The 135,734-nt window shown below is 58.2% G+C and overlaps 5 protein-coding genes and 1 long non-coding RNA gene across 14 annotated transcripts in view; 4 read left to right on the forward strand and 2 right to left on the reverse strand.

Annotated features, from left to right (window-relative positions):
* Positions 1–13,391: 13,391 nt before the first annotated feature.
* Positions 13,392–20,002, reverse strand: LGSN (lengsin, lens protein with glutamine synthetase domain). Of its 2 annotated transcripts, XM_068153736.1 has the most exons (4): positions 19,870–20,002; positions 16,759–17,734; positions 15,477–15,655; positions 13,392–14,659 (listed from the first exon to the last, which is right to left on the reverse strand). In XM_068153736.1, exons 1-4 carry the CDS (start codon positions 19,897–19,899, stop codon positions 13,460–13,462), a joined length of 2,385 nt encoding a protein of 794 aa, XP_068009837.1. In that variant the 5' UTR covers positions 19,900–20,002; the 3' UTR covers positions 13,392–13,459. The 2 variants fall into 2 exon arrangements, with proteins under 2 accessions (XP_068009837.1, XP_068009836.1); XM_068153735.1 differs by lacking the exon at positions 19,870–20,002 and having other exon boundaries at positions 16,759–18,073.
* Positions 20,003–34,246: 14,244 nt separating this feature from the next.
* LOC137448679 (uncharacterized) lies at positions 34,247–42,551 on the forward strand. Its single transcript, XM_068153428.1, has 2 exons — positions 34,247–34,522; positions 42,456–42,551. Exons 1-2 carry the CDS (start codon positions 34,484–34,486, stop codon positions 42,549–42,551), a joined length of 135 nt encoding a protein of 44 aa, XP_068009529.1. The 5' UTR covers positions 34,247–34,483.
* Positions 42,552–42,559: 8 nt separating this feature from the next.
* On the forward strand, positions 42,560–55,304 carry PTP4A1 (protein tyrosine phosphatase 4A1). Its single transcript, XM_068153427.1, has 5 exons — positions 42,560–43,030; positions 45,843–45,935; positions 47,408–47,538; positions 49,782–49,856; positions 52,645–55,304. The coding sequence occupies exons 1-5, from the start codon at positions 42,926–42,928 to the stop codon at positions 52,760–52,762; spliced, it is 522 nt and encodes a 173-aa protein (XP_068009528.1). The 5' UTR covers positions 42,560–42,925; the 3' UTR covers positions 52,763–55,304.
* Positions 55,305–58,004: 2,700 nt separating this feature from the next.
* Positions 58,005–101,154, forward strand: PHF3 (PHD finger protein 3). 8 transcript variants are annotated; one of them, XM_068153434.1, is made up of 15 exons: positions 58,005–58,196; positions 68,425–68,589; positions 70,421–72,185; positions 81,309–81,618; positions 82,509–82,686; positions 83,144–83,294; positions 83,418–83,574; positions 84,762–84,878; positions 86,788–86,919; positions 91,661–91,793; positions 93,178–93,373; positions 94,159–94,306; positions 95,232–95,321; positions 96,478–96,673; positions 97,338–101,154. In XM_068153434.1, exons 2-15 carry the CDS (start codon positions 68,445–68,447, stop codon positions 99,464–99,466), a joined length of 5,847 nt encoding a protein of 1,948 aa, XP_068009535.1. In that variant the 5' UTR covers positions 58,005–58,196; positions 68,425–68,444; the 3' UTR covers positions 99,467–101,154. The 8 variants fall into 8 exon arrangements, with proteins under 8 accessions (XP_068009535.1, XP_068009534.1, XP_068009533.1 ...); XM_068153433.1 differs by having other exon boundaries at positions 58,137–58,196; positions 68,516–68,589; XM_068153432.1 differs by lacking the exon at positions 58,005–58,196 and adding an exon at positions 58,878–59,117.
* Positions 101,155–105,923: 4,769 nt separating this feature from the next.
* On the forward strand, positions 105,924–111,041 carry LOC137448836 (uncharacterized). Its single transcript, XR_010989230.1, has 3 exons — positions 105,924–105,964; positions 107,397–107,447; positions 110,977–111,041. It is a non-coding gene; the product is annotated as an uncharacterized lncRNA (long non-coding RNA).
* Positions 111,042–125,049: 14,008 nt separating this feature from the next.
* The window catches only part of EYS (eyes shut homolog), a 162,670-nt gene continuing 151,985 nt past the window's right edge, over positions 125,050–135,734 (reverse strand). The window contains 8 exon segments of the mRNA XM_068153724.1: positions 125,050–127,244; positions 128,499–128,660; positions 128,956–129,128; positions 129,493–129,667; positions 130,932–131,076; positions 131,514–131,680; positions 132,632–132,814; positions 134,306–134,478. Coding sequence (XP_068009825.1) covers positions 126,046–127,244; positions 128,499–128,660; positions 128,956–129,128; positions 129,493–129,667; positions 130,932–131,076; positions 131,514–131,680; positions 132,632–132,814; positions 134,306–134,478 — 2,377 coding nt within the window. The 3' untranslated portion in view covers positions 125,050–126,045.

A 135,734-nucleotide genomic window follows, 5' to 3' on the forward strand; every position in this document is an offset into this window, starting at 1 on the left:
CTCCAGAGAAGGAGACTCCACAGCCTCTCTGGGCAGCCTGCTCCAGGGCTCAGCACCCTCACACCAAGGAAGTTTCTCCTCCTGCTGAGGTGGAACCTCCTGGCTTCCAGTTGGTGTCCACTGCCCCTTGTCCTGTCCCAGGACACCAGGCCAGAGCCTGGCCCCTTCCTGCCCCCCACCCCTCAGATATTTACAGACATTGCTCAGATCCCCTCTCAGCCTTCTCCTCTCCAGGCTCTCAGCCTTTGCTCACATCAAGGAGGAACATCACAGAGCAGTGAGGTTGGAACAGACCTCTGGAGATCAACTCCAACCCCCTGCCAGAGCAGGGCACCCAGGGCAGGGCACACAGAACACAGCCAGCTGGGGCTGCAAAGCCTCCAGAGAAGGAGACTCCACAACCTCTCTGGGCAGCCTGCTCCAGGGCTCAGCACCCTCACACCAAGGAAGTTTCTCCTCCTGCTGAGGTGGAGCCTCCTGGCTTCCAGTTGGTGTCCACTGCCCCTTGTCCTGTCCCAGGACACCACTGACCAGAGCCTGGCCCCTTCTTGCCCCCCACCCCTCAGATATTTACAGACATTGCTCAGATCCCCTCTCAGCCTTCTCCTCTCCAGGCTCTCAGCCTTTGCTCACAGCAGAGATGCTCCAGGCCCTTCAGCATCCTCACAGCCTCCCCTGGCCTCTCTCTTCAGTAGATCCCTGGCCCTCTGGAGCTGGGGAGCCCAGCACTGGACACAGTTCTCCAGCTGTGGCCTACCAGGAGGTTCCACCTCAACATGAGGAGAAACTTCCTTGGTGTGAGGGTGCTGAGCCTCTGGTTTCCATCTGGGTTTTGCTCTTTATCCCTAGAACCACAGAATCACAAGGTGCCAGCTGGAAGGGACCTCAAGCATTCATAGAGTGGGCTGGCTTGGAAAGGACCTTCAGGATCCTGCAGTGCCAAACCCCTGCCATGGGCAGGGACACCTCCCACCAGCCCAGGCTGCTCAGGGCCTCATCCAGCCTGGCCTTGAGGGCTCATCTGTCCCAGCCTGCCTGGTTGAAAGGAGATGGAGCAGCAGCCAAGTTTGGAGCATTTCCTCCTGAGAGTGAAGACTGAGAACCATCACCCCCTGAGCCATCAGCCACATTCCTCACACCCTTGCTGAGGTCCCAGTGCTCCACTTCCCTGGAGTCTGCCAGCTGAAAATGTTTTCATTTGCACAGTTTAGAGCAGCAGATCTATGGAGGGGCAGCAGAGCAGGTGATGAATGAGATCCATTAGCTGCACCTCAATCAGCTGGGGCTCTGGCAGTGCTGAGGACAACAGCCAGCCAGTCTCTGTCCTCTGCTGGAAAGCAGAGATCCAGCTCCTTCTGAAAGGCAGCCATAAAGGGCTCCAGCAGAGCCAGCCTGGCCCAGCACCCCCCAGGCAGCTCCCAGACACCCTGCCCCCAGCCTGGAGCCTTCCTGTGCCCCAAGGGCAGGACCTAGCCCTTGGCCTTGCTGGAGCCATCTCTGCAGGGCAGCTTCATAGAGTGATGGAAGGGACCTTAAAAGTCACCCAGTCCCAGCTGGGCAGGGACACCTCACAACAGACCTGGCTGCTGCAGGCCTCCTGCAGCCTCCCTGCCCCAGAGACAGAGCTGCTGCCTTTGGTGATCCATTGGATGACCATTTACACTAGAAATGTGGAGCCATTCTAAACATGGAGGGAAGCAATGGGGTCTCCCCCTGGGCTCCTGCTGGGGGTGCTCCTCAGGCACAGGCAGCCCCAGGGGGGTGATGTGACTTCTTTGGTGTGAGGGTGGCTGATGGCTCAGGGGGTGATGGTTCTCAGTCTTCACTCTCAGGAGGAAATACTCCAAACTTGGCTGCTGCTCCATCTCCCTTCAACCAGGCAGGCTGGGACAGATGAGCCCTCAAGGCCAGGCTGGATGAGGCCCTGAGCAGCCTGGGCTGGTGGGAGGTGTCCCTGCCCATGGCAGGGGTTTGGCACTGCAGGATCCTGAAGGTCCTTTCCAAGCCAGCCCACTCTATGAATGCTTGAGGTCCCTTCCAGCTGGCACCTTGTGATTCTGTGGTTCTAGGGATAAAGAGCAAAACCCAAATGCAAACCAGAGGCTCAGCACCCTCACACCAAGGAAGTTTCTCCTCATGTTGAGGTGGAACCTCCTGGGAGGCCACAGCTGGAGAACTGTGTCCAGTGCTGGGCTCCCCAGGTCAGGAGGGCCAGGGATCTACTGAAGAGAGAGGCCAGGGGAGGCTGTGAGGATGCTGAAGGGCCTGGAGCATCTCTGCTGTGAGCAAGGGCTGAGAGCCCTGGGGCTGAGAGCCTGGAGAGGAGAAGGCTGAGAGGGGATCTGAGCAATGCCTGTAAATATCTGAGGGGTTGGGGGCAAGAAGGGGCCAGGCTCTGGTCAGTGGTGTCCTGGGACAGGACAAGGGGCAGTGGACACCAACTGGAAGCCAGGAGGTTCCACCTCAGCAGGAGGAGAAACTTCCTTGGTGTGAGGGTGCTGAGCCCTGGAGCAGGCTGCCCAGAGAGGTTGTGGAGTCTCCTGCTCTGGAGGCTTTGCAGCCCCAGCTGGCTGTGCTCTGTGTGCCCTGCTGTGGCAGGGGGTTGGAGTTGATCTCCAGAGGTCTGTTCCAACCTCACTGCTCTGTGATGTTCCTCTCAGCCTCTGTGGAGCTGCACCGAGGTGCAAGCCCCTCAGGCAAGCAGCAGTTGAAGCTGCCAGAGCTAACTGCGGGCAGCACGAAAATAGACCTCACAAAGGCCCCGCAAAGCTTTTCCCTGCCCCAACTGTCTTGCAAACAAGAGCTAACAACCCCCTGGAGAGCCAGCGCTGTCTGATCCCCGGGCTCTGCAGGCAATCCACCCAGCACCACCGAGCGAACAGCACCCGGGCGCTGCTCCAGCTATTTCGGGTCGGCTGTGCTGCAGGCAGCTCCGAGGCACGGTCTGAGCGCAGCTTCCACTTCCCAAGCACCTGGAGGCACTGTCAGGGCTGCAGGGCGAAGCTGGCACCCAGCAGCCTGCAGCAAAAGATGATGCAAGGCTGAGCTACAAGTCGGGTTGGAGTGGCAGGAGAGCTGCCAAACAGAGAGGAACCTGGGGGTGATGATTGACAGCTGCCTAAACATGAGCCAGCAGTGTGCCCAGGGGGCCAAGAAGGCCAATGGCATCCTGGCCTGCATCAGGAAGAGTGTGGCCAGCAGGAGCAGGGAAGTCCTTGTGCCCTGTTCTCAGCACTGGTTAGGCCACACCTTGAGTCCTGTGTCCAGTTCTGGGCCCCTCAGGTCAGGAAAGATGTTGAGTTGCTGGAAGGTGTCCAGAGAAGGGCAAGAAAGCTGGGGAGGGGTCTGGAGCACAGCCCTGTGAGGAGAGGCTGAGGGAGCTGGGGTTGCTTAGCCTGGAGAAGAGGAGGCTCAGGGGAGACCTTCTTGCTGTCTGCAGCTCCCTGCAGGGAGGTTGTAGCCAGGTGGGGGTTGGTCTCTTGTCCCAGGCAAGCAGCACCAGAACAAGAGGACACAGTCTCAAGCTGTGCCAGGGGAGGTTTAGGCTGGAGATGAGGAGAAAGTTCTTCCCAGAGAGAGTTGCTGGCCATTGGAATGTGCTGCCCAGGGAGGTGGTGGAGTCCCCATCCCTAGAGGTGTCCAAGAGGGGATTGGACGTGGCACTGGGTGCCATGGTTTAGTCATGAGGTGCTGGGTGACAGGTTGGGCTTGATGACCTCTGAGGTCTCTTCCAACCTCGGTGGTTCTGTGATTCCAGAGGGAACCATCCACAGGAGATTTGGACAGGAGGAGATGGAGCTGCAGGGACTCAGCCAAAGGGAGTGGTTGGACTCCAGGATCTTCAAGGCCTCTTCCAGCCAAAGCAATCCAGCACTCCATGATTGTAGGGTTCCAAAAGCCTCCAGGGAGAGCTTAGAGCAGCCTCCAGGAGACCTGGGGACGGACATTTGGCAAGGACTGGGTTTGGAAAGCCTCCAGAGAAAGATACTCCACAACCTCTCTGGGCAGCCTGCTCCAGGGCTCAGCACCCTCACACCAAAGCAGCTTCTCCTCATGTTCAGATGGAACCTCCTGGGCTCCAGTTTGTGCCCCTTGCCCTGCCACTGGGCACCACTGAGCAGAGCCCAGCCCCAGCCTCTTGCTCCCCAGCCCTTGGCTCTTGCTGAGCATTGCTCAGCTCCCCTCTGGGGCTGCTCTGCTCCAGGCTCAGCACCCCCAGGGCTCTCAGCCTCTCCTGGCTCTCACAGGCTGTGTGACCATCACACTCCCACACATTCCAGACAGCTTCAAGTCAAAGTCTAAAGTGAATAACCAAAGAGCTGCAGAGAGCAATGAGGTCTCCCTCAGCCTCCCCTTCTGCACACCCCCAGCTCCCTCAGCTGCTCCTCCCCAGCCCTCTTCTCCAGGCCCTTCACACACACAAAGGAAAAGAGCAAACCGACTCCTTTTCTGCTGCCTCCTGGTGCCAGCTCTCAGCAGCAGGATTCAAAAGCAAGGGAACTTGAAGAAGGACTCAGCCTGGTTGAAAGCAGCACCCAAGGCTTTCATCTCTGAGCCCTCATGGCGCCATCTGATCCCCCTGCTGGGAGGGTTGCTGCTCCTCCTCTGCTCAGCAGCTGAGGGCACTTCTGCCTGCTGAGAAGGGAGCTGGAGTGAAGGGCCTGCAGAGCAGGGCTGGGGAGGAGCAGCTGGGGCAGCTGGGGGTGTTCAGTGTGCAGGAGAGGAGGGGAGACCTGAAATGGCCTGGAACTGTGCCAGGGGAGGCTTAGGTTGGAGAGGAGGGAAAGTTGCTCTGCTGCAAGAGTGGTGAGGGACTGGCAGAGGCTGCCCAGGGAGGTGGTGGAGTCCCCAGCCCTGGAGGTGTTCCAGAAACCTGTGGCCATGGCACTTGGGGCAGCAGAGGCAGAGGGTGCAGCAGAGGGTGCAGCAGAGGCAGAGGGTGCAGCAGAGGCAGAGGGTGCAGCAGAGGCAGAGGGTGCAGCAGAGGGTGCAGCAGAGGCAGAGGGTGCAGCAGAGGCAGAGGGTGCAGCAGAGGGTGCAGCAGAGGCAGAGGGTGCAGCAGAGGGTGCAGCAGAGGGTGCAGCAGAGGGTGCAGCAGAAGCACAGGGTGCAGCAGAGGGTGCAGCAGAGGCAGAGGGTGCAGCAGAGGGTGCAGCAGAGGGTGCAGCAGAGGCAGAGCGTCCAGCAGAGGCAGAGGGTGCAGCAGAGGCAGAGGGTGCAGCAGAGGGTGCAGCAGAGGCAGAGGGTGCAGCAGAGGCAGAGGGTGCAGCAGAGGGTGCAGCAGAGGCAGAGGGTGCAGCAGAGGCAGAGGGTGCAGCAGAGGCAGAGGGTGCAGCAGAGGGTGCAGCAGAGGCAGAGGGTGCAGCAGAGGCAGAGGGTGCAGCAGAGGGTGCAGCAGAGGCAGAGGGTGCAGCAGAGGCAGAGGGTGCAGCAGAGGGTGCAGCAGAGGCAGAGGGTGCAGCAGAGGGTGCAGCAGAGGCAGAGGGTGCAGCAGAGGCAGAGGGTGCAGCAGAGGGTGCAGCAGAGGGTGCAGTAGAGGCAGAGGGTGCAGCAGAGGCAGAGGGTGCAGCAGAGGGTGCAGCAGAGGGTGCAGCAGAGGGTGCAGCAGAAGCACAGGGTGCAGCAGAGGGTGCAGCAGAGGCAGAGGGTGCAGCAGAGGGTGCAGCAGAGGGTGCAGCAGAGGCAGAGCGTCCAGCAGAGGCAGAGGGTGCAGCAGAGGCAGAGGGTGCAGCAGAGGGTGCAGCAGAGGCAGAGGGTGCAGCAGAGGCAGAGGGTGCAGCAGAGGGTGCAGCAGAGGCAGAGGGTGCAGCAGAGGCAGAGGGTGCAGCAGAGGCAGAGGGTGCAGCAGAGGGTGCAGCAGAGGCAGAGGGTGCAGCAGAGGCAGAGGGTGCAGCAGAGGGTGCAGCAGAGGCAGAGGGTGCAGCAGAGGCAGAGGGTGCAGCAGAGGGTGCAGCAGAGGCAGAGGGTGCAGCAGAGGGTGCAGCAGAGGCAGAGGGTGCAGCAGAGGCAGAGGGTGCAGCAGAGGCAGAGGGTGCAGCAGAGGGTGCAGCAGAAGCACAGGGTGCAGCAGAGGGTGCAGCAGAGGCACTGGGTGCAGCAGAGGGTGCAGCAGAGGCAGAGGGTGCAGCAGAGGCAGAGGGTGCAGCAGAGGCAGAGGGTGCAGCAGAGGGTGCAGCAGAGGCAGAGGGTGCAGCAGAAGCACAGGGTGCAGCTTAAGCACAGGGTGCAGCAGAAGCACTGGGTGCAGCAGAGGCACTGGGTGCAGCAAAGGGTGCAGTAGAGGCAGAGGGTGCAGCAGAGGCAGAGGGTGCAGCAGAGGGTACAGCAGAGGGTGCAGCAGAGGGTGCAGCAGAGGCAGAGGGCACAGCAGCTCTGCTGCAGACTTTGCAGCAGCTAAGAAGTTGGAGCAGGGTCAGAGCAAAGCCTTGAGGAGAACCAAGGGAAGGAATCCCAGGGCTCTGGGCTGCCAGGTGGAGCTCAATCCCTTTGTCTGAGAGAAGAGAAGCCTGTGGGGGTGACCCTGGGCTTAATCAATAAGCAATTTCCTGGGAATTGAAATCTCTTAATGGAGAGCAGGCAGAGAGGGAGAGGGATGGTCTGGAGCAAGCATCAGCTAATGGATCCTCTCCCCCTGGAGAGTGTTCACGAAGCCAGGCTGCAGCTTGTGGGAAGCCATGTGGTGGGCATCAGACAGCAATTCATTGAAGGGATCCTGGGGGGTTACAGGATGGACCTCAACCCATGAAGCCAGGTTGGGAGAGTTGGGGCTGTGCAGCCTGGAGAAGAGAAGGCTCCAGGCAGAGCTCAGAGCTGCAGCTCAATGTCTGCAGGGGAGCTGCAGGCAGGCTGGGGAGGGACTGCTCAGAAGGGGCTGTGGGGATAGGAGGAGGGACAAGGGTTTGGAAGTGGAGCAGGGCAGGGTCAAGCCAGCCAGAGAGCCGCTCTGAGTGCAGTCTGGGGTGGTGCATCTGCTGCCAGGCACTCACAGAATGGGCTGGAAGGGACCTGCTGGGCATAGGACCATGGGAAAGGGCTGGGAACTGGAGCAGGGCAGGGTTAGGTTGGACATCAGGAGGAAGTTCTGCACAGTGAGGGAGGGCAGACACTGGCACAGGCTGCCCAGGGAGGTGGTTGAGGCTCCATCCCTGCAGACATCCAAGCTCAGCCTTGCTGTGTCCCTGGGCAGCCTGCTGTGGCTGGAGCTGTCCCTGCTGCCTGCAGGGGGTTGGGCAAGGTGACCTTGGAAGGTCCCTTCCAAGGCAGTGCAGTCCGTGGTGCTGTGAGCTCCAGCTGAGTTGCACCACCCTGGGCTGCTCCACATTTGCATGCTGAGGAGCAGAGCCCTGCCCCAGGGGGAGATGTCCTTCCCCGAGCAGTTTCAGCTAATCGAAGTGGACAGCTCACGGTGCTTTTATGACAGTGATGCTTGGAGGCTTGGGAAGCAGAGATCCCAACCCAGCCTGCCCTCAGCCCCAGCAGGCCCCACCCCACCTCGCCTTCAGCCAGGCAGAACGAAGTGCCAAGCTCCGGAGGTTCACCTGTTGGAGTTCAGAGCTCCTAATGAATGCTGACAGGACAAAGGAGAGCTGAGTGCAGCTCAGTCACCTTCAGAAGGCAAAAGGTACCTTGGAGAGCTGCAGTCCATCTTACACGGGCAGGAAGGGGACAGGAGGAGGGCGAGGGGCACAAAGGGGAGCCCAGGAGGCTCCACCTAGGCAGAAGGAGGAATCATAGAATAGAATCATAGACTCAACCAGGTTGGAAGAGACCTCAGAGGTCATCAAGCCCAACCTGTCACCCAGCACCTCAGGACTAACTAAACCATGGCACCAAGTGCCACATCCAATCCCCTCTTGAACACCTCCAGGGATGGGGACTCCACCACCTCCCTGGGCAGCACATTCCAATGGCCAATCTTTCTCTCTGGGAAGAATTTCTTCCTAACACCCAGCCTAAACTTCCCTGGCACAGCCTGAGACTGTGTCCTCTTGTTCTGGTGCTGCTTGCCTGGGAGAAGAGACCAACCCCCACTTGGCTACAACCTCCCTTCAGGGAGTTGCAGACAGCAAGAAGGTCTCCCCTGAGCCTCCTCTTCTCCAGGCTAAGCAACCCCAGCTCCCTCAGCCTCTCCTCACAGGGCTGTGCTCCAGACCCCTCCCCAGCTTTCTTGCCCTTCTCTGGACACCTTCCAGCAACTCAACATCTTGCCTAAACTGAGGGGCCCAGAACTGGACACAGGACTCAAGGTGTGGCCTAACCAGTGCTGAGCACAGGGCAGAATGACCTCCCTGCTCCTGCTGGCCACACTCTTCCTGATGCAGGCCAGGATGCCATTGGCCTTCTTGGCCACCTGGGCACACTGCAGGCTCATGTTCAGCCTACTCTCAACCAGCACCCCCAGGTCTCTCTCTGCCTGGCTGCTCTCAGCCACTCTGCCCCCAGCCTGTAGCACTGCCTGGGGTTCTTCATGCTGAGGGTGCTGGTGCCCTGGAGCAGGCTGCCACAGAGGTGTGGAGTCTCCACCTCTGGAAGCACTCCACACTCACCTGAACATGGAGAAGGTTGGACTGGAATGACCTTAGAGCTCTCCTCCATGCTGAATGCCTCCTTGATTCCATGGCACATTCCTGTGTGCTTTCCTCCAGCTGACCCTGCTCTAGCAGGGGGTTGGCCTAGAAGATCCCCTGAGGTCCCTTCCAAGCCCCAGCATGCTGTGGCAGCAAGCTGACCCTGCCAGGGGGCACCTTCTGTTTGGAGACCAGCCCAAGCAGCCTGCAGTGGCAGAGGCCATTGCTCTGTCTTAAGAGCTTCACAGCCAGCAGTGGGGTGGGAGGAAAAGGATAAACCACATCCTGAAGGCAGGGAAATGCCAGGCAAAAGGATTTACCTGGGAAGGTGCAGATTGCTCCCACCCTGTGCCCAGCACCAGCCCCAGCCTGGGATCTGAAGTGGCTGCTGCAGGCAGCAGGCTGCTGGGACAGGCAGGAGGCTGCTGGGGCAGGCAGGAGGCTATTGGGGCAGGCAGGAAGCTGCTGGGGCAGGCAGGAGGCTGTTGGGGCAGGCAGGAGGCTATTGGGGCAGGCAGGAAGCTGCTGGGGCAGGCAGGAAGCTGATGGGGCAGGCAGGAGGCTATTGGGGCAGGCAGGAGGCTATTGGGGCAGGCAGGAGGCTGCTGGGGCAGGCAGGAGGCTATTGGGGCAGGCAGGAGGCTATTGGGGCAGGCAGGAGGCTGCTGGGACAGGCAGGAGGCTATTGGGGCAGGCAGGAAGCTGCTGGGGCAGGCAGGAAGCTGCTGGGGCAGGCAGGAGGCTATTGGGGCAGGCAGGAGGCTATTGGGGCAGGCAGGAGGCTGCTGGGACAGGCAGGAGGGTGCTGGGGCAGGCAGGAGGCTATTGGGGCAGGCAGGAGGCTGCTGGGGCAGGCAGGAGGCTATTGGGGCAGGCAGGAGGCTGCTGGGGCAGGATGGAGGCTGCTGGGGCAGGCAGGAAGCTGTTGGGGCAGGCAGGAAGCTGCTGGGACAGGCAGGAGGCTGCTGGGGCAGGCAGGAGGGTGCTGGGGCAGGCAGGAGGCTGCTGGGGCAGGCAGGAAGCTGCTGGGGCAGGCAGGAGGCTGCTGGGGCAGGCTGGAGGCAGCTGGGGCAGGCAGGAGGCAGCTGGGGCAGGATGGAGGCAGCTGGGGCAGGCAGGAGGCAGCTGGGGCAGGATGGAGGCTGCTGGGGCAGGCAGGAGGCAGCTGGGGCAGGCAGGAGGCAGCTGGGGCAGGCAGGAGGCTATTGGGGCAGGCAGGAGGCTGCTGGGGCAGGCAGGAGGCTGCCTGGCTCTCGGCAGGGCTCTCTTGGTGTTCCCAGCCCGGCCCAGAGCAGCTCCAGCTCGGCTGCAGCAGGCACCAAGCCTGCAGTCCCTGAGCCCTCTCTAGTGGCTGGAAGCAGCAAGCTGCTCTCCCTGAGCAGCTGCCCAGGGCTGCTCCTGCTGCAGCTCGATGGCACACAAAGACCTTCTGTGGCCAGGCTGCAGCCATGGTCAAGCTCAGTTGGATCAGGTGCAGCAAGGTCAAAAGCTGGGCCTTGCTCTTGGACCTGGGCACCACTGAGCACAGCCTGCTCCCATGCCCCTGACCCCCACCCTTGCAGTATTGATCAGCACTGATCAGATCCCCTCTGGAGCTGCTCTTCTTCAGGGCAGGAAGGCTCTGCAGAGGGACCTGGCCAGGCTGCACCCATGGCTGAGGCCAATGGGCTGCAATTCACCAAGGCCAAGGGCTGGGTCCTACACCTGGGGCACAACAACCCCAGGAAGGCTCCAGGCTGGGGGCAGAGTGGCTGGAAAGTGCCCAGCAGGAAAGGCCCTGGGGGTGCTGGGTGCCAGCAGCTGGAGATGAGCCCAGGGGGTGCCTAGGGGGGCAAGGAGGCCACCAGCAGCCTGGCCTGGAGCAGCAATGGTGTGGGCAGCAGGAGCAGGGCAGGGATTGTGCCCCTGGGCTGGGCACTGGGGAGGCCACAGCTTGAGTGCTGGGTTCAGGTTTGGGCTCCTCACTGCTAGAAGGACATTGAGGGCTGGAGCAGGTGCAGAGAAGGGCAACAGAGCTGGGGAAGGGTCTGGAGAAGAGGGCTGGGGAGAAGCAACTGAGGGAGCTGGGGGTGTTGAGTGTGGTGAAGAGGAGAGGAAATGGCCTCAGGTTGCCCCAGGTGGGGTTTAGGCTGGACATCAGCAGAACCTTCTTGCCTGAGAAGCTTCTCCAAGCCTGGCCTAGGCTGCCCAGGGAGATGGCTGAGTGCCCATCCCTGGAGGTGTTTCAGAGGCAGAGCTGTGGTGCTGAAGGCCATGGGTGAGCCCCAGGCTGGGCAGAGTTGGGGAATGTTGGGCTGGAGGATCTGGAATGACCTTTCCAAGAGTGTGTCCAGAGCAGGGCAGAGGAGCAGAGCAGTGCTCCACAGTCATACAGGCAGTGGTGCCATGGCTTGGGGCCATTTCTGGATGGGTAACCACTGGAGTCAGCGTGAGAGGAGAGCCCTGTGATCATGTAATGGGCTGGGCTGGGAAGACCCTGAAGGTGTCTGAGGTGCAGGTGAAAGAGCAGCACCCATGAGAGAGGATTTGATGGAGATGGAGGAATCACAGAATTGTTCTTCTTGGAAGGACATTGAGACTCTAGAAGGTGTCCAGATGAGGCAGGAGAGAGGCCTGGAGCACAGCCCTGTGAGGAGAGGCTGAGGGAGCTGGGGTTGCTTAGCCTGGAGAAGAGGAGGCTCAGGGGAGACCTTCTTGCTGTCTCCAACTCCCTGAAGGGAGGCTGTAGCCAGGTGGGGGTTGGTCTCTTCTCCCAGGCAAGCAGCACCAGAACAAGAGGACACAGTCTCAAGCTGTGCCAGGGGAGGTTTAGGCTTGAGGGGAGGAGAAAGCTCTTCCCAGAAAGAGTAACTGGCTATTGGAATGTGCTGCCCAGGGAGGTGGTGGAGTCCCCATCCCTGGAGGTGTTCAAGAGGGGATTGGATGTGGCACTTGGTGCCATGGTTTAGTAGTCAGGAGGTGTTGGGTGACAGGTTGGACTTGCTGATCTCTGAGGTCTTTTCCAACCTTATTGATTCTATGAATCTAGATCATGGAGCCCAGCCCTGGGCCATGCTCCCTCCTGTTCCAGCACTGCACCTACAGAGGGAAGATGAAGATCTCCCCTTGGAAGTGGCATCTCAGCACAGCAGGGGAGCTTCAGGCCCAGCAGGGAAGCTGCACAGAGCTCTGCTGCCCTCTGCCTGGAGCCTGGCAGTGGAAACTTCACTGGAGCAGTGTGAGAATGAGTCAGACTGAGTCAGGGAAGTCTTTGTGGTGGAAAAGCCCTTAGAGGTCATCCAGCCCAGCCAGCAAACCAACCCCACTACAGCCACAAAACCATGGCCCTAAGTGCCACAGCCACAGCTTTCCAGGGATGGGGTCTCCACCACCTCCCTGGGCAGCCTCTGCCAGTCCCTGACCACTCTTGCAGCAAAGAAATTTTTCCTCCTCTCCAACCTAACCCTCCCCTGGCACACTCCAGGCCATTTCTTCTCATCCTATCCCTTGTTCCTGGGGAGCAGAGCACAACCCCCAGCTCCCTGCAGCCTCCTCTCAGGGAGCAATGAGGTCTCCCTCAGCCCCCTCTTCTCCACACTCAACACCCCCAGCTCCCTCAGCTGCTCCTCCCCAGCCCTCTTCTCCAGACCCTTCCCCAGCTCTGTTGCCCTTCTCTGCACCTGCTCCAGCCCTCAATGTCCTTCTAGCAGTGAGGAGCCCAAACCTGAACCCAGCACTCAAGCTGTGGCCTCCCCAGTGCCGAGCCCAGGGGCACAATCCCTGCCCTGCTCCTGCTGCCCACACCACTGCTGCTCCAGCCCAGGCTGCTGGTGGCCTCCTTGCCCCCCTGGGCACCCCCTGGCTCATCTCCAGCTGCTGGCACCCAGCACCCCCAGGGCCTTTCCTGCTGGGCACTTTCCAGCCACTCTGTCCCCAGCCTGGAGCCTTCCTGGGGTGGTTGTGCCCCAGGTGCAGGACCCAGCCCTTGGCCTTGGTGAATTGCAGCCCATTGGCCTCAGCCATGGATGCAGCCTGGCCAGGTCCCTCTGCAGAGCCTTCCTGCCCTGAAGAAGAGCAGCTCCAGAGGGGATCTGATCAGTGCTGATCAATACTGCAAGGGTGGGGGTCGGGGGCATGGGAGCAGGCTGTGCTCAGTGGTGCCCAGGTCCAAGGGCAAGGCCCAGCTTTTGACCTTGCTGCACCTGATCCAACTGAGCTTGACCATGGCTGCAGCCTGGCCACAGAAGGTCTTTGTGTGCCATCGAGCTGCAGCAGGAGCAGCCCTGGGCAGCTGCTCAGGGAGAGCAGCTTGCTGCTTCCAGCCACTAGAGAGGGCTCAGGGACTGCAGGCTTGGTGCCTGCTGCAGCCGAGCTGGAGCTGCTCTGGGCCGGGCTGGGAACACCAAGAGAGCCCTGCCGAGAGCCAGGCAGCTTCCTGCCTGCCCCAGCAGCCTCCTGCCTGCCCCAGCACCCTCCTGCCTGCCCCAGCTGCCTCCTGCCTGCCCCAGCAGCCTCCATCCTGCCCCAATAGCCTCCTGCCTGCCCCAGCAACCTCCTGCCTGCCCCAGCACCCTCCTGCCTGCCTCAGTAGCACCCTGCCTGCCCCCGCAGCCTCCTGCCTGCCCCAGCACCCTCCTGCCTGCCCCATCTGCCTCCTGCCTGCCCCAGTACCCTCCTGCCTGTCCCAGCAGCCTCCATCCTGCCCCAGCAGCCTCCTGCCTGCCCCAGCAGCCTCCTGCCTGTCCCTTGGCCAGCTGGGCACCCCCTGGCTCATCTCCAGACTCACATGAGGGAAAGGAGAGGCAAAAAGAGAGGAGGCAAGGCAGGCAGGTTTGAAAGCTCTTTACTCATGTCAGGACTGGGGGCCGCTCGCTGCTCAGGCTGGCACAGCACCCCGCAGCGCTCTGCCCCTGCTAGATGAAGTACCCCAGGCACTTGTTCCTCTCCAGGTCCATCTCCTCGGTCTCCAGCTCGTAGTGTTTCATGGCCACAAAGTACCTGATGAAGGTTTCCCCCAAGGCCTCCCTGATGCAGGAATCCTTCTCCAGGGCCACAAGAGCATCCTCCAGCTTCAGGGGGACCGAGGAGTGCCTCAGCTCGGCACCTTGGTCCTCTCCAGCCAGCAGCTCGTCGTACCTCAGCCCCCTCTTGATGCCGTCCAGGCCGGCGGCGATGGTGGCCGCCAGCACCAGGTAGGGGTTGGCGGTGGCGGAGCTGAGCTTGTTCTCGATGAGGGGGCCCTTGCCCCCGTGGCACTTGACGTTGAAGGCGCAGCTGTTGTCGTTGTAGGCCCACTGGGCGTTGACAGCCTCCTTGGACTCCTTGCTGTACTTGCTGTAGGGCTTCCTGCAGCTGGTGGTGGGGGCCACCAGGCAGCTGATGGCAGCGGCGTGCGCCAGCAGGCCGGAGAGCCAGCTCCTGCCCACCTCCGAGAGCTCCTCCGCCCCGCCGCCGGCGCAGAACAGGTTCCTCTGCCCGTCCAGGTCCCACAGGCTGTGTGCCAGCGCCCCCGAGTTGTAGAAGCCCGACTCTGAGAAGAAGCTGGCCACGTAGTTGTACTTCTTGGCCACCTCCTTGATGCCCGTGCGGAAGGTGAAGGCGCTGTCGGCGGCGTCCATGCCGAAGGCCGGGTGGAAGGTGATCTCCATCTGCCCCGGCCCGCTGGAGGAGGAGAAGCTCTCGATGTTGGCCCCGGCGTAGTACATCCCTTCTATCAGCTCCTGGATGAAGGTCTGGTCGTGGTTGTTGAGGATGGTGGCGGCGGGGAAGGAGATGGTCTTCGAGTTGACCACCTCGGTGATGCCGTAGATGCAGAACTCGTAGGTGAAGGCGGAGCGCAGGCAGAAGCCCTGCTGCCGGAGCTGGCCCAGCTGCCGCTTGGCGAGGTGCCGCGGGGAGGTGCCCAGCGGGGCGCCCAGCACGGTGAAGGAGTCGCAGATGACCCGGGCGGTCTGCTCGGTCCAGGGCAGGAGGCGGAAGGTGGAGAGGTCGGGCTGCAGGATGATGTCGCAGTTGAAGTTGGTGGCGTTGAGGTAGTCCAGCTCGTTGTCTTTGGGGTTCAGGGTCAGCTCCAGGTAGCTCCTGGGCATGGAAACGCCGTGGATGGCCTTCTCCTGGAGACACAGCAGGGAGGCAGCTTGGCAAAGGAGAAAGAACCCACTCCCTGCCTTGCCTTCCGCTAGGCGTGGGGCGGAAAGTGAGGGTGGCAGAGGGGAAAAGAACTCCAGAGTGGCTCTCTGCAGGGCACACCAACCTCACACTCTCAGTGAGGGCACCAGAGTGCTGCCAACAGCAAGCTGAGCTGCAGCAGGGGCTGCTGGGGAAGGCCAGGGCTAGGCCTGTGCCAGCATGAAGCACAACCACCTTCAGCACAGCTGGCAGAGGAACACCCTGCCAGGCTCCCATGCCTGTCTGCACAGAGCCAGAGAATCCTTAGGGCTGGCAAAGCCCTCTGAGATCATCCAGCCCAGCCACTAAACTATGGCCTCAGGTGCCATGGCCACAGGCTTCTGGAACACCTCCAGAGATGGGGACTCCACCACCACCTCCCTGGGCAGCCTCTGCCAGTCCCTGACCACTCTGGCAGCAAAGACTCTTTTCCTGATGCCCCAGGCCCCGTTCCAGGCCACAGCCAGCTGCAGAGGACAGGTCACTGCTGCTGGAGTTCAGTCACTGCCAGCATTAAGGACTGAAAAATCACATCAGATGTGCTGCCCAGAGAGGTTGTGGAATCTCCTTCTCTGGAGAGCTTCCAGCACCCCCCTGGCCACTGTGCTCCTGGGCAAGCTGCTGTGGGTGCCCTGCTGGAGCAGGGGGTTGGACTGGGTGATGCCCAGAGGTCCCTCCAAACCCAGCACTCTGTGAGGCTGTGAAAAGGAAGGACAGGCCATGAAACACAGAGGGGGAGAGGGAGGAAGCAGCAGGACTCACGTGGAAGAAGCGAGAGGGAATGTTCTTAGACCTGGACACGCCGTGGAGGTCAATGGACTCAAACCTGACAAACTGGACACCGTCCCTGGCCATCTGCTGCTTGATGAACTCAATGTGAGAGAAGAGAAGAAGCAGAGTTGAATTGCCCAGGTCATTCACATCAGGCTCTCTGCTGGATGCTGGAAGCAAAGAGGAAGGTTCAGGTCACACAGAACAGTGAATAATGGAGGCTGGGGAGACACTGGCACATGCTGCCCAGGGAGGTGGTTGAAGCTCCATCCCTGCAGACATCCAAGCTCAGCCTTGCTGTGTCCCTGGGCAGCCTGCTCTGGCTGGAGCTGTCCCTGCTGCCTGCAGGGGGATGGACAAGATGACCATGGAGGGCCCCCTCCAACCCAATGCAGTCTGTGAGTCTGTGCCTAGCTCACTACAGCCTCCAGGGACAGAGGGGTTTGGCCTCATCCAAAAGGGCACAAAATAGATGAGGAGGTTGGGGTGGAGGAACCAGCTGAGCACTGGGGGTTTATACAGACTGAATCAGAGAACCATTAGGGTTGGAGGAGTCCTCTGAGATCACCCAGCCCAGCCACCAACCCAACCCCACCATGGCCACCAAACCATGGCCCCATGGCCACAGGTTTCTGGAACACCTCCAGGCATGGGGACTCCACCCCCTCCCTGGGCAGCCTCTGCCAGTCCCTGACCACTCTTGCAGCAAAGACATTTTTCCTCCTCTCCAGCCTAACCCTCCCCTGGCACAATTCCAGGCCACTTCCTCTCCTTCTATCACCTGAGCCTAGGGAGCAGAGCCCAACCCCCAGCTCCCTGCAGCCTCCTCTCAAGGAGCTGCAGGAGCTCCTTGCTCCTCTCAGGGAGCAAGGAGGTCTCCCTCAGCCTCCTCTTCTTCACACTCAACACCCCCAGCTCCCTCAGCTGCTCTTCACCAGTGGTTAGGCTGGAGAGGAGAGAAAATTTCCTTGCTGCAGGAGTGGTCAGGGACTGGCAGAGGCTGCCCAGGGAGGTGGTGGAGTCCCCAGCCCTGGATGTGTTGCAGAAAGCTGTGGCCATGGCCCTTGGGGCCACGGTGGGGTTGGGTTGGTGGCTGGGCTGGGTGATCTCAGAGGACTCCTCCAACCTTAATGATTCTCTGATTCTGTTCTGGGGGTTGGAACTAGATGATCTCTCAAGGTCCCTTCCAACCCAACCTGGTCCATGATTCAAACCCCACCAAGCAGGAGCAGTGTCTGTGGGAGGACCCCAGGTGATGTTTCAATGTCCTTACCAGGGTGGTCTGCAGAGGAGTCCAACTGAATCTCAGCAGCTGGGCCTCCTGCCTGTGTGGGAGCTGCTGGCACACCCAGAATAAGCTGATCCATGTCACTTCCTGCTGCTTGCTGCTGATCAGAGCCTGCAGAGCTGAGCACCAGGAGGGGTTTGCCCTGCTGCCCCACTCCCTCCTGCTGGAAGCTGCGCTGCTTTCGGTTCTCCTCTCCGAAATGGGGACCAAAGGTCCCAAAGGCTCTGCCTGGCTTCTCAGCTGGCTTCTCCCAGGGCTTGGAGCTCTTCTGAGGGAAAGTGCCCCCTGCCTTGCCACTGTGACTGTGCCCCCGGGCCGGCAGAGGCCCTTCCCTCAGCAGGGTCTTCATCTCTTGCAGGCTCCGTGCGGAGAAGTCAGGCGCTGCTGGGAAGGCCTCTGCAGCTCCTCTGCTGCAGCCCAGGGAGCCCATCCTGCTCACCTGAAACTTCACCTCTTCCATCCTCCCCCACTCCTGCTGCTTACTTTCTGCCCTCTCACCACCCTCTGTCCTGCCTGCTGCCTCTCCATGCCCAGCTCTCCCTGTGCCCCTCGCTGGCTGCACGCCCATGGGCAGCTGGCTTCTGCTGGGTGCCTCCATCTCCTCCTGCCTCTCCCCTATTGCTCTTTGCCCAGCGCCAGCACTTCCCTGGATTTCTTCTCTGGCTGCAGACACCTCTTCTTGGATGTCCCTGCCAGGATGGGGACTGTCAGCACCCCCTCTGTCCTCCTGCCCTGGAGGAGGGCAGCTCATGCTTGGAAGAGGCTGCTCTGCTGGTGGTTCTGAGCAAGCAGGGCTTCCTCGGAGGGGACAAGGCTCTGGGAGCTCGGAGGCGTGGGGCAGCTCCATCTTCTCATTGTCTAAAGAAGGAAGGTGCTTGGCAGGGCCTTTGACTCCCTTTTTCTTTCTGAAACCACACACATTGTTGCCATCAACTTCATCATTGTCACTTTCAGAGGTGTTCTGTAACCAGCAATAAAATACACAACCAAACAACATGCATCAACCGAGGGGGAGGTGCCAAGGGGGTCCCACCACCAGCTCCAGCTGCCTGGGAGCTCCCCCTCTGCTCCCTGCTGATGGAGCTCTCTGTGGGCATTCAGCAGCCCTCACATTCTGCTCTTTGGATATAGCAACAAAAGTTCTTTTCTCCCTATAGTTTAGGACACAACAGGGGAGGAATGTCTCCTTCACACAGTTTTTAGGTAGGTCCAGCAGATTAAAATAGAAGAGACTGGGCAGTGGGGGACTTCATCTGTCAGCAGGGGGATTTAAATGGGCAAGAGGGGGGGAAAGAGCATAATTACATCAGTCTGAACAGCCCTGCACCCAACCTGAACACCCCTGCACCCAGCCTGAACACCCCTGCACCCAAAGTGAACACCCCTGCACCCAACCTGAACACCCCCTGCACCCAGCCTGAACAGCCCTGCACCCAGCCTGAACAGCCCTGCACCCAACCTGAACAGCCCTGCACCCAGCCTGAACAGCCCTGCACCCAACCTGAACACCCCTGCACCCAACCTGAACACCCCCTGCACCCAGCCTGAACACCCCTGCACCCAACCTGGAGCCCCCTGCACCCAACCTGAACACCCCTGCACCCAACCTGAAGCCCCCTGCACCCAACCTGAACAGCCCTGCACCCAACCTGAAGCCCCCTGCACCCAACCTGAACACCCCTGCACCCAACCTGAAGCCCCCTGCACCCAACCTGAACAGCCCTGCACCCAACCTGAAGCCCCCTGCACCCAACCTGAACACCCCTGCACCCAACCTGAAGCCCCCTGCACCCAAACTGAACAGCCCCGCACCCAACCTGAACAGCCCTGCACCCAGCCTGAACAGCCCTGCACCCAGCCTGAACTCCCCTGCACCCAACCTGAACTCCCCTGCACCCAACCTGAACAGCCCTGCACCCAACCTGAACTCCCCTGCACCCAGCCTGAACACCCCTGCACCCAGCCTGAACACCCCTGCACCCAGCCTGAACACCCCTGCACCCAACCTGAAGCCCCCTGCACCCAAACTGAACAGCCCCGCACCCAACCTGAACACCCCTGCACCCAACCTGAACAGCCCTGCACCCAGCCTGAACACCTCTGCACACAACCTGAACAGCTCTGCACACAACCTGAACACCTCTGTACCCTCCTTGAACTCCCCTGCACCCAACCAGAAGCCCCCTGCACCCAACCTGCAGCCCCCTGCACTCCAGCCACAAAACATTCCCTGCCCTGACATCCTGGCCTGGATGCAAAGAGCATTTTCTAGCTGCTGTGAAACACACTCAGACACTCAGAGTGGCTTCCCTGCTGAGTAAGGGCTTACCTGCTGAGTAAGGCCTTACCTGCTGAGTAAGGTTTTACCTGCTGAGTAAGGGCTTACCTGCTAAGGTTTTACCTGCTGAGTAAGGTTTTACCTGCTGAGTAAGGTTTTACTTGCTGAGTAAGGTTTTACCTGCTGAGTAAAGGCTTACCTGCTAAGGTTTTACCTGCTGAGTAAGGTTTTACCTGCTGAGTAAGTTTTACCTGCTGAGTAAGGGCTTACCTACTGAGTAAGGTTTTGCCTGCTGCGTAAGTTTTACCTGCTGAGTAAGGGCTTACCTACTGAGTAAGGTTTTGCCTGCTGAGTAAGTTTTACCTGCTGAGTAAGGGCTTACCTACTGAGTAAGGTTTTACCTACTGAGTAAGGTTTTACCTGCTGAGTAAGTTTTACCTGCTGAGTAAGGGCTTACCTACTGAGTAAGGTTTTGCCTGCTGAGTAAGGCTTTACCTGCTGAGTAAGGGCTTCCCTGCTGAGTAAGGGCTTACCTGCTGAGTAAGGGCTTACCTACTGAGTAAGGGCTTACCTGCTGAGTAAGGTTTTACCTGCTGAGTAAGGTCTTACCTGCTGAGTAAGGGCTTACCTACTGAGTAAGGGCTTCCCTGCTGAGTAAGGTTTTACCTGCTGAGTAAGGTCTTACCTGCTGAGTAAAGGCTTACCTACTGAGTAAGGTCTTACCTGCTGAGTAAGGGCTTACCTGCTGAGTAAGGGCTTACCTGCTGAGTAAGGTTTTACCTGCTGAGTAAAGGCTTACCTGCTGAGTAAAGGCTTACCTGCTGAGTAAGGTCCTCCCTGCTGCTCATGTCCACTGCATTCTAGCTCAGGTCCCCATCAGAAGCACCCTGGTCAGAGCCCAGCAGGAAGCCATCCCCTATTTATAGGCATGGAGACAATGGAGCTGAGCTGAAACAGAAGTGCTGTCAGGTCCTTTTTCCCCCAGGAGGGCAGGCAGACAGACACCACACAGAGCAAGCCCAACGTGTCACGGGCAGGGGCACCAGGTTCTGGAACAGGGCTGAAGTGCAGGGTGCTGCATGGACAATGGTTAGCTGCCTGCTGAGCAGCAGAGGGGTTTGTGCAACCTTCCTCCTCACAAAGGGCTCTTTGTGCTCTGACAAACCAGTCCTGTTCTGGAACAGGAGCTATTGTGGGCTCCTGCAGGGGCAGACCTGTGTGGGGCTGGCCCGGGGCAGGGCTCTGGCAGGACACACCACGGGGCTGGCTCTGCCCCCCTGCAGCCTGGGCCCTTCCTGCCCGCTGCTGGGGCTGCCTGAGACCCAGGAGAGGGCAAAGGGCTCTGTCCTGCATCAGGGCTCTGCAAAGGTGCCAAGCAGATGGCCCAGCTTCTCCTGCTCCTCCTGCTTTGTTCATCAGCCTGGGCAGGAGTTCACAGGGCTGTGGGTACCTCACTCACTCCCAGGACTCTGCCCAGGCTGGGGAGCAGCCCTGTGGGGAAGGGCCTGGGAGTGCTGGGGGACAATGAGTCCCCCATCAGCCAGCAAGGGGCCTGTGGTCAAGAAGGCCAAGGTGGTCCTAGGGAGCACCAAGAAGAGTGTGGGCAGCAGGGCAAGAGAGGTTCTCCTCTCCTTCTGCTCTGCCCTGCTGAGGCCACACCTGGAGTACTGGATCCAGTTCTGGGATCCCTAGTTCAGGAGGGGCAGGGAATAGCTGGAGAGAGTCCAGGGGAGGCTCTGAAACACCTCCAGGGGTGGACATTCAGCCCTTTCTGGGCAGCCTGGGCCAGGCTTGGAGAAGCCTTTCAGTCAAGAAGGTTCTGCTAATGTCCAACCTAACACTTCCCTGGAGCAGCCTGAGGCCATTTCTTCTCCTTCCATCACCTGAGCCTAGGGAGCAGAGCCCAACCCCCAGCTCCCTGCAGCCTCCTCTCAGGGAGCTGCAGAGAGCAAGGAGGTCTCCCTCAGCCTCCTCTTCTCCACACTCAACACCCCCAGCTCCCTCAGCTGCTCCTCCCCAGCCCTCTTCTCCAGACCCTTCCCCAGCTCTGTTGCCCTTCTCTGCACCTGCTCCAGCCCTCAGTGTCCTTCTGGGAGTGAGGAGCCCAAACCTGAACCCAGCACTCAAGCTGTGGCCTCCCCAGTGCCCAGCCCAGGGGCACAATCCCTGCCCTGCTCCTGCTGCCCACACCATTGCTGCTCCAGCCCAGGCTGCTGGTGGTCTCTTGGCCACCTGGGCACCCCCTGGCTCATCTCCAGCTGCTGGCACCCAGCACCCCCAGGGCCTTTCCTGCTGGCCACTTTCCAGCCACTCTGCCCCCAGCCTGGAGCCTTCCTGCGGTTGTTGTGCCCCAGGTGCAGGACCCAGCCCTTGGCCTTGGTGAACCTCATCCCATTGGCCTCAGCCATAGATGCAGCCTGGCCAGGTCCCTCTGCAGAGCCTTCCTGCCCTGAAGAAGAGCAGCTCCAGAGGGGATCTGATCAGTGCTGATCAATACTGCAAGGGTGGGGATCAGGGGGATGGGACCAGGCTTGGTTCAGTGGTGCCCAGGGACAGGACAAGGGGCAAGGGGCACAGGGTGGAACATCAGAAGTTCATCTGAGCATGAGGAGGAACTTCTGTAACTGGAGGGTGCTGAGCCCTGGAGCAGGCTGCCCAGAGAGGTTGTGGAGTCTCCTTCTCTGGAGGCTTTCAAAATCCAGCTGGTTGTTGTTGAGGGCAACCTGTTCCAGGTGTCCCTGCTCGGCAGGGCTTGGACTGGATGATGTCCAGAGGTCCCTTCCAACCCCTGCCGTGCTGTGACTGTGGTTCTGTGGCTGGAGAGCAGTTGTGGTGTCCTCTGCTCACATTAGGTGGCACCAACCTCACAGGCCTGGGGTAGACAGGAGCTGAGAAAGGCTCATGCTGAAAGCTTGCTGCAGAAGGTACTTGAAGTGCAAGCAGGAGGCACACCTGCAGTGCACATGGGGAGGAAAGAGTCCTACTAGCCTCAGGGTGAGAGATCTCCTTGACTGGAGGCAAGCTGCACAGAGCAGGCAGGAGGAGAGCAGAGATGCCATGGGGTTTACCCTGGAAAACAGCAGCTGAAAGCCACTTACAACTCAGCTTGTTGAGCTGGGCTGTGGGGCTTAGAATCAGCTTGTTGAGCTGGGCTGTGCTGCTTAGAATCAGCTTGTTGAGCTGGGCTGTGCTGCTTAGTATCAGCTGGTTGAGCTGGGCTGTGCTGCTTAGAATCAGCTTGTTGAGCTGGGCTGTGCTGCTTAGAATCAGCTTATAGTTTCATAGTTTCATAGTTTCAATCAGGGTTGGAAGGGACCACAAGGATCATCCAGTTCCAACCCCCCTGCCATGGGCAGGGACACCCCACACTAGATCAGCCTGGACAGAGCCTCATCCAGCCTGGCCTTAAACACCTCCAGGGACGGGGCCTCAACCACCTCCCTGGACAACCCATTCCAGGGCTTCACCACTCTCATGGGGAAGAACCTCCTCCTCACATCTAGCCTGAATCTCCCCACCTCCAGCTTCATTCCATTCCCCCTAGTCCTGTCACTACCTGAGATCCTGAGAAGTCCTTCCCCAGCCTTCCTGTAGCCCCCTTCAGATACTGGAAGGCCACAATGAGGTCACCTCGGAGCCTTCTCTTCTGCAGACTGTACAGCCCCAACTCCTTCAGTCTGTCCTCACAGGAGAGGTGCTCCAGCCCTCTGATCATCCTCCTGGCCCTTCTCTGGACACCTTCCAGCACCTCCACATCCCTCTTGTAATAGGGGCTCCAGAACTGGACACAGTACTCCAGGTGGGGTCTCACCAGAGCTGAGCAGAGGGGGAGAATCACCTCCCTTGACCTGCTGGCCACACTTCTCCTGCTGCAGCCCAGGATCTGATTGGCTTTGCAGGCTGCAAGTGCACACTGAGAGCTCATGTTGAGCTTTTTGTCCTCCAGCACCCCCAAGTCTCTCTCCTCAGGGCTGCTTTCCAGCCAGTCACTGCCCAGCCTGGATTTGTGCCTGGGATTGCCTCGACCCAGCTGCAGGACCCTGCCCTTGGTCTTGTTGAACCTCCTGAGGTTGGCTTGTGCCCACCTCTCCAGCCTGTCCAGGTCCCTCTGGATGGCCTCCCTTCCCTCCAGCTGTCTGCTGCACCACACAGCTTGGTGTCATCAGCAAACTTGCTGAGGGTGCACTCAATGCCACTGTCCATGGCACCCACAAAGATGTTGAATAAGACAGGTCCCAGGACTGATCCCTGAGGGACTGCTTGTTGAGCTGGGCTGTGTTGCTTAGAATCAGCTTGTTGATCTGGGCTGTGCTGCTTAGAATCAGCTTGTTGAGCTGGGCTGTGGGGCTTAGAATCAGCTTGTTGAGCTGGGCTGTGTTGCTTAGAATCAGCTTGTTGATCTGGGCTGTGCTGCTTAGAATCAGCTTGTTGAGCTGTGCTGTGGGGCATAGAATCAGCTTGTTGAGCTGGGCTGTGGGGCTTAGAATCAGCTTGTTGAGCTGGGCTGTGGGGCTTAGAATCAGCTTATTGAGCTGGGCTGTGGGGCTTAGAATCAGCTGGTTGAGCTGGGCTGTGCTGCTTAGACCTCAACTTGTTGTTGAGGGCCAGTTGGATGAGCCAGGGAATTCCAGGCCTGTCAGCCTGACCTCAGTGCCAGGCAAGACTATGGCACAGGTCATCCTGAGTGCAATCACACAGCACTTACAGGATGGCCAAGGGATCAGGCCCAGCCAGCATGGATTTAGGAGGGGCAGGTCCTGCCTGACCAACCTGACCTCCTTCCATGCCCAGGCGACTGTCTGGTGGATGTGGGGCAGGCTGTGGATGTAGGCTGCCTGGACTTCAGCAAGGCCTTTGTCCCTCAATGTCCTTCTTGGAGTGAGGGACCTAGAAACGAACCCAGGGTGGCCTCAGCAGTGCCCAGGAAGGATGGCAGGGGGTCCTCACCCCTCTGCAGAAGTCAGTCACAGCTTGGTCACTGCTGGAAGCTGAGCCCAAGCACATCTGAGCCCAGGGAGCTGGCTGAGCACTGCAGCTGCTGGCAAGGCCAAGAAGTGTCACTCCCTCCCTGCCCCCTCCAAGGGTTTCCAGGCTGCAAGGGGGGGATTTTCCTCTGCTCTAAGCCTGCACACATTCCTGAGAGGAACACTTTGTCCTCCAGCTGGCAGGAGGCTGGGCTGAATATTTGCCACTTAGTGCTCTGCAAGCTGCTAAGCTTCCTGTGGGAGCAGCAAAGCCACCCCAGAAGCCTTCTGCTGTAAACAGTCCTGCAGCATTTGGAGTGGCTGGGAACACACCAAGGGGATGCTGCATCACCTGTGGGCTGCAGATGGGGCCAGGGGAAGGCCTCTCCTGTGTGGGCACAGCATAAAGCACACCAATGGTACTCAACCATGCTGTCTAAGCTGTCAGCTCGTGGCCTGGACCACTACACTCTGTGCTGGGTTAGGAACTGGCTGGAGGCTGAGCCCAGAGAGTGGTGGTGAATGGTGCCACAGCCAGCTGGCAGCCAGGCACCAGTGGTGTGCCCCAGGGATCAGTGCTGGGCCCCAGCCTGTTCAATATCTTCACTGATGATCTGGATGAGGGGGTTAAGTCAGTCATCAGCAAGTTTGCAGATGACACCAAGTTAGGGGCAGATGTTAGTCAGTTAGAGGGCAGAAGGGCTCTGCAGAGGGACCTCGACCGACTGGACAGATGGGCAGAGTCCAACAGGATGGCATTCAACGAGTCCAAGTGCCAGGTGCTGCACTTTGGCCACATCAACCCCATGCAGAGCTACAGGCTGGGGTCAGAGTGGCTGAGAGCTGCCAAACAGAGAGGGACCTGGGGGTGCTGATTGACAGCCACCTAAACATGAGCCAGCAGTGTGCCCAGGTGGCCAAGAAGGCCAATGGCATCCTGGCCTGCATCAAGAATAGTGTGGCCAGCAGGAGCAGGGATGTCATTGTGCCCTGTGCTCAGCACTGGTTAGGCCACACCTTGAGTCCTGTGTCCAGTTCTGGGCTCCTCAGTTTAAGAAGGACATTGAGACTCTTGAAGATGTCCAGAGAAGGGCAACAAGGCTGGGGAGGGGTCTGGAGCACAGCCCTATGAGGAGAGGCTGAGGGAGCTGGGGTTGCTTAGCCTGGAGAAGAGGAGGCTCAGGGGTGACCTCATTGCCCTCTACAACTACCTGAGGGGTGGTTGTGGCCGGGAAGGGGTTGGTCTCTTCTGCCAGGCACCCAGCACCAGAACAAGAGGACACAGTCTCAAGCTGCGCCAGGGGAGGTTTAGACTCAAGGTGAGGAGAAAGTTCTTCACAGAGAGAGTCATTCACCATTGGAATGTGCTGCCCAGGGAGGTGGTGGAGTCCCCATCCCTGGAGGTGTTCAAGAGGGGATTGGATGTGGCACTTGGTGCCATGGTCTAGTCATGGGGTCTGTGTTGATAGGTTGGACTCGATGATCCTCGAGGTCCTTTCCAACCTAAGTTATACTGTGATACTGTGATACTGTGAACCAGGAGACCTTCTGCCAGGGAGAACGTGGAGAAAAAGGCAGCTCTGGGGCTAAGCATGAGACAGGAGAGGAGGAAGGGTGGCACTTGAGAGGAGTCCTGAGCTGGAACTACAACAGAAAAGCAGAAGACCTGTGAAGGTCCCAGAGGTCCTGGAAGAGGTGCAGAAACTGGGCCACAACCACCCCATGCAACCCTCCAGCCATGGGGAAGAGTGCTTGGACAGCTGGGGGGGGGGGGTCGAACCCAGGCCAGCTGCAGAGGAGCCAGCAGTGCCCAGGTGGCCAAGAGGCCACCAGCAGCCTGGCCTGGAGCAGCAGTGGTGTGGGCAGCAGGGATTGTGGCCCCGGGCTGGGCACTAGGGCACTGGGCACCAGCTTGTGTGCTAGGCTCAGTTTTGGGCTCTCACTCCCAGAAGGACATTGAGGGCTGGAGCAGGTGCAGAGAACAGAGCTGGGGAAGGGTCTGGAGAAGAGGGCTGGGGATGAGCTTGCTGGAATACAGGCTCACAGGATGTTAGAGGTTGTAAGGGACCTCTGCTGATCTTTGAGTCCAACCCCCCTGCCAGAGCAGGACCATAGAATCTAGTGCAGGTCACACAGGAATGAATCCACACAGGGCTTAAAAGTCCCCAGAGAAGGAGACTCCACAACCTCTCCAGGCAGCCTGTTCCAGAGCTCTGTGACCCCCACAGCAAAGAAGCTCCTCCTCATGTTGAGGTGGAACCCCCTGTGCTGTAGTTTCCATCTGCTGCCCCTTGCCCTATCACAGGGTGCAAGTGAGAAGTGGCTGTCCCCTCCCTCTTGACTCCTAGCCCTCAGACACATAGAAACATTTATGCCAGGGCAGTTCTAACCCTGCAGAGAGCACTCCAGAGCAGACTGAGCACAGAACACCCCCTGACAGCCAGGCTGGCCAGCCCAGGATGTCCTCCCTGCTCTGCTGCCCATGGCTCTCCATGGCAGCTGCCTGCGGGCTGCCCACGGGGAGCAGCCTCTCCCCTGCACCACAGCCCACGGAGTCTGAGCAGCTGCAGCCTGAGCCAGGGACCAGATTAATGATCTACAGCTGCAGATGGCCAAGGTCACTGCTGCAGAAGGCTGAGCACAAGCACCTGTGGCAAGTGGAGGGGCCTGCCCTGGGAAGGAACACCCCCTGCCCAGGACAGCTCGGGGGGGCACCTGCTGGGGAGCAGATATGTGGGCTGGCTCTGCCCCCCTGCAGCCTGGGCCCTTCCTGCCCGCTGCTGGGGCTCCCCGAGACTCAGGAGAGGGCAAAGGGCTCTGTCCTGCATCAGGGCTCTGCAAAGGTGCCAAGCAGATGGCCCAGCTTCTCCTGCTCCTCCTGCTTTGTTCATCAGCCTGGGCAGGAGTTCACAGGGCTGTGGGTACCTCACTCACTCCCAGGACTCTGCCCAGGCTGGGGAGCAGCCCTGTGGGGAAGGGCCTGGGAGTGCTGGGGGACAATGAGTCCCCCATCAGCCAGCAAGGGGCCTGTGGTCAAGAAGGCCAAGGGGGTCCTAGGGAGCACCAAAAAGAGTGTGGGCAGCAGGGCAAGAGAGGTTCTCCTCTCCTGCTCTGCCCTGCTGAGGCCACGTCTGGAGTACTGGGTCCAGTTCTGGGCTCCCTAGTTCAGGAGGGGCAGGGAATAGCTCGAGAGAGTCCAGGGGAGGCTCTGAAGCAGCTCTGTGAGCTGGGGCTGCTGAGCCTGGAGCAGAGCAGCCCCAGAGGGGATCTGAGCAATGCTCAGCAAGAGCTAAAGGCTGGGGGGCAAGGGGCTGGGCTCTAGTCAGTGGTGCCCAGGGACAGCACAAGGGGCAGAGGGCACAAACTGGAACCCAGGGGGTGTCACCTCAACAGGAGGAGAAACTTCTTTGGTGGGAGGGTGCTGGGGGCCTGGAGCAGGCTGCCCAGAGAGGCTGTGGAGTCTCCTTCTCTGGAGACCTTCCAACCCCCCCGGGCATTGTTCTCCTGGGCAAGCTGCTGTGGGTGCCCTGCTGGAGCAGGGGGTTGGGTGATTTCCAGAGGTCCCTTCCAAGCCCACCATGCTGGGGTTCTTCAGTCCTGCCACAGATGAACCTTTGTGCACAGCTGTGTCCCACAGCACAGCTGAGGATTTACAGCAACACTGAGTCAGAGCCTGCCTGGAGCCACCAGCTGGGGTTACGTGGCTGGAGGAAAGAGCCTGAACCCCCTCCCTCTTTGATCTGTGGTGGTGGGGGGTATCAGATAAGCCCACCCACTCCAGTGCCAAGCTCCTGGAGTGCAGGCCATGCCCCAGTGCACTTGTGCCAGCTGCAGGGAGCTGGTGTGGGGCTGGGGCTGTGCTGCTGGCAGTGGCAGGAGCAGCTCAGCAGCGTGAGGCAGGTGTCACTAGGCAACACCAGTATCCATGGCTACCTCCATCCCAAGCCACCTGAGGGGTTCCCAGATGACTCATCCAGCTGGAAAAACACTTGGCTGAGAGGATCCAAAGGGGCTGTCACAGCACAGCACCCTCCCTGCACCAACACTGCTGCCTGATGCTGCTGGGGAGAAGCACTGAGATAGATCTCACCAGCCTGGGTCCTGGCTGCTCCAGCCCAGGCTTGGAGAGCCTCATGTCAGGCATCTGTGACACAGCCACGGAGCTTTGGCCAGTGGCCAGCTGGCTTTAACCTCTTCCTTGGGGACAGTGAGGGTGGGGAGACACTGGCACAGGCTGCCCAGGGAGGCTGTGGCTGCCTCCTCCCTGGAGATGTTCAAGGCCAGGCTGGATGAGGCCTTGAGCATGCTGGGCTGGTGGGAGGTGTCCCTGCCCATGGCAGGGGGTTGGGACTGGATGACCTTAAAGGTCCCTTCCAAGCCAACATATGCCATGATTCTGTGAAATACCCTTGAGAAGCTTTAACTGCTACAGCAGAAGTGGTGGAGCTGCTGCAGGTGAATTCACAGACTCCCAGCAGGGCAGGGGTTGGAAGGGACCTCTGGAGGTCATTGAGTCCAAGCCCCCTGCCAGAGCAGGGGCACCCAGAGGAAGTCACACAGGAACACATCCAGGTGGGGCTTGAAAGGCTCCAGAGGAGACTTCACAACCTCAGGACCAGCTCTTGTCCAGCAGGGTGCCAGTGGTGTTCAACTCCCACACCACCATGCATCTGCAATGGGGTGGCCAGCAGGACCAGGCTGGGGATTGTCCCCCTGGACTCAGCTTCAGTAAGGGCTGCAGGAGTGCTCAGGGACTGGCAGAGGCTGCCAGGGAGGTGGTGGAGTCCCCATCTCTGGAGGTGCTACAGAAAGCTGTGGCCATGGCACTTGGGCCTGTGGTGGGGTTGAGTCCTGGATGGTTTCAGAGGGATTTTCCTACCCAAAGAGCTCCAAGAGTTTATGAATGCAGACCTCCAACAAGCCAAGGAGGTGCTGCTGAGAGCCCCGCTCCACCTCGCCCATTTTGCCTTGCCTGGGCTCACTGAATTATTTACCACTGGAATGAGCAGCCCCTTGGAAACTTAATCTCCTTAGCCAGGTCCCTTATGAAAATCCTGCCTGTCAGCTGTGCTGGCTCAGCCAAACAATCCCCAGGGTGAGCAACCAGCTTAGGGGAAGCTGCCCCAGCTCTGCTGATCGCTCTTGACCCAGCAGCTCACTTGGGCCTGCACATAATGAGTCCTTTTTTCACTCAGCAAGCCTTGGAGGAAATCCCACTGCAAATGTTCCTAAGCTCAGAGGGCAGGCACTGAGGACACTGAGGCATCACAGGATCGTGGTAGGGTGGTGTTGGAAGGGAGCTCTGGAGATCATCCAGCCCAAACCCCACAGCCCCTCCCCAGCCTGCCTGTAGGGCCCTTGCAGATAAGGGAAGGGAAGGGAAGGGGAGGGGAGGGGAGGGGAGGGGAGGGGAGGGGAGGGGAGGAGAGGAGAGGAGGGAAGGGGAGGGGAGGGGAGGGGAGGGGAGGGGAGGGGAGGGGAGGGGAGAGGAGAGGAGAGGAGAGGAGAGGAGAGGAGAGGAGAGGAGAGGAGAGGAGAGGAGAGGAGAGGAGAGGAGAGGAGAGGAGAGGAGAGGAGAGGTTCGGAGAGGAGAGGAGAGGTTCGGAGAGGAGAGGAGAGGTTCGGAGAGGAGAGGTTCGGAGAGGAGAGGTTCGGAGAGGAGAGGTTCGGAGAGGAGAGGTTCGGAGAGGAGAGGAGAGGAGAGGAGAGGAGAGGAGACTTCTCTTGTCAGCAACCCAAGGCCTGCTTCTCCCCTGCACACAGAATAGAATAGAATAAACCAGGTTGGAAGAGACCTCAGAGATCATCGCATCCAACCTATCACCCAACACCAACTAATCACCCAACACCATCTAATCAACTAAACCATGGCACCAAGCACCCCATCAAGTCTCCTCCTGAACACCTCCAATGATGGCGACTCCACCACCTCCCTGGGCAGCACATTCCAATGGGCAATCACTCTCTCTGGGAAGAAATTCTTCCTAACCTCCAGCCTAAACCTCCCCTGGCACAGCTTGAGACTGTGTCCTCTTGTTCTGGTGCTGCTTGCCTGGCAGAAGAGACCAACCCCCACCTGGCTACAACCTCCCTTCAGGGAGTTGGAGAGAGCAATGAGGTCTCCCAGGAGCCTCCTCTTCTCCAGGCTAAGCAACCCCAGCTCCCTCAGCCTCTCCTCATCAGGGCTGTGCTCCAGACCCCTCCCCAGCTTTCTTGCCCTTCTCTGGACACCTTCCAGCAACTCAACATCTTGCCTAAACTGAGGGGCACAGAACTGTACACAGGACTCAAGGTGTGGCCTAACCAGTGCTGAGCACAGGGCACAATGACCTCCCTGCTCCTGCTGGCCACACTCTTCCTGATGCAGGCCAGGATGCCATTGGCCTTCTTGGCCACCTGGGCACACTGCTGGCTCATGTTCAGCCTACTCTCAACCAGCACCCCCAGGTCCCTCTCTGCCTGGCTGCTCTCAGCCACTCTGACCCCAGCCTGTAGCACTGCCTGGGGTTGCTGTGGCCAAAGTGCAGCCCCTGGCACTTGGATGTGTTCAATCTCCTACCCTTGGCCTCTGCCCATCTGTCCAGCCTGTCAAAGTCCCTCTGCAGAGCTCTCCAACCCTCTAACAGATCAACTCCTGCCCCCAGCTTGCTGTCATCTGCACAGTTACTGATGATGGACTCAGTGCCCTCATCCAGATCATCAATGAAGATATTGAACAGGCTGGGGCCCAGCACTGATCCCTGGGGGACACCACTGGTGCCTGGCTGCCAGCTGGCTGTGGCACCATTCCCCACCACTCTCTGGGCTCAGCCTCCAGCCAGTTCCTAACCCAGCTCAGAGTGCTGCTGTCCAAGCCAGGGGCTGACAGCTTGGCCAGCAGTTTGCTGTGGGGGACGGTGTTTAAGGCCTTGCTGAAGCCCAGGTAGACTGCAGCTTTAAGTTCCCTTCCAACCTGAGCCACTCTGGGATTGTATGCTAAGGCAGTCTCAACCTGGAAACTGTGCCAGCCAAGAAACCAGGAAGCCAACAAATACAAAGCAGAAACAATCCTGAAGATGAAAAACTAAACTAAAACACAAACAAACAAACACCACCCTCCACACCCCCCTCCAGCCCTCAGAGATTGTGCAAAAGCAATCATTTAAATCCTTGGGAAAAAAACCCAACAAACCAGGTCCTACAAACCAATTCCTGTCCAGCTGAGGTCAATCTAAATCCAGCTGAAGCAAGGTAAAAATAGCAGCAGGAGAAATTCACCACAGCCAATGAGTCCTGCAGAGGAAAAGCCCTTTTGTCAGAGAGGGAAACCAGAGGGAAAGCTGGAGGTGTGAGCTGCCTTTGGTGTCCCTGCTCTGGCAGGGCTTGGACTCAAAGGTCCCCAGAGGGTCCTTCCAACCCTACCATGCTGTGATTCTGTGAAGTCAAACAACTAACCAGCAAACAGTATCACAGTATCACAGTATCACAGTATCACCAAGGTTGGAAGAGACCTCGAGGATCATCGAGTTCAACCTGTCACCACAGACCTCATGACTAGACCATGGCACCAAGTGCCACGTCCAATCCCCTCTTGAACGCCTCCAGGGATGGGGACTCCACCACCTCCCTGGGCAGCACATTCCAATGACGAACAACTCGCTCGGTGAAGAACTTTCTCCTCACCTCGAGTCTAAACCTCCCCTGGCACAGCTTGAGACTGTGTCCTCTTGTTCTGGTGCTGCTTGCCTGGGAGAAGAGACCAACCCCTTCCTGGCTACAACCACCTTTCAGGTAGTAGTACAGGGCAATGAGGTCACCCCTGAGCCTCTTCTTCTCCAGGCTAAGCAACCCCAGCTCCCTCAGCCTCTCCTCACAGGGCTGTGCTCAAGGCCTCTCCCCAGCCTCGTTGCCCTTCTCTGGACACGTTCAAGTGTTTCAATGTCCTTCTTAAACTGAGGGGCCCAGAACTGGACACAATACTCAAAACCCTCCAGTGTGGACCTGAATCCCACACAGACAGAGCAGGAATGGAGGGAGACCTCATTGCTCTCTACAGCTCCCTGGAAAGACCTCAAGAGCCCACCCAGCCCAACCCCTTGCTCCAGCAGGGCACCCACAGCAGCTTACCCAGGAGGACAATGTTGGAAGCTCTCCAGAGAAGGAGACTCCACAACCTCTCTGGGCAGCCTGCTCCAGGCCCCCAGCACCCTCCCACCAAAGAAGTTTCTCCGTCTGTTGAGGTGACACTCCCTGGGTTCCAGTTTGTGCCCTCTGCCCCTTGTGCTGTCCCTGGGCACCACTGACAAGAGCCCAGCTCCAGCCTCTTGCCCCCCAGCCTTTAGCTCTTGCTGAGCATTGCTCTGATCACCCCAGGGCTGCTCTTCTCCAGGCTCAAGAGCCCCAGGGCTCTCCTCAGAGAGCTGCTCCAGGCCCCTCAGCATCTTCAGAGCCTCCACTGGACTCTGTCCAGCAGTTCCCTGTCCCTCTTGAGAGGGCCCCAGTACTCCAGATGTAGCCTCGGCAGAGCAGAGTAGAGGTGCAGGAGAGCCTCCCTTGTCCTGCTTTCCACTCTCTTCTTCAGGACACAACTGGGATTTATGAGTTCATTCCTAAAGACTCAGGTTTCAAACACATGAGCAGTATTTTGAAGCTGGACCTTCACAAACCCCACAGAAGCTGCCCTCTCACAGCTGAAAGAGCATGAAATTAAAGGCTAAACCACTTCAAAGAGAGGCAGGGATACTGTGTGACTGCACACTGCAGACCACGTCCTGCTCTGCTGCCTCTGGGGCAGAAAGCAGAGAATGGATTTGTTGTGAGGATGAGAAAGAGCTTTAGGAGTGAATGAACTTCATGATGAATCCTGAGTGCTTCCTTCCTGACACAGGGTAACCAGTCTGGGGAAGGGACTGGGGAGGAGCAGCTGAGGGAGCTGGGGGTGTTCAGTGTGGAGGAAGCTGAAGGAGACCTCATTGCTCTCTCCAGCTCCCTGAGAGGAGGCTGCAGTGAGGTGGGGGCTAGGCTCTGCTCCCTAGTAACAAGTGATATGAGGACAGGAAATGGCCTTAGGTTGCCCCGGAGGAGGTTTAGGTTGGAGACGAGGAAAAATTTCTTTGCTAGGAGTGGTCAGGGACTGGCAGAGACTGCCCAGGGAGGTGGTGGAGTCTTTTGACAAGGGCTGGGCATGACAGGATGAGGGACAATGGCTTTGAGCTGGGAGAAGAGTGGTTGAGACTTCAGAGGAGGAAAAAATTCTTTGCAGTGAGGGTGGGAAGACACTGGCACAGGTTGCCCAGGGAGGTCTGTGGATGCCTCCTCCCTGGAGGTGTTCAGAGCCAGGCTGGACAAGGCCTTGAGCAATCTGGGCTGGTGTGAGGTGTCGCTGTCCATAGCAGGGGACTGGAGCTGGATGGTCTTTGAGGTTCCTTCCAAGCCAACTCATTGCATGGCTCTGTGCCTGCCCTGCACTGACACCTGTGCATTGCCTAGGAGGAAGGGATGGCACCGGGCTGAGTGTTGCCCTCCTTCCCCACAACACTTCTGTCCTACTCTCCATCTGTAAACCCAGACACGGTGATGTTGTTACCTGGACTCAGAAGCACAGCGTAATCTGGGGACAAAATGCTCTAAGAGCTTCCTATTGGCATTAAAGTCGCTAAAGAGGTTCTGCAGCCCCCGAGCACCGGGGGGGGGGGGGGGCTGTAGGGATTAAACGGAGCCGTGGCTGCTCCCTCAGGGCTCAGCCTCGCTCGCCCTGCAGCGGCTGCGGGGCTCTGCTCCCCAGGAGCCAGCAGGCAATGGCCTCGGGTCGCACCCGGGGTGGGGTTAGGTTTGATACCAGAGGAAACTTCCTGACTGAAAGCGTGGTCAGGCGTTGGGACAGGCTGCCCAGGGCGGCGTTGGAGCGGGGAGGCACAGGGAGGCACAAGGCGGCTCAGGGCGGCGGTGGAGTCCCGGCGTGGGTCGCGGTGCGGTGCTGTGCTGTGCGGGAGGTGGTGCTGGGTGAGCCGGGAGCCCTTTCCAGCAGAACCCCTTCCACGCCCTCAGCGCTGCTGGGCGGCGGCGCTCCCGCTCGCTGCCGGCCGTGCCCCGCCGTGCCCCCGCCGCCCCCCGCTCCATTCACAAACCGGTTCCCGCCGGCTGCCTCCGCCTCCGCTCCTGTCCCGTGCCGCCCCGGACGCGCAGCCGGCGGCGGGCATTGGGCGGCCGGGCGGCGCTGGCTGACGTGCGGCGAGCGCGGGGCGGTCCCCGGGGCGCTTGTGCAGGGTTGTGAGGGGGGGAAGGCGGCGCTCGGTGTCCCTCCTCCCGCTGCTGCAGCCCCGCAGAGCCGCCCGCCCGCCCGTCGCAGCTGTATGGTCCAGCCCCGCTCCGCCGCCGAACCTCCGCCGGCAGCTCCGCGGCCTCCAGCGCTTCCTCCTCCTCTTCCTTCTTCTTCTTCTGCCGGTTCTGCTTCTCCTGCCCCCGGCGGTGGCGCCCGCAGCCCGGCTGTATGATCAGGCTACAGTCTTCAATGAGTAACCATATTCCTGTGAGTGTCCTCCGAGCCCTGCCCGGCTGCGCTCTCCACCGTCCAGCCCGGTCCCGCTGCGCTCCCCTTCGTCCAGCCCGGCCCCGGCTGCGCTCTCCTCCGTTCGGTCCTGCCCCGGCCCCGCGCTGCGCTCTCCTCCGTCCAGCCCGGCCCCGCTCCGCTCCCCTCTGTCCGGCCTGGGCTGCGTTCTCCGTCCAGCCCTGCCCCGGCTGCGCTCTGCTCCGTCCAGCCCGGCCCCTGCCCCGGCTCCTCCATGTTTGTCTCTTTGTTCTGCCGCCCCAGCCACGCCGCCGGCTCCGGCCGGCTCCCGGCCACGCTGAGCTGGGGCTCCGCCCGGCCAGCCCCACCAGCGCGACCTTCCTCCCTCTGCCTGGGGAGGAGGAAGAGAAGGAGCGGGACCGAGCCCTGCGCTCGCCGCGGCCACAAAGGCGCTTTGTGAGCCCGGCTGCCCGCGGCCCCACCCGCCGGCCCGGCCTGCCCCCGCCGCCGGGGAGGGAAGCGACAGGCAGGGCAGAGCCCCCGCGGCCGCAGCTCCGCGCCGGGCCGGGCGCTGCCGGGCGGCTGCAGGCGGCTCCGGGCGCGGCCGCTCGCGGCCAAGATGGCTCCGCGCCGGCAGCGCGAGCGCGGCGTGCTGCGCACCCGTGACCGCCGGGCAGCGTCTCCTTGGCCGCCGACGGCGGCGCCGAGCAGGCCCGGGGCCAGCCGCGGCCTGGGGCGGCTCGGGGCTGGGCGGGCAGGTCCGGGCTTGCCCGCTGGCGGCGCGGGGGGGGGGCGCGGCCGGGCCGCGGCGGCTCTGGGCCCCGCTGCGAGGGCCGGGGCGGACGCTTTGTCTCCGTAGGAGCTGCGAATGCTTCCCACAATGAGCTTTGCGGGGCTGTGGTGTGGCTGCGGGGCGGGAGCTGCCCGAGCTGGCGCGGCGGCCGTGTGGGGGCACCGGGCTTGCTGGTGGGGGTGCCAGGCTGCTACGGGGGTACCGGGCTTGCTGGTGGGGGGTGCCAGGCTGCTATGGGGGGTACCAGGCTTGCTGGTGGGGGTGCCAGGCTGCTATGGGGGTACCGGGCTTGCTGGTGGGGGTGCCAGGCTTGCTGGTGGGGGTGCCAGGCTGCTATGGGGGTACCGGGCTTGCTGGTGGGGGTGCCAGGCTTGCTGGTGGGGGGTGCCAGGCTGCTATGGGGGTACCGGGCTTGCTGGTGGGGGTGCCAGGCTTGCTGGTGGGGGTGCCAGGCTGCTATGGGGGTGCCAGGCTGCTATGGGGGTACCGGGCTTGCTGGTGGGGGTGCCAGGCTGCTAGGGGGGTGCCAGGCTTGCTGGTGGGGGTGCCAGGCTGCTATGGGGGTGCCAGGCTGCTATGGGGGTACCGGGCTTGCTGGTGGGGGTGCCAGGCTGCTAGGGGGGGTGCCAGGCTTGCTGGTGGGGGTGCCAGGCTGCTATGGGGGGCACCATGCTTGCTGGTGGGGGTGCCAGGCTTGCTGGTGGGGGTGCCAGGCTGCTATGGGGGCGCCATGCTTGCTGGTGGGGGGTGCCATGCTTGCTGGTGGGGGTGCCAGGCTGCTATGGGGGCACCATGCTTGCTGGTGGGGGTGCCAGGCTTGCTGGTGGGGGTGCCAGGCTGCTATGGGGGTGCCAGGCTTGCTGGTGGGGGTGCCAGGCTGCTATGGGGGTGCCAGGCTATGTGGGCACGGGGCTTGCTGGTGGGGATGCCAGGCTGCTATGGGGGTGCCAGGCTGCTATGGAGGCACTGGGCTTGCTGGTGGGGGGTGCCAGGCTGCTATGGGGGCACCATGCTTGCTGGTGGGGGTGCCAGGCTGCTGGTGGGGGGTGCCAGGCTGTTGGTGGCTGTCGGCAGCTCGGGAGCTCTCAGCTGCAGGCCGAGCCCAGCTGCGGAGCAGAGCCTGCCGCCTGGCTCCGGCATTTCCTGCCGCAGGTGGCTCGCAGCACTCCGGCAGAGCTTTCCCCTTCCTCCTCTGTTTGCTTTCTAAGTGTATTTGTTGTTTACTGCCCTGTTAACCGCCGGTGATTGGCATCGATGACCTCAAAGGGCTTTCCCCATCTAGGCAATTCTGTGGCAATTGATTACCGACTCTCCTGTTCAGTTCCTTCCTTACCTACTCCCCTGCTAACCTCAGCATCTGGAACAGGTTGCTCAGGGAGGCTGTGGCTGTCTCCTGCCTGGAGGTGTTGAAGGCCAGGCTGGATGAAGCCCTGAGCAACCTGGGCTGGTGGGAGGTGTCCCTGCCCACGGCAGGGGGTTGGAACTGGATGGTCTTGAGGATCCCTTCCAACCCAAGCCAGGCTGTGACACTCTGAGCCTGTGAGCACAGAGCACGTTGTGTTCTAAGCACAAACCCCTGAAGGTCTGGTGGTTGTTCATACCTCTTCTAAAAGCAGGGAAGCCAGAAAGATAAAGCAGTGTCCAAATGGCAGGACAGGCAAGATTATAAGCATGGAAGTGTTTGGGTTGGCAAAGTCCTCTAAGATCGTCCACTCCAACCATCAGCCCAACCCCAGCATGGCCACCAAACCCTGGCCCCAAGTGCCATGGCCACAGCTTTCTGCAACACCTCCAGGGATGGGGACTCCACCACCTCTCTGAGCAGCCTCTGCCAGTCCCTGACCACTCTGGCAGCAAAGACATTCTTCCTCCTCTCCACCCTAGCCTTCCACTCTCACAATTCCAGGCCATTGCCTCTCCTTCTGTCACCTGAGCCTGGGGAGCAGAGCCCAACCTCCAGCTCCCTGCACCCTCCTCTCAGACTTAGTGGCTGTTCTGCACAGGGCTTGGTTGCTCACTAGTAGCTGACTGCACACACTGCAAGTCATGGAATGGTAGGGGTTGGAAGGGACCTCCAGGGATCACCCAGTCCTACCCCCTGCCAGAGCAGGGCACCCAGGGCAGGGCACACAGAACACATCCAGCTGGGGCTGGAAAGTCTCAAGAGGAGGAAGCTCCACAGCCTCTCTGAGCATCCTGCTCCAGGGCTTCAGCACCCCTGCAGTAAAGACACTTCTGTTCACGTTGAGGGGGAAGTTACATGCTGACAGGTGCTGTGGCATAAGGGTCTTGAGATTCTGGTGTTGATTTCTGCTGGAGACAGCTTCTCAGGTCCTGAGGTTCCTGTGTTAACAGCTGCCTGCCAAAGAGAGCTTCCCAATATGTCTCCTTGCATCTGTGGAGCCTTCCCGAAGCGGTGACTCAGAAGCATGAACCCTGGCTCCTTGTAATCTCATAAAGCTGTCAAGTCAGAAAGGAAAACCCAACCAAACCCTGCAGATGCCACTTAAATGTCAGCTCTGATTGCACCATTGATGGAACAGCAAAGGGGATGGAAATTGGCTCTGAGGAGCAGAAGCATTTCAGGGGGGAAATGTTGGAAGGAACACAGAAGTGACACAGAGTGGTTGGAAGGTGCCTCTGGAGCTCACCCAGTCCAGCCCCCTGCCAGGGCAGGGCACACAGAGCACAGCCAGCTGGGGCTGCAAAGCCTCCAGAGAAGGAGACTCCACAACCTCTCTGGGCAGCCTGCTCCAGGGCTCAGCACCCTCACACCAAGGAATTTTCTCCTCCTGCTGAGGTGGAACCTCCTGGCTTCCAGTTGGTGTCCACTGCCCCTTGTCCTGTCCCAGGACACCACTGACCAGAGCCTGGCCCCTTCTTGCCCCCCACCCCTCAGATATTTACAGGCATTGCTCAGATCCCCTCTCAGCCTTCTCCTCTCCAGGCTCAGCAGCCCCAGGGCTCTCATCCTTTCCTCACAGCAGAGATGTTCCAGGCCCCAAATCATCCTCATAGCTTCTGCTGGATTCTCTCCAGCAGGTCTCTGTCTCACAACACTCCAGCTGTGGTCTCAGCAGGGCAGAGCAGAGGGCAGCAGAACCTGCCTAGCCCTGCTGGCCACACTTCTGATGCACCCCAGGATGCCCTTGGCCCTCTTGCCCACAAGGGCACATTGCTGTCCTGTGGAGAGCTTGCTGCCCACCAGCACTCCAAGGCCCTTCTCCATGGAGCTGCTTCTCTAATAAAATGTGTATCTTTATGGCCCTTTAGGACACTTCCCAGCAGGACTACCCTTAGTCTGTGCTGGTGTCTGGGGTTGTCCTCCCCAGAGGCAGGACTCCTTCCTGAACTTGCTGAGGTTCTCCTTCCCCCAGCTCTCAGCCTGTCCAGCGCTCTCTGGATGCCAGCACAGCCTGGGGGGTGTCAGCCACCACCCCCAGCTCCTTATCTGCAGTGAACTTGCTGAACTTGCTTCAGTCCCCTCCTTCAGGGCACAGATGATGACATTGAACAAAGCTGGACCCAGCCCTGATCCCTGGGGAGCACCACAGGCCTCCAGGTGGGCTCTGTGCTGCTGATCAGAGCTCTCTGGGCTCTCTTCTTGAAGCCAGTTTACAGCCCACCTCGGGGTCCCGTCCTCTGACCCACAGTGGGAGTGGAGGGAGGAGAAAGGAGTGACAGAGCCACCAGGAGCTAGGGGAGAGGGCTGGCATTGCCCTACCAAGAGGAACTGCTGCCAGTGGGGCTGGAGATGGAGAGAATTTAGCTTTGTCCAATGGCTTAGACCTTGTGAAGCCTTCCTGCTCTGCCGCTCCGTGTGGGGATGCTGGGTGTGGGCTGCCTGATTGCTGCTGCTCTTCAGGACCAGCCACAGCACCCAGAGCAGGGCATTGCTGAGGTCTCAGCTGGCAGGAGCTCTCACCTTCTCCAGTCAGTCCAAATCCACCTCATCAGCCCAATGCAGCTCCCTGCAGCCATGCAAGAACCCTGTGGCCATGGCTCTTGGGGCCAGGGTTTAGTGGCCACGGTGGGGTTGGGTTGCTGGTTGGACTGGGTGATCACAGAGGGCCTATCCCACCCAAAGCCTTCCCTGACTCCCTGCTGGCTCTCTGATGTTGCCCAGACTCCCTGGGTCATTGGCTGACGGGAGGCAGCCTCTGCCCAGCGTGCTGTTGCAGAGAGGAGGTGGTTTGGAGACTCCCTGCTTGGGGAAGCTCGAGCAGGTCCTTTTGCAGAGGGGTGGAGTGGTCTCTGGTGGCTTCTCCTCCCCAGGATCTGTGGAGGCTTCCCTGCACGTGGGTTTCTCGTGGGCCAGGCAGAGCTGGGAGCAGTCACATGGGCTGGGTTTCATCACCCCTGGAGTTGCATCATCTCCTGCAGGAAGTTTGGAGAGGACTCCTGATCCCCCCTGACCTGCATACTGCAGGAAGCCTCCTTCCTTCCCTCAGGGTGTTGCAACTAAACCCTTGGAATCCTCCCATCTGGAGTCTATCTCCTTGGGATTCAGGTGGCTTTCTCTGGCCCCAGGAGGGTGCTGTGCTCACTGTGGGTATCACACTGCAGTCAGTCATGGCCCAGGAGATAAGGAGGTGCATCTTGTCCATGACAGCTAACAGAGGTGGACCTCTGCCATCAGTAACTGCTCCTCAGCATGGAGGCACAGAATGGGTTGGCTTGGAAGGGACCTCAAAGCTCATCCAGTGCCAACCCCCTGCCATGGGCAGGGACACCTCCCACCAGCCCAGGCTGCTCCAGGCCTCATCCAGCCTGGACCTGAATACCTCCAGGGAGGAGACATCCGCAGCCTCCCTGGGCAACCTGTGCCAGTGTCTCTCCAGCCCCACTGCCAACAATTTCTGCCTCACTTCCAGATGTCTTCTTGCTGGAATGAAGCCACCCTCTAAGTTCTCTCAAAGAGGTGCTGGTAGTGGTGCAGTCACAGTGCCCATGACTCTATCCCATGGTGGACAGGACAGCTTCTGCTGGTAGCTGCACTTGCCCTTAGCTTGCCAAGTTGTTTTTCCAGTCACAGAACCTGAAGGCTTTCCCAGCTGCAACCATTCTAAGATCATGGAGTCCAGACATGGCCCTCAGCACCACATCTCTGCCTCTGGGAAGCACCTCCAGGGATGGGGATTCAGCCACCTCCCTGTGCCAGGCTTGGAGAACCCCTTCAGTCAAAAAGTTTCTTCTGAAGTCCAACCTACCCTTCCCCTAGTGCATCCTGAGGCCTTTTTCTCTGCTGCTGTCACTTGTCACTGCCTACCTGCCCCACTTAGAGGCCATGGTCACAGTTCCCACTCCCCCAACATCCTTCTGTGCCCCAGCTCCCAGCTGGAAAGATCTTTTCTTCTCCCTTCTGAGCCCTTCTCCTCCTGGAGCTCCCTGGGATGCTGTTCTATTCCTGGCTCTGCCAGCCTCCACTCCTCACCCTGTGCCAGGGCACGGGCCCAGCTCTGAGCAGCTTAGCAGGAGATAACCCTGGGATCTGCCAGCCCCCGTGGGAAGCAGCCCAAGGCCTCATGCAGCTCCAGCAGCTTAGAGCTGGCCTGTCCCTCTGTGCTGCTCTGCTCCTCCTTGGAAGTGGCCTGGAGAAAGCTCTCTCTGGTTCTTGCTTTTCCCCAGTTGCTGTTTCCTAGCTCTGGTCCCAGCAGTCTGAGGCTCCCCTGCCTTCTGCTGGGGCATGGCTGCTCTGCAGATGACAGCTCTGGGAGTTCTGAGCCTCAGGTCTCCTGGGTCCTGTTACTCTTGTTGGCTTGGGGCTTCAGAGGATCCTTCTTGCTCCTTTTCCATGCTGATTTGATTTAGAATCCACTGGCCCTCAAGCTGCCACAGCAAGGCACCTGAGAGAGGTTTTTTAGTCACTGGCAAGCTCCATCCCACAAGCTGGAGAGAAGTGGTGGTGGTGGTGGCCCAGGGCACAGCAAAGTGTGCTACCAGTTTCTGTCTCCTCTCTGGTAGGAAGCCATGCCTGGGAGAATGGTGCAGCCTTCAGGCTTCTCTCCAGGAAGCTGGCTGAGTGCCTGCCTGGAGGTGTCTGGTTTGGTGTTCTAAAGGTCCTTTCAGTGCTCCATCGTGCAGCTGCACCACCTGCTGCCCTCCAGGCACCCTGGAGGGGTTCCAGCAAGCTGTGGCCGTGGCACCTGGGGCCGTGGTTTGGTGGCCATGGTGGGGTTGGGTCGGTGGCTGGGCTGGATGCACTCTGAGGGCTTTGCCAACCCAAACAGTTCCATGGGTCTGTCAGACTACCCTGGCTGGACCCTTTGCATCACTGACTGTGCTTATTTCCAAGGAATCCTTCAGAGTCACAGGATGGGTTGGGATGAAGGGCCCCTGAAGATCAGTCAGTGCCACCCCCCTGCTGTGGGCAGGGACCCCTATTACAAGAGAGATCTGGAGGTGCTGGGAGGTGTCCAGAGAAGGGCCAGGAGGATGATCAGAGGGCTGGAGCTGCTCTGCTGTGAGGACAGACTGAAGGAGTTGGGGCTGTTCAGTCTGCAGAAGAGAAGGCTCCCAGGTGACCTCATTGTGGCCTTCCAGTATCTGAAGGGGGCTACAAGAAGGCTGGGGAGGGACTGCTCAGGATCTCAGGTAGTGATAGGACTAGGGGGAATGGAATGAAGCTGGAGGTGGGGAGATTCAGGCTGGAGGTGAGGAGGAAGTTCTTCCCCATGAGAGTGGTGAGACCCTGGAATGGGTTGTCCAGGGAGGTGGTTGAGGCCCTGTCCCTGGAGGTGTTTAAGGCCAGGCTGGATGAGGCTCTGGCCAGGCTGATCTAGTGTGGGGTGTCCCTGCCCATGGCAGGGGGGTTGGAACTAGCTGATCCTTGTGGTCCCTTCCAACCCTGACTGATACCATGATACTATGACACCTTCCACCAGCCCAGGCTGCTCAAGGCCTTATCCAGCCTGGCCTTCAACACCTCCAGGGAAGGGATGTGGGGGGGAGGCAGGATTCTTGGGTTACAGATTCCACCCTGAGAAGCTCCTTGGGCTTTGGGCCTTCATTGGGCTGTGTTTGCATTGTGCATTGTCTCTGGGCCGGTGTGCTGTGGCGTCCCTGCTGGGCGCCGCTGGCCCCCTGCTCCCCTCGGCGCGGCACCCTGCCGTCCCCCTGCTGACCCCCCTCTGCTCTGTGTTGTGTCCCCTCTCTCTGCAGCAGTTCTGTGGTGTTCTGGGTCACACATTTATGGAGTTTCTGAAGGGCAGTGGAGACTACTGCCAGGCACAGCACGACCTCTATGCAGACAAGTGAACTGTAGACGCTCGTTCCTGCTCCACCAAGGTCCCCCCCCGAGAGCGCTCGACCCAGAAGTATTGATTTGAAGTTTGGCAGAGCATTTCCACAACACAATCCCAACCTGGATGGGGTAAACCTCAGTGCACTGCCTTCCTTGTTTTGCCTCAGTATTACTGGATTGAAGAATTGCTGCTGCTGCTGCTTCTTCTTAGGAGGTTCCTTTCATTGCCCATTGCCCCCCAGCCCTCATCCTTGCCGGCGCTGAGAAGCTGACGTGGAGCAGAGTGAAGGAGGCCTCAGGTCCTCTGCGTCACTTCCCCGGGCGAGTTTTTGTCAGTGGTTCTTCCTCAGCCCTTCCACCACCTCCTTGCATGTTGAATTGAGTCACCATGGCCCGAATGAACCGCCCAGCTCCCGTGGAAATCACCTACAAGAACATGAGATTCCTCATCACACACAACCCCACCAACGCCACCTTAAACAAGTTCATAGAGGTAAGGCCACCCCCCAGCCCCTCCTGAGCTACCTCGCTGCCTCCCCAGCTGCCTCTGGCTCTTTGCTCCTCTGCTGCTTGCTAGGAGCTCTGCAAGCCATCTGGGTGGGGGTGGGACAGATGGTGACATCTCAGTGGCCCACAGCTCAGTGTCCAGATTCATTCAGACTGCCATGGAGTGCAGTAGGGTGGAAGGGACCTTCAAGAGCGTCCAGTTCCCAGGCTGCTCCAGGCCCAGCCAGCCTGGCCTGGAACACCTCCAAGCTGTGTGGTGCAGCAGACAGCTGGAGGGAAGGGAGGCCATCCAGAGGGACCTGGACAGGCTGGAGAGGTGGGCACAAGCCAACCTCAGGAGGTTCAACAAGACCAAGGGCAGGGTCCTGCAGCTGGGTCAAGGCAATCCCAGGCACAAATCCAGGCTGGGCAGGGACTGGCTGGAAAGCAGCCCTGAGGAGAGAGACTTGGGGGTGCTGGAGGACAAAAAGCTCAACAGGAGCTCTCAGTGTGCACTTGCAGCCCACAAAGCCAATCAGATCCTGGGCTGCATCAGGAGAAGTGTGGCCAGCAGGCTAGGGAGGTGATTCTCCCCCTCTGCTCAGCTCTGGTGAGACCCCACCTGGAGTACTGCCTCCAGTTCTGGAGCCCCTATTCCAAGAGGGATCTGGAGGTGCTGGAAGGTGTCCAGAGAAGGGCCAGGAGGATGAGCAGAGGGCTGGAGCACCTCTCCTGTGAGGACAGACTGAGGGAGTTGGGGCTGTTCAGTCTGGAGAAGGGAAGGCTCTGAGGTGACCTCATTGTGGCCTTCCAGTATCTGCAGGGGGCTACAGGAAGGCTGGGGAGGGACTGCTCAGGATCTCAGGTAGTGATAGGACTAGGGGGAATGGAATGAAGCTGGAGGTGGGGAGATTGAGGCTGGAGGTGAGGAGGAAGTTCTTCCCCATGAGAGTGGTGAAGCCCTGGAATGGGTTGTCCAGGGAGGTGGTTGAGGCCCTGTCCCTGGAGGTGTTTAAGCCCAGGCTGGCTGAGGCTCTGGCCAGGCTGCTCTAGTGTGGGGTGTCCCTGCCCATGGCAGGGGGGTTGGAACTAGCTGATCCTTGTGGTCCCTTCCAACCCTGACTGATACTGTGATACCTCCAGGGAGGGGGGATGGAGATGAGTGAAAAGTGGTGTCCCTCAGGTGTCCATTCTGGGAGCAGTGCTGTTCAGTGTCCTCATCACTGACACAGAGACTGAGGCACCCTCAGCAGCTGTGCAGGTGGCACCAGGCTGAAGGATGGGATGGGAGCCATCCAGAGGGACCTGTGCAGGCTGCAGAGGTGGCTGAGGAGAACCTCATGAGGGTCAATAAGGCAAAGAGGAAATAGCCTCAGGTTGCACCAGGGGAGGATTAGGGTTGGACATTAGCAGAACCTTCTTCACTGAGAGGCTTCTCCAAGCCTGGCCCAGGCTGCCCAGGGAGGTGTCTGCATCCCCATCCCTAGAGGTGTTTCAGAGAGGCAGAGCTGTGGTGCTGAGCGCCATAGGTGAGCCCCAGCCTGGGCATAGCCAGAGCAGGGTTGGGTTGGGCTGAGCTGAAAGGGCTTGTGCCAAGCCAAACCATTCCATGATTGCTTTGTAGCTGAAGAGGAGCTGTGAGTGTGGCAGTGCCCACTCAGGTGAGGTTGTGGCTGTGGGCTTGCTCTGCAGGTAGAGCTGCTGGTGGTGCTTGGAGGTTGAGATAGTTGAGTGACCAAAGCCATGTGCTTGGCAGGTATTGCTCATGCCTGCACCTGTCTGGCACTGGGAGCTGTGAGGGGCACAGCTCAGTGTCCCCATGTGAGCTAACGAGTGGCTCCTCCAAAGCCATCTCCTGTGAGGCCTGAGCTAGCAGTGCAGCCCCTCAGGAGCACCAGTGAGGGTCTCACTGGGCTGTTGTTTGAAGCAGAGGGACAGAAGGGTGAGATCTGCACCTCCCAGAGGAGTCTCCAAGTGATGTAGATAGCTTTGCAAAGCAGGACACCTCCTGTTCCTTTCAAAGGAGGGACCCTGTGGGGGCAGACTGCCCATAGCACCAATACTGAGCTGCACCTGGGCTTCCAGGAAGGAAAGCCTCATCCTGCAGGGCAGGACTTGGCCTTCAGATGGGCTTGCAGAAGCTCAGCTAGCATCAGCACACAGCTTCTCAGGTAGTTTGGCTTTCTGTGGTCTTTAGCTGCTTCTTTCTGTCAAGAGGATGCTGCCAGGCTCTGCTCAGTGGTGCCCAGGGCAGGACGAGGGGCAGTGGACACCAACTGGAATCCAGGAGGATGTTGAAGGGCCTGGAGCATCTCTGTGAGGAGCAAAGGCTGAGAGCCCTGGGGCTGAGAGCCTGGAGAGGAGAAGGCTGAGAGGGGATCTGAGCAATGCCTGTAAATATCTGAGGGGTGGGGGGTAAGAAGGGGCCAGGCTCTGGGACAGGACAAGGGGCAGTGGACACCAGCTGGAAGCCAGAAGGTTCCACCTCAGCAGGAGAAGAAACTTCCTTGGTGTGAGGGTGCTGAGCCCTGGAGCAGGCTGCCCAGAGAGGTTGTGGACTCTCCTTCTGTGGAGGCTTTCCAGCCCCAGCTGGCTGTGTTCTGGGTGTCCTGCCCTGTGTGCCCTGCCCTGGCAGGGGCTGGGACTGGGTGAGCTCCAGAGGCATCTTCAATCGCCACCATTCTGGGAGTCATTGGCCAGCAGCATTCATTCCTGGAGCTGCTGGCAAGTGTGGGAGGAGTCCAGCTGTGAGGGAGGTGGTCAGGCTGGGGCAGCAAGTGTGGCCCTGAGGCAGCCTTTGGTCGTTGTGCCCTCCCCAGGAACTTAAGAAGTACGGAGTGACCACCGTGGTGAGGGTGTGCGAAGCCACCTACGACACCGCGCCCGTGGAGAAGGAAGGCATCCAGGTGCTGGTGAGTCAGGGGGCATCCAGGTGTTGGGGAGTGAGGGGCAGCAGGGAGAGCATCCAGGTGTTGGGGAGTGAGGGGCAGCAGGGAGGGCATCCAGGTGTTGGGGAGTGAGGGGCAGCAGGGAGGGCATCCAGGTGTTGGGGAGTGAGGGGCAGCAGGGAGAGCATCCAGGTGTTGGGGAGTGAGGGGCAGCAGGGAGGGCATCCAGGTGCTGGGGAGTGAGGGGCAGCAGGGAGAGCATCCAGGTGTTGGGGAGTGAGGGGCAGCAGGGAGGGCATCCAGGTGCTGGGGAGTGAGGGGCAGCAGGGAGGGCATCCAGGTGCTGGGGAGTGAGGGGCAGCAGGGAGAGCATCCAGGTGTTGGGGAGTGAGGGGCAGCAGGGAGGGCATTCAGGTGCTGGGGAGTGAGGGGCAGCAGGGAGGGCATCCAGGTGCTGGGGAGTGAGGGGCAGCAGGGAGGGCATTCAGGTGCTGGGGAGTGAGGGGCAGCAGGGAGGGCATCCAGGTGCTGGGGAGTGAGGGGCATCCAGGTGCTGGGGAGTGAGGGGCAGAGGGAGGGCATCCAGGTGCTGGGGAGTGAGGGGCGTCCAGGTGCTGGGGAGTGAGGGGCAGCAGGGAGGGCATCCAGGTGCTGGGGAGTGAGGGGCAGCAGGGAGGGCATCCAGGTGCTGGGGAGTGAGGGGCAGCAGGGAGGGCATCCAGGTGCTGGGGAGTGAGGGGCAGCAGGGAGGGCATCCAGGTGTTGGGGAGTGAGGGGCAGCAGGGAGGGCATCCAGGTGCTGGGGAGTGAGGGGCAGCAGGGAGGGCATCCAGGTGCTGGGGAGTGAGGGGCAGCAGGGTATGACCCCAGCCCAGCCCCTCAGCTGGCTGTGAGCTCTGGCAGTCTGTTCCAGCAGCTGCTGGAGGAAGCTTCCCAGACGTTCTCTCTCGGCTGGAAGCAACAAAATTGGGTTTGAGCCAAATCCTTTTCTTGATGCCTGTGGATTGGGCAAGGGGCAAGAGGCACAGCCTAGAACCTGGGAGGTTCCATCAGAACATGAGGAGAAAGCTCTGTGGAGTGAGGGTGCTGAGCCCTGGAGCAGGCTGCCCAGAGAGGTGGTGGAGTCTGCTCTGGAGAGATGCCCAGCCCACCTGGGTGTGCTGCTGTGTGACCTGACCCAGCTGCCTCTGCTCTGGCAGGGGGGTTGGACTGGCTGATCTCCAGAGGCCCCTTCCCACCCCACCATGCATGGCTTCTCTGGAGATACTCCTGGCATTACCATGATGACCACAAGCACGAGTGGCTCCTTGGCTGTCAGCTCCTTGTGCCCTCCTGCTGCAGGGCTGCACCCCTGGAGGGGCTGCGGAAGCCTGTGGCCGTGGCAGCCGGGCAGAGGGTTCGGCGGGCCGCTGGCTGGGCTGGGCGCTCTCAGAGGGCTTTTCCAGGCCAAGCAGGGGGTGATCTCCATGTGCTGATGGCAGTGCTGTGTCTCCCAGGACTGGCCCTTCGACGATGGGGCTCCCCCCTCCAGCCAGATCGTGGAGGATTGGCTGAACCTGCTGAAGGTGAAGTTCCGGGAGGAGCCTGGCTGCTGCATCGCCGTGCACTGCGTGGCTGGCCTGGGAAGGTGAGTCAGGGCGGCCTGCTGGGCTGCCCTTGCTGCTCACACTCCCCAACATCAGGCACTCTGAGGCCTTCAGCAGCCTGGGCTGGTGGGAGGTGTCCCTGCCCGTGGCAGGGGGTTGACACTGGATGGTCTTGAAGGCCCCTTCCAACCCAGTCTGTGACTGTGAGTCACACAGCCAGTGCTGGGGTGGCTGGGCAGGGAGTTGAGAAAGGACACTGAGGGCTGGAGCAGGTGCAGAGAAGGGAACAGAGCTGGGGAAGGGTCTGGGGAAGAGGGCTGGGGAGGAGCAGCTGAGGGAACTGGGGGACACCTCCAGGGATGGGGACTCCACCACCTCCCTGGGCAGCCTCTGCCAGTCCCTGACCACTCTTGCAGCAAAGAAGTTTTTCCTCCTCTCCAACCTAACCCCTGGTGAAGAGCAGCTGAGGGAGCTGGGGGTGTTGAGTGTGGAGAAGAGGAGGCTGAGGGAGACCTCATTGCTCTCTCCAGCTCCCTGAGAGGAGGCTGCAGGGAGCTGGGGGTTGGGCTCTGCTCCCCAGTTTTAGGTGATAGGAGAGGAAATGGCCTGGAATTGTGCCAGGGGAGGCTTAGGTTGGAGATTAGAATAAAACTTCTTGACTGAAAGGGTTCTCCAAGCCTGGAACAGTATCATTGTAGGATCAGTCAGGGTTGGAAGGGACCATAAGGATCATCTAGTTCCAACCCCCCTGCCATGGGCAGGGACACCCCACACTAGATCAGGCTGGCTAGAGGTGGTGGAATCCCCATCCCCACAGGATGAGACTTTGGGGTCATCACTGCTTCAAATACACAACTCCTGCCCAGAATTGATTGGGTTTGGAACAAATGGGTACAGATTTCTTCAACTTGATTCCTGCTGTCCTCTCCTACACCTGGAACCAGAGAGAACTTGCTGAGCTTGCAGACAGGTGGTGAGATGGCTCAGTGGATGCTGGGGTGGCTCAGTGGATGCTGGGGAGGCTCAGTGGATGCTGGGGAGGCTCAGTGGATGCTGGGGAGGCTCAGTGGATGCTGAGGTGGCTCAGTGGATGCTGAGGTGGCTCAGTGGATGCTGGGGTGGCTCAGTTGATGCTGAGGTGGCTCAGTGGATGCTGAGGTGGCTCAGTGGATGCTGGGGTGGCTCAGTTGATGCTCAGGTGGCTCAGTGGATGCTGGGCTGCCTGAGTTGATGCTGGGGAGGCTCAGTTGATGCTGGGGTGGCTCAGTGGATGCTGGGGTGGCTCAGTGGATGCTGGGGTGGCTCAGTTGATGCTGGGGTGGCTCAGTTGATGCTGGAGTGGCTCAGTTGATGCTGGGGAGGCTCAGTGGATGCTGGGGAGGCTCAGTGGATGCTGGGGAGGCTCAGTGGATGCTGAGGTGGCTCAGTGGATGCTGAGGTGGCTCAGTGGATGCTGGGGTGGCTCAGTTGATGCTGAGGTGGCTCAGTGGATGCTGAGGTGGCTCAGTGGATGCTGGGGTGGCTCAGTTGATGCTCAGGTGGCTCAGTGGATGCTGGGCTGCCTGAGTTGATGCTGGGGAGGCTCAGTTGATGCTGGGGTGGCTCAGTGGATGCTGGGGAGGCTCAGTGGATGCTGGGGAGGCTCAGTTGATGCTGGGGTGGCTCAGTTGATGCTGGGGAGGATCAGTGGATGCTGAGGTGGCTCAGTGGATGCTGGGGAGGCTCAGTGGATGCTGTGGAGGCTCAGTTGATGCTGGGGAGGCTCAGTCGATGCTGAGGTGGCTCAGTGGATGCTGGGGTGGCTCAGTCGATGCTGGGGAGGCTCAGTCGATGCTGAGGTGGCTCAGTCGATGCTGAGGTGGCTCAGTTGATGCTGGGGTGGCTCAGTGGATGCTGGGGAGGCTCAGTCGATGCTGAGGTGGCTCAGTGGATGCTGGGGAGGCTCAGTGGATGCTGAGGTGGCTCAGTGGATGCTGAGGTGGCTCAGTCGATGCTGGGGAGGCTCAGTCGATGCTGGAGTGGCTCAGTCGATGCTGAGGTGGCTCAGTGGATGCTGGGGAGGCTCAGTGGATGCTGGGGAGGCTCAGTGGATGCTGGGGAGGCTCAGTTGATGCTGGGGTGGCTCAGTCGATGCTGGGCTGCCTCCTGTCTGGCTTTGTCTCTTCCCCAGGGCAGAAGGAGCAGCAAGCTGGGAGGACAGGAGGGAAAGCTGTGCACACCAAGGTGCCCAGGTGTGCAGTGGCAGCTGCTGAGCTGAGCTTTGCTTCTGTTTGTTTTTCCCCAGAGCTCCAGTGCTGGTTGCTCTTGCACTGATCGAGTGTGGGATGAAGTATGAAGATGCAGTGCAGTTCATCAGGCAGTGAGTATGGAGCCCACAGGGGGCTGCTGCTGCACTGGCACAGCTGGGCCTGTCCTGGGGCACTCAGGGAATGTGGCAGGGCTGGGCTGGGCTCTGAGCACTTGGGGACATGGCTTAGTGGCCGTGCTGGGGATGGGTTGATGTTGGACTGGATGATCTTGGAGGGCTTTCCCAACCAGTTCTGTGATCTTGTGTTTCTGGTTTTGAGGCAAGCTCTGGAGCTCTCAGCTCTTGGGCTGAGGGATGGGGGTGTTCCTTGGCTGTGGGAAACAGTCAGGGGCTGTTGAAGCAAGGTTAAAAAAAATCCAGCAACAAAGGAAAAAGCCTAAACAAACAAAACCCAAACAGAAAATCCAAACAGACCCCCCCAAACACAAACCAACCCAAACTCCAACCCATCCCAAACCCCCAACCAACCCAAACCCCAACCCAACCCAAACCCCCAACCAACCCAAACTGCAACCCAACCAAACCCCAACCCAAACCCCAACCCAAACCCCAACCCATCCCAAACCCCCAACCCATCCCCAACCAACCCAAACCCCAACCCAACCCCCCAAACCAACCCACACCCCCAAACCAACCCAAACCCCAAACCAACCCAAACCCAAAGACAACCCAAACCCCAACCCAACACAAACCCCCAAACCAACCCAAACCTCAACCCAACCCAAACCCCCAAACCTCAACCCAACCCAAACCTCCAACCCAACCCAAACTCCCAACCAACCCAACACCCCAAACCAACACACCCCCAAACCAACCCAACCCCCTAACCCAACACAAGCCCCAACCAACCCAAAACCCCAACCAACCCAAACCCCAAACCAACCCCCCAAACCCAAACCCCCAACCAACCCAAACCCCAACCCATCCCAAACCCCCAACCAACCCCAACCCATCCCAAACCCCCAACCAACCCAAACCCCAACCCATCCCAAATCCCCAACCCAACCCAAACCCCAACCCAAACCCCAACCCATCCCAAATCCCCAACCAACCCAAACCCCTAACACAAACCCCCAAACCCCCAAACCAACCCAAACCTCAACCCAACCCAAACCCCCAACCCAACACAAACCCCCAACCCAACACAAACCCCCAACCAACCCAACACCCCAACCCAACACACCCCCCCAACCAACCCAAACTGCAACCCAACCCAAATCCCCAACACCCCAACCCAACCCAAACCCCCAAACAACCCAACACCCCCCCCAACCCAACCCAAACCCCCAACCTAACCCCCAACCCAACACACACCCCCAACCCAACCAAAACCCCCAACTCAACACACCCCTCCAACCCAACCCCCCCAACCAACCCAACACCCAACCCAAACCAACCCAAACAACCCAACCCCCTCAACCAACCTAACCCAAACCCCTAACCAACCTAACCCCCCAACCGAACCTCCTCAACCCAACGAACCCAACCCCCCAAACGCCCCCAACCCAAACCCCTAACCAACCCAAGCCCCAACCAACCCAAACCCCCAACCAACCCGACCCCTAACCAACCCAACCCCTAACCAACCCAACCCAACCCCCAACCAGCCCGAACCCCTAACCAACCCAACTCCCAACAACCAACCCAGCCCAACCCCCCAACCAACTCAACCCCCAACCCAATGCAAACCAACCCAACCCCCAACCCAACCCAAACCCCCAAACCAAAACCCCAGATAAACAAACCCTAAACCAACACAAAAAACAAAATAAGCAAAATAAAAGCCAAACAATAAGCAAGAGCTCAGACAAAAAACCCCAGAAGTCCAAGTGACCAAAAAAGCCCCCAACATACCAACAAGCAAAAAAAGCCCAAAGAGGAAACCCACAAAGAAGCAAAAAGTCCCCAAACCAACCAGACCACCCCCAGACCAACAAAAGAGAGCCCCAAAGAAAGCAGAACCCCCCCAAACAGACAAAAGAGCTCTGAACAGGCACAACAAAGCCAGACAATAAACCCCAAGCAAACACAACTGCCACCCAGCACCCCAGGGCAAGAGCCCAGCCCCCTGCCTTGGGTTGTGTCTGCTGGAGAGCAGCTCTGGGGAGCAGCCCTGGGGGTGCTGGTGGCCAGCAGGATGCCCAGGAGCCAGCAAGCTGCTCTTGGGGCCAAGAAGGCCAAGGGCAGCCTGGGGGGCACCAAGAAGAGTGTGGCCAGCAGCTCAGGGGAGCTTCTCCTGCCCCTCTGCTCTGCCCTGCTGAGGCCACAGCTGGAGGCTGCTCTCCAGTTCTGGGCTCCCCAGTCCAAGGACAGGCACTTGCTGCAGAGGGCACAGCAAAGGGCTGCAAAGCTGCTGAGGGCCTGCAGCAGCTCTGGGAGGAGCAAAGGCTGAGAGCCCTGGGGCTGAGAGCCTGGAGAGGAGCAGCCTGGGGGGATCTGATCAATGCTGATCAATATTGCAAGGGTGGGGGTCAGGGGGATGGGACCAGGCTTGGTTCAGAGGTGCCCAGGGACAGGACAAGGGGCAAGGGGCACAGAGTGGAACATCAGAAGTTCATCTGAGCATGAGGAGGAACTTCTGTAACTGGAGGGTGCTGAGCCCTGGAGCAGGCTGCCCAGAGAGGTGGTGGAGTCTCCTTCTCTGGAGGCTTTCCAAACCAAGCTGGAAGCGTTCTGTGTGCGCTGCCCTGGCAGGGGGTTGGCCTGGGGGTCCCTGCCGAGCACCCCCACTCGGCGGCGGCCGTGGGCAGCAGCCAGCCGTGGGCAGCAGCCAGCCGTGGGCAGCAGCCGGCAGTGGGCAGCAGCCGGCTGCGGCGCTGAGCTGCCTCTCCCCCCGCAGGAAGCGGCGCGGAGCCTTCAACAGCAAGCAGCTGCTGTACCTGGAGAAGTACCGGCCCAAGATGCGGCTGCGCTTCAAGGACTCCAACGGCCACCGCAACAACTGCTGCGTGCAGTGAGCTGCCCTGCGGGGAGCCTGCCCGCCAGCCCCTGCCCCCAGCCTCGCTAGAGAAGCACCTCCTGTGTGTAGAGAACATCCGCCTGGCCCCAGAGCCAGCCAGTGCCCCATCTCTCTGTCTGTCTGTCTGTCTGTCTGCTCCCCGGGGGCCTGGCCACATCCCCTCCAGTCACGCATCTTGAGCTGGTTGGTGACCAGATCTCCTCCCATCATGCCAGCCACTCTTGTCCCACCTCCTTGGTTAATGATCACATCCCCTCCAGTCATGCATCCACTTGAGCTGGTTGGTGACCAGATCAGATCTCCTCCCATCATGCCAGCCACTCTTCCTCACCTACTTGGCCAATGACCGGTTCAGATCTCCTCCCATCATGCCATCCACTCTTGTCCCACCTCCTTGGTTAATGATCACGTCCCCTTCAGTCATGCCACCCACTCCAGGTGGTTGATGACCAGATCAGATCTCCTCCCATCATGCCATCCACTCTTCCTCACCTACCTGGCCAATGACCAGTTCAGATCTCCTCCCATCATGCCATCCACTCTTCCTCACCTACTTGGCCAATGACCAGTTCAGATCTCCTCCCATCATGCCACCTACTCTTCCTCACCTACTTGGCCAATGACCAGTTCAGATCTCCTCCCATCATGCCATCCACTCTTCCCCACCCCCTTCCAAGCCCTGCCAGCCTGGGTACTGGAGTCAATCAGTGGCAGAGATGAGGTGCCAAACACCCACCACCATATCAACTGTTGCTGCTGCTGCGCCAGCGTAGCTCTGGTGCCCTGGGACCTACCAGCTCAGCTGGACCTTGCTAGCAGTTTTGGGTCTTTTTTCTTTTACATTCTCATCTTCCTTCTTTTCTCACTCTTGACTGCCCTCCAGGCAGCCCTGGCCTGCTCACCCTCTTCCATCTCCCACCCCAGAACTACTAGGATTTGCACAGTTCCTGGTTTAATGCTTTGAGTTACATCAATTCCCCCCTCCCCTGGTGTCTCTACTGCTTCTGTTAGCTCAACCTCTCCATTTTCCAAACCATGACTCTGGATCCTCATCTAGAGAGGAATCTTTTGGAATCTTCATGGAGAGACTCTTTGGAGGTCCTCCTCTAGAGACTCTTTGGAGATCCTCTTCTAGAGCTTCTTGGGAGGTCTTCATGGAGAGACTCCTTGGAGATCCTCATCTAGAGCTTCTTGGGAGGTCCTCATGGAGAGACTCTTTGAAGGTCTTCCTCTAGAGACTCTTTGGAGATCCTCATCTAGAGCTTCTTGGGAGGTCTTCATGGAGAGAATCTTTGAAGGTCTTCCTCTAGAGACTCTTTGGAGAGCCTCCTCTAGAGCTTCTTGGGAGGTCTTCATGGAGAGACTCTTTGAAGGTCTTCCTCTAGAGACTCTTTGGAGATCCTCATCTAGAGCTTCTTGGGAGGTCTTCATGGAGAGACTCTTTGAAGGTCTTCCTCTAGAGACTCTTTGGAGATCCTCATCTAGAGCTTCTTGGGAGGTCTTCATGGAGAGAATCTTTGAAGGTCTTCCTCTAGAGACTCTCTGGAGAGCCTCCTCTAGAGCTTCTTGGGCGGTCTTCATGGAGAGACTCCTTGGAGATCCTCATCTAGAGCTTCTTGGGAGGTCCTCATGGAGAGACTCTTTGAAGGTCTTCCTCTAGAGACTCTTAGGAGATCCTCACCTAGAACCTCATGGGATCCTCATCGAGAAGCTCTTTCAGGATCTTCATGCAGAGATTCTTTCCCAATCCTCACATTGAGACCCTTTTGAAATCCTCACCTAGGGCCTCTTCAGAGCCTCATCTAGAGACTTTGGAGTCACCTAGGCACTCTTCAGACCCTCATGTAGAGGCTTACAGTCCTGCAGAAGCACACAAGGTCTTGAGCACCTCCAAGCCGCCGCCACCACCACCAACAGAAAGCCTTACAGTACAATTTTACCACTTCATGTGCAACTCGAGGGCCTGCAAGCAGGTTGGGAGAGGGGCCCCTTCCTATCTGTAGTCAGCTGCTGCCTTTGGTGCAGGAAGTGGAGACCTGAGCCCTTTGGTTTCCTGCAGAGGTTTTTAAAGAGCTAGAAACGCTTCGTCAGGGCAGCTCCCGGCTCCCCAGCCACAGCATCTGCCCTCAGAAACCCCTTCGGGAACTTCTTTTTTTTCCTCTCCCTAGCCAAACTTTCCCCATTCTTTGCTTTCTTCAGAGTGTGGTTTCTTGATTTCCTTCCCTTTGCCTCCCCTCCTGGAGTTCCTGCTGTGACTGGGCAGAGCTCTGTACGATTTTGTATGCCTTCCAAGCTGCGGAACCGAACTCTTTGGATACTTGATGATCATTCTGATTATTTTGGGGGTTTGTTTTCTGATGTAATTGAGACAATTGGTGATGTGTAATGATTTCCTGTTAGCTGAACCATCTATTTATACTGTCTTGGGAATGTGTGGTGATAGTTCTGTGGGAGAAATAATTTTTTGCCAGTGTTTCACCAGCTTGTAAAACTCTAGTGCGAGAGCTTCGACATCTAAATAAAAACCGAGATGCACTCACCCCAGCCGGCCCCACAGGCTGCTCCCTGCCACCTCCTGGCCAAGCTGCCAGCCCCTGGCTTGGACAGCAGCACACTGCCTTGGGTTAGGAACTGGCTGGAGGCTGAGCCCAGAGAGTGGTGGGGAATGGTGCCACAGCCAGCTGGCAGTCAGGCACCAGTGGTGTCCCCCAGGGATCAGTGCTGGGCCTCAGCCTGGTCAATATCTTTATTGATGATCTGGAGGAGGGCATTGAGTCCATCAGCAGTAAATGTGCAGATGACAGCAAGCTGGGGGCAGGAGTTGATCTGTTAGAGGGTTGGAGAGATCTGCAGCGAGGACCTTGCCAGGCTGGACAGATGGGCAGAATCTAACAGCATGAGATTGAACACATCCAAGTGCCAGGTTCTGCACATTGTCCACAACAACCCCAGGCAGTGCTACAGGCTGGGGTCAGAGTGGCTGAGAGCAGCCAGGCAGAGAGGGACCTGGGGGTGCTGGTTGATGGTAGGCTGAACATGAGCCCGCAGTGTGCCCAGGCAGCCGGGAGGGCCAATGGCATCCTGGCCTGCATCAGGAACAGTGTGGCCAGGAGCAGGGAGGTCATTCTGCCCCTGTACACTGCACTGGTTAGGCCACACCTTGAGTCCTGTGTCCAGTTCTGTGCTCCTCAGTTTGGGAAAGATGTTGAGTTGCTGGAAGGTGTCCAGAGAAGGGCAACAAAGCTGAGGAGGGGTCTGGAGCACAGCCCTGTGAAGAGAGGCTGAGGGAGACAGTGTTGCTTACCTTCTTGCTGTCTCCGACTCCCTGCAGGGAGGTTGTAGCCAGGTGGGGGTTGGTCTCTTCTGGTGCTGGCAGCCAGCACCAGAACAAGAGGACACAGTCTCAGGCTGTGTTTAGGCGAGGTTTAGGTTGGATGTTAGGAGGAAGTTCTACACAGAGAGAGTGATTGCCCATTGGAATGTGCTGCCCAGGGAGGTGGTGGAGTCACCATCTCTGGAGGTGTTCACGAGGAGACTTGATAGGGTGCTTGGTGCCATGGTTTAGTTGATTAGGTGGGTTGGATTAGTTGATAGGTTGGAGTTGATGATATCTGAGGTCTCTTCCAACCTGGTTTGTTCTATTCTATTCTCCTGGCCTCACACTCCTCGCCTTAGAAGGGACCTCTCAGCTCACTGACCATCGACCCAACCCCACCATGGGTGCCAAACCTTGTCCCAAAGGGCTCTGGGCTGTGTCATGAAGTCAGAAGCACAGAACTGGTTGGGTTGGGAAAGCCCTCTGAGATCACCCAGCCCAGCCACTGACCCAGCCCCCCCATGGCCACCAAGTCATGGCCACAGTTTTCTGGAACACCTCCAGGGATGGAGCCTCCACCATCTCCCTGGGCAGCCTGTGCCAGTGTCTCCCCACCCTCACTGTGCAGAACTTCCTCCTGATGTCCAACCTAACCCTGCCCTGCTCCAGTTCCAAACCACTGCTCCTCGTCCTATCCCCAGAGTCCCTCCCCAGCCTGCCTGCAGGTCCCCTGCTCTGAGGTGTCCCTGGAGCCTTCTCCAGGCTGAGCAGAAAGCCTCAACCCCACGTCACTACTGCTCTGGTTTCTGCTGCTCTCCAGCTCCCAGAGTACCTCTGAAGTTCTCATTTGAATCCGAAATCCCAGCAGGCAACTTGATCTCCTGGCACTGTCCCCATCGGCCCTTCTCACACCACTGGTACCTCACAGAGATGTTTGCCACCTGTGATTAGCTCACCTTGCCTTTCAGATAAGGCATCACCAAGGCACTGGGGACACTGGGACACTGTCAGAGCAACCAGCCTGCAGCTGAGCCCGAGGAGCACACCAGCACCCACCCAGGCTTGCTGTGGTCACCTCTGGCATTGATCTGTATCGATAAAATCACATCTGCTCGTTGCCAGCATCTGCTGGACGAGAAGAGAGATGCTGAGACACTCAGAGCATGACCTGAGACCGTGACCTGTCCCCCCTAGCCTGGAGAAGGGAGCTGAGATGCATTTCATCCACCTCTAGATACCAGCACTGCCATCTCCCAGCCTCTGCTCTCACCTCTGCACAGCTCTGAGAAGCAGAGAGCCATTTGGGCTGGAGAAGAGCTCTGAGCTCATCCAGCTCAGCCCTTCTCTAGCTCTGCCCAGCTTGAAGGTCACCAAGTGTCTTACTGTAGGCGTGGGGAAGGGAGGTCAGTGGTAAGCTCCATGAATCCCAGGCTGGCTGCTCTCCATGTTTTGTCCACCTTTATTTGGGAGCGAACCAAAGAGCAAACAGCACAGCACAGGGGCCCTTGGGGCCCAAGCTGAGCAGCGAGGAGGTGCCTGGGGAGATGGCTGAGTGCTGGCAGCGCCAGGACTGATCACAAAGGATGGCGGAGGTGGGCCGGGAGGGAGGTGGCTGAACGCCCACCGCAGGAGGTGTTTCGGGGCCGAGGGCCGGGGTTCAGCTGCAGCCGGCTGGGGTGGGACCCGCGGCTCTCGCGTCCCTTCGGGCTCCTTCCTTCGGCCCGCTCCGAGCCTTCTCCTCCCCCGGCAGCCGCTCTCGGCTCGCTCCGCCCCCTCCGCGCATGCGCGCACAACCCCCTCCCCGGTCACGTGACCGCGGAGCCGGCGCCGCTCGCCTGGCGCGGCGGGGACGCGCCCCGGGAACGCGCCCCGGGGGCAGCGGGCACGCAGCTGGCACGGCGAGCCCAGCCGAGCTGAGCCGAACGGAGCCGAGCGCAGCCGAGAGGGGCCGAGCCCGGCCGAACACTGCCGAGCCCAGGCAGGCCGGGGCCAGGCCGGGAGCCGCGGGAGCCCAGCGCAGCCCGGCTGGCAGCGGCCGCGGGTGACATCTCCGCCCGCCTCTGCCTGCGGCGCGGGGCCGCCGCGTCCTCCCCAGGCTGCCGGTCTGCGGAGCAGGGTGAGTGAGCGCTGCTGCGGCAGGTGAAGGGGCACGGGGGAGGAGGAGGAGAAGGTGGAGGGAGGCCGAAGGGCCTGGTCGCTCGGCGCAGCCACGGCCTCGCCTTGCAGCGGCGCGGCCCGGCCCGGCTGGGAGGGCCCGGCTCGGCCTGGGCCGGCGGCGGGGCCCGGCTGGTTGGCGGCCTTGCTTCCGCCGGCGCTCGGCCGGCAGGGGCTGGGTGAGCCGCGGGCGCCGCCGCCCGCCCCGCCGCCCGCCCCGCGTCTGGCCGCGGGCCCTGCGGACGCTGCCCGGCGGAGCCCCGCAGGCTGCGCTGCGCTGCGCTGCGCTGCGCCCCGGGTGCGGCCCCGCGGCTCCGGCGCTGACCTTGCGGAGGCAGCAGCCCGGCGGGGCCCCGCGCTCGGGGCCTTAGGCGGCCATCGGCGCCCGGCCCGGCGGCCTGCGCGGCCCCGCGGGACCCTGCCGCAGCCCCCCGGCAGCGCCTTGCCTGCCCTCCTGCTGCCGCCCGCGCCGCTGGGCTGCTGCCTTCCTGCCCCGGCAGAGCCGAGCAGCGAGCGCCAGCGGAGACCCTGCCGCTCTGCCGGCTGCGGGGCTCCTCCTCCCGTCTCCCGAAGTCAGCAGCAGCATCATCAATTTCTGCCTTTAACTCTTGTCTGGAGCCCCCGCTGTAGGACGTGCGGCAGAACGTGAGCTCAGCGGCAGTTCCCCGGGGCTTTGCGGGCCCGCGGGTGCTTCAGGTCCTGTGCTTGGAGGAGAGGCTGGAGCCGAGGCAGGATGTCCACGCTTCCTGCTGGCTGTTGGAATGCAGAGAGTGGCCGGAGGGCTTTAGAAGAGATGTGCCCCTTGCGAAGTGTGCCTGTGTGCACTGCCCGGGAGACCTGCCAGAGCCACGAGGAGAGGCATAGGAGGAGCTTTCAGTGTCGTGTAGGTTTACAGCATCATAGAGTAGTTTGGGTTGGAAAAGCCCTCTGAGAGCATCCAGTCCAAGATCAACCCAACCCCACCGTGGCCACCAAACCTTGGCCCCAAGTGCCATGGCCACAGGCTTCGGGAACACCTCCAGGGGTGAGGACTCCACCACCTCCCTGGGCAGCCTCTGCCAGTCCCTAAGCAGTCCCTGGAGTTGGTAGAAGGAGCCTGCAGAATGAAGCACAGAGGTGAGGAAGAGAGGAATGTGGCAGGACAAGAGCTGGGCTGCACAGGTTGCATCTGTGGCGTTGGCTTTTCTGTGACTAGGAACCCACTGTGTCACTGCTGCAGCTCTGCTCTGTCACTCTGGCTGCCAACAGCCCTGAGTGGTGGGAATGCTGCAGGTGAAGGTAAGGGGTGGTAGACACCTGGCATCTCTGTAACACCATGGCTTGCTCTGCTCTAAGGGGTGGTAGATACCTGGCATCTCTCTAACACCATGGCTTGCTCTGCTCTACGGGGTGGTAGATACCTGGCATCTCTCTAACACCATGGCTTGCTCTGCTCTAAGGGGTGGTAGACACCTGGCATCTCTCTAACACCATGGCTTGCTCTGCTCTAAGGGGTGGTAGACACCTGGCATCTCTCTAACACCATGGCTTGCTCTGCTCTAAGGGATGGTAGACACCTGGCATCTCTCTAACACCATGGCTTGCTCTGCTCTAAGGGATGGTAGTCACCTGGCATCTCTCTAACACCATGGCTTGCTCTGCTCTGTGCCCTCCTGGCCAGGAAGGCCAATGGGCTCCTGGGGAGCATCAAGCACAGTGTGGGCAGCAGGGCAAGGGAAGTTCTCTACTTTGCCCAGCTGAGGTCACTCCTGGAGTACTGTGTCCAGTGCTGGGCTCCCCAGCTCCAGAGGAACAGGGATCTACTGAAGAGAGAGGCCAGGGGAGACTGTGAGGATGCTGAAGGGCCTGGAGCATCTCTGTGAGCAGGAAGGGCTGAGAGCCCTGGGGGTGCTGAGCCTGGAGAGGAGAAGGCTGAGAGGGGATCTGAGCAATGTCTGTAAATATCTCAGGGGTGGGGGGCAAGAAGGGGCCAGGCTCTGCTCAGTGGTGTCCTGGGACAGGACAAGGGGCAGTGGACACCAACTGGAAGCCAGGAGGTTCCACCTCAGCAGGAGGAGAAAGTTCCTTGGTGTGAGGGTGCTGAGCCCTGGAGCAGGCTGCCCAGAGAAGTTGTGGAGTCTCCTTCTCTGGAGAGCTTCCAGCCCCAGCTGGCTGTGTTCTGTGTGCCCTGCCCTGGGTGTCCTGCTCTAGGCAGGGACTTGGACTGGGTGAGCTCCAGAGGCACCTTCCAGCCCCTGTTAGTCTGTGGTGCTGTGCCTGTGCTGTGCTAAGAGCTGAGCTGTGCCTGGTGGAGAGATCTCAGCTGCTGTGTGGATGGAAGCTGTACTGAAATCTGCATCATTTTCCCCTGGGTGCTTCCATATTGGGAGAGCCAAGGCCAAGTGCTCAGGACAGCTCCCACCAGGAGATGAGAGAGTGAACTTTGGTAGCTTTGGTGAACACTCCAGGCTGGGGGCAGCGTGGCTGGAAAGTGGCCAGCAGGACAGGCCCTGGGGGTGCTGGGTGCCAGCAGCTGGAGATGAGCCAGGGGGTGCCCAGGTGGGCAAGGAGGCCACCAGCATCCTGGCCTGGAGCAGCAGTGGTGTGGGCAGCAGGAGCAGGGCAGGGAATGTGTTTGCTGGGGGGCTCTGATCTCTCTGTGGCTGCACTGCCATTCCCAAGCTGTGCAGTCCAAGTGTTGTCCTGTCAGAAGAGCTTTGTTAATCCTTGAGGACTGATGGCACCTAGGGGACATCTGGGTGGTGGGAGTGGAGCTGGTGTGAGCCAGAGCAGCAGGTCCCTTGGTGTGGCAGTGGTGCAGGTGAGGTTTGCTGCCCAGGCCTGTGACTGAGTTGCCTTTTTCCTGTTAGCTGTAAAGGACCTGGGGCTCTCTGCTGGCTTTGGGTGCTGTGATATCCATACATGCTGGAAGAGCCTTGGGTTGATTGCCCAGGGGCAGGTGGTGGAGTCACGATCCCTGGAGGTGTTTAGGAAGAGCCTGGCTGAGGCACTTGGTGCCATGGTTTAGTTGATTAGATGGTGTTGGGTGATAGGTTGGACTGGATGATCTCAAAGATCTCTTCCAAGCTGGTCTGGTCTGGTCTGGTCTATTCTATTCTATTCTATTCTATTCTATTCTATTCTATTCTATTCTATTCTATTCTATTCTAGCTGGGGGTGATGAGATTGAGAGCAGCCCTGCAGAGAACGATTTGGGGTGCTGGGGGGTGAGAAGCTGGGCAGGAGCCAGCCATGGGCACTGGCAGCAGAGCAGGGCCATGGCAGCCTGGGCTGCATCCAGAGCAGTGTGGCCAGAGCTGGAGAGGTGAAGCAGGTGAGTTGTGCTGCTGAACATTTTCTGTTTGCCTCTCTGCTGCCACGCTGGGAAGTGTCTGTGGAAGCTGTGAGCAGGCAGTAGGTGCTGGTGGGCCTGGTGTGGATGGAGATGCACTGCAGGGAGTGATACAAATCATCCCAGTTTTGGTCAGGGAGCCTTAGATGAGCACTCAAGCTGTGGCCTCCCCTAGTGCCCAGCCCAGGGGCACAATCCCTGCCCTGCTCCTGCTGCCCGCACCACTGCAGCTCCAGGGGCACCATCCCTGCCCTGCTCCTGCTGCCCACACCACTGCAGCTCCAGGGGCACCATCCCTGCCCTGCTCCTGCTGCCCACACCACTGCAGCTCCAGGGGCACCACCCCTGCCCTGTTCCTGCTGCCCACACCACTGCTGCTCCAGGGGCACCATCCCTGCCCTGCTCCTGCTGCCCACACCATTGCTGCTCCAGGCCAGGCTGCTGGTGGCCTCCTTGCCCCCCTGGGCACCCCCTGGCTCATCTCCAGCTGCTGGCACCCAGCACCCCCAGGGCCTTTCCTGCTGGGCACTTTCCAGCCACTCTGCCCCCAGCCTGGAGCCTTCCTGGGGTTGTTATGGTCCAAGGGCAGGACCCAGCCCTTGGCCTTGCTGGACCACATCCAACTGAGCCTGGCTACAGAAGGTCTTTGTGTGGCATTCAGATGCAGCAGGAGCAGCCCTGGGCAGCTGCTGTTCATGGAGAGCAGCTTGCTATTCCAGGCACTAGGCAGAGCCAGGGGACCTGAGGTCTTGGTTTCAGTGAAGATATCATCAGTTGAAAGAAGTGAAAGGGTAGTAATGTCCAACACATCTCAGGATAATCACTTTTGAGAGGGTATTTGGGGTGATAGATCATACAATGGAGCTTCAGCTCTGCAGTTGGCCATGCTAAGAGTTTTGTTGTAGTTTTCTAGCAGGGCAGCCCAGAACTGGGGTGCAGAGTAGAGGAGGGAGCAGGACCAGTTCTGGGCCCCTCAGTTTAAGAAGGACATTGAGACTCTAGAAGGTGTCCAGAGAAGGGCAACAAGGCTGGGGAGGGGTCTGGAGCACAGCCCTGTGAGGAGAGGCTGAGGGAGCTGGGGTTGCTTAGCCTGGAGAAGAGGAGGCTCAGGGGAGACCTTCTTGCTATCTACAACTCCCTGAAGGGAGGTTGTAGCCAGGTGGGGGTTGGTCTCTTCTCCCAGGCATCCAGCACCAGAACAAGAGGACACAGTCTCAAGCTGTGCCAGGGGAGGTTTAGGCTGGAGGTGAGGAGAAAGTTCTTCCCAGAGAGAGATTGGCCATTGGAATGTGCTGCCCAGGGAGGTGGTGGAGTCCCCATCCCTGGAGGTGTTCAAGAGGGGATTGGATGTGGCACTTGGTGCCATGGTGTAGTCATGAGGTCTGTGGTGCCAGGTTGGACTTGATGATCTCTGAGGTCTCTCCCAGCCCTGGTGATTCTGTGATATCCTGTGACCCCTCTTGGCCTGCTGGCCACACTCTTCTCCCCCTTGGCCAGTGAGCACTGTCAGGCCCCTGGGTGCAGGTGAAGGCTGCAGGAGCAGTACAGAGCTTCTCTTTGCCAGCTCTGCCCATGTGCCCCAGGCTGCAGCTCCAGCAGGCAGTGGCTGGGGGGTGCAGCAGCAGCATTATCAGGTGGCTGCAGCTGGTGCCCTATCAGTCTGTGTCCCCCCACACCCAGCTCAGGGCTGGCTCAGCACAGCAGGAGCTGCCAGGCATGGCCTGCACCCAGCTTTTCTGCTGGGCTGCTGTGGGAGATGCAGGGCTGGCAGTTCAGGCTCAGACACAATGAGGAACAGGAAGCCCCCAGCTCCAGAAACTCCAGAGGTTCACCCACGGCAGGGGCCTGCCCCTAGGGAGGGACAACCTCTGCACCAGGACAGCTGAGGGGGGACCTGTTGGGGAGCAGCTCCATGGAGAAGGGCCTGGGAGTGCTGGGGTCAGGTTCCCCAAGAGCCAGCAATGTGTCCTGTGGCCAAGAGTGCCAGTGGGGTCTGGGAGGCATCAAGAAGAGTGTGAGCAGCAGGTCCAGAGAGGTTCACCTCCCACTGTGCCCTGGTGAGGCCACAGCTGCAGTGTTGTGTCCAGTGCTGGGCTCAGGAGGGACAGGGAGACAGTGGAGAGAGTGGTGGAGGCTGTGAGGATGCTGAAGGGCCTGGAGCATCTCTCCTGTGAGGAAGGGCTGAGAGCCCTGGGGCTGAGAGCCTGGAGAGGAGAAGGCTGAGAGGGGATCTGAGCAATGCCTGTAAATATCTGAGGGGTGGGGGGCAAGAAGGGGCCAGGCTCTGCTCAGTGGTGTCCTGGGACAGGACAAGGGGCAGTGGACACCAACTAGAAGCCAGGAGGTTCCACCTCAGCAGGAGGAGAAAGTTCCTTGGTGTGAGGGTGCTGAGCCCTGGAGCAGGCTGCCCAGAGAGGCTGTGGACTCTCCTTCTCTGGAGGCTTTGCAGCCCCAGCTGGCTGTGCTCTGTGTGCCCCCTCTTGAGCAGGGGGTTGGCCCTGATGATTTCTGGAGGTCCCTTCCACCTCTACCACTCAGTGATTCTGTGACTCCCCCCACCCTGTCAGTCCAGCATCCATTCTCTAGTCCCAGCCACACCAGGGACACCTGAGCCCCAAGCTCCTGCTGCTCTTTTAGCCATGGGCAGCTGATAGAGAAAGCCAAATCATGGCCCTGCTTTCACCACTCCACACCACCCAGAGAGGTTGTGGAGTCTCCTTCTCTGGAGGCCTTCCAGCCCCAGCTGGCTGTGTTCTGTGTGCCCTGCCCTGGGTGTCCTGCTCTAGGCAGGGGCTTGGACTGGGTGAGCTCCAGAGGCACCTTCCAACCCCTGCCAGTCTGTGGTGCTGTGCCTGTGCTGTGCTAAGAGCTGAGCTGTGCCTGGTGGAGTGATCTCAGCTGCTGTGTGGATGGAAGCTGTACTGAAATCTGCATCATTTTCCCCTGGGCTGCTTCCATATTGGGAGAGCCAAGGCCAAGTGCTCAGGACAGCTCCCACCAGGAGGTCAGAGAATGAACTTTGGTGGCTTTGGTGAACACTCCAGGCTGGGGGCAGCGTGGCTGGAAAGTGGCCAGCAGGACAGGCCCTGGGGGTGCTGGGTGCCAGCAGCTGGTCCCTTCCAGCCCCTGCCAGTTCTGCTGTCATAGTATCATAGTATCAGTCAGGGTTGGAAGGGACCACAAGGATCAGCTAGTTCCAACCCCCCTGCCATGGGCAGGGACACCCCACACTACATCAGCCTGGCCAGAGCCTCATCCAGCCTGGGCTTAAACACCTCCAGGGACAGGGCCTCAACCACCTCCCTGGACAACCCATTCCAGGGCTTCACCACTCTCATGGGGAAGAACTTCCTCCTCACCTCCAGCCTGAATCTCCCCACCTCCAGCTTCATTCCATTCCCCCTAGTCCTATCACTCCCTGAGATCCTGAGCAGTCCCTCCCCAGCCTTCCTGTAGGCCCCCTTCAGATACTGGAAGGCCACAATGAGGTCACCTCAGAGCCTTCTCTTCTCCAGACTGAACAGCCCCAACTCCTTCAGTCTGTCCTCACAGGAGAGGTGCTCCAGCCCTCTGCTCATCCTCCTGGCCCTTCTCTGGACACCTTCCAGCACCTCCAGATCCCTCTTGTAATAGGGGCTCCAGACCTGGAGGCAGTACTCCAGGTGGGGTCTCACCAGAGCTGAGCAGAGGGGGAGAATCACCTCCCTTGCCCTGCTGGCCACACTTCTCCTGCTGCAGCCCAGGATCTGATTGGCTTTGTGGGCTGCAAGTGCACACTGAGAGCTCCTGTTGAGCTTCTCCTCCCCCAGCACCCCCAAGTCTCTCTCCTCAGGGCTGCTTTCCAGCCAGTCCCTGCCCAGCCTGGATTTGTGCCTGGGATTGCCTCGACCCAGCTGCAGGAGCCTGCCCTTGGTCTTGTTGAACCTCCTGAGGTTGGCTTGTGCCCACCTCTCCAGCCTGTCCAGGTCCCTCTGGATGGCCTCCCTTCCCTCCAGCTGTCTGCTGCCCCACACAGCTTGGTGTCATCAGCAAACTTGCTGAGGGTGCACTCAATGCCACTGTCCATGGCACCCACAAAGATGTTGAACAAGCCTGGTGCCAGGACTGATCCCTGAGGGACTCTGCTTGTCCCTGGCCTCCACTGGGACATGGAGCCATTGACAGCCACTCTTTGGGTGCTGCCATCAAGCCAGCTCCTTATCCATCTAGTGGTCACCCATCACACCCATGTGTCACCAGCCTGGAGACCAGGATGTGGTGTGGTGTCAGCTCCTGGGCATGCAGAGGTGCAGCCTGTGGGTGCCCTTGCTGCCCAGGCTGCCCTTCCCCAGAGGCTGCTTGGGGCTCAGCTGTGAGCTGCAGCCTGGGCAGGCTCTGGTGCCTGTGCTCGGCCTTTGCCTTCTGGGCTTTTGCTTTTGGGTTTCCCTCCCCTTTTTTTTGCTTCCTTTTTGTTCTGTTTTCCTCCAGCTCTTCCTGCCAGGTACTTGTGGCTGGGATTCCAGCCCCGTCTGACACGATTGCTCCTCCTTGTGTGGCTTCAGCCCTTCCAAGTGGTGTCACTTGCTGTGCTCATCGCTGCCCATTGTTCCTGAAGCACTGCAGTTATGTTGGGGCCAGGCTTTGGCGAAGGCCGTGGTGGGGCCGGGCTGCTGGCTGAAGGATGGCCAAGGGCTCAGGTCCAGCCAACCTGGATTTAGGAAGGGCAGGTCCTGCTTCTCCAACCTGATCTCCTTCTATGCCCAGGTGACTGCCTGGTGGATGTGGGGCAAGCTGTGGATGTGGTCTGCCTGGACCTCAGCAAGGCCTTTGACACTGTCCCCCACAGCAAACTGCTGGCCAAACTGTCAGCCCCTGGCTTGGACAGCAGCTCTCTGAGCTGGGTGAGGAACTGGCTGGAGGCTGAGCCCAGAGAGTGGTGGGGAATGGTGCCACAGCCAGCTGGCAGCCAGGCACCAGTGGTGTCCCCCAGGGATCAGTGCTGGGCCCCAGCCTGATCAATATCTTCATTGATGATCTGGATGAGGGGGTCGAGTCAGTCATCAACAAGTTTGCAGATGACACCAAGTTAGGAGCAGATGTTGGTCAGTCAGAGGGTAGAAAGGCTCTGCAGAGGGACCTCGACTGACTGGACAGATGGGCAGAGTCCAATGGGATGGCATTCAACAAGTCCAAGTGCCAGGTGCTGCACTTTGGCTACGGCAATCCCATGCAGAGCTACAGGCTGGGGTCAGAGTGGCTGAGAGCTGCCAAACAGAGAGGGACCTGGGGGTACTGATCGACAGCCACCTGAATATGAGCCAGCAGTGTGCCCAGGCAGCCAAGAGGGCCAATGGCATCCTGGCCTGCATTAGGAATAGTGTGGCCAGCAGGAGCAGGGAGGTCATTGTGCCCTGTGCTCAGCACTGCTGAGGCCACACCTTGAGTCCTGTGTCCAGTTCTGGGCCCCTCAGGTTAGGAAAGATGTTGAGTTGCTGGAAGGTGTCCAGAGAAGGGCAACAGAACTGGGGAGAGGTCTGGTGCACAGCCCTGGGAGAGGCTGAGGGAGCTGGGGTTGCTTAGCCTGGAGAAGAGGAGGCTCAGGGGTGACCTCATTGCCCTCTACAACTACCTAAAAGGTAGCCAGGAAGGGGTTGGTCTCTTCTGCCAGGCAAGCAGCACCAGAACAAGAGGACACAGTCTCAAGCTGTGCCAGGGGAAGTTTAGGCTGGAGGTGAGGAGAAAGTTCTATACAGAGAGAGTTGTTGGGCATTGGAATGTGCTGCCCAGGGAGGTGGTGGAGTCCCCATCCCTGGAGGTGTTCAAGAGGGGATTGGACGTGGCTCTTGGTGCCATGGTTTAGTTAGTCAGGAGGTCTGTGGTGATAGGTTGGACTTGATCCTTGAGGTCTTTTCCAACCTTATTGATTCTGATTCTGATTGTGACTCTGATTAGGGAGCCACCTCGGGATCCTTCTCAGGTTACTGCAGCTGTGCAGGAGGCACCAAGCTGAGCAGTCTGCTTGATAGGACTCAAGGACAGGGTGGGAGCCATCCAGAGGGACCTGGAGAGGTGGTGTGAGGAGAGCCTCATGAGAGTCAATGAGAGGGAAAGAGGAAATGGGCTCAAGGAAATGGCAAGGGTTTGGAGCTGGAGCAGGGCAGGGTTAGGTTGGGCATCAGGAGGAAGTTCTGCACAGTGAGGGTGGGCAGACACTGGCACAGGCTGCCCAGGGAGGTGGTTGAGGCTCCATCCCTGGGGACATTCAAGCTCAGCCTTGCTGTGTCCCTGGGCAGCCTGCTCTGCCTGCAGGGGTTGGACAAGATGAGCTTGGAGCATCCCTTCCAAGCCATGCCCTCTGTGGACAGCAGTTGACAGGGCTTGCTTGACTCTCCTGCATGGCCTCCAGCATGCTGCACTCAGAGCTCCGCCAGAAGGGGCTGGAGGTGCAGATGTGTGAGCTGGGCTGGGCCTTCAGAGTTGTCTCAGATTCCTCCTGGGTGCACACTGTGGGTTTGTCCCAGCTCCTTGCACCCCTGGCTCAGCTCTTTCTGCTGGTTGCCTTCCTTCACTTGCCCCGAGGTGGGAAGGGGCAGTGAGGAGCAGCTGATCCCCCGAGCCTGGGGACCTTCCTCAGGTACAGACCCAGCACACCTGTGAGTCCCCTCCCACAGCTCTGAGGGCTGTGTGCAGAGCTGGGAAGCTTTGGCTGCTTCTCCCCATCCCTCCCTTGGAGTTTTGCATCCTGCCTGTCTTCACTTTGCCCCTGTGGGTTGTTTGGAGATGGCAAATTTGCCTTCCCCTCCCCTTCCCCTTCCCCTCTCCTGCTCACCAGCACCTGCTAAGGTTTAGGCTCTTTGTTTGTTTGTTTTTGTTTCTCCAGTTCTTGGTCTTGATGGTATTATGGATGAAGAAGGAGTTCAGGAGAGTGGCAGTGACACCATTGATGATGATGAGCTTGTTTTGCCCAACAGGACCCTGAGGAGCCGTGCCGAGGAAGCGGCGGCAGTCACCTCCCCGAGGAAGTCGCCACGCTTGATGGCACAAGGTGATCACACAGGGCTTGATGTGCTGGCACCTGGATGATCTCCACACTGCTGGGACCACAGCTGCAGGATTGTGGCCAGTGCTGGGCTCCCCAGCTCCAGAGGGACAGGGAGACAGTGGAGAGAGTCCAGGGGAGGCTGTGAGGAGGAAAGGCTGAGAGAGCCCTGGGGCTGAGAGCCTGGAGAGGATCTGAGCAATGCCTGTAAATATCTGAGGGGTGAGGGGCAAGAAGGGGCCAGGCTCTGGTCAGTGGTGTCCTGGGACAGGACAAGGGGCAGTGGACACCAACTGGAAGCCAGGAGGTTCCACCTCAGCATGAGGAGAGGCTTCTTTGTTGTCAGAGTGCTGAGCCCTGGAGCAGGCTGCCCAGAGAGGTTGTGGAGTCTCCTTCTGTGGAGGCTTTGCAGCCCCAGCTGGCTGTGTTCTGTGTGCCCTGCCCTGGGTGCCCTGCTCTGGCAGGGGGTTGGACTGGGTGAGCTCCAGAGGCACCTTCCAACCTCTATCATTCTGTGTTTCCACTGTCAGCTCCTAGTGATTCAAGATGGGTTGGGGTTGGATTTGGTTTGGTTGGGATTTGGTTTGGACTTGATTAGGATTTAGTTTGGGTTTGGTTTGGACTTGATTAGGATTTAGTTTGGGTTTGGTTTGGGTTTGGGTTGGGTTTGGTTTGGAACTGATTAGGATTTAGTTTCAGTTTGGGCTGGGATTTGGTTTGGGTTTGGTTTGGATTTGGTTTGGGTTTGATTAGGATTTGGTTTGGGTTTGGATTGGGTTTGATTAGGATTTGGTTAGGGTTTGGATTGGATTTGGTTAGGGTTTTATTAGGGTTTGGTTAGGGTTTGGATTGGATTTGGTTAGGGTTTTATTAGGGTTTGGTTAGGGTTTGGATTGGATTTGGTTAGGGTTTGGTTAGGGTTTGGATTGGGTTTGGTTAGGGTTTTATTAGGGTTTGGTTAGGGTTTGGATTGGATTTGGTTAGGGTTTTATTAGGGTTTGGTTAGGGTTTGGATTGGGTTTGGTTAGGGTTTTATTAGGGTTTGGTTAGGGTTTGGATTGGATTTGGTTAGGGTTTGATTAGGGTTTGGATTGGGTTTGGTTAGGGTTTTATTAGGGTTTGGTTAGGGTTTGGATTGGATTTGGTTAGGGTTTTATTAGGATTTGGTTAGGGTTTGGATTGGATTTGGTTAGGGTTTGATTAGGGTTTGGTTAGGGTTTGGATTGGGTTTGGTTAGGGTTTGGATTGGGTTTGGTTAGGGTTTGGATTGGGTTTGGTTTGGGTTTGATTAGGATTTGGTTTGGGTTTGATTAGGGTTTGGTTTGGATTTGGTTAGGGTTTGGATTGGGTTTGGTTTGGGTTTGATTAGGATTTGGTTTGGGTTTGGTTTGGATTTGGTTTGCGGTTTGGTTTGGAATTGATTAGGATTTAGTTTGGGTTTGGTTTGGATTTGGTTGGGGTTTGGGTTTGGTTGGGTTGGGTTTGGTTTGGGTTTGGTTTTTTTGGAGGGGGGTTGGTTTGGGTTTGGTTTGCTGTGGATGATTTGGGTTGTTTTGGTGGTTTGGGGAATCTTGTTTGTGGTTTGTGTTGGTTGGTTGGTTGGTTTGCTCCTTTGGGTTGGTTTTTGTTGTTTTGGGGCTTTCCCCCCCGCTGTTGTTTGTGGTTGTTTGTTTGTCTGGGGTTTTGTTTATGTTGTTTGGGTTTTTTTCCTTCCTTTGGGTTTTTCACTGTAGGAGGCAACTTGTTTGTGCTGGTGGCAGGCTGGGTCAGGTGTGTTCTGTGTGAGTCTTGTCCTTGGCTGTGGCCCAGCTGAGCCCTTTCCTCCTTCCCTCCCCAGAGGCAGTGCGCAGCCTGCGGCAGAGCACCCTGGCCAAGCGCTCCAACCTTGCCCCTCCTGTCAGCACCAAGAAACCCTCTGCAAAGAGTGGAGCTGCTCCAAAAGCTGGGCAGAAAGCAGAGAGGAGTCCAGCCAAAGACACAGAGACTGCTGCAGCCCCCAGGACAGAGCAGCCCAGAGAGGTCAGGCGCAGCACGAGGCTGTCAGGCCAGGTGGAAGGGACAGCAGCAGCAGTAGCAGCACCCCAGGGTGACACCAAATCTCCTCCTGCTCCCAAAGAGGGCAATGAGAGCCTTGAGCAGGCAGAAGCTGAGGAAACATCCCAAGAGTTAGGCTCTACTGATGTAGCAGGAGCCTCCTCTCCTGGAGAAGCAAAGGAGGTCACAAAGGCTGCAGCTGGACCTGGGCATGCTGAGCCTGTCTGCTCAGGGCCCGCAGACACTGAGGGCACTGCGGTTCAGCATGAAGCCAGTGATGTGAGTGAGCCAATGGGCTCTGAAATCTCTGCAGAGGAGAAGACTGAGAACAGGCCAGAGGGGCTGGAGAAGAACCCAGAAGAGCATGAGCCAAGTGTGGGAACTGGAGAAGCTGAGGCTCCCTCCGCTGGGGTGGATCCAAGTGAGGTCTCTGAGCCCTTTCCAGACCTGTCCAGCTCCGGAGCTGAGGGCATTAACTGTAGCTTGGGTTCAGACAGCGTGGGGGCTCCTGAGGAAAAGGCACTCTCAGGGAGGGAACATGGAGCAGAACCTGCAGGTGATGCCATGGAGACATCTGCCCCTGCAGCAGAGGAGCTGCTGGACAGCACAGAGCTGGATCAGAAAGACTCGAAAAGCACAGAGCTGGCCGCCGCTGGGGCGGGAAACAGCAGCTCGGAGAGCACTGCTCCTGAGCAGCCCAGCCCAGCTGGTCAGCAGCAGCCCAGCCCTGCAGCAGAGGCTCCCGAGGCAGCACGACTGCAGGATGCTGAGAAGCAAAGTGGTGCTTCCTCCAAGTGTGAGAGGGGCGTCAGGCCCAGGCAGGACAAGCCAGCAGCACCGACCAAGCCACAGCCACCTGCAGCTGCCCGCCAGAAACTGGGCACGGCCCAGGCAGAGCCTGCACGGTCCAGGACCAGGGCTGGCCTTGCTGGCCCAGCTCTTCACAGTCCCCCTGCTGCAGGCCTGAAGAGGAACGCAGCTGAGCAGGAGGGGCACCAAAACAACCCAGTTAAGGTCAGGAAGAAGGAGTCGGATCCAGGTCTGAAGGCCAAGAGCTGCCTGCCAGGGCTTAAAAAGCAGAGCAACACCGTGCTGAAGAAAGCACCCCGAGGCCAAGCTCCTGGGCCAGCCCAGAAGGCCCCAGCTCAAAGGGCCACTGAGAAATCCCCTACCCATCAAGGCTCTGGGAGGGACCCCCAGCACCCCCTGCACGTTGCCAGCCCTGCTCAGAAGCCGGCCCAGCCCCAGAAGCACCAAGCTGCAGCCCTGCCCAGAGCGAACAGCGCCACCAAGGAGGAGGCAGACACCAAAGACTCTCCTGTCCTGGAACATCAGAAGGAAGAGGACAGAGACAAAAGCAGACCCAGAAGACCTGAGAAGGTTCTGCAACCTCGGCAGAGGAGGAGCAGCAGGAGCCTGTCCCTGGATGAGCCTCCCCTGTTCATCCCAGACAACATCGCCAGCGTCCGGAGGGAGGGCCCAGAGCAGCCCTGCGCCACTGCCGACGGCAGGCAGGCCTGGGTGCCCAGCAAGCAGTGTGGCTTCTGCAGGAAGCCTCATGGCAACAGGTGTGTGAGGCTCAGCAGCTCAGGGCTGCCTGCACAGCAGCAGCCTGGGGCTGTTTCCTCTCCTCTCTTCCCGGCTGCTCTGGTTCCCAGCACCCTGCACCCGTGTTCCTTACCCCTCCTGTTGCTAGCCCACAAACCGAGGCACTGTCCACCCAAAAGAAAGCTCTAGGCAGAGAGAAACTCTTGGTCCACCTTCAGCTCTTCCACATAAAGCCTCTGCTCCCAGCTTGGCTCAAAGCCTTAAGGTGGGTAAGGTAAGAGATGGAACCCTGCAGCTTCTCTCTGGAAAGCAAGCTGCACTGGGTGCACACAGCTCAGTCTCCTGAGAGGATCTGCTGGGGTAACCTCTGGTGTTTCTGGAGAGGAGGAGCATGAGGGGAGACCTCAGGTTTGGGCTGCTCACTCCCAGAAGGACATTGAGGGCTGGAGCAGGTCCAGAGAAAAGTAACCAAGCTGGGGAAGGGTCTGGAGAAGAGGGCTGGGGAGGAGCAGCTGAGGGAACTGGGGGACAATCCCTGCCCTGCTCCTGCTGCCCACACCACTGCTGCTCCAGCCCAGGCTGCTGGTGACCTCCTTGGCCACCTGGGCACTGCTGGCTCATCTCCAGCTGCTGGCACCCAGCACCCCCAGAGCCTTTCCTGCTGGGCACTTTCCAGCCACTCTGCCCCCAGCCTGGAGCCTTCCTGGGGTTGGTGTGCCCCAGGTGCAGGACCCAGCCCTTGGCCTTGGTGAACCACATCCCATTGGCCTCAGCCATGGATGCAGCCTGGCCAGGGCCCTCTGCAGAGCCTTCCTGCCCTCCAGCAGATCACCACTGCCACCCAAGTTAGTGTCATCTGCAAACTCAGCACAGTCTCACCTAAGAGCTTTGCAGGACCTCATGTTGATGAAACCTTTAGAACAGAATCACAGAACAGTTTGGGTCAGAAGTGACCTTTGAAGATCTTCTCATCCCAGCCCCAGCAGTCACCTCTTGACCATTTTTGTGTTCCCCCAATGAATGCAGCAGCAGGAGGCTGCTGTTGATGTTCTCCTGAGTGTGGGGAGTGGCTGAGGCTGCAGATACCACATGGGTTCATAGCTTGCTTTGTGTGCAGGGTCCCTGGGGGAGCTCAGGCAGGGCTGTCACAGCCCCAGGGTGACCTCACTGTGCCTGCTGCAGGAGCAGCAGCAGCAGCAGGGTGGTGTTTGGGTGTTGGTTTACTTCAGGATCAGCACTGGGCACCTGGAGTCAGGGTAGATCTCTGGGAGTCACTTGGTAGCCAGCTGCAGAGGCAGAGACAGCAGATCTGGCAGGGAGAGGAGGAAGCAACTCCTACAAACCTGAGACTTGCATGAGCAAAAGATTCAGGAGCTCTGAGGTGTCTGCCTGCAGGACAGGGGCAAGGGGCACAAAGTGGCACATCAGAAATTCCATCCCAACATGAGGAGGAACTCCTGGAATGGAAGGGTGCTGAGTGCTGGAGCAGGCTGCCCAGAGAGGTGATGGAGTCTCCATCTCTGGAGACATTTGAAACCCATCTGGATGTGTTCCTGAGTGTGACCTTCTCTAGGTGCCCCTGCCTTGGCTGGGGGGATGGCCTGGATGATCTCCAGGGGTCCTTTCCAGCCCCTACCTTCTGTGATTGTGTGGCATACATGAGACAGAGCTATGGTGCTCCATGTTTCTGGAGCCTCAGCTAGGCTCAGCTGCTCAAGGCTTCATCCAACCTGACCTTGAGCACCCCCAGGCAGGAGGCAGCCACAGCCTCCCTGGGCAGCCTGTGCCAGAGTCTCAGCACCCTGGCACTGAACAACTTCTTCCTCAGCTCCAGCCTGACCCTGCTCTGCCTCAGCTCCAAACCATTCCCCCTTGGCCTGTCCCAGACCCCCTCAGGAGAAGTCTCTCTGCAGCCTTCCTGCAGGCTCCCTTCAGGTCCTGGCAGGCAGCTCTGAGGTCCCCCTGGAACCTTCTCCTCTGCAGGCTGAGCACCCCCAGCTCCCTCAGCCTGGCCTCCCAGCAGAGCTGCTCCAGCCCTGGGATCATCTCTGTGGCCTCCACAGCTCTGTGTCCTCCTCCTGCTGGGGTCAGCAGAGCTGGAGGCAGGATTGGTGGTGAGGTCTGAGCAGAGCCCAGGGGCAGCATCCCCTCTCCTGCCCTGAGGTCAGACACTCAGTCCCCAGGTCCCAATCATCTCCAGGGCTGTCAGCTGTCCCTCTTGAGATTTTTTTCCTCAAGAAAATGTCAGTTTTGGTAGCCCAGCCCCAGTCCAGCAGCTCTGGTACTGTCTGTGGCACTCTTCCTGTTTTCAACCAGCTTTTTTTTCTTTCTCTTTCAGCTTTACATCTTCCCATCCAGCCTTACAACATGGGTAAACCCTTCTGCACTTCCACCTTTGGAGCAACCTCCAGGCAGGAACTTTGGTGTCTTACTAGTCCAAGATACCACAACCTCTGCAGACAGCTGTGCAAGAGGACATCCTTGATCCTTCAAGCCAGGCTTCAGCAGTCTTTGAGCACTGCCCATTGCCCAGTGTCATCCCTGGATGTTCTGTGAGTGAAGCGGATACAGGTGTCCAAGGGAGCTGCTGCTAAGGAGGCTTCTTTGCATGATTGGTGTCAGTGTCCTCTGCTCCAGCCTCAGAGGCTGCCCTCTGGCAGCTGAGTGGTGTGAAAGAACCTAGGAGACATTGTGGAGCTTTAGGCAGCTCTGATTCTCTACATTCCTGACAGTGAGGTTGGTGAGACCTGGAGCAGGCTGCCCAGGGAGGGTCATGGGTGCCCCTTCCCTGGAGGTGTGCCCTGGGCTAGTGTGAGGAGTCCCTGCCCATGGCAGGGGGTTGGAGCTGGATGATGTTGAAGGCCCTTTCCAACCCAGCCCATTCTGTCAATGCCCAGTCTTTTGGGGGACCAGTTTGTATTGACTGTGTTTAAACAGGACAGCTGCAACCACCACATCCTGCTTGGGAGTGTTGGAGCCACAGGATCACAGAAAGAGAGGCATTGGAAGGGACCTCTGGAGCTCACCCAGCCCAACCCCCTGCCAGAGCAGGGTACCCAGGGCAGGGCACACACAACACAGCCAGCTGGGCTGGAATATCTCCAGAGAAGGAGACTCCACAACCTCTCTGGGCAGCCTGCTCCAGGAGAGAAGCAATCCCTAGGAGACAGTGCAGGCTGCATGGACAGTGCCAGGGACTCCTTTCAGTCTTGGTTTAGCCTGCAGAAGCTTCATGGTTTAAGCTGAAACCTCCCAGTGAAGACTGGAATGAAACCAAAGGGATGGTCCCACCTCCAGCAGTGAGCATGAGATCCCAGCATCTTTTGGGTTGGCAAAGCCCTCTGAGACCATCCAGTCCAGCCAGCAGCCCAACCCCACCATGGCCACCAAAGCATGGCCCCAGGTGCCATGGCCACAGCTTTCTGGAGCACCTCCAGGGATGGGGACTCCACCACCTCCCTGGGCAGCCTCTGCCAGTCCCTGACCACTCTTGCAGCAAAGACATTCTTCCTCCTCTCCAGTGTTCCCAAAGCTTTACTGCTGATTGCTTGCACTGATACAAGGTGGAGCCTGTGATGGATCCCTGTAGAGCTTGTAGATGAAGCCTTGAGCAACCTGGGCTGGTGGGAGGTGTCCCTGCCCTTAGCAGGGGGTTGCAGCTGGGTGATCCTGAAGGTCCCTTCCACCCCAAACCATTCTGTGATTCTATGGTCTTGAAGGTCCCTTCCAACCCAAACCATTCTGTGATTCTATGGTCTTGAAGGTCCCTTCCAACCCAAACCATTCTGTGATTCTATGATCCTGAAGGTCCCTTCCAACCCAAACCATTCTGTGATTCTATGGTCCTGAAGGTCCCTTCCAACCCAAACCATTTTCCATGATTCTGTGACCTCAAAGGTCCCTTCCACCCCAAACCATTCCATGATTCTGTGACCTCAAAGGTCCCTTCCACCCCAAACCATTCCATGATTCTGTGACCTCAAAGGTCCCTTCCACCCCAAACCATTCCATGATTTTGTGACCTCAAAGGTCCCTTCCAACCCACACCATTCTGTGACCTCAGAGGTCCTTTCCAACCCAAACCATTCTGTGATTCTGTGACCTCAAAGGTCCCTTCCACCCCAAACCATTCCATGATTCTGTGACCTCAAAGGTCCCTTCCACCCCAAACCATTCCATGATTCTGTGACCTCAGAGGTCCCTTCCAACCCACCACCTCCCTCAGTAAAGGTGTCTTGGATGCCATCTGGCCTCTTGGTGTCTGCTCTTGGTGAAGATCTTTCCTGAGCTGAGTTCATTACAGGTTTCTTTGTTTCCTTGGCCTTTTCATTTCCTGCTAGGCCTGAACTAAAGATGTGAGACTGGATGCCTATCCTGCCCATCCACCATAGATTAGACTCAGTAAGGCTGGAAAAGACCTTGAAGATCATCAAGCCCAACCATCAACCCAGCTCCCATGGCCACTAACCTACATCCTGAAGCTCCACATCTCCACTCCCTCATCCACCATCTCTTGTTGCTCACTTAGTACCTGTGAGCTGAGCTGGAGACCTTCCATCTGCTGGCCAGTTAAATGTTGGAAGATGTTCAGCATCTTCTGTCCTTTAGGCTCTGCAGTGTTAAGCCCTTGTGCAAATCTAAGCCAGGGTCTAGGTCTTGATGGGGGTTTTGGTTTGCTTGCTAAAGGTTGGCCCAGTGGAGTTGGTCTCCAGTGTCTGCATTTACAGACTGGGGGGGAAAATAGATCTGGTTTTAATCAAAAGGGATCAGGTTTTAGTCAAGGAAGGTCTGGGTTTAGTCAACATAGAGCTGGGTTTAGTGCAAATAGATCAGGTTTTGGTCACAGTAGGTCTGGATTTAGTCCAACTTCAGTTTGCAGCAGTTGTAGTTGGTAGCTGTTCAGCCAGTTGCTTCAAGAGGCTGCATTGTTGGCTTCCTCCTGCTAGCCACCACCTTAGCTGAGGCCACCAAACATCTGCTAAGCCAGAGGCACTTGACTCTTTAGCTGCGCTTAGCTCTGGGCTTGGACTTTCTAGACCCAGCTTCAGTGTTCCCAAAGCTTTACTGCTGATTGCTTGCACTGATACAAGGTGGAGCCTGTGATGGATCCCTGTAGAGCTTGTAGATGAAGCCTTGAGCAACCTGGGCTGGTGGGAAGTGTCCCTGCCCTTAGCAGGGGGTTGCAGCTGGGTGATCCTGAAGGTCCCTTCCAACCCAAACACTTCTGTGATTCTATGGCCTTGAAGGTCCCTTCCAACCCAAACCATTCTGTGATTCTATGGCCTTGAAGGTCCCTTCCAACCCAAACCATTCTGTGATTCTATGGTCCTGAAGGTCCCTTCCAACCCAACCCATTCTGTGATTCTATGGTCCTGAAGGTCCCTTCCAACCCAACCCATTCTGTGATTCTATGGTCCTGAAGGTCCCTTCCACCCCAAACCATTCTGTGATTCTATGGTCCTGAAGGTCCCTTCCAACCCAACCCATTCTGTGATTCTATGGTCCTGAAGGTCCCTTCCAACCCAACCCATTCTGTGATTCTATGATCCTGAAGGTCCCTTCCACCCCAAACCATTTTCCATGATTTTGTGACCTCAAAGGTCCCTTCCAACCCAAACCATTCTGTGATTCTATGGTCTTGAAGGTCCCTTCCAACCCAAACCATTCTGTGATTCTATGGTCTTGAAGGTCCCTTCCAACCCAAACCATTCTGTGATTCTATGTTCTCAGAGGTCCCTTCCAACCCAAACCATTCTGTGATTCTATGTTCTCAGAGGTCCCTTCCAACCCAAACCATTCTGTGATTCTATGGTCTTGAAGGTCCCTTCCAACCCAACCCATTCTGTGATACTGTGGTCCTGAAGGTCCCTTCCAACCCAAACCATTCCATGATTCTGTGACCTCAAAAGTCCCTTCCAGCCCAGACCACTCTATAATATGAATCAAGCAAGCTGGAGAGTTCATTCCCACTTCTGGAGAGCAGGGGTTGCCCTAAGCTTGCTCTGTAGCAGTTACATGGAGGAGTAGTGGTCAGAGCAGCTCCTAGCCTGAGTAGGAAGATCCATAGATCAGGAATCACTTTTTCCTGGCATCCTCTAGCAAAAGAGATCTCTGGGATGATACAGAACCAGAGTTTGCAGATCAATTCCTCACCTAAGAAAGTGGTTAGATTGCAGAGCTAGCTGTAGTTTCAGCCTGAAATCCATCTCTGAAATCCATGGGTCATGTAGTCTAAGCCCAGAAGCCATCTGCTTTGTGTAGTTTAAGAGTAAGATTCACCTACTTAATGTAGTTTAAGCCCAGAATCCATCTAGCTAATGTAATTTAAGCCTAGAATCCATCTGTTGGATGTAATTTAAGCCTGAAATGCATCTATCTAATGCAGTTTAAGCTTAAATTCCACCTGTTTAATGTAGCTTGTGCCTCAATTCCATCTGGTTAATGTAGTCTAAGTCTAAAATGCATGGATTTGATGTAGTTCCAAGCTGAAATGCATCATTTGGGGTAGTTTAAGCCTGGAATCCATCAATTTGATGTAGTCTAAGCCTAAATTCACAGACACACCCCCAGGGGATGGGAAAGCAGACAGAGCATCAGTGCATGAAGCTCTTCCTGCACCATTTGAGACTGGATCTGTGGTCACTGCTGTGAGGATAGTGACAAAGGCCTGCCTGCCCAGGAGGGCTCCTCACACTGGCTGTACTAGACATTCAAGCTGTGCCAGGGGAGGTTTAGGCTGGAGAGGGAGGAGAAAGTTCGTCCCAGAGAGAGCTGTTGGCCATTGGGATGTGCTGCCCAGGGAGGTGGTGGAGTCCCCATCCCTGAAGGTGTTCAAGAGGGGATTGGATGTGGCACTTGGTGCCATGGTCTAGTAGTCATGAGGTGTTGAGTGCCAGGTTGGACTTGATGATCTTTGAGGTCTCTTCCAGCCTTATTGATTCTCTGATTCTTCTCACACTGGGCACAGAGTCTTGGAATGGGTTGGAAGGGACCTTCACAGGGTCACAGAGTGGTTGGAAGAACCTTAAAGATGATACAATCCTAGAATGGGTTGGGTTGGAAGGAGCCTTCAAGATCAGCCAGTTCCACCCTCCCTTGGTGCCACTTGAGGCCATTTCCTCTCATTAATGATGAATCATTTTGGCTGGAACAGACCTTTAAGAGCAGCTCCAGCCATTGATGCTTGGACACAGAATCATAGATTCATGGAGTGGGTTGGGAAAGGACCTCAAAGCTCATCCAGCTCCAACCCCCTGCCATGGGCAGGGACACCTCCCACCTGCCCAGCTTGCTCAAGGCCTCCTCCAGCCTGGCCTTGAACACCTCCAAGCAGGGAGCACTTAAGTCTTGGTGACAGCTAATTTAAGTTTAGAGAGTGCTTGCACCCAAATGGTTTCCTTTTAGCCCAAGTCACCTTAACAACATGTGGGAAATCCTCTTTATACCCAAAGTGAGTTTTACTTTTGGGATAACAGAGTGGTTGGAGCAAGGCCTGAGGTGAAAGCTGTGCTGGAAGTGAGATGGAGTTTGGTCTTTGGAACATAGAGAAGGGATAGGAGGAGAGGAAGTGATCTGAGAGGAGGGTCAGGTTGGAGAGAAGGAACAATATCATTGCTGCAGGAGTGGTCAGGGACTGGCAGAGGCTGCCCAGGGAGGTGGTGGAGTCCCCAGCCCTGGAGGTGTTCCAGAAAGGTGTGGCCATGGCACTTGGGGTTTAGTGGCTGTGGTGGGGTTGGGCTGATGTGACTGGATGATCTCAGAGGGCTTTTCCAACCCAAACAATTCCAGGAGACTGAGTTGGCTCTGAATAAAAGAGCTGAGTAACTCAGATGGCATCTCCCTTGTTGAGGCCAAACCAAGCAGGCACTGCAAGCTGGAGAGGTGTAGGTGGGACCCATCCTTCTGCTCTCATCATCACCACCAAGAAGGGCAGTAAAAAGCAGCTTCCTGCTGTTATTCCTGATGTGTAAGATACAAAGGAATTCAGAGCAGCCAGATATTCCCATCTTAGCTGTCACAGCAGGAACAGGAGGAGAGAGATGGCCTCAAGTTGGAGTCAGGAGGAGCTTAGTCTTTTCTTCCTAGTCTCAGGTGATAGGGCAAGAGGAAATGGCCTCAAGTTGCAACAGCTAGGCTGGAGATGAGAATAAACTCCTTGACTGGAAGGGTTCTCAAAGCCTGGCACAGGCTGCTCAGGGAGGTGATGGAGTGACCATCCCTGGAGGTGTTCAAATACATGTAGACATGGCATCTGGGGACATGGTGTGGTGGTGAACCTGGCAGTGCTGGGTTGATGCTTGGACTGGATGATCTGGGAGGTCTTTTCCATCCTTGATGGTTCCATCACCTCTTACTGCTGAGGGAGATGATGGCTGTTGATAGCTTTCTGCTGTAAGGATGATGGGAAAGGAAAAGGAGATGATAACTGAATGATCCCTCCCTGGGGGTGGTCAGGGCCAGGCTGGATGAGGCCTTGAGCAGCCTGGGCTGGTGGGAGGTGTGCAGGGGTATTGGAACTGGATGGTCTTGAAGGTCCCTTCCCAACCCAACCCATTCTATGTCTCTGTGAACCTTGCATGAAGTTCTCCAGGTCTTTTCCAACACAGTCCTGCTGTGCAGAGTCTGGGGAGTGGGTTCCTCTTTGAATTGCTATGGGGGCTTTCTTTTGATACATTTCTATCAGATTTCTTTTGTAATAGCAGCCTGAAAAACTGCTGTTGGGTAGGATTTGAGGGGAAGGTTCCAAAGCCCCCCTGAGGTTTTGATAGACTCTTGGACTACTGCTAAAAAGAAAGGCAAATAGGGCACCAAAAAATCCCAACCCCATTTCTCAGGAGGATCATCCCATGGTGTAAGGCTGGAGATGGATGTAAAGCTACTGAGAAAATCACTGTCCAGGTAAGGAGGGCCTGGTGAGATGCCCAGATCAGAGCAAGTGCCTCCTGCATGGGCTGAGGGTGCTGAGCCCTGGAGCTGGCTGCCCATTGAGGCTGTGGAGTCTCCTTCTCTGGAGACTTTGCAGCCCCACCTGGCTGTGCTCCTGTCTGCCCTGCCCTGGGTGAGCTCCAGAGGCCCCTCCAGCCCCCAGGGTGTGGTACCTGCTGTGTCTGCAGGCTGTGTCTGACTGCTGCCTCTCTCCTCAGGTTCATGGTGGGCTGTGGCAGGTGCGATGACTGGTTCCATGGGGACTGCGTGGGGCTGAGTCTCTCCCAGGCGCAGCAGATGGGAGAAGAAGACAAGGAGTACGTCTGTGTGAGATGCTGTGCCGAGGAGGACAGGAGGATGGAGTGCCTGGAGCAGAGCGGGGCAGAGGCTCCAGGCAAACTGGACATGCAGAGAGAAGAGAGAGGCCCCGAGGGTGACAGAGGGCTGGCCAAGCAGCCCCCTCCCGGGGGTGACAAAAGCAAGCAGGCAGAGGACTCTGGGAAGCACAAAGTCAAGATCTTCAGACGGGTGGGTCTCACCTCCTGCCTAGTGAAGGTTGACTCCCCTCTGCTTCCTGACCTTGAATTCTGACCTAAAGAGCCCCAGGGGATCCCTCCAACCCAAACCATCCCATGGCTTCCTATGGGTGTTTGCCTTAAGCAGCCCCAGGGCTTTCCTTGGCTTCCCTGACCTTCAAAAGTAGCTGGAGTCAGGAGTGGTCTTCAGCAGAGAGCTCAACTACAAGTCACAGAATGGTAGGGAGTGGAAGGGGCCTCTGGAGGTCAACACAGGAGCACACCCAGCTTGGTTTGGAGAGCCTCCAGAGAAGGAGACTCCACCACCTCTCTGGGCAGCCTGCTCCAGGGCTCAGCACCCTCCAGTTACAGAAGTTTGTCTTCATGCTCAGATGAACTTCTGATGTTCTACCCTGTGCCCCTTGCCCCTTGTCCTGTCCCTGGGCACCTCTGAACCAAGCCTGGTGCCATCCCCCTGACCCCCACCCTTGCAGTATTGATCAGCACTGATCGGATCCCTTCAGGCTGCTCCTCTCCAGGCTCTCAGCCCCAGGGCTCTCAGCCTTTGCTCCTCCCAGAGCTGCTGCAGGCCTCTCAGCAGCTTTGCAGCCCTTTGCTGTGCCCTCTGCAGCAAGTGCCTGTCCTTGGACTGGGGAGCCCAGAACTGGAGAGCAGCCTCCAGCTGTGGCCTCATCAGGGCAGAGCAGAGGGGCAGTAGAAACTCCCCTGAGCTGCTGGCCACACTCTTCTTGGTGCCCCCCAGGCTGCCCTTGGCCTTCTTGGCCCCAAGAGCAGCTTGCTGGCTCCTGGGCATCCTGCTGGCCACCAGCACCCCCAGGGCTGCTCCCCAGAGCTGCTCCCCACTGTAGCCCTCATGCTAACTTGTGTACCTGTGTGTTGCAGGAATCTGGTGATGGGAAGAACGTGGCAGAGGCCAGAGATGTGGATGCTAGGAAAGGACAACCGCCTCCTGCTCGGAAAGGCACACAGGGTGCTGCAGGCCCTCGGCGCTCCCCTGAGGAGAAGAACGAGAAGCTGAGCAAAGAGTCCCTTGGTGTGCTGGACAGGGCCTCAAAGCCAGGTACAGCCCTCCAGGCTGGGCCTCAGGGACAGGCATGGTGCAGGGTGGGGACTTTCTTTGCAGGATATGGGTTGGGAAACCATCTTCCGTAGTCCAGGTGATGGTGATGGCCCTGCCCATGGCAGGGGGTTGGCACTGGGTGATCTTCAGGGTCCCTTCCAACCCCACCCATTCCATGCACCTTGGTCCTGTGTCGAACCCAATCCCTGTAGTTGAAGGGGTAAGCTCTTGCTTTGTTTCTTTCAAGGATGTATTTTTTTCCCTGGATGAATCTGGAATACAAAATCCAAATGGAATAAGAAGGGAAACCAAACCCACAGCCACCCTCTGAGTCCCTTCTCTTCTTCTGGAAGGCCACTTCTTAGCAGTTTGAGAGTCAAATCGATGCCATTCAGCAGGATTCCAGCTTTCTGGCAGCGGCTGGAGGAGCTGACAGGTTTTCCTGGTGTTTTCCTAGGTGTCCATGAGAAGCCAGAGCTGAAGAAGAAGAAGAATGAGAAAGGCTCCGTTCCTGCACCGCACCACCCAGCTGTCCCTGCTTCCAAGCCTTCTGCTGACCAGATAAGGCAGAGTGTCAAGCAGTCCCTGAAGGAAATCCTGATGAAGAGGTAAACCACAGAGGATTCAATGAAAGAAGTCGTTGGGTTGGGTGTCAGAAGGCAGAGGAAGGGATAAAAGCTGCTTGGAATCCTTTGTTGATTTCCCCTCTCCTCCCTCATGTCCTCACCTAGGCTGACTGACTCCAGTCTGAAGATCCCTGAGGAGAGAGCAGCCAAGGTGGCCACCAGGATCGAGCGGGAGCTGTTCTCTTTCTTTCGGGACACTGACTCCAAGTACAAGAACAAGTACAGGAGCCTGATGTTCAACCTCAAAGACCCCAAGAACAACGTAGGTGCTGCTTAGTGTGCTCTGCAGGCAGCCTGCTCAGCCTCACACTGCGGGGCACAGTGCTCTGGGGGACATGGGAGACAAGTAGGCTCTGGAGAACCTCACTGAGGTTCCTCAAGCTGTGCCAGGGGAAGTTTAGGCTGGAGGTGAGGAGGAAGTTCTTCCCCGAGAGAGTTGTTAGCCATTGGAATGTGCTGCCCAGGGAGGTGGCAGAGTCCCCACCCCTGGGGGTGTTCAAGAGGGGATTGGACGTGGCACTTGGTGCCATGGTCTAGTAGTCATGAGGTGTTGGGTGACAGGTTGGACTTGATGATCTCTGAGGTCTTTTCCAACCTTACTGATTTTATGATTCTGAGTGGGCTGAGGAGAACTCACGAGGCTGAACAAGGCCAAGTGGGCTGAGAAGAACTCATAGTATCAGTCAGGGTTGGAAGGCACCACAAGGATCATCTAGTTCCGTGGGCAGGGACACCTCACACTTAGATCAGGCTGGCCAGAGCCTCATCCAGCCTGGTCTTAAACATCTCCAGGGATGGGGCCCCAACCACCTCCCTGGACAACCCATTCCAGGGCTTCACCACTGTCAGCTCATGAGGGTGTACAAGGCCATGTGGGCTGAGGAGAACTCATGAGGTTGAACAAGGCCATGTGGGCTGAGGAGAACTCATGAGGTTGAACAAGGCTAAGTGGGCTGAGGACAGCCTCATTAAGGTTCTGTAAGGCCAAGTGCAAGGTCCTGTACCTGGGTCAGGGCAGTCCAGGATACCAGTCCTGGTTGGGGGCGATGAGATTGAGAGCAGCCCTGCAGAGAAGGACTTGCTGCTGCTGGGTGAGAAGCTGGAGAAGAACCAGCAGCCTGACCCAGCTGCAGGTTCTTGAGCTGTGGCTTGTTAAGCCTCCTGCAGCTGGCACTGTCCCACTTCTCAAGCCTGCCAAGATCCTCCTGGAAGCCATCTGTGTGCTCAAGTGAGTCCAGCACCACACAGCTTGGTGTCCTCAGCAGACCTGCTGAAGGTGCCCTCGGTGCCACTGTCCATGTTGGTGACAGAGATGTTGGACAGCATTGGACCCAAAGCCACCTGATCCCTGCAGCTCTCCAGACTGCTGCTTTCCTGCTTCATTTCCTGCTTCATTTCCTGCTGGATCAGTCTTGCCAGCAACAATTCACTTTTTCTTCTTCCTTCTAGATCTTATTTAAGAAAGTCCTGAAAGGAGAGGTTACTCCAGACCACCTCATCAAGATGAGCCCAGAAGAACTGGCATCCAAGGAGCTGGCTGCTTGGAGGCAGAGAGAGAACAGACATGTGAGATTGGGCAGGTGGTGGTGGTGGTGGAGCATCTTGAGCTCCTGTTGGCAGCCTGGGTGCATGTGGAGCAGAATTCAGGTTGCACAGAGCAGGAGGATCCTTCCTTTGTTCGGTGATCAAAACCCAAAGGGCTTCCTACAAAGCTAGAGTGGCTCAGGCTGGAAGGGAGCTCAGAGCTCATCCCCTCCACCCTCCCCACCATGCCCAGGGACACCTCTCAGCTAGGCTCAGCTGCTCAGGGCCTCATCCAGCCTGGCCTTCAGCACCCCCAGGCAGGAGGCAGCCACAGCCTCCCTGGGCAGCCTGTGCCAGAGTCTCAGCACCCTGGCACTGAACAACTTCTTCCTGAGCTCCAGTCTGACCCTGCTCTGCCTTAGCTCCAAACCATTGCCCCTTGACCTGTCCCAGACCCCCTCAGGAGAAGTCCCTCTGCAGCCTTTAGTGCTGAAGCTCTGCCTTACGCCTTGCTTCAATCCATGCTCTGTTTGCCGTGTGAAACAGAAGAATTGGTTCTCTTCTCGCCCCAGAGAGTTGGGTTGGGTTGGAAGGGACCTTAAAGCTCAGCTACTGCCAACTTACTTGGCAGATCCTGGTTAGCTGTTAGTGCTTCAGTGCAGTGTGGAGGGTTTGGTGTGGGGCGTGGAGGGTTTGTGTGGAGCTCATGGGGCACATAGGGTTCGGTGTGGGGCACAGAGGGTTTGTGTGGAGCTCATGGGGCATGTAGGGTTCAGTGTGGGGCACAAAGAGTTTGTGTGGGGCTCATGGGGCACGTAGGCTTTGGTGTGGGGTTCAGAGGGTTTGTGTGGGGCTCATGGGGCACAGAAGGTTCAGTGTGGGGCGCAGAGGGTTTGTGTGGAGCTCATGGGGCACAGAGGGTTCGGTGTGGGGCGCAGAGGGTTGGTGTGGAGCTCATGGGGCACGGAGGGTGCAGTGTGGGGTGTGGAGGGTTGGTGTGGAGCTCGTGGGGCACAGAGGGTTCGGTGTGGGGTGCAGAGGGTTTGTGTGGAGCTCATGGGGCACGGAGGGTTTGGTGTGGGGCACAGGGTTTGTGTGGAGCTCATGGGGCACGGAGGGTTTGGTGTGGGGCACAGAGGGTTTGTGTGGAGCTCATGGGGCACGGAGGGTTTGGTGTGGGGCACAGGGTTTGTGTGGAGCTCATGGGGCACGGAGGGTTTGGTGTGGGGCACAGGGTTTGTGTGGAGCTCATGGGGCACGGAGGGTTTGGTGTGGGGCACAGAGGGTTTGTGTGGAGCTCATGGGGCACGGAGGGTTTGGTGTGGGGCACAGGGTTTGTGTGGAGCTCATGGGGCACGGAGGGTTCGGTGTGGGGCACAGAGGGTTTGTGTGGAGCTCATGGGGCACATAGGGTTCAGTGTGGGGCACAGAGGGTTTGTGTGGAGCTCATGGGGCACGGAGGGTGCAGTGTGGGGCACAGAGGGTTTGTATGGAGCTCATGGGGCACGGAGGGTGCAGTGTGGGGTGTGGAGGGTTTGTATGGAGCTCATGGGGCACGGAGGGTTTGGTGTGGGCTGTGGAAGGTTGGCATGGGGCACAGAAGGTTCGTGTGGGGCTCGGTTCGCATGGGGTTTGTGTGCAGCTCGGAGGGTTCGTGTGGAGCCTGTAGGGCGCAGAGGGTTCCTGTGGGGCTCAGTTCATGTGGGATGTGGAGGGTTCGCATGGGGCTCAGTTTATATGGGGCTCAGAGGGTTTGTGTGGAGCTTGTGGCATGTGGAGGGTTCCTGTGGGGCTCGTGTGGGGTGTGGAGGGTTCGCGTGGGGCTCGGTTTGCGTGGGGCTCGGAGGCTCTGTGTGGTGCTTGTGGGGCGTGGAGGGTTGGTGTGGAGCTCAAGGGGTCCTTACCTGTCAGTGAATACTCACTGAGTCCCTGGTGTGTGTTCTATTCACAGACAATTGAAATGATTGAGAAGGAGCAGAGGGAGGTGGAGAGGAGACCCATCACCAAAATCACTCACAAGGGAGAAATCGAGATTGAAAGTGAAGCCCCCATGAAGGAGCAGGAGGAGGCCATGGAAGTTCAGGTAGAGAGCCTGGCAGCAGTGTCCTCAGCCCCTGGCTGGGCTGGGCAGGGCTCTGGTGCTCAGAGCTGGAATGGGCTGGGGAAGCTTGGCTGAGGTACACTTGCCCTGCAGTCTGTGGTGGTTTTGCTGTTTTTCTCCATGTTCATAGAATAGAATAGAATCAGTAAGGTTGGAAGAGACCTCAAGGATCATCAAGTCCAACCTGTCACCCAACACCTCATGACTACTAAGCCATGGCACCAAGTGCCACATCCAATCCCCTCTTGAACACCTCCAGGGATGGGGACTCTACCACCTCCCTGGGCAGCACATTCCAAAGGCCAACAACTCTGTCTGGGACAAACTTCTTCCTAAACTCCAGCCTAAACCTCCCCTGGCACAGCTTGAGACTGTGTCCTCTTGTTCTGGTGCTGCTTGCCTGGCAGAAGAGACCAACCCCCACCTGGCTACAACCTCCCTTCAGGGAGTTGTAGAGAGCAAGAAGGTCTCCCCTGAGCCTCCTCTTCTCCAGGCTAAGCAACCCCAGCTCCCTCAGCCTCTCCTCACAGGGCTGTGCTCCAGACCCCTCCCCAGCTTTGTTGCCCTTCTCTGGACACCTTCAAGTGTCTCAATGTCCTTCTTAAACTGAGGAGCCCAGAACTGAACACAGGACTCAAGGTGTGGCCTAACCAGTGCTGAGCACAGGGCACAGTGACTTCCCTGCACTTGCTGGCCACACCACTCTTGATGCAGGCCAGGATGCCATTGGCCTTCTTGGCCCCCTGGGCACACTGCTGGCTCATGTTTAAGCAGCTGTCAATCAGCACCCTCAGGTCCCTTTCTGTCCATGACTTCATGATGGCAATGGCAGGAAAGACATCTTAGCTGGGAGAGAGTTAGGAGTAGCAATTAATTAACTTAATGGCAGGAAATACTCTTAAAACTGAGCTGAAAAATCATTTGGAGTGGCAATTAATTCATTTCACAGCTGAAAATGTTTTCAATCTGACCTAAAATAGAGTTATTGATACCAGTTCATTAATCTGGTAGCAGAAAGTGCTCTGAAGTCTCACCTAAAACAGAGGTGGGAATAGAAACTAATTGATTTCATAGTAGAAACCACTCTGAATAGCAATGCATTTATTAATATCTATTCAAGAATTGAATAGTACAAAAGACAGTTTGCTACATTGTTGTAATATTAATTGAGTTGTAATCATAATTCATTATTGATAATAAATCCCTACCCTTCTTAATATCTCTTAACTAATTTGATAGTGGGGAGAAGAGCAATCCATCTGACCTGGAAGGGATTCATTAAAGCCATTTCATCAGTTTGGTAGCAGAAAGTAGTCTTAAGTCTGAGCTGACAAATAATTTGGAGGAACAGTTAATTAATTTGCAGGCAGAAAGTACTTCAAATACCTAAAAATTACCATTAATTACCTAAAAATTACCATTAAGTACCTAAAAATATCATTAATTACAGTATCACAGTATCACCAAGGTTGGAAAAGATCTCAAAGGTCATCAAGGCCAACCTGTTAATTAAATAGAAGAAGATACTCTTAGCTGGCATGTGTTAATAGCACTTAATGAATAGCAGAGCTCGCCTAAAATAGCATTATTAATACCAATTAATTCCTTTCATAGCAGAAAACAGTTTAAGTCTGAGCTGACATGTATTTATTAATAGGAATTAATGAATTTAATAGCAGAAAATAGCCTAAATCTTAGCTGAAATGCATGTATTAATACCAATTAATTCCTTTAATAGCAGAAAGCAGTCTAAATCTTAGCTGAAATGTATGTATTAATACCAATTAATTCCTTTAATAGCAGAAAGCAGTCTAAATCTTAGCTGAAATGTATTTATTAATACCAATTAATTCCTTTAATAGCAGAAAGCAGTCTAAATCTTAGCTCAAATGTATTTATTAACACTAATTAATTCCTTTAATAGCAGAAAACAGTTTAAGTCTTATCTGAAATGTATTTATTAATAGCAATTAATTCCTTTAATAGTAGAAAACAGTTTAAATCTCAGCTGAAATGCATTTATTAATAGCAATTAATGAATTTAATAGCACAAAAGAGTCTAAATCTCAGCTGAAATGTATTTATTAATAGCAGTTAATGAATTTAATAGCAGAAAACAGTTTAAGTCTTAGCTGAAATGTATGTATTAATGCCAATTAATTCCTTTAATAGCAGAAAGCAGTCTAAATCTTAGCTGAAATATATTTATTAATAGCAGTTAATGAATTTCATAGCAGAAAACAGTCTGAATCTTAGCTGAAATGTATTTATTAATAGCACGTAATGAATTTAATAGCAGAAAATAGCCTAAATCTTAGCTGAAATGTATTTATTAATAGCACTTAATATAATAGCAGAAAACAGTCTAAATCTTAGCTGACATGTATTTATTAATAGCAATTAATGAATTTAATAGTGGAAAACAGTTTAAATCTTAGCTGAAGTGCATTTATTGATACCAATTAATTCCTTTAATAGCAGAAAATAGCCTAAATCTTAGCTGAAATGTATTTATTAATACCAATTAATTCCTTTAATAGCAGAAAATAGCCTAAATCTTAGCTGAAATGCATTTATTAATAGCAGTTAATGAATTTAATAGCACAAAGCAGTCTAAATCTTAGCTGAAATGTATTTATTAATAGCAATTAATTCCTTTAATAGCAGAAAACAGTTTAAATCTCAGCTGAAATGCATTTATTAATAGCAATTAATTCCTTTAATAGCAGAAAACAGTTTAAGTCTTAGCTAAAATGCATTTATTAATAGCAGTTAATGAATTTCATAGCAGAAAATAGCCTCAATCTTAGCTGGCAAATAATTTGGCGTAAGAATTAATTAAATGGTAGAAACTACTTTAAATCCTGGCTCAAAAAAAAAAGCAGCATTCTTCCTACCAGTTAATTGATCAGTAGAAAATAACTCTGGTTGAGCTGAGCTGTATGAAACACCAATTAACTGACAGCAACTCTTACCTAAAATAGCATTATTAATGGCAATTAATTCCTTTAATAGCAGAAAGCAGTTCAACTCTGAGCTGAGGTGTATTTATTAACAGCAGTTAATGCATTGTGTTTACTGATATTCTTAGATTGGATTTAGGTCAGACCTGGTTTATTGATTGTATTTACTGATCTGATGTGGATCAGCCTGGATTGATTGGTTGTATTTCCTGAGGTCTGCTTCCAGCCTGTGAGGCTCTGCAGCTGCTGCTGAAGTTTGGTGTCCCCGGAGCAAGCCCCCTGCAAGCACCCCAGCAGCCCATCCACAAGCAGGGCCGGTTGGATGAGCCAGGGAATTCCAGGCCTGTCAGCCTGACCTCAGTGCCAGGCAAGATCGTGGCACAGGTCATCCTGAGTGCAATCACACAGCACTTACAAGATGGCCAAGGGATCAGGCCTAGCCAGCATGGGTTTAGGGAGGGCAGGTCCTGCCTGACCAACCTGATCTCCTTCCATGCCCAGGTGACTGCCTGGTGGATGTGGGGCAGGCTGGGGATGGAGTCTGCCTGGACTTCAGCAAGGCCTTTGACACCATCCCCACAGCAAACTGCTGGCCAAGCTGTCAGCCCCTGGCTTGGACAGCAGCACTCTGAGCTGGGTTAGGAACTGGCTGGAGGCTGAGCCCAGAGAGTGGTGGTGAATGGTGCCACAGCCAGCTGGCAGCCAGGCACCAGTGGTGTCCCCCAGGGATCAGTGCTGGGCCCCAGCCTGTTCAATAGCTTTATTGATGATCTGGATGAGGGCACTGAGTCCATCAGCAGTAAATGTGCAGATGACAGCAAGCTGGGGGCAGGAGTTGATCTGTTAGAGGGTTGGAGAGCTCTGCAGAGGGACCTTGCCAGGCTGGACAGATGGGCAGAGTCCAAGGGCAGGAGATTGAACACATCCAAGTTCCAGGTTCTGCACATTGGCCACAACAACCCCAGGCAGTGCTACAGGCTGGGGTCAGAGTGGCTGAGAGCAGCCAGGCAGAGAGGGACCTGGGGGTGCTGGCTGATGGTAGGCTGAACATGAGCCAGCAGTGTGCCCAGGTTGCCAAGAAAGCCAATGGCATCCTGGCCTGCATCAGGAAGAGTGTGGCCAGCAGGAGCAGGGAGGTCATTCTGCCCCTGTGCTCAGCACTGGTTAGGCCACACCTTGAGTCCTGTGTCCAGTTCTGGGCCCCTCAGGTTAGGAAGGAGGTTGACTTGCTAGAACGAGTCCAGAGAAGGGCAACAAAGTTGGTGAGGGTCTTGGAACACAGCCCTGTGAGGAGAGGCTGAGGGAGCTGGGGTTGCTTAGCCTGGAGAGGAGGAGGCTCAGGGGTGACCTTATTGCTGTTTACAACTCCCTGAAGGGAGGTTGTAGACAGGCAGAGGTTGGTCTCTTCTCCCAGGCAAGCAGCACCAGAACAAGAGGACACAGTCTCAAGCTGTGCCAGGGGAGGTTTAGATTGGATGTTGGGAAGAAGTTCTATACAGAGAGAGTGATTGCCCATTGGAATGGGCTGCCTGGGGAGGTGGTGGAGTCCCCATCCCTGGAGGTGTTCAGGAGGAGACTTGATGGGGTGCTTGGTGCCATGGGTTAGTTGTTTAGGTGGGTTGGATTGGTTGATGGGTTGGATGTGATGATCTTGAAGGTCTCTTCCAACCTGGTTTATTCTAAATTCTCTTGAGTCATCAGTAGCTGCTCAGTGTGCTGCTGTTGTGTTGAACAAGGGCACTGTGTTGGGTTGTCCCCAGGAGCCTGGCCTGAAGCTGCTGGAGAGGGCCGAGGAGGCTGACAGGGAGCGGGAAGTGGCGGAGTCTGCGTCCCCAGACACCACCAGCCAGCACAAGAACCACCTCTTCGACCTCAACTGCAAGATCTGCATAGGTAGGGCTGGAAAGAGCACCCAGGGCAGCCCAGCAGCCACAAAGCTCAGTGGACTTCCAGAGTGCATCCATGGAATCATGGCATGGCCTGCTTGGACAGCACCTGGAGCTCACTGAATCCAACCACAGGCAAACATCTCCCTCTGCACAGCTCTCAAATGTGGCCCTAAGCTCCTTAGCCAAATGGCTTTTGGACATCTCCAGGGGTGGAGACTCCACCACCTCCCTGGGCAGCCTGGGCCAGTCCCTGACCACTCTTGCAGCAAAGAAATTTTTCCTCCTCTCCAACCTAACCCTCCCCTGGGGCAACTTGAGATCATTTCCTCTTCTTCTGCCACTTCCTACTAGGGAGCAGAGCCCAACCCCCAGCTCACTGCAGTCTCTCCTCAGAGAGCAATGAGGTCTCCCCTCTGCATCCTCCACACTGAACACCCTCAGCTCTCTCAGCTGCTCCTCCCCAGCCCTCTTCTCCAGACCCTTCCCCAGCTCTGTTGCCCTTCTCTGGACCTGCTCCAGCCCTCAATGTCTTTGTGGTGAGGGCCCCAAACCTGAAGCCAGCACTCAAGCTGTGGCCGCCCCAGTGCCCAGTCCAGGGGCACAATCCCTGCCTTGCTCCTGCTGCCCACACCACTGCTGCTCCAGGGGCACCATCCCTGCCCTGCTCCTGCTGCCCACACCACTGCTGCTCCAGGGGCACAATCCCTGCCCTGTTCCTGCTGCCCACACCACAGCTGCTCCAGGGGCACCATCCCTGCCCTGCTTCTGCTGCCCACACCACTGCTGCTGCAGGGGCACCACCCCTGCCCTGTTCCTGCTGCCCACACCACAGCTGCTCCAGGGGCACAATCCCTGCCCTGCTTCTGCTGCCCACACCACTGCTGCTCCAGGGGCACCACCCCTGCCCTGTTCCTGCTGCCCACACCACTGCTGCTCCAGGGGCACCACCCCTGCCCTGTTCCTGCTGCCCACACCACTGCTGCTCCAGGGGCACCACCCCTGCCCTGCTCCTGCTGCCCACACCACTGCTGCTCCAGGCCAGGCTGCTGGTGGCCTCCTTGGCTCCTCTCAGCCAGCTGCCACCCAGCATCCCAGGCTGTGTTCCTGCTGGAGCAGTCTCACCTTTACCTCTCCCCAGGCTATAAATCTCTATCCAATGGATCAGTTCTTTGTCCCACCCCACTGCAATGACAACCTGGCGTATCCTTGGTGCATCCTGCACGTGTGCCCTGCCCCGGGTGCCCCGGCTGGGGCGGGGGGGTTGGACTGGGCGGTCCCCAGAGGTCCCATCCAACCCCTCTGTCCTGTGATTCCATGAAGTTCCATGCCCCCAGAGGCTGTGTGTTCCGTGTGCTGGCCCCTCAAGGCCGCTGCCTCCCTCCCTGCAGGGCGCATGGCTCCCCCCTCGGACGCCCTCTCCTCCAAGAAGGTGAAGGTGTCGGTGGGAGTGGCGCGGAAGCCGTCGGACAACGAGGCCGAGAGCATCGCCGACGCCCTCTCCTCCACCTCCAGCATCCTGGCTGCAGAGCTGCTGGAAGAGGACAAACAAGACTCAGCCAAGTCCTCGCTGCCACCTCTCCCAAAGTAAGCAAAGCTGCTGCCAGGGGGGTTACTGGTGAAGGGCATCGCTGGGCTTAGCAGAGAGGGGCTTTGCTTGGGAAAGCCTTCCGGATCCTCCGGCCCAGCCATCCTCTGGCTCTGCCCAGCCTGGGGCTCACCCATGGCCCTCAGCACCACAGCTCTGCCTCTGAAACACTTCCAGGGATGGGGATTCAGCCACCTCCCTGAGCAGCCTGGGCCAGGCTCTGAGAACCCTTTCCAAACTAACCCTCCCCTGGTGCAACCTGAGGGCATTCCCTCTCTTCGTGTTTCTTGTTACTGGAGAGAAGCAACCAACCTCTACCTGCCTCCCACCTCCTCTCAGGGAGCTGGAGAGAGCAGTGAGGTCTCCTTCAGCCTCTTCTTCTCCAGACTAAGCACCCCCAGGTCACTCCTAAGCCATTCCATGAGAGGTGCTGTTGTCTGCCTGTTCTTTTCATTGACCATGAAGAGGGAAGCCCTCAGTGCCCTCTCCTTTCTTTCACAAGGAAACTCAGGTTCCTGGAATGGGTTGGGCTGGAAGGGACCTCCAAGACCATCCAGTTCCAACGCCCTGCCATGGGCAGGGACACCTCCCACCAGCCCAGGTTGCTCAAGGCCTCATCCAACCTGGCCTTTAGCTTCTCTAGGGAGGGGACATCCACAGCCTCCCTGGGCAACCCTTTTCAGTGTCTCCCCACCCTCCTACTGAGTTAGAATCTTGACTCCTGTGATCTTTTGGGCTCTGTCATGTTCTAGAAGTGGGGCTTTGCATTGTGCTTTGTTTTTAGGTCAGAAACCCCTGGAACTGTGGAATGTGAAAGTCTGTTCCTGGCACGCCTGAACTTCATCTGGAAGGGCTTCATCAACATGCCTTCAGTGGCCAAGTTTGTCATCAAGGCTTACCCAGTGTCTGGCTCCTTTGATTATTTGACAGAGGTATTTCTAGTGACTGCAGAGGAAATTCATTAACCATTAATTCATTAACTGGGGGACTTGTTCCACTTGTGGGCTGCTGGTAATTCAGTGATGAAAGGCAGCAAAGGACATGGGCCTGTTAGAGAGGGTCCAGAGGAGGCCACAAAGATGATCAGAGGGCTGGAGAACCTCTGCTGTGGGGACACGCTGAGAGAGTTGGGGCTGTGCAGCCTGGAGAAGAGAAGGCTCCTGGCAGACCTCAGAGCTGCAGTTCAGTATCTGCAGGGGAGCTGCAGGCAGGCTGGGGAGGGACAGCTCAGAATGGGCTGTGGGGATAGGATGAGGGACAAGGGTTTGGAACTGGAGCAGGGCAGGGTTAGGTTGGACATCAGGAGGAAGTTCTGCACAGTGAGGGAGGGCAGACACTGGCACAGGCTGCCCAGGGAGGTGGTGGAGGCTCCATCCCTGCAGACATCCAAGCTCAGCCTTGCTGTGTCCCTGGGCAGCCTGCTGTGGCTGGAGCTGTCCCTGCTGCCTGCAGGGGGTTGGGCAAGGTGACCTTGGAGTGCCCCTTCCAGCCTGATGCATTCTGAAAGTGCCTGCTGAGGCTGTGCAGCTTTGTGTCCAGGGCTGGTTCCTAAAGTCTGTGTTGGCTGTTGGTGCTTTGGAAACCCCTCCTGCAGCAGAAAGCAGCAGGTAAGGCAGGACAGGATCTGCTGCTGCAGTGAAGACTCTGCTGGGACCCATTTTCTGCTGGCCACACTCCTCTGGCTGCAGCCCAGCACACAGCTGCCTTCTGGGCTGCATGAGGGCACTGCTCAGCACTCAGCACCCCCAGGTCTCTGAGGAGCCAGGAGAATGAAGCATGTTTTGAATGCATGAAACAGGTCCTGTGTGAAGGGCTTACAGCAGTTTGTATGCTGGATTCTCTTGTCCTTGCTCCTAGGATTTACCTGACAGTATCCAAGTAGGGGGCAGGATCTCCCCTCACACTGTCTGGGAGTATGTAGAGAAAATCAAAGCTTCAGGGACCAAGGTAAGATGTTTGCTTGGTGGAGAGCTGCTCTCTCCATGCACCCTGTTCACCCCAGAGGTCTTCTTTGCCCTGGGGTGTCTGTGACATGCCTGACAGTTGTGGGTGACTGGTGTGTGTGAGGGGGGTGAGATGGGTGGCAGCTGCTGGGCTTGGTGTTCTTATCACCTAACCTTAGCCTGCCACTTGCTGCTAGAGAACACTGGGATGCATGGAATGGTTTGGGTTGGAGAAGCCCTCTGAGATCACCCAGTCCAACACCAACCCAACCCCACCATGGCCCCAAGTGCCATGGCCACAGCTTGCTGGAACACCTCCAGGGATGGGGACTCCCTGGGCAGCCTCTGCCAGTCCCTGACCACTCCTGCAGCAAGGAAATTTCCCCCAGTCTCCAACCCAACCCTCCCCTGGCACAATTCCAGGCTATGTCCTCTCCTATAACTAGAGACTGGGGAGCAGAGCCCAGCTCCCTGCGGCCTCTTCTCAGGGAGCTGCAGAGAGCAATGAGGTCTCCCTCAGCCTCCTCTTCTCCACACTCAACACCCCCAGCTCCCTCAGCTGCTCCTCCCCAGCCCTTTTCTGCTGACCATTCCCCAGTTCTGCTGCCCTTCTCTGGACCTACTCCAGCCCCTCAATGTCCTCCTTGCAGTGAGTGGCCCAAAACTGACCCCAGCACTGAACCCAGCCAGGGGTGGGACTGGATGATCTCTAGAGGTCCTTTCCAACCCCCACCATGCTGTGGGTTTATGATTCCATCTCAAGGTGCAGGGTTCTGCATTTGCCTTTGCTGCCCTTCACAAAGCTCATCTGAGGTCCCTGTCAGTGTCACCCAGCCTTCCATCACCCCTGCTTGTGTGCCACTTCAGGGTACCTCCTGTCCACTTTGTCAGGAAGCCTTTAAAATGCTCTAGTCGTGGTTCTGGGGTCTGTATGCTGCTCTTCTCCCACTCCCTGTGGCTCTCTTGGACACAAAAACTTTGCCCCCTACCGGGAGGTGTTCCAGGCCAGGCTGGATGAGGCCTTGGGCAAGCTGGGCTGGTGGGAGGTGTCCCTGCCCATGGCAGGCTGTGGGGACTGGGTGATGGTGAAGGTGCCTTGCAAGTCAGTCTGTGCATGGATGAATGCCTGCAGTCAGCACTGTGCCTTGTCCCTGCCCCAGGAGATCTGTGTGGTTCGCTTCACCCCTGTGACCGAGGAGGATCAGATCTCCTACGCCTTGCTCTTCGCCTACTTCAGCAGCAGGAAGCGTTACGGTGTGGCTGCCAACAACATGAAGCAGGTGAAGGATTTGTACCTCATCCCCCTGGGCTCCTCTGACAAAGTCCCACATCACCTGGTGCCTTTTGATGGGCCTGGTAAGTGCAGGCTTGGGAGTGGGAGCTGTGCTGGCACAGCACTGAGCTGCTGGAGGGCAGCGCAGAGGAGGGAGAGGGACCTGGGGGTGCTGGTGGCCAGCAGGATGCCCCTGAGCCGGCAACGTGCCCTGGTGGCCAAGAAGGCCAAGGGCAGCCTGGGGTGGAGTAGGGGGGTTGGTGAGCAGGTCCAGAGAGGTTCTCCTCCCCCTCTGCTCTGCCTTGTTGAGGCCACATCTGGAATCTTGTGGCCAATTCTGGGCCCCTCGGCTCAAGAAGGAGCTCAGGGAACTGCTGGAGAGAGTCTGTCCCAGAGCCACAGAGCTGCTGCAGGCAGAGGAGCTGAGGAACCTGAGGGCTGCCCTCATAGCTGGTGATAAAGAAGTGCAGGGCTGGAGCCAGGCTCTGCTCAGGGATGTCCAAGCACAGCACAAGGGGCACTGGGGGCAAGCTGGAGCAGAGGAGGTGCCACAGGAACAGCAGGGGAAAAGCTTTGTCCCTGGGAGGGTGCTGAGGCCCGGAGCAGGCTGTCCAGAGAGGTTGTGGAATCTCCTTCTCCAGAGCCTTTCCGAACCCTCCTGGCTGTATTCCTGGGTGCCCTGCCCTGGGTGCCCCTGCTGTAGGCAGGCCCTAAGCAGGTGCTCAGCTGCTGCTGCTTTCTGTGCAGGGATTGAAGTCCACCGACCCAACTTGTTGCTGGGGTTGATCATCCGCCAGAAGATGAAGAGGCAGAGCCCTGCTGTGGCTGCTGCCGGCTTTGCGGATGAGCCTGCCGAGAGCACCTTGAGCTCCCTGCCACCAGAGAAGAAAAGCAAGCCAAGCAAGCCTGAGGTCTCCCATCACGAGCTGGGCCTGGAGGAAGAGGAGGAAAATGATTTCTTCAACTCCTTCACAACGGTGCTGCACAAGCAGAGGAACAAACCCCAGCAGCCCAGCGCCGAGGATGCTGCGGCGGCCAGCGAGCCCCTGGTGGAAAGCGCCAAGCACGAACCACCAAAGCCTCTCAGATTCCTGCCTGGGGTCCTGGTGGGCTGGGAAAATCAGCCTTCTGCTCTGGAGCTGGCAAATAAACCCCTGCCAGTGGATGACATTCTCCAAAGCCTCTTGGGCACCACGGGGCAGGCGCTGGAGCCCGGCAAGGCAGAAGCAAGCTCCAGCGAAGACATTCCCCTGCTGAACGAGCAGGCAGCCTCCAAAGAGGAGGACATGGACATTGCTGAGGGGACTCCCGAGGGCAGCGAGGCAAAGGCTGCTTCGGCTGACCCCCCAGAAGCCAGCAGCGCTGCTGCAGCTGTGGATGCGGCAGCTGCAGGCCCCTCAACCTCTGCCAGGAGTGCTGGGCCCTTGCTGGGCTTGAGCCTTAAGGGGAAGCCTCCAGATGTCTCCACGGATGCATTTTTAGCTACTCTCTCTGCTCAGAACAAAGACACTGAAGAGGCTAAGGAGAACGACCCAAAGAGGCAGCTGCCTGACAAGGACACTGCTGCCCAGGAAGTCAGAAGGACCACAAGTTCCAGCTTCCCCTCCTCCTCCTCCTCCAGCACAGGGAAAAAAAACAATGAGAACAACCTTGCAGCAGGCTGCTCTGAGGGTGCCCCTGCCACCACCTCTAAAGCCTCTCCCTTCATTAACCTAAAGAGGGACCCGCGGCAGGCAGCTGGCCGCAGCCAGCAGGCTGCAGAGAGCAAGGAAGGGGAGGCCGGCAGGGGAGAGGAGCGCCAGGGGCCCCCAGGGGCTGAGCCAGCAGAGGCAGACTGCAAGCAGCCTCCTGCAGAAGTGGCCCTGAAGCCCTACCAGGGAGAGGCTCAGGGCAGCGAGGTGCAGCAGGGCCCGGCCGCAGCCCAGGCGGAGGCCGCGGCCGCAGATGCCAAGCAGCCCCAGGAGGATGCCCTGCTGCAGGGCGTGGAGGCAGTGGCTGCCTTCAGGAGGGGCCCGGCGGCAGCTGCGGCTCCCTTCGAGGCAGAGAATCCTTCTCGCTCGGAATTCCTCCCCCAGGGCCCCAGCCCCGTCCCGGGCAGCAGCTTCCCCCCGCCCAGAGCCGCCCAGCAGAGCTTCCAGCACGCCAAGCCCAGCCCAGCCGGCTTCCAGTTCCAGGCCCCCGCGCCCCCCAGCTTCCCCCCGCAGAGCAGCCCCATGTTTGCCTTCCCTCCTCACCTGCCGCCGCCGCTGCTTCCCCCTCCTGCCTTCGGCTTCCCTCAGAGCCCCATGCTGCCCTGGCCGCCGGTGGCTCACCTGGCAGGGCAGCCCCCGCCCTTCGCCGGCCCCATGGCCCCGGGGCTCCCGCCAGGGGCTCACAAGCAGCCCAGGTTCCTGGGCCCCGAGAGCTTCTTCGGTGGCAAAGAGGGCAGGAGGCCGGAGAGGCGCCACAGCGACCCGTGGGGCAGGCAGGAGCAGCCCCAGCACCCGGAGAGGGCCTTCAGCAGGGGCAAGAGCGAGCAGCACAGGCAGAGGTTCTACAGCGAGTCCCAGCAGCAGAAGAAGGAGAGGCACGAGAAGGAGTGGAGCTGGGAGCAGGAGGCTGAGCGGAACAGGCGCAGGGACAGGACCCAGGAGAAGGAGAGGGAGAGGAAGGGCAGAGAGGAAGGGCAGCGAGACAAGGAGCGAGCGCGGTCCCCGCACGCCGCCGAGGGGAAGAGCCCCAGAGAGACTAAGAACCCCGAGAAAAAGGGGGAGAAGCCCAGACCCGAGGAGGAGAAGGAGAAGGAGAAGAGCAAAGAGAAGCACAGGGAGAGGGAGAGTGAGAAGAGCAGAGACAGACACAGGGACCACAGCGACAGAAGCAAAAGCAAGAGGTGAAAGGCCGCAGGCAGACAAATCCCATGTCAAGAACCCTTCCCAGGTAGGGCCTCAACCTTTGTGTGGAAGCGGAGGGAAGAAGAACGCAGCCCCAGAAGCCTGCTAGGATTGTGCCATGGTTTTAACTCCATTCTTGGGGCTCTGCAGAACTCAGTCTGGGGCCTTGGTCCCAGCCAAGGTGCCAAGGCTGAGTTCCTTTGCTCCTGAGACCAACCACAAGTAGGGACTGGAAGAATACTTTTAACGACTTCTCTGTTGCTCCACGGTTCCAAACTTTCAACGCTTCTGAAGCTTGGGAGGTTTTGGGGGTTGGGTTTTTTTGGGTTTCCCTTTGGGCCTAGCTGAGGCTTCCCTCACATCCTGGAAATGTTAGTTGCTGCCTTCCGTGCTCTCTTCTGGTTTGAGGTCATTTCAGCAGCGAATTCCAGGCCCTCGGTCTTGGTCTGGTTTGGTTTTGCACTGCTGGTAACGACTCGGAATTTCCACCCAGCCAAAACCATTTGGGGTTTGTTCTTTTTAATACCCAAAAAAATTCTCCAGCCACCAAAATCCCTTTCTCATTCCCAAAGTCTCCACACCTCCTCCTCCCACCACCTCACCCTCCCCCCTCAGCGCTGCACAGAAGATCTTCTCTCAACCAGCCGCTGAAATCAACTCCATGTCCTTTTCAGTCCTTTTCTTCAGCATCTTCAACCAGGCTGGGAGCAGAGAGTGGGAGGCTGAGCTGCTGCAGTGTTTGATTGCTTTAAACTGGACTTGACTGACACAGAACAGCATTTTTAAGCTAAACACTCAAAAAAAGAATCAGATTCCTGGCAGCCAACTCATTTCTCCTACCCTTTCCTTCCACCCCCTTTTTTGTTGTCATTTCTTCACCCATTTCTCTCCTCTCTCTCACCCATTTTTCCTTCCCTTCCATTTTTCTTTCCTTCCATTCATTCATACCTTCATTTTTCTTTCTTTCCACCCATTCTTCCATTTCTTCACCCATTTTTCTTTCCCCCCACCCATCCTTCTCTTTCCCCCCACCCATCCTTCTCTTTCCCCCCACCCATCCTTCTCTTTCCCCCCACCCATCCTTCTCTTTCCCCCCACCCATCCTTCTCTTTCCCCCCACCCATCCTTCTCTTTCCCCCCACCCATCCTTCTCTTTCCCCCCACCCAATCTTCCCTCTCCCTCCCACCCAATCTTCCCTCTCCCTCCCACCCAATCTTCCCTCTCCCTCCCCCCAATCTTCCCTCCCCCCAATCTTCCCTCTCCCTCCCCCAATCTTCCCTCCCCCCACCCATCCTTCCATCTCCCTCCAACCCAATCTTCCCTCTCCCTCCCACCCAATCTTCCCTCTCCCTCCAACCCAATCTTCCCTCTCCCTCCCCCCCAATCTTCCCTTTCCCTCCCCCCCAATCTTCCCTCTCCCTCCCCCCCAGTCTTCCCTCTCCCTCCCCCCCAGTCTTCCCTCTCCCTCCCCCCCAATCTTCCCTCTCCCTCCCCCCCATTCTTCTTCCTCACCCATTTTTCCCTCCTTCCCCACCCCTTTTCCTCCTCGCCCTGCCCTGCCCTGCCCTGCCTGTGAGCGGTGCTCCCCGGAGCGTGTACATGGCCTTTGTGTTTTGCTACCCTTTTTACTGTACAATGTAAATATTTTAAGGGATATTTTGATTCTGAACTGATAAAACTTTCTCACATACTGCCTGTGTGTTGTGCTTTCCTGCCTGCCACACTGCAAGAGGCTGCAGTGCCTGCAGCACTGGGGCCTTCTGGCTTTGGGGTGGGAGAAGGGTAGAATAGGAATAGAAGGGAATTAACCAGGTTGGAAAAGACCTTCGAGATCATCCAGTCCAACCTATCACCCAGCACCATCTGATCAACTAAACCATGGCACCAAGTGCCTCAGCCAGGCTCTTCCTGAACACCTCCAGGGATGGTGACTCCACCACCTCCCTGGGCAGCACATTCCAATGGCCAATCTCTCTTTCTGGGAAGAACTTCTTCCTAACACCCAGCCTAAACCTCCCCTGGCACAGCTTGAGACTGTGTCCTCTTGTTCTGGTGCTGCTTGCCTGGCAGAAGAGACCAACCCCCACCTGGATAAAACCTCCCTTCAGGGAGTTGTAGACAGCAAGAAGGTCTCCCCTGAGCCTCCTCTTCTCTAGGCTAAGCAACCCCAGCTCCCTCAGCCTCTCCTCACAGAGCTGTGCTCCAGACCCCTCCCCAGCTTTGTTGCCCTTCTCTGGACACCTTCCAGCAACTCAACATCTTTCCTAAACTGAGGGGCCCAGGGTGCCACATCTCTTGTACATTTCATGGCTTGGTTGCTCCAAGTTTGGGATGATGAGGAGCAAGGAGAAGGGCAGAGGGTGGGCTGCTGTGGGTGTCTGACACCAAGGAGCTGCCCCCCTCCCTACCTTCCCAAGAGCCCAGGTGCTGTGCTGTGTAGAACAGGATCCCATCAGCAGCCAGGGGCTGAAACTGGAGTTGGATGTGAGTCCTGTGGCGGATGTAGAAGGGGGCAAAGGACATCCAGGAGGAGTGGTTGCTTCTGAAGGATGCATCACTGATGGAAACAGCTGAAACACAGCAGCCAGGGCTTGGAAAGGTGTTTGGAGAGGAACAGGAAGGGCTGTGGGACCTGGCTGAGTGATCAACTCCAACCAGCAACCCAACCCCACCCCGGCCACTAAACCCTGGCCCCCAGTGCCATGGCCACAGGTTTCTGGAACACCTCCAGGGATGGGGACTCCACCACCTCCCTGGGCAGCCTGTGCCAGTGTCTCCCCACCCTCACTGTCAGGAACTTCTTCCTCCTCTGCAGTCTCCATCTGCCCTCTCCCAGCCTCACCCGTGCTGCTCTCTGTGCCCTACCTTGCTCGCAGTAGTCCCCAGCTGTGCCCAGAGGGCAGTGGCAGCTGTAGCCGCTGGGCAGTGGCACACAGGTGCCCCCTTGCTGACAGAGGTGTGGGGGGTGATGCTCAGGGTCACACACGGACACTGCCTCTGTGCAGAAGGCTCCTTTCCAGCCGGGGAGGCACTCACAGCTGTGGAGGGGGAGGGACAGCAGAGGAGCCAACATTAGCACCAGACACAGCCTCCCCCCTGGGCAGCCTCTGCCAGTCCCTGACCACTGCTGCAGCAAGGGAATTTCCCCCAGGATCCAACCTAACCCTCCCCTGGCACATCCCAGGCCATTTCCTCTGTTGTCACCTGAGACTGGGGAGCAGAGCCCAACCCCCAGCTCCCTGCAGCCTCCTCTCAGGGAGCTGTAGAGAGCAGTGAGGTCTCCCTCAGCCTCTTCTTCTCCACACTAAACTCCCCCAGCTCCCTCAGCTGCTCCTCCCCAGCCCCTTCCCCCTTGGCTGCTGCCATGCCTGTGGTCCCCAGCCCCTCAGCTCCACTACTCACTACACAGAGGCTCCTCTCTCTCTGCACTGGCCGCCGTTGCTGCATCTGATCAGGCTGCACGGGGAGTGCCTGCACTGCCCCACGCTGCGCCCGGAGCTGGGCTGCCCTGCCGGAGCCCCTGGCCAGCTGAACTCCTGCTCCCTGCTGCTGCGGACCTGCACCTCAAAAATGCAACCTCGGAGGCAGAAAGGCAAGGAAAAGTCAATGAATGAAGAGGAGAGCAGGGAGGAAAAGGGAAAGCAGCCAGGATGGCAACGGCAGCCCGCAGGGAAGGGGCTCCAGCGGAGCTGTGCTGGCTTCCCACAGTGCCTGGCATCAGGAGAAGAGCAGGCAGGCAGTGAAAGCAAGGAAAGGATGGCTGCCTTGGGATCCCACCAAACACTTCAGCCCCTCCAATCCCATCCAAACCACACCAATCCAATCCAATCCCATCCAAACCACACCAATCCAATCCAATCCCATCCAAACCACACCAATCCAATCCATTCCTATCCATGCAATCCAATCCCATCCAAACCACACCAGTCCAATCCATTCCTATCCATGCAATCCAATCCCTTCCAAACCACACCAATCCAATCCTATCCATGCAATCCAATCCCTTCCAAACCACACTCATCAGATCCAATCCAATTCAAACCAATCCAATCCCATCCCAACTAAATGCATCCCATCCAATCCCATCCAGTCCAATCCCAGTCCTAGGAATGTGCATTTTAAAGGTGGGATTTTACCCAGGCAGAGTTGGTAGAGATAGAGAATGGTTGGACTTGATCGCCCTGGGGAGCATCAAGGAGACTCTGGGCAGTAGGTCAAGGGAGGTTCTACTCTGCTCTGCTGAGGCCACATCTGGAGTGTTGTGCCCAGCTGTGGCTCCCCAGTTCCTGGGGGTGAGGCCTCCACCACCTCCCTGGGCAACCTCCTCTAGTCTTGCTGAAGCCAAAGGAGGTCACTGTGGAGTGGTGCTGTGGGACAGGGCCAGAGAAGAAGATCTGATGTCCTTGAAAGCAGTGCTCCAGTCCCTCAATCATCTTGTCCAGCCCCCTGCAGGGAGCAGGGACACCTTCAGCTACATCAGGTTGCTCAGAGCCCCATCAAGTTTGACCATGAATGTCTCTAGGGACAACCTCTTCCAGTGTTCCACCACCCTCATGGTAAGGAACTTCTTCCTGATGTCCAACCTAGTCCTGCCCTGCTCCAGTTCCAAACCACTGCTCCTCGTCCTGCCGCTCCAAGCCCTTCTGAACAGTCCCTCTCCAGCTGGCCTCTGGGTCCCCTTTGGGCAGGTGGTGGCTTGGATGTTTGCTTATTACTTGATGTCTTCAAGCAGCTGAAAGCTTTCCAGAGCTCTGTCTCCCTTGCCTTCTGTGAGGAGCATGGCACAGCTCTTGGCATGGGCAGTGTCCCAGCAGGCTGTGCAGTCGGTCAGTATGAAGCCCTATGATGACCAAGGAGCTGCTCTTCTCCGTTCAGCTGCCTTTCAGGGGACCATTGGTCTTCCCAAGCCTCAGAGAAGTGTTGTTTCCCCCTCCACACACAGCCTGCCACCTCCACAGGGTCACTGTGGCTCAGGACAGAGCCGGCAGGGACGCGGAACAAACCCGGCGAGGACGGAGTGCAGGCTCTGGGTTGGTTGTGCTGCCAGGGGGGCAGCTTCCAACAGAGCAACTCTCTTGTGCTGCCAAGGTGAAAATGAAGGCTGTGAACTCGTGGGAAGGTGATGAGAACAGGACAAGGCCAGAGAATTGCCCACTGAGGAGTCTGGGTTTGTTTTAATGATGGCCTTCTGGGGCAATTGAGACTGGAACCTGAGCAGGCTTCAGGTCTCCATCCTGTGACTGCAGCAGAGAGCCCTGGGGCTCCTCTCAGCTGGCATCCTGTGCTCTCAGCAGCTGCTGCCCTTCTGACAGTGAGGACACAGCCCAGCACCAGTGAAGCAGCTTGCATCTGCCTGAAGTGGTCTGGGAAGGGCAAGGCTGAGGGAGGAAGGCACCTCTGGAGATCATCCAGCCCAACCTCCTAGGCAAACCAGAACCAGCCCACTGGAACCACTCCAGTTCACTGGAGCCAGTGCTAAGGACTTGGGCTGAGCTTTGAGTAGCTCTAAGGACAGAGACTCCACAGCCTCTCTGGGTAACCTGTGCCAGTGTTGCACCACACTCCTGGTAAAAAAGCTGTTCCTGTGCTGCAACCTTCTTTCCTGACTCCCACTCTGTGCCTGCTACCTCTCCTGCTGTCCCTGGATAGCACTGGGACAAAGCTGGCTTGCTCTCCTTCACTGCTCCTGGAGATACTTGCACTGACAAGATCCCCTCTGAGCCTTCTCCAGGCACAATGTCCCCAGGGCCTCTCAAGCTCTCTTTCTGTAAGAGAGAGGATCCCAGAACTGTGAGGCTGGAAGAGACCTTTCAGATCACCAAGTCCAACCACTGAGCTCACACCACCCAGCCTGCTGCTAAACCAAGCAGCTCCTCTGCACAGCTCTACCTCCCACCAGGGATGGGGGCTCCACCCCTGCCCTGCCCTGCTCAGCTTGTTCCAGGCCTTGACAAACCTCTCCCTGAAGATATTTCTCCTAATGCCCAGTCTGAACCTCCCCTGGTAGACCCTGAGCTCCTTTCCGCTTGTGCTGGAGGCTGGGGGGGCTCCAGCCCCTGCATCATCCCCGTGGCTGTGCTGGGCTCCAGTGCATCCAGGTCTGCCTCGTGCTGGGGAGTCCACTCTCACATCTCTGTGGGGACCTCTTTGTGCAGACCTCCTGTGCCCTCCTTTGCCTGGCTTCCAGCAAGCACCACCCTGGCTTGGAAAGCAGGAGCTCTGACAAGTCCCTCATGAAAGGAAGGAAAGGAGTCCTGCTAGGAAGCTGAGCTTAGTTTAGCAGCCCTCCTGGTTTGCTGGGACAGACTCCAGCAGCTCTGGGCCAGAGCACAGCTGCCTGCAGTTGGCTACAGGTGCTGCTTGTTGCCCCACAAGCAGTATAAAGGGGGAGGTTTGGCGGGGGAAGGGCAGCTTCTGCTCGGGCTTCCTGCTGGGGCTCCTCCTCAGTCTGCTCCGGAGGACTGCCTGCCTGGATGCTGCGCCGGCCGCCCCTCGGCGCCGTGAGTATCGCTTTCTAGACTGTGCCTTGACGTTGGTCTCTGTTTGGGGAGTTCCTTAATCCCTTCCCCCTGTGGGGCTTCTCTCCTGCCCTCTTCCCTGCTGGGGAGGGGTCGTCAGGGGCTGAAGCAAGGGCTGGAGCTTAGCCCTGGCTGCAAGCTACATGCAGGCAGCAGCTACAGAAGTGCTCTTCTCCTCTGTGGCTCCAGGAGCTCTCTGCTTGCTTTGCTTGGTGTGTGTCAAGAAGCCTGAAGGAAGCAGGCACCCAGCTGGCAGTGTGTCATGGGGCCTGGGACACCCTGAGGTGCTGAGTGCAGGCAAAAGGCACAGCCTGTGTGGTGGCTTTGCTGTGTTGGCAGAGCTTGAAAGCATGGGATGAAGGGCTTGGCTTCTGGGGCTTTGTTCCTGTCAGGTACTGGATGTTTGCCTCTATCCCCAGCCCCTGTCATGATCAAAACCTCTCTTTGGGGGATGTTTGGGTCTGGGAGAGGCTTACTGCAGGAGAAGGTCTAAGCTGGTCTGCTGTGCTTGCTCCCAGGGTCCCAGCACAGAGCCAAAGCCTGCTTGGAGGCTGTGTGAATAATGATTAATGACCTCCTGCCCCCTTGTTGGTGTTGCCTCCTACCTGTTGAGCTGGGAGACTGTGTGTGACAGCCTCCCCAGGGAAAAGCAGCTTGAGAGGTGCAGTCAAAGCCATCCCACTTCAGCTGCAGTTAGTTCCCTCCCCAGGATTTGTTCAGGAGAGCTTCCTAGACCTGCCTGTCCCCTTGCATTGGCAGAGCCACTGCCCCCCAGCAGAGAAGGAGAGGAGGAGGAAAGCTTCCAGAGAGCAAAGCTGTGCTGTCTGAGTGGAGCACAGAGGAGTTGGCACTGGGAAAAGCAGTCCTAGAGGTATCAAAGGAAAGCCAGGGGGCAAGGCAAGGATTGGATGTATGGAGCTGCCCCAGCTCCCCCCGGGCGGGGGAAGGAGGAGGCAGGCGGTGGCACGGCCGGCTCTCCCCCTATCCTTTAGCCTTCTTAGTGATAAGGTTTCTTCTTCATGATAAGGATTAGAGTTTGTCTGCAGGGAGAACTTGCTCTGTGAAGCCTGAAGCCTCTTCAGCAGTCTCTGTCCTGTGTGCCCGGGGAGCAGGAGCTGTCACAGTCTTCTGCAAATACTGTGCTCAGGTTCAGTCTTCATCTCAGCTGGGGAATGAATCCAGGTTCCCAGCTGCAAGGGGTGGCACTCGAGAGACAGCCCCAGCTGGGGAGGCTTTGCCAGGGCCAGAGAACCTGGGAACATGGAATCCCAGACAGAATCACAGAGCCATTTGAGGTCAAGGAGTGCAACCATCAACCTAACCCCTCCATGGCCCCAAGCTTCTGGAATGCCCCCAGGATGCTGACTCCATAGCTCCCTGGGCAGCCTGTGCCAATCCCTGACCACTCTTGCAGGAAGAAGTTTTTCCTGACGTGGAACCCAGCCCTCCCCTGGTACAATTTCAGGTAAGAAAATAATTGTGGTGGGTGTTTGTTGTATCATAATATCATTTGGGGTTGGAAGGGACCACAAGGATCATCCAGTTCCAACCCCCCTGCCATGGGCAGGGACACCCCACACTAGATCAGGCTGGCCACAGCCTCATCCAGCCTGGGCTTAAACACCTCCAGGGACGGAGCCTCAACCACCTCCCTGGACAACCCATTCCAGGGCTTCACCACTCTCATGGGGAAGAACTTCCTCCTCACCTCCAGCCTGAATCTCCCCACCTCCAGCTTCATTCCATTCCCCCTAGTCCTATCACTCCCTGAGATCCTGAGCAGTCCCTCCCCAACCTTCCTGTAGCCCCCTTCAGATACTGGAAGGCCACAATGAGGTCACCTCAGAGCCTTCCCTTCTCCAGACTGAACAGCCCCAACTCCCTCAGTCTGTCCTCACAGGAGAGGTGCTCCAGCCCTCTGATCATCCTCGTGGCCCTTCTCTGGACACCTTCCAGCACCTCCAGATCCCTCTTGCAATAGGGGCTCCAGACCTGGAGGCAGTACTCCAGGTGGGGTCTCCCCAGAGCTGAGTAGAGGGGGAGAATCACCTCCCTTGCCCTGCTGGCCACACTTCTCCTGATGCAGCCCAGGATCTGATTGGCTTTCTGGGCTGCAAGTGCACACTGAGAGCTCATGTTGAGCTTCTCCTCCTCCAGCACCCCCAAGTCTCTCTCCTCAGGGCTGCTTTCCAGCCAGTCCCTGCCCAGCCTGGATTTGTGCCTGGGATTGCCTCGACCCAGCTGCAGGAGCCTGCCCTTGGTCTTGTTGAACCTCCTGAGGTTGGCTTGTGCCCACCTCTCCAGCCTGTCCAGGTCCCTCTGGATGGCCTCCCTTCCCTCCAGCTGTCTGCTGCACCACACAGCTTGGTGTCATCAGCAAACTTGCTGAGGGTGCACTCAATGCCACTGTCCATGGCACCCACAGAGATGTTGAACAAGCCTGGTGCCAGGACTGATCCCTGAGGGACTCTGCTTGTCCCTGGCCTCCACTGGGACATGGAGCCATTGACAGCCACTCTTTGGGTGCAGCCATCAAGCCAGTTCCTTATCCATCTAGTGGTCACCCATCCAACCCATGTGTCACCAGCCTGGAGACCAGGATGTGGTGTGGGACAGTGTCAAAGGCTTTGCTCAGCTCCAGGCAAACAACATCAGTTGCTCTCCCCTCAGCTATTGATGTTGTCACCTGCTCATAGAAGGCCACCAGGTTGGTCAGGCAGGATTTGCCCTTGGTGAAGCCATGCTGACTGTTCCCAATCACCTCTTCACTATTCTTTTGAGCGTGTAGTGCCTCCAGGAGGATCTGCTCCATGATCTTTCCAGGCACAGAGGCGAGACTGACTGGCCTGGAGTTCCCTGGTTTTGTCCTTCAGTGGCTTCTGTTGAATCCTTTCTCTTGTGGGCTGAGCTGGGAATGCTGCAGGAAGGATAACCCACAGCCAGGTTTCTTTCTGGCTTGGTTGGATCCCTGTGTGGCTTTTCATTAATGCTGCAAGCACAGTATCAGAGAACTGTCAGGGTTGGAAGGGGTCTCCAGGATCATCCAGTTCCAACCCCCCTGCCATGGGCAGGGACACCTCACCCTACAGCAGGTAGCTCACAGCCACCTCCAGCCTGGCCTTCACAACCTCCAGGGAGGAGGCTTCCACCACCTCCCTGGGCAACCTGTGCCAGTCTCTCACCACCCTCATGGGGAAGAACTTCTTCCTAACTTCCAAGCTGAATCTGCTCTCCTCTACCTTGGATCCACCCCCCCAGTCCTATCTCTCCCTGACACCCTAAGAAGTCCCTCCCCAGCACTCATGTAGCCCCCTTCAGATACTGGGAGGCCACAATAAGGTCTCCTCAGAGCCTTCTCTTCTCCAGACTGAACAGCCCCAACTCCAAGTCTGTCTCCACAGGAGAGGTTCTCCAGCCCTCTGCTCATCCTCATGGCTCTTCTCTGGCCAGGCTGCAGCACCTTCATCTCTTTCCCATAAGAGGGAGCAGCAAACATGGCTTGGTGATGCCTTCCCCTGGAAGGGACCTGTGGTGCCAGCTGGTCAGCTAGAGCCAGGAGGGTGATGCTGTACAGGCAGGAGGCTTCAGCTGTCTAGGAGAAGCAGTTTAGCACAGTGCAGCAGCAGGGTGCAAGGTGCTTCTTGCTCCCCTCTGCCTTGTTGTGTTTCATGTTGAGCTGTTTGCCCCAGGATGGATGATGGGCATTTGCCAAGGGAAAGCAGAGCCAGGCTGTGCTGCCCCTCAGCAGGGCTTGGGCAGGGAGAAGTTTCATCAAGTTCAACAACGACAAGGGGAGAGTCTTGCACCTGGGAAAGAACAACTTCACAGGCCAGGGTAGGTTGCGGACTGAGCTGTTGGAGAGCAGTGAAGGGGAAAATGACCTGGTGGAAGGTTGACCATGAGCCAGCAATGTGCTCAGGAGGCCAAAGGCATCCTGGGGTGGATTAGAAGTGCTGTGGTGAGTAGGTCCAGAGAGGCTCTCCTCACCCTGGTGAGGCCACATCTGGAATGCTGTGTCCAGATCTGGGCCCCTCAGGTCAAGAAGGACCTCAGGGAACTGCCTGACAGAGACCTGAAAATGATGAAGGCAGTGAAACATCTTCCTTAGGAGGAGAGCCTGAGGGAGCTGAGGGCTCTGTAGCTGAGAGAGGAGGAGCCTGAGAGGTGACCTCATTGCTGATGATCAAGATGTGCAGGGTGAGTGCCCAGAGGCTGGAGTCAGGCTCTGCTGGGTGATGCCCAATGCCAGCAGAAGGGGCAGTGGTGGAAGCTGAGGCACAGGAAGTTCCATGGAAACAGGAGGAAGAATTATTTCCCTGTGAGGGTGACAGAGCCCTGGAGCAGGCTGCCCAGGGGGGTTGTGGAGTCTCCCTCTGGAGATATTCAAGACCTGTCTGGCTGAGTTCCTGTGTGACCTGCTCGAGGTGCTGCTGCTCTGGCAGGGGGGCTTGGGCTGGGTGAGCTCTGGAGGTCCCTTCCACCCCTACCATTCTGTGACTCTGAAAGCAGCTGACCTCCAGGCTGAGGATTTGACTCCTGGCATCTGCTTGCTGCTTCAGTGGGTTCCCAGTATTGCTTTCTGAGCTGTGAGCAGCAGTCACCCTTTGGGAGATGCAGGCTGTGGGATGCTCCTGTGGCTGTGTTTCTCCCTTGGCTGCTGCTGGGGGTTCCAGCTGGGGGTTTGTGCTGTTTCTGCTTGATGGATGTTGTCTCTTTTGATTTGTAAGCCTTTCAAAGCATACTCTAACAGCTTGGTAACTGTCTGTACAACATGGGGTGTCAGATAGTCATGGTGATGTGTACCTTGCTTGCCACACATTCACTAGGGGTCAGCTGCTGCCCTGGGTGTCCTCACAGGTAGGTTGAACCAGTGGTTCAGTTCTCCAATTCTCCCATTCAGTGTTCCTGCAGCTCCTGGGGATGTGTTGAGATTCTCACTCCCTCCTCCTTCCTGTCCCCTCCCAGAGCTGTCTTCCAGCACTCTCTCTTCTCAGGAGGTGGTTAAGTGGCTGCAAGGTTGGTGCTGAAGGGAAGGAGGCTCCCAGAGGAGGAAGGTGGTGCCATGGAGTCAGGTAAGGTTACCTGGTAGGAGAGCTAAGGGTGGGGGTTAGCTCAGAGCATCCCCAGGAAAGACCTTCAGCTCTCAGCTACTGAGGCTGGAGGCTCCAGAGGACTTGCTCTGCACCCTGTGGTGTAGGAGAGGCAGCAATACCCAACTGCCTCTGACTTTGCAAGGGGGAGAGTCCTGGCCAAGTGCTGAAGACAACTGTTGATTGTTTGCAGTAGACAAAGACAGAGCTCAGAGGCAACCTGAGGCTGAGGAACAGGAGCTCAGGAATGAGGAGGGAAAGTAAGAAGCCTTCTATCAGAGGATGCCAGCAGTGTCAGCTGCTAGCCAGAGCTCAGGTGTAAGAAAGCAGAGGCTTGATCCCAGGCCAGGTTGCACTGAATCCCCTCCAGCCAAGGAGGACTGGTGAGAGAACTTTGGTATCTCTGAGTTGCAGCCATGGGAGCCTCCTGTCCTCTTTTCACACCTCAGGAGCTGTCTCAAATGCTGCTGCTGGTGGAGTGGCTGCTGTTGACCTAACAGGAACCTACCCTGTGCTGCCCAGAGGAGAGCCTGGGCCAGGGCCAAGCAGTCACCTTTGCAGCAGCACTGGGGACTGATGAGAAGTATTAGGAGGATGGAAAGCAAAACGATTGCTTGGCCATGAGCCTCATGGTCCATGCCTGACACAAAACCTAAAGTAAATCCCTGAGGGTTGTCTCAGAAGCAGAGAGCCACAAGCCCCCAGGAAGGGAGGTAAGACCTGTGGTGGCTTGGGGCTGCTGCTGAGCAGTCTGTGTCCCCCAACCAGGAGTGTCCTGCACTGAACACTGCTGCTGAGGAAGTGTTCTGGGTTCTGACTTCCCATAAGGGTTGAGAAGTTCTGCAGCCACAGCTCTGATGCTCAGTTTTCATTCTCTGCATCTGCCCCCAGCTGTAGTTGGAATCAGAGAGGTTTGGCTTGGAAGGGACCTCAGACATCTCCTACTCCAACCCCCTGCCAGGGGCAGGATGCCTCTCAACCAGACTTGGCTGCTCAAGGCCTCATCCAGCTTGGCCTTGAACATGCTGAGGGAGGAGGCATCCAGAGCCTCCCTGGGCAACCTGTGCCAGAGTCTCCCCAACCTCACTGGAAAGAATTTCTCCCCCATCTCCAGTCTCAATCTGCCCTGCTCAAGCTTCAACCCATTGCCTCTCATCCTGTCCTTACAAGCCCTTATCAAAAGTCTCTTCCCAGCTTTCTTGTAGCCCCATTCAGGTACTGGAAGGAGTTGGAAGAAGAACTCTTGCAGTAAAAACTTGCATCACTGTATCCTGGTTTGGAAGCTCCGTGGGGCTGACATTGACGCCGTGTGTCCCATGGCACTGAGGAGGCAAGCAGGGAAGGAGCAGCTAAATACTCGGTGTCTCCAGAAAGAGTGGATGCTGCTTCCTGCTCTGTCCAGAGCATGCACCAAGCCTCTCTGCAGTGCTCTTAGCAAGGTCAGAATCAGACTGCCTTTGCATTGTCTCTGTTTAAAATGTGGTAAAAACGTGAGCCTTCTTCCCTGGATGGGTTGGGCATGGACCCTGTGGGGCACAGTGCTGACTGCAGGCATTCATCCATGCACAGACTGACTTGCAAGGCACCTTCACCATCACCCAGTCCCCACAGCCTGCCATGGGCAAGGACACTTCCTACTGCACAGCTGACTGCAGTTGGCTACAGGTGCTGCTTGTTGCCCCACAAGCAGTATAAAGGGGGAGGTTTTGGAGGGAGAGGCAGCTTCTGCTGGGGCTCCTCCTCAGCCTGGTCCTGAGGACTGCCTGCCTGGGTGCTATGCTTGTTGCCCATTGGTGCTGTGAGTATCACTGTCTAGACTGTACCTTGATGTTGGTCTTCGTTTGGGGAGTTCCTTCAATCCCTTTTCCCTCCCCCATGTGGGGCTTCTCTCCTGCCCCTTACTCTGCTGGGGAGGGGTTGTCAGGGGCTGAAGCAAGGGCTGAAGCTCAGGCACAGGCTCAATGCAGACACTGTGAGCCCGGGGCCGTGTTTATAGCTCAGCTGCCCTGGGATGCAGAGCAGGGAGGGTGGCCAAGCCGCTGTGCCCTTAGCAGTTCCAGGGGCACTTGGAGCTGCCCGGCGGGTGCTGGGGGGGGGTGTGGAGAAGGAAGCCCCAGGGCAGCTCGGTGGTAGAACTGCTGCCCCCCCGTGTCCCATTCCCTCCCGGTGCCATAGGAGCAGAGGGCAGCAGCTGCTCCCCCAGCCCTGTGCCGCCTTTGGCCCCGGGTGCTGCCGCTTGATGTTAGTTGTGTGCTCGGCCCCCCCGGCTTTGTGCTCTCAACAGCCCCAGGCTGGGGAGAGGCCGCAGGAATCGGTGCCTGTGGGGGTGACAGGCAGTGAGGCACCGGCTCCCGTCCCCGGGGAACGTGGCTGCGGTGCCACAGGGGCAGCGGCTCCGACCCTCTGTGTAGGGAAGCTCCAAAGCCTCGGGGGAAAGAGCTGCTGGAGCACAGTTGGTAAATCAGCTCTCAAGAGGCAAAGGCCCTGAGGGGAGGGCACAGGGCTTAGCAGCTCGGGAGCAGAGAGCTTCCCCAAGGCAGCTTGCAGCCAGGCTGGAAGGAAGAACATTGCCCTGGGGCCGAATGATTTGCACCGGGACAAGGGAGAGGGGAGGGTCACAGTTTGTGTTCTGTCCCCTTGGGGAGCTGAGAATCTGTCCCTGCCTGGCCCGGGAGGAGAGGAAGAGTTTCCCTGTAACTGTTGCCCTTTTCTTCTGCAGGCAGAGCAGTGTGGGCATCAGGGCAAGAGAGGGGCTGCTGCCCCTGGACTCTGCCCTGCTGAGCGCCGCCCCCCCTGCAATCCTGCCTCCAGGTCTGGTGTCCCCAGCAGGAGGAGGACACAGAGCTGCTGGAGCGAGTCCAGAGGAGGCCACAACGGTGATCCCAGGGCTGGAGCAGCTGTGCTGTGAGGCCAGGCTGAGGGAGCTGGGGCTGCTCAGCCTGGAGAAGACTCTGGGAGACCCCGCAGCTGCCTGCCACTCCCTGAAGGGCTGCTGCAGGAAGGCTGCAGGGAGACTTTTCCTTTTCCCCCACTCTGTTGTGAGCTGGAAGTAGAGCAGCACGACTGTGAGGCTGACAGAGGCTCCACACTGGAGGAGCTCAGGATCAGGCTCAGCTTGGAGCTGCTCTGGACCTAACTCTGTAAACTGTTTTGCTGCTCTTGTGTGTCTGACTGTTTTTTTACACTTTGTGGTTCGAGGGGGGGAAGGGGTTGGGCTCCTGCCTCCACCAGCAGGGCCGGGCTTTAGGCAGCCAGGGTCAGTTGCATCTGGCTGGCCTTGCAGGGGCAGGGCTATGCTGGGCTTGTGCCCGCGAGGCTGGGCTTCATGTCTGAGGGCTGGGCTGGTGCTGGCCTTGTGCCTCTGAGGGCTGGGCTGGGCTGTGCTGGGTGGGTGCTTGGCTTGCGCCTCTCAGGGCTGGGTTGGTGCTTGGCTTGTGCTGCTGAGGGTTGGGCTGTGCTGGGCTTGTGCCTCTGAGGGTGTGGCTGCACTGGGCTACTGCTGGGCTTGTACCTATGAGGGCTGTGCCTAGGGCTGGGCTTGTGCCCTGAGGGCTGGGCTGGGGCTGGGTTTGTGCCTCTGAGGGCTGGGCTGGGCTAGGCTTATGCCTCTGAGGGTGTGGCTGTGCTGGGCTAGGGCTGGGCTTGTGCCTCTGAGGGCTGGGCTGGCCTGTGCTGGGTGGGTGCTGGGCTTGCGCCTCTGAGGGCTGTGCCAGACTAGGGCTGGGCTTGTGCCTCTGAGGGTGTGGCTGCACTGGGATACCACTGGGCTTGTGCCTATGAGGGCTGGGCTTGTGCTTCTGAGGGTTGGGTGGTGCTGGGCTAGGGCTGGGCTTGTGCTGGGCTTGTGCTTCTGAGGGCTGGGCTAGGTTTGCACCTCTGAGGGCTGTGCTTGGGGTAGGCTGGTGCTGGGCTTGTGCCTCTAAGGGTTGGGCTGACCTGTGCTGGGCTTGCGCCTCTGAGGGCTGTGCTGGGCTGGGTTTGCACCTCTGAGGGCTGTGCTTGGGCTGGTGCTGGGCTCGTGCCTCGCTGGGCTTGCGCCTTGGAGGGCTGGGCTGGACTCGCATCTCCGGGGGCTGGACTGGGCAGGACTTGTGTTTCTGAGGGCTGGCCTTGGCTTATGCCTCTGAGGGTGCAGCTGTGCTGGGCAAGGGCTGGGCTTGCACCTCTGAGGGCGGGGCTAGGGCTGGGCTTGTGCCTCTGAGGGTGTGGCTGTGCTGGGCTAGGGCTGGGCTTGCGCTGGGCTCGTGCCTGGCTGGGCTGGGTTGGGATTGCGCCTTGCTGGGCTGGGCTGGGCTGGACTGAACTCATGCCTCTGAATGAAAGGGTGGAGGTTTGAAAGCAACCCCTTGCCTCAATGCTCCCTATCATCTGCAGGTGTTCCCTCTTATCCTAAGATAGTCCTTGTTATTCCCAGGTGTTCTCAGATATGCCATGTCCTTCCCACTGTGGTAACTTCAGGTGTACAAACTGAGAGTTGCTGCTGCCAGCTGGAAGAGAAGAGATTCTGAAGAGAGGGACAAGGGACTGCTGCTGCTATGTTGGGGGAAAGTATTGGCAGCTGAGGAAATGCCTTGGAAGAGGTGTCTGTGGGGGCTCTTGTGCTGTTCATTAATTGTAATTGTGGGTAGCTATTGTAACTGTTCTATGTTTGCAGCTCCTCCTTGCATGCCCCTGGAGCCTGTAACTGTGCTTGTAAATAAATCATCCTTTTGCTTTAACCAGAGAGGGGCTGATGAGTTACATTTGGGGGGGTGGGGGGGATTTTCAACTGACCAGGTCCAGGGATTACCAGAGAACCTGAGAAATTCCACAGGATTCACAGATATTCCACGATATATCTGTGGAGAAACTAGGAATAAGAGATAATCTGCCCTGGGCGAACACACCCATAGAAGATACAAGGTCATTTGCGTAGACACACCAATACACATGCAGTAAATTTGAGCACACAGAAATTCCCAAACACTGAAAATTTGGCACCGTGCCAGATTTGAATTCGCGGGAATTTGGCACCGTGCCAGATTTGCGTTCGCGGGAATTTGGCACGGCGCCAGATTTGCGTTCGCGGGAATTTGGCACGGTGCCAGATTTGCGTTCGCGGGAATTTGCGTACGCGGAATATTTGCGTTCGCGGGAATTTGGCACGGCGCCAGATTTGCGTTCGCGGGAATTTGGCACCGTGCCAGATTTGCGTTCGCGGGAATTTGCGTACGCGGAATATTTGCGTTCGCGGGAATTTGGCACCGTGCCAGATTTGCGTTCGCGGGAATTTGCGTACGCGGAATATTTGCGTTCGTGGGAATTTAGCACCGTGCCAGATTTGCGGTCACCCGCCCCAGCAATCAGAGGTGCAAGTCCAGCCCACCCCAGCAATCAGAGGTGCAAGCCCAGCCCAGCAAGCAGAGGCGCAAGTCCAACCCAGCCCAGCAAGCAGAGGCGCAAGCCCAACCCAGCCCAGCGAGCCGAGGCGCAAGTCCAGCCCACCCCAGCAAGCAGAGGCGCAAGTCCAGCCCACCCCAGCAATCAGAGGGGCAAGTCCAGCCCACCCCAGCAAGCAGAGGGGCAAGTCCAGCCCACCCCAGCAAGCAGAGGCGCAAGTCCAGCCCACCCCAGCAAGCAGAGGCGCAAGTCCAGCCCACCCCAGCAATCAGAGGCGGAAGTCCAGCCCACCCCAGCAATCAGAGGCGCAAGTCCAGCCCACCCCTCTAAGCAGAGGCGCAAGTCCAACCCAGCCCAGCAAGCAGAGGCGCAAGTCCAACCCAGCCCAGCAAGCAGAGGCGCAAGCCCAGCCCAGCCCAGCAAGCCGAGGCACAAGTCCAACCCAGCCCAGCAAGCAGAGGCGCAAGCCCAGCCCAACCCAGCCCAGCAATCAGAGGCGCAAGTCCAACCCAGCCCAGCAAGCAGAGGCGCAAGCCCAGCCCAGCCCAGCAAGCCGAGGCGCAAGCCCAGCCCAGCCCAGCAAGCGGAGGCGCAAGTCCAACCCAGCCCAGCAAGCCGAGGCGCAAGCCCAACCCACCCCAGCAAGCAGAGGCGCAAGTCCAACCCAGCCCAGCAAGCAGAGGCGCAAGTCCAACCCACCCCACTAAGCAGAGGCGCAAGTCCAACCCACCCCACTAAGCAGAGGCGCAAGCCCAACCCAGCCCAGCAAGCAGAGGCGCAAGTCCAACCCAGCCCAGCAAGCAGAGGCGCAAGTCCAACCCAGCCCAGCAAGCAGAGGCGCAAGTCCAACCCAGCCAAGCAAGCAGAGGCGCAAGCCCAACCCAGCCCAGCAAGCCGAGGCGCAAGTCCAACCCAGCCCAGCAAGCAGAGGCGCAAGTCCAACCCAGCCCAGCAAGCGGAGGCGCAAGCCCAACCCAGCCCAGCAAGCAGAGGCGCAAGCCCAACCCAGCCCAGCAAGCCGAGGCGCAAGTCCAACCCAGCCCAGCAAGCAGAGGTGCAAGCCCAGCCCAGCAAGCAGAGGCGCAAGCCCAACCCAGCCCAGCAAGCAGAGGCGCAAGCCCAACCCAGCCTGCTAAGCAGAGGCGCAAGCCCAGCCCAGCCCAGCAAGCGGAGGCGCAAGTCCAACCCAGCCCAGCAAGCGGAGGCGCAAGCCCAACCCAGCCCAGCAAGCAGAGGCGCAAGCCCAACCCAGCCTGCTAAGCAGAGGCGCAAGCCCAGCCCAGCCCAGCAAGCGGAGGCGCAAGTCCAACCCAGCCCAGCAAGCAGAGGCGCAAGCCCAACCCAGCCCAGCAAGCCGAGGCACAAGTCCAACCCAGCCCAGCAAGCAGAGGCGCAAGTCCAACCCAGCCCAGCAAGCCGAGGCGCAAGCCCAACCCACCCCAGCAAGCCGAGGCGCAAGTCCAACCCACCCCAGCAAGCAGAGGCGCAAGCCCAACCCAGCCCGCTAAGCGGAGGCGCAAGTCCAACCCACCCCAGCAATCAGAGGCGCAAGTCCAACCCACCCCAGCAATCAGAGGCGCAAGTCCAACCCAGCCCAGCAAGCAGAGGCGCAAGTCCAACCCAGCCCAGCAAGCAGAGGCGCAAGCCTAACCCTCCCCAGCGAGCCGAGGCGCAAGCCCAGCCCACCCCAGCAAGCAGAGGCGCAAGTCCAACCCACCCCACTAAGCAGAGGCGCAAGTCCAACCCAGCCCAGCAAGCAGAGGCGCAAGTCCAACCCAGCCCAGCAAGCAGAGGCGCAAGTCCAACCCAGCCCAGCAAGCAGAGGCGCAAGTCCAACCCAGCCCAGCAAGCAGAGGCGCAAGCCCAACCCAGCCCAGCAAGCAGAGGCGCAAGCCCAACCCAGCCCAGCAAGCCGAGGCGCAAGTCCAACCCAGCCCAGCAAGCGGAGGCGCAAGCCCAACCCAGCCCAGCAAGCGGAGGCGCAAGCCCAACCCAGCCCAGCAAGCAGAGGCGCAAGCCCAACCCAGCCCAGCAAGCCGAGGCGCAAGTCCAACCCACCCCAGCAAGCAGAGGTGCAAGCCCAGCCCAGCAAGCAGAGGCGCAAGCCCAACCCAGCCCAGCAAGCAGAGGCGCAAGCCCAACCCAGCCTGCTAAGCAGAGGCGCAAGCCCAGCCCAGCCCAGCAAGCGGAGGCGCAAGTCCAACCCAGCCCAGCAAGCAGAGGCGCAAGCCCAACCCAGCCCAGCAAGCAGAGGCACAAGTCCAACCCAGCCCAGCAAGCCGAGGCACAAGTCCAACCCAGCCCAGCAAGCAGAGGCGCAAGTCCAACCCAGCCCAGCAAGCAGAGGTGCAAGCCCAGCCCAGCAAGCAGAGGCGCAAGCCCAACCCAGCCCAGCAAGCAGAGGCGCAAGCCCAACCCAGCCTGCTAAGCAGAGGCGCAAGCCCAGCCCAGCCCAGCAAGCGGAGGCGCAAGTCCAACCCAGCCCAGCAAGCAGAGGCGCAAGCCCAACCCACCCCAGCAAGCCGAGGCGCAAGCCCAACCCACCCCAGCAAGCAGAGGCGCAAGCCCAACCCAGCCCAGCAAGCGGAGGCGCAAGTCCAACCCAGCCCAGCAAGCGGAGGCGCAAGCCCAACCCAGCCCAGCAAGCGGAGGCGCAAGCCCAACCCAGCCCAGCAAGCAGAGGCGCAAGTCCAACCCACCCCAGCAAGCAGAGGCGCAAGCCCAACCCAGCCCAGCAAGCAGAGGCGCAAGCCCAACCCACCCCAGCAAGCAGAGGCGCAAGCCCAACCCACCCCAGCAAGCAGAGGCGCAAGCCCAACCCAGCCCAGCAAGCAGAGGCGCAAGCCCAACCCAGCCCAGCAAGCAGAGGCGCAAGCCCAACCCAGCCCGCTAAGCAGAGGCGCAAGTCCAGCCCACCCCAGCAATCAGAGGGGCATATCCAGCCCAGCCCGCTAAGCAGAGGCGCAAGCCTAACCCTCCCCAGCGAGCCGAGGCGCAAGCCCAGCCCACCCCAGCAAGCAGAGGCGCAAGTCCAGCCCACCCCAGCAATCAGAGACGCAAGCCCAACCCAGCCCGCTAAGCAGAGACACAAGCCCAACCCAGCCCAGCAAGCGGAGGCGCAAGCCCAACCCAGCCCAGCAAGCGGAGGCGCAAGCCCAACCCAGCCCAGCAAGCGGAGGCGCAAGCCCAACCCAGCCCAGCAAGCAGAGGCGCAAGTCCAACCCACCCCAGCAAGCAGAGGCGCAAGCCCAACCCAGCCCAGCAAGCAGAGGCGCAAGCCCAACCCACCCCAGCAAGCAGAGGCGCAAGCCCAACCCACCCCAGCAAGCAGAGGCGCAAGCCCAACCCAGCCCAGCAAGCAGAGGCGCAAGCCCAACCCAGCCCAGCAAGCAGAGGCGCAAGCCCAACCCAGCCCGCTAAGCAGAGGCGCAAGCCCAACCCAGCCCAGCAAGCAGAGGCGCAAGCCCAACCCAGCCCGCTAAGCAGAGGCGCAAGTCCAGCCCACCCCAGCAATCAGAGGGGCATATCCAGCCCAGCCCGCTAAGCAGAGGCGCAAGCCTAACCCTCCCCAGCGAGCCGAGGCGCAAGCCCAGCCCACCCCAGCAAGCAGAGGCGCAAGTCCAGCCCACCCCAGCAATCAGAGACGCAAGCCCAACCCAGCCCGCTAAGCAGAGACACAAGCCCAACCCAGCCCGCTAAGCAGAGGCGCAAGCCCAACCCACCCCAGCAAGCCGAGGCGCAAGCCCAACCCAGCCCAGCAAGCCGAGGCGCAAGCCCAGCCCAGCCCAGCGAGCCGAGGCGCAAGTCCAGCCCAGCCCAGCGAGCCGAGGCGCAAGTCCAACCCAGCCCTCTAAGCGGAGGCGCAAGCCCAACCCACCCCAGCGAGCCGAGGCACAAGTCCAACCCAGCCCAGCAAGCAGCGGCGCAAGCCCAACCCAGCCCATCAAGCAGAGGCGCAAGTCCAGCCCACCCCAGCAGAGGCGCAAGCCCAACCCAGCCCAGCAAGCAGAGGCGCAAGTCCAACCCAGCCCAGCCCGCTAGGTAGAGGTGCAAGTCCAACCCAGCCCATCAAGCAGAGGCGCAAGCCCAGCCCAACCCAGCCCCCTAAGCAGAGGCGCAAGTCCAACCCACCCCAGCAAGCAGAGGCGCAAGCCCAACCCACACCAGCAAGCAGAGGCGCAAGCCCAGCCCAGCAAGCAGAGGCGCAAGCCCAACCCACCCCAGCAAGCAGAGGCGCAAGCCCAACCCAGCCCAGCAAGCAGAGGCGCAAGCCCAGCCCAACCCAGCCCGCTAAGCAGAGGCGCAAGCCCAGCCCAACCCAGCCCGCTAAGCAGAGGCGCAAGCCCAGCCCAGCCCAGCCCGCTAAGCAGAGGCGCAAGCCCAGCCCAGCCCAGCCCGCTAAGCAGAGGCGCAAGCCCAGCCCAGCCCGCTAAGCAGAGGCGCAAGCCCAGCCCAGCCCGCTAAGCAGAGGCGCAAGCCCAGCCCAGCCCGCTAAGCAGAGGCGCAAGTCCAGCCCACCCCTGCCATCAGAGGCGCAAACCCAACCCAGCCCGCTAAGCAGAGGCGCAAGTCCAGCCCACATCAGCAATCAGAGGCGCTAGCCCAACCCAGCCCAGCAAGCAGAGGCGCAAGTCCAACCCACCCCAGCAAGCAGAGGCTCAAGCCCAACCCAGCCCAGCAAGCAGAGGCTCAAGCCCAACCCAGCCCGCTAAGCAGAGGCGCAAGCCCAACCCAGCCCGGCAAGCAAAGGCGCAAGCCCAGCCCACATCAGCAAGCAGAGGCGCAAGTCCAACCCACCCCAGCAAGCAGAGAGCGCAAGCCCAACCCAGCCCAGCAAGCAGAGAGCGCAAGCCCAGCCCAGCCCAGCAAGCCGAGGCACTAGCCCAACCTACCCCAGCAATCAGAGGCGCAAGCCCAACCCAGCCCAGCTAGCCGAGGCGCAAGCCCAACCCAGCCCAGCAAGCCGAGGCGCAAGCCCAACCCAGCACCAGCCCAAGCCCTCAGAAGCACAACCCCAGCACCTGCCCAACCCTCAGAGGCACAAGCCCAGCCCTTGCTCAGCACAGCTACATCCTCAGAGGCAGAAGGCCAGCCCCAGCCCAGCACAGCCCTCAGTGGCACAAACCCAACAGCAACACAGCATAGCCCAGCCCTCAGAGACGCAAGCCCAGTACCAGCCCAGACCTCAGAGGCACAAGGCCAGCAGTAGACCAACCCAGCACCACCCTCAGAGATGAAGCCCAGCCATAGCCCAGCACAGCCCTCAGGGGCGCAAGCCCAGCACTAGCCCATGCAAGGCCAGCCAGGTGCAAGACTGACCCTGGACGCCTAAAGCCCGGCCCTGCTGGTGGAGGCAGGAGCCCAACCCCTTCCCCCCCTCGAACCACAAAGTGTAAAAAAAAACAGTCAGACACACAAGAGCAGCAAAACAGTTTACAGAGTTAGGTCCAGAGCAGCTCCAAGCTGAGCCTGATCCTGAGCTCCTCCAGTGTGGAGCCTCTGTCAGCCTCACAGTCGTGCTGCTCTACTTCCAGCTCACAACAGAGTGGGGGAAAAGGAAAAGTCTCCCTGCAGCCTTCCTGCAGCAGCCCTTCAGGGACTGGCAGGCAGCTGCGGGGTCTCCCAGAGTCTTCTCCAGGCTGAGCAGCCCCAGCTCCCTCAGCCTGGCCTCGCAGGACAGCTGCTCCAGCCCTGGGATCACCGTTGTGGCCTCCTCTGGACTCACTCCAGCAGCTCTGTGTCCTCCTCCTGCTGGGGACACCAGACCTGGAGGCAGGATTGCAGGGGGGGCGGCGCTCAGCAGGGCAGAGTCCAGGGGCAGCAGCCCCTCTCTTGCCCTGATGCCCACACTGCTCTGCCTGCAGAAGAAAAGGGCAACAGTTACAGGGAAACTCTTCCTCTCCTCCCGGGCCAGGCAGGGACAGATTCTCAGCTCCCCAAGGGGACAGAACACAAACTGTGACCCTCCCCTCTCCCTTGTCCCGGTGCAAATCATTCGGCCCCAGGGCAATGTTCTTCCTTCCAGCCTGGCTGCAAGCTGCCTTGGGGAAGCTCTCTGCTCCCGAGCTGCTAAGCCCTGTGCCCTCCCCTCAGGGCCTTTGCCTCTTGAGAGCTGATTTACCAACTGTGCTCCAGCAGCTCTTTCCCCCGAGGCTTTGGAGCTTCCCTACACAGAGGGTCGGAGCCGCTGCCCCTGTGGCACCGCAGCCACGTTCCCCGGGGACGGGAGCCGGTGCCTCACTGCCTGTCACCCCCACAGGCACCGATTCCTGCGGCCTCTCCCCAGCCTGGGGCTGCTGAGAGCACAAAGCCGGGGGGGCCGAGCACACAACTAACATCAAGCGGCAGCACCCGGGGCCAAAGGCGGCACAGGGCTGGGGGAGTAGCTGCTGCCCTCTGCTCCTATGGCACCGGGAGGGAATGGGACACGAGGGGCAGCAGTTCTACCACCGAGCTGCCCTGGGGCTTCCTTCTCCACCCCCCCCCCGCCCCCCCCAGCACCCGCCGGGCAGCTCCAAGTGCCCCTGGAACTGCTAAGGGCACAGCGGCTTGGCCACCCTCCCTGCTCTGCATCCCAGGGCAGCTGAGCTATAAACACGGCCCCGGGCTCGCAGTGTCTGCATTGAGCCTGTGCCTGGGGCTGAGCTTCAGCCCTTGCTTCAGCCCCTGACAACCCCTCCCCAGCAGAGTAGGGGGCAGGAGAGAAGCCCCACATGGGGGAGGGAAAAGGGATTGAAGGAACTCCCCAAACGAAGACCAACATCAAGGTACAGTCTAGACAGTGATACTCACAGCACCAATGGGCAACAAGCATAGCACCCAGGCAGGCAGTCCTCAGGACCAGGCTGAGGAGGAGCCCCGGCAGAAGCTGCCCCTCCCTCCCAAACCTCCCCCTTTATACTGCTTGTGGGGCAACAAGCAGCACCTGTAGCCAACTGCAGTCAGCTGTGCAGTAGGAAGTGTCCTTGCCCATGGCAGGCTGTGGGGACTGGGTGATGGTGAAGGTGCCTTGCAAGTCAGTCTGTGCATGGATGAATGCCTGCAGTCAGCACTGTGCCTTGTCCCTGCCCCAGGAGATCTGTGTGGTTCGCTTCACCCCTGTGACCGAGGAGGATCAGATCTCCTACGCCTTGCTCTTCGCCTACTTCAGCAGCAGGAAGCGTTACGGTGTGGCTGCCAACAACATGAAGCAGGTGAAGGATTTGTACCTCATCCCCCTGGGCTCCTCTGACAAAGTCCCACATCACCTGGTGCCTTTTGATGGGCCTGGTAAGTGCAGGCTTGGGAGTGGGAGCTGTGCTGGCACAGCACTGAGCTGCTGGAGGGAGGGAGAGGGACCTGGGGGTGCTGGTGGCCAGCAGGATGCCCCTGAGCCGGCAACGTGCCCTGGTGGCCAAGAAGGCCAAGGGCAGCCTGGGGTGGAGTAGGGGGGGTGGTGAGCAGGTCCAGAGAGGTTCTCCTCCCCCTCTGCTCTACCTTGTTGAGGCCGCATCTGGAATCTTGTGGCCAGTTCTGGGCCCCTCAGCTCAAGAAGGAGCTCAGGAAACTGCTGGAGAGAGTCTGTCCCAGAGCCACAGAGCTGCTGCAGGCAGTGGAACATCTGACTGTGAGGCCAGGCTGAGGGAGCTGGGGCTTGGAGCTGAGGAACCTGAGGGCTGCCCTCATAGCTGGTGATAAAGAAGTGCAGGGCTGGAGCCAGGCTCTGCTCAGGGATGTCCAAGCACAGCACAAGGGGCACTGGGGGCAAGCTGGAGCAGAGGAGGTGCCACAGGAACAGCAGGGGAAAAGCTTTGTCCCTGGGAAGGTGCTGAGGCCCGGAGCAGGCTGTCCAGAGAGGTTGTGGAATCTCCTTCTCCAGAGCCTTTCCAAACCCTCCTGGCTGTGTTCCTGTGTGCCCTGCCCTGGGTGCCCCTGCTGTAGGCCTCCAGATGTCTCCATGGATGCGTTTTTAGCTACTCTCTCTGCTCAGAACAGAGACACTGAAGAGGCTAAGGAGAACGACCCAAAGAGGCAGCTGCCTGACAAAGACACTGCTGCCCAGGAAGTCAGAAGGACCACAAGTTCCAGCTTCCCCTCCTCCTCCTCCTCCTCCAGCACAGGGAGAAAACCCAATGAGAACAACCTTGCAGCAGGCTGCTCTGAGGGTGCCCCTGCCACCACCTCTAAAGCCTCTCCCTTCATTAACCTCAAGAGGGACCCGCGGCAGGCAGCTGGCCGCAGCCAGCAGCGAGCCAGGAAGGGGAGGCCAGCTCTAGGAATCCCTTTTTGGTTTGTTTTGCACCGATTGTAACGATTCAGAATTTCCACCCAGTCAAACCCATTTGTGTTGTTTTAATACTCAAAAGTCTCACCCATCTAAATCCTTTATTCGCCCCCCTAGTAACTCCAATTCTCCGGCCATCAAAATGCCTTTTTCATACCCAAAGTCTCCAGGCCTTCTCCCACCACATCTGTTGCACACTTGTCAAGGTCTGGAGACATTAAATGTCTCAGTCCAGAGACACAGCTCTTTTAAATATTCCCGTGTTGTGAAATGAGAGGCACAAACAAGGCCAAAGTATCAACAGCTAGACTGTTTATTACATAAATAAAGTGGACATAAGAAGGGGAGAGGGAGAAAAGAGAGAGGGAGAGAGAGAAGAGAGAGAGAAGAGGAAAGGAATTACATTACCACACCCCTCATCCCCCCCAAGACAGTTTGAGTCTGTGGAGGAAAGGTGCTGCAGGAGATGTTGGGTTTGTAGAGAAACAGTGCTGAGGCTTTGGCTGGAGAGGAGCTGTGGTCTTCTGGGCAGCCTGGATCTGTAGAGAAAGGGTGCTGAGGCTTTGGCTGGAGCTGTGGTCCTCTGGGGAGATGTTGGGTTGTTACGGGAACGGTGCTGAGGCTCCTCTGGGCAGCCTGGATCTGTAGAGAAAGGGTGCTGAGGCTTTGGCTGGAGAAGAGCTGTGGTCCTCTGGGCAACCTCTTTTCTCCGGAGCAGCATTGTCCCGGCTTTCCCTTCTCAGCGGCATGCTCCGTCTCCTGTGTTTTCCTTCATCTCCGTTTTTCTCCCCCTTTTTCTCCTCTGCTTCTCTCTACAAACCAGTAGTTGCTCTAGTCTTTTATACAGTTTTTAGTCCTTAGGTATGTATTCAAATATTGTCCCTCAGGAATTCCAGGGGCAGGAAATAATCCTTAGGTTCTGTGTATTGCTGTGTGTTTGGGCAAGATTTTGGATGGGGGGCGGGGAATCTGCGTCTCCCCTGTCTCCATTCAGACAATCCCCCCACATTCCTTCCCCCTGCCCAGGGTACTTGATGGGTGGAGATTGTCTTGCCCTGAAGGCGTGAATGGCTGGGTCACTGTTGTAGGCCAGCTGTGGCCCAGTGAGCAATGTTATGTTTGCACCTTCCAAGAGTCCTTAGTGGCTCTGCCCAATACATATTGTCTGGGCAAACAGCAAGTGATTTTATCTTTGTTGAGTACACCGAGAGAGACAAACTTATTAGTCTCTCACAGCACCCCATGGCTTGGCTGCCCCCTGCTTGGGGGCTGAATGGATTTCTGGACCTGTGCCCTTTACCTGTTCTAAAGGGCTCTTCACCGCTTCCCCACTACTTTCCCTGGTTCCCTCTGTGAACGTTGAACCCTTCTGCTTTCATCAGCTGGATCTTCCTGGAGTCCTGGAAGAGCACCACGTCCTTCACCTTGCCAACAAAGTCCTTGTGGAAGAGCCCTCTGGTGACCTCGCTGACCTCCCTGCCCAGCTCAAAGCCCCCCAGGTAGCAGACGCCGCCGTAGTTGAGCGCGGTGTACGTCCTGCGGGGGTCGATGTCTTCGAAGACCACCAGCTCCTCGTCCAGGTACACCTTGATGCAGGTCTGGTTTTGCAGGACGGTGACCACGTGCCACCTTCGGTCGCTGCAGGTGGGCTGCTGCCTGTCCACCAGAGGGACGGAGATCCTCTCCCCGAGGTTCACCACCACCTTCAGCCTTCCCCCGGCCAGGCCGATGGCCAGGAAGTCATCGTCCTCGTCCTGGCCTTCCCCCATCCAGGCCAGCAGGCCCTCGGCTTGGCTGGTGCTGAAGTTGAGGGAGATGCGGCTGTGCCGCAGGTCCCTGCGGGGGTAGAGAGGGTCTCTGTACTTGATGTAGGAGCCACCGACAAACTCTGCTATGAAGAAGGAGACTCTGCTGCGGCAGAACCTCCCCGCCCAGCCCAGGGAGCAGAGGCAGACGTAGGAGGCGGCGGCGGGCCGAGGGAGGCAGACCGCCTGCGGCCCGCACATGGTGTGTGCGCAGAGGAGGTGCTGCCGGCAGGTGCTGCCTGCCCAGGGCAGGGGGCAGGCGCAGGAGAAGCCGGAGGGCCGCGGCAGGCAGGTGCCCCGGTTCCCGCAGACGCCGTAGCCGCAGGCGGTGCCGTCGCAGTCGCCCACGTTGGCCCCGCCGCTGGCCCCGGCAGCCGTCAGCAGCAGCTCCCTGCCGTTGACGACGGCCTCCCGCAGGCAGCCGCTGAAGCCCGAGGGGCCCCCTCCAGCTGCCAGGGGGTGGACGAGGTGTGGGGAGGACACCCCTCCCACAAAGAACTCCGTCCGTGTGTCCAGCGCCCTCCTCCCGGGCCGCGCCGCCTGGCTGACATTGATGCTGTCCAGCTGCAGGTAGCCCTCGTTGCCAACCCTGCCTGCCTGCAGCAGGTGCCACCTGTGCCCGGCCGTGGGCACCTGCTGGAGGCTCTGCAGGGTGATGGTCCTGTCCCCCAGGTTGTAGCGCAGCTGCACGAAGCCTTTCAGCAGAGAGATGCACAGAAAGTCTCCTGCAAAACACCAGCACGGAGCAGTTCAGCCTCTCAGGGCAGGGCCTTCTCTGCTGGCACTTCCCAGCCTCTGCCCCCAGCCTGGAGCCTTCCTGGGGTGGTTGTGGCTCAAGGGCAGGACCCAGCCCTTGGTCTTGTTGAGTCCCATCCCATTGTCCTCAGCCATGGATGCGGCCTGGCCAGGTCCCTCTGCAGAGCCTTCCTGCCCTCCAGCGGATCACCACTGCCACCCAGCTTAGTGCCATCTGCAAGCTGCCTGAGGCTGCCTGGCTGCCCTCACCCAGCCCATTGCTAGAGATGTCCAAGGGAACAGGTGGCAGTGGAAGCCTCTTTTTTCCCCTGAAGAAAGGGTCTCAGAGCAGCACCTCCACAGGGGACAAGCCAGGCTGATGTCACTGTGCCACTCACTACCCCTCCCTGGAGGTGCTCAAGGCCTAATGAGTGCTGTGGTGGGAGGTGTCCCTGCCCATGGCAGGGAGGTGGAGCTGGGTGATCCAAGGCCCCTTCCAACCCAACCCATTCTATGACCTTGAAGGTCCCTCCCAATCCAAGTCATCCAAGTCATTCTGTGACTGCTTCACGAGCTGCACAGTCCAAGCCTGTTTCTTTTAACAGGAAAAAACATTGCCTGGGAACAAAAATCCCCATTCTAATTGGGTGCTACAGAGAGGAACTGTAGGGAAAGCTCCAAAATCTTCTGATCTTGGCCATCAGCTCATTAACACTTGCATAACTGGGGGAGGGAAAAGGCCCTCTGCACTAATCCCCAGCAGAAAGCTCCTTCACATCTGCTGCCTGCTAAGAATACTTTGAGTAGTCTAATTCTGAGCAGTCTAATTCTGGCTGGATTGGAGGGGATTAGGTGAAGGCACACCAAAGGAGATGGACAATTGGCCCCCTCCAGTGACAGAGGTTCTTCCTCATGTTCAGGTGAATTTCTGATGCTCCAGTTTGTGCCCCTTGCCCTGTCCCTGGGCACCACTGAACCAAGCCCGGCCCCATCCTCCTCACCTCCACCTTTGAAGCATCTATCAGCTCTGAGCAGATCCCCCTCAGGGAGGAAATCTGCTGCTCAAGGCCTCAACTTGGCTGCTCAAGGTGCTTCCCTGTGGAGCTGCTTCCCAGCAGGTCACTCCCTGCCAGCTGTCCCAGTGCTGGGGCTGTTCCTGCCCAGATGCAGGACACTCATCGCCACCTTTCCTCCCCCAGAGCCGCTGTGGGTGTCTGACACCAAGGATCTGCCCCCATCCCTACCTGCCCGAGAGCCCAGGTGCTGTGCTGTGTAGAACAGGATCCCATCAGCAGCCAGAGGCTGAAACTGGAGTTGGATGTGAGTCCTGTGGCGGATGTAGAAGGGGGCAAAGGACATCCAGGAGGAGTGGTTGCTTCTGAAGGATGCATCACTGATGGAAACAGCTGAAACACAGCACCCAAGGCTTGGAAAGGTGTTTGGAGAGGAACAGGAAGGGCTGTGGGACCTGGCTGAGTGATCAACTCCAACCAGCAACCCAACCCCACCCTGGCCACTAAACCCTGGCCCCCAGTGCCATGGTCACAGGTTTCTGGAACACCTCCAGGGATGGGGACTCCACCACCTCCCTGGGCAGCCTGTGCCAGTGTCTCCCCACCCTCACTGTCAGGAACTTCTTCCTCCTCTGCAGTCTCCATCTGCCCTCTCCCAGCCTCACCCGTGCTGCTCTCTGTGCCCTACCTTGCTCGCAGTAGTCCCCAGCTGTGCCCAGAGGGCAGTGGCAGCTGTAGCCGCTGGGCAGTGGCACACAGGTGCCCCCTTGCTGACAGAGGTGTGGGGGGTGATGCTCAGGGTCACACACGGACACTGCCTCTGTGCAGAAGGCTCCTTTCCAGCCAGGGAGGCACTCACAGCTGTGGAGGGGGAGGGACAGCAGAGGAGCCAACATCAGCACCAGACACAGCCTCCCCCCTGGGCAGCCTCTACCAGTCCCTGACCACTGCTGCAGCAAGGGAATTGCCCCCAGGCTCCAACCTAACCCTCCCCTGGCACATTCCAGGCCATTTCCTCTGTTGTCACCTGAGACTGGGGAGCAGAGCCCAACCCCCAGCTCCCTGCAGCCTCCTCTCAGGGAGCTGTAGAGAGCAGTGAGGTCTCCCTCAGCCTCTTCTTCTCCAGGCTGAACATCCCCAGCTCCCTGAGCTGCTCCTCCCCAGCCCCTTCCCCCTTGGCTGCTGCCATGCCTGTGGTCCCCAGCCCCTCAGCTCCACTACTCACTACACAGAGGCTCCTCTCTCTCTGCACTGGCCGCCGTTGCTGCATCTGATCAGGCTGCACGGGGAGTGCCTGCACTGCCCCACACTGCGCCCAGAGCTGGGCTGCCCTGCCGGAGCCCCTGGCCAGCTGAACTCCTGCTCCCTGCTGCTGCGGACCTGCACCTCAAAAATGCAACCTCGGAGGCAGAAAGGAAAGGAAAAGTCAATGAATGAAGAGGAGAGCAGGGAGGAAAAGGGAAAGCAGCCAGGATGGCAACGGCAGCCCGCAGGGAAGGGGCTCCAGCAGAGCTGTGCTGGCTTCCCACAGGGCCTGGCATCAGGAGAAGAGCAGGCAGGCAGTGAAAGCAAGGAAAGGATGGCTGCCTTGGGATCCCACCAAACACTTCAGCCCATCCAATCCCATCCAAACCACACCAATCCAATCCAATCCCATCCAAACCACACCAATCCAATCCATTCCTATCTATGCAATCCAATCCCTTCCAAACCACACCAATCCAATCCATTCCTATCCATGCAATCCAATCCCTTCCAAACCACACCAATCCAATCCATTCCTATCCATGCAATCCAATCCCATCCAAACCACACCAGTCCAATCCATTCCTATCCATGCAATCCAATCCCTTCCAAACCACACCAATCCAATCCATTCCTATCCATGCAATCCAATCCCATCCAAACCACACCAATCCAATCCATTCCTATCCATGCAATCCAATCCCATCCAAACCACACCAATCCAATCCATTCCTATCCATGCAATCCAATCCCTTCCAAAGCACACCAATCCAATCCAATCCCATCCCTTCCAAACCATGCTCATCCAGTTCTATCCAATCCAAACCAAACCAATCCAATCCCATCCAATTCAATCCCACCCAAAGCAAATTCATCCCATCCAATCCCATCCCATCCAGTCCAATCCCAGGCCTAGGAATGTGCATTTTAAAGGTGGGATTTTACCCAGGCAGAGTTGGTAGAGGTAGAGAATGGTTGGACTTGATCGCCCTGGGGAGCATCAAGGAGACTCTGGGCAGTAGGTCAAGAGAGGTTCTCCTCTCCCTCTACTCTGCTCTGCTGAGGCCACATCTGGAGTGTTGTGCCCAGCTGTGGCTCCCCAGTTCCTGGGGTTGAGGCCTCCACCACCTCCCTGGGCAACCTCCTCTAGTCTTGCTGAAGCCAAAGGAGGTCACTGTGGAGTGGTGCTGTGGGACAGGGCCAGAGAAGAAGATCTGATGTCCTGGAGAGCTTCCCCTCTGAGCAGCAACTGAAGGTGTTGGAACAGCTCCAGAGCTCCTTGGTGGCCCTTGGGAGGTTCAGTGAGGATGGGGAAGCCACAGGGGTCTCAGCAAGGAGGCCCCAGGTGGTGTTGACTCTTGGTCCCACAGCACACCCAGCACCTCCTGCATGCTGGGGAGGAGCTGAGCTCAGCCTTACCTTCGAAGCTGCTCTGGAATCTGGAGCCCTTGGGCAGGAGCTCTGGAGTGTACTCCCCATAGCCTCCTAGGTAAAACTGGCTGAAGACATTGAGCCCAAGCAGCCTGCCAGGAGAAGTGCTGGTTCTGTTCTCCTGCTCATCCACCTGCCAAGGAGACATTTCCTGTGGTCACAAGGAGGCAGCTCAGCTCCCTCAGCACCTCCTGCTGAGGACACAAAAGTTGTTTCTGAACTTCCACAGCAGCACAGCAGAGAGGGATGGAGGCATGAAGAGTGGGAGAAGAGCTTCTCAGGGCTGAGATGGGGATGGAGCCTGGCCTGGAAATGGCCTCAGGTTGCCCCAGGGGAGGGTTAGGTTGGAGAGGAGGAAAGATCTCTTTGCTGCCAGAGTGGTCAGGGACTGGCAGAGGCTGCCCAGGGAGGTGGTGGAGTCCCCATCCCTGGAGGTGTTCCAGCAAGCTGTGGTCATGGCACTTGGGGCCAGGGTTTGGTGGCCATGGTGGGGTTGGGCTGGGTGATCTCAGAGAGCTTTCCCAACCTTAGTGATTCCATCTCAAAGGCATCCTAGAGATAATTTCTTACCTTCAGCCATCCCTCTTGGAGGTGCCTGCCCAGATGGACCACGTGGAGGTCCAGTGTCAGATCCAGAGGCTCACTGGTGATGGTTGCTGTGCCAGAACCCAGGTTGTAGCTGTACACCACTCTGCCCTTCCTCAGCCCTAGCTCCAGGAAATCATCTCCATTCAGACCTGGGGAGACAAAGAACAACAAAATAACTCCAGGCCCCAGGACTCATGCCAGGATGGAGGAACTGCTGATGCATAAGATGCCAGTGACACAGACAGCGATGGAGGCAGCCTCAGCAGGTCTGCAGGTGACACCAGGCTGTGTGGTGTGGTTGCCATGCTGGAGGGAAGGATCCATCCTGAGGGAGCTGGACAGGCTGCAGAGCTGGGACCAAGCCAGCCTCATGCAGCTCAACAAGGCCAAGGGCAAGGTCCTGCAGCTGGGGCAGGGCAATCCTAGATCCAGGCTGGGTGAGGAGTGACTGAGAACAGCCTGCAGGAGAAGGCCTTGGGGGTGTCAGGTGGTGACAAAGGCCCCAGGAGCCAGCAATGGTCCCTGGCAGCACAGCACCAGCTGTGTGCTGAGCTGCATCCAGAGCAGGGAGAGCAGCAGCACAGGGAGGGGATTCTGCCCCTCTGCTCTGCTCAGACCCCACCTGCAGCACTGCCTCCAGCTCTGGGGCCCCCAGCACAAGAGGGACCTGGAGCTGCTGGAGAGGCTCCAGAGGAGGCCATGAAGGTGATCAGAGGGCTGGAGAACCTCCCCTGTGGGACCAGGCTGGGAAAGTTGGGGCTGTGCAGCCTGGAGAAGAGAAGGCTCCAGGGAGACCTTAGAGCTGCCTTCCAGTTGGTAGAAGTGCTCCAGGGGTGGTGGAGTCCCCATCCCTGGGGGTGTTCAGAGATGTGGGGATGTGGTGTGGATGTGGTCCAGCTGAGGGCTGTGGCTCAGTGGCAGTGGTGGGATCCTGAGCTCTGGGTGAGAGGCTGGGCATGATGGTCTCTAAGGTCCCTTCCAGCCTCAGCACTTCCATGGCTGTGTGGTTCTAAACCCCAGCCTTGAGCAGGCTCAGGGAGCAGCTGTCTGTGTCCTCAGCTGTCCAGTCAGGATCTGGAAGCCACACCAACAGAACTGACCTTGACCCTTCTGCCCAGTGAAGAAGATCAGGTTGTCCTCCAGAGCTGAGTGGTGGTTGGCCAGCTGGAACTTGAGGTGGAACTCGTGGGACAAGGAGATGTTGGGGATGGTGGAGTAGGCCAGGAAGGAGGTGTAGCCAAAGGCATCTGTGCCACTGAAGCTTGGCTGGCTGATGGAGATCACTGCAGGGAAACAACAGCAACATCCAGCATGAGGGCAACAGCTTGAACTAGGATGTGGAAGTTCTGTTTAACAGCCTGGTTTAGAACTTAATAATACCAAATAATGGTTAATGGTGCTTAATAATAGAGACTTAGCCCTAGAGATGAGACCTGGAGGTGCTGGGTGCTGAGCAGCTCCCCAGGAGCCAGCAGTGCCCTCCTGCAGCCCAGCAGGCAGCTGTGTGCTGGGCTGCAGCCAGAGGAGAGTGGGCAGCAGGGCAGGAGAGGGGATTCTGCCCCTGGGCTCTGCTCTGCTCAGACTTCACCTCCAATCCTGCCTCCAGCTCTGCTCTCCCCAGCACCAAAAGGACACAGAGCTGCTGGAGAGAGTCCAGAGGAGGCCACAAAGATGCTCCCAGGGCTGGAGCAGCTCTGCTGTGAGGCCAGGCTGAGGGAGCTGGGGGTGCTCAGCCTGGAGAAGACTCGGGGAGACCTCAGCAACCTGTGTTGGTGGGAGGTGTCCCTGCCCATGGCAGGGGGTTGGAACTGGATGGTGGTTATGGTCCCTTCACCCCAGCCCTTCCCATGACTCGGGGGCTGTCTCCTGACCGCACTCCCTCTCGTTTCCAGGTTTCCACCCAGGGTGATGCAGTCCTGGCCTCTGCTGCCCTCTGCTGGACTGCCGAGGACACTGCTGCGGGGAGCAGCCAGGCTGCGCGACTCGGACAGCCTCCAGAGCAAATTCTCGGCTGCAAAGGAAATCCAACCTCTGAGGCACCGCTGAGAGGCTGTGCTGAAGAGGCGAGCTCAGAGTGTGCCCCAGGATGGAAGGGACCTCAGAACTCAGCTGCTCAAGTGCCATGGCCACAGATTTCTTGAACACCTCCAGGGATGGGGACTCCACCACTGCCTCTCCTTCTGTTACCTGAGCCTAGGGAGCAGAGCCCAACCCCCAGCAGCCTCCCCTTGGGGAGCTGCAGAGAGCAAGGAGGTCTCCCTCAGCCTCCTCTCCTCCACACTCAACACCCCCAGCTCCCTCAGCTGCTCCTCCCCAGCCCTCTTCTCCAGACCCTTCCCCAGCTCTGTTGCCCTCTCTGGACCTGCTCCAGCCCTCAATGTCCTTCTGGCAGTGAGGAGCCCAAACCTGAACCCAGCACTCAAGCTGTGCCCTCCCCAGTGCCCAGCCCAGGGGCACAATCCCTGCCCTGCTCCTGCTGCCCACACCACTGCTGCTCCAGCCCAGGCTGCTGGTGACCTCCTTGCCCCCCTGGGCACCCCCTGGCTCATCTCCAGCTGCTGGCACCCAGCACCCCCAGAGCCTTTCCTGCTGGGCACTTTCCAGCCACTCTGCCCCCAGCCTGGAGCCTTCCTGGGGTTGTTGTGCCCCAGGTGCAGGACCCAGCCCTTGGCCTTGTTGAACCCCATCCCATTGGCCTCAGCCATGGATGCAGCTGGACTCTCTTCTCTGAATGGTAGGAAGCACAGCCAGTGGTGCAGAGGCTTGGTTCTTACCCTCAGTGCAGAGGATGCCAGCCCTTCCATATGGGCAGAGGCAGACAGCATCTCTGCTGGACTTTGGCACACAGGTGGCACCGTTCCCACAGGGGTTTCCATCACAGCTGGCAAACTGGCAGAGTTTTCCAGAGTAGAGCTTGGGGCATTCACAAAACCAATGTTCTGCATTGCTGCCAAGTGGACAGGGGAAAAGAAAATGGAAGTAGCTGTGAGTAAATACCAAAATGGCCTTGAAACAACCCAGGGTGGGCTCCCAGGCTCAGAGGAGAGCACAGAAACACAGAATGTCTCTGGCTGGAAGAGCCCTCCATGGCCATCCATGGATCTCTGCTTGTGGTTGGTCATAGACACAGTAGCAGAGGGTGGTAAGGCTTCAAGGGACCTCTGGAGCTCACCCAGTCCAGCCCCCTGCCAGAGCAGGGCACACAGAACACAGCCAGGTGGAAAGTGTCCAGAGAAGGAGACTCCACAACCTCTCTGGGCAGCTCAGTTCCTCATTTGGACTCTCTTAACTCTTCTCCCCTCACCTGTTGTGTCGTGCCCAGCACTGGAGATGCCCAAGTGGTGCCTGGCTGACGGGAGCTGACAGATTGCTTGGGGCTCCATCTGCTGTTGGGGCTTGTCTTTCCTTTTCTGCTCAGAGATTCGACTTGCTGGATCCCAGAAAGGCTCAGGCTGGAAGCAGCAGAGTCTGGCTGAGAGGAGTCCCTGCCCATGGGGTGGGGGGAGGTTGGAGGAGATGAGCTCTGAGCTCTCTTCCAGCCTGAGCCCTTCTGGGATTCCATGAAACCCCCTGGCATGGGCAGGGACACCTCCCACCAGCCCAGGCTGCTGAAGGCCTCATCCAGCCTGGCCCTCAACACCTCCAGGCAGGAGGTATCCACAGCCTCCCTGCTCCATTGCAGAATTACCTATTTGTCCTTTCTATCCAAGGGTCACTTTCATGCTGCTGCTAGGCCCCAAAGGCACACCTGAATTTGTTCTCCCCAGGACTCCCTAAATCTCCCATTTGTGGGGCAGACAAGGAAAACATCCTCTCTGCAGGGCCCTTCAGCACTCCCTTTGTTAACTAGAAAAGATGTTCTCCTCTGCAGCAAGCCTCCTACTGTGTGTCCCCCCGCCAGCAGCACAGCTCCCAGCTCATCCCAGAGCTGAGCCTTGCTGCTGGTGGGACACAGTGAGGGGCAAGGAGCACCAGCACCATGAATTTGTCCAGGAGCATAAATCATGCAGGGTCAGCAACCCTGCATCCATCACTCCTGCCTCAGAGCTCACCACCTGCCAGGGGGGAGCTGGGAACCTGCCCTGGCTCCTTCCCAGGGAGCTGCAGGCACTGCCTGAAGTAGTTTGATGCCCTCTTTGATGAAGGTTAAGTGTGCTGAGAGCAGACCTCTGCCTCCTGCTCCCCAAGCTATTCAAAGGTCTC

The sequence above is a fragment of the Melanerpes formicivorus genome, unplaced genomic scaffold, assembly GCF_026170545.1.
Source record: "Melanerpes formicivorus ecotype bairdi unplaced genomic scaffold, bMelFor1.0.p_v2 SCAF_26, whole genome shotgun sequence".
NCBI lineage: Eukaryota > Metazoa > Chordata > Aves > Piciformes > Picidae > Melanerpes > Melanerpes formicivorus.

What these genes read in the sequence shown, in the direction of transcription:
- PTP4A1 (XM_068153427.1), top strand. Translation starts at nt 42,926, where the DNA reads ATGGCCCGAATGAACCGCCCAGCTCCCGTGGAAATCACCTACAAGAAC. An exon ending in CCTTAAACAAGTTCATAGAG is followed by an intron (nt 43,031 to 45,842) that starts GTAAGGCCACCC and finishes TGCCCTCCCCAG; the next exon opens with GAACTTAAGAAGTACGGAGT. An exon ending in AGGAAGGCATCCAGGTGCTG is followed by an intron (nt 45,936 to 47,407) that starts GTGAGTCAGGGG and finishes TGTGTCTCCCAG; the next exon opens with GACTGGCCCTTCGACGATGG.
- LGSN (XM_068153735.1), bottom strand. Translation starts at nt 17,770, where the DNA reads ATGTTGTTTGGTTGTGTATTTTATTGCTGGTTACAGAACACCTCTGAA. An exon ending in CTCCTCTGCAGACCACCCTG is followed by an intron (nt 15,656 to 16,758) that starts GTAAGGACATTG and finishes CTTTGCTTCCAG; the next exon opens with CATCCAGCAGAGAGCCTGAT. An exon ending in TTCCCTCTCGCTTCTTCCAC is followed by an intron (nt 14,660 to 15,476) that starts GTGAGTCCTGCT and finishes CTGTGTCTCCAG; the next exon opens with GAGAAGGCCATCCACGGCGT.
- PHF3 (XM_068153429.1), top strand. Translation starts at nt 61,466, where the DNA reads ATGGGCACTGGCAGCAGAGCAGGGCCATGGCAGCCTGGGCTGCATCCA. An exon ending in GAGCTGGAGAGGTGAAGCAG is followed by an intron (nt 61,548 to 68,424) that starts GTGAGTTGTGCT and finishes TTGTTTCTCCAG; the next exon opens with TTCTTGGTCTTGATGGTATT. An exon ending in AGGAAGCCTCATGGCAACAG is followed by an intron (nt 72,186 to 81,308) that starts GTGTGTGAGGCT and finishes CTCTCTCCTCAG; the next exon opens with GTTCATGGTGGGCTGTGGCA.
- LOC137448679 (XM_068153428.1), top strand. Translation starts at nt 34,484, where the DNA reads ATGATCAGGCTACAGTCTTCAATGAGTAACCATATTCCT. An exon ending in CAATGAGTAACCATATTCCT is followed by an intron (nt 34,523 to 42,455) that starts GTGAGTGTCCTC and finishes CTCTCTCTGCAG; the next exon opens with CAGTTCTGTGGTGTTCTGGG.